General features: G+C 43.7%; 3 protein-coding genes across 3 annotated transcripts; 1 reads left to right on the top strand and 2 right to left on the bottom strand.

The window, feature by feature from the left end:
* Positions 1–61,518: 61,518 nt before the first annotated feature.
* On the bottom strand, positions 61,519–123,142 carry mthfs (5,10-methenyltetrahydrofolate synthetase (5-formyltetrahydrofolate cyclo-ligase)). The gene is made up of 3 exons (XM_043677637.2): positions 122,959–123,142; positions 121,467–121,728; positions 61,519–62,056 (listed from the first exon to the last, which is right to left on the bottom strand). Exons 1-3 carry the CDS (start codon positions 123,109–123,111, stop codon positions 61,833–61,835), a joined length of 639 nt encoding a protein of 212 aa, XP_043533572.1. The 5' UTR covers positions 123,112–123,142; the 3' UTR covers positions 61,519–61,832.
* Positions 82,323–99,021, top strand: LOC122541097 (complement C1q tumor necrosis factor-related protein 3-like). The gene is made up of 4 exons (XM_087981317.1): positions 82,323–82,476; positions 82,562–82,636; positions 91,320–91,413; positions 97,631–99,021. Exons 1-4 carry the CDS (start codon positions 82,459–82,461, stop codon positions 98,029–98,031), a joined length of 588 nt encoding a protein of 195 aa, XP_087837443.1. The 5' UTR covers positions 82,323–82,458; the 3' UTR covers positions 98,032–99,021.
* Positions 123,143–141,365: 18,223 nt separating the features above from the next.
* Positions 141,366–142,567, bottom strand: LOC122541098 (bcl-2-related protein A1-like). Its single transcript, XM_043677642.2, has 2 exons — positions 141,845–142,567; positions 141,366–141,720 (listed from the first exon to the last, which is right to left on the bottom strand). Exons 1-2 carry the CDS (start codon positions 142,265–142,267, stop codon positions 141,574–141,576), a joined length of 570 nt encoding a protein of 189 aa, XP_043533577.2. The 5' UTR covers positions 142,268–142,567; the 3' UTR covers positions 141,366–141,573.
* Between the last annotated feature and the right edge of the window lie 1,612 nt (positions 142,568–144,179).

Genomic DNA, 144,179 nt, shown 5'->3' with positions numbered 1-144,179 from the left:
CTTCCTGAAATGAAGGCTTGTTTTTGGGACCAGTGTGGTACCTGGAGCCCTGGCCGGCTGCACTCTCATTGAGAAGCCTCAGAAAGAGTTCATTGATAGTTCCTGAACAATCACATTAATGATGTTCCCAAGTGAGAACCGTATGTGTTAAGGAACAGACAGGTTTGTGCACCAGAATGTCAGCATGACAGTCAGCTGACCATCTCATATGTTGTTTATCTTTGCCTTCGAGAACAAAGATTTACCAGTCAATGCGGGATGTCTGGAAAGGTAAACTTTTCATAATCCTTTTTGTTTATTGAAGCAGCCTGATCCTTTTATTCTAAAGCTAATACAGAGAGATCAAACGAATGACCACACTGGGAATGAGAGAAAACATTTATGTTGTAACCCGTGCAGTAATGGAACAAAAGAGAGAGAGAGAGAGAGAAAGAAAAAGAGGGACAGTGCCTTCCTCCCAACTTAGTTATAACAAAGTAAGGTTGGCCACACTGTCCCAGCAGCCTCTGCGATGCTATAATCTGAAGCTGTGCCCTCTCAGGCCCACATTCATCTTTTTATTTTAATTAATTTAATGAGTTGATGGCTAGTCCAGCATTTATTGTCCATCCCTAATTTCCCAGAGGGCAGTTCAGTACCAACCACATTACTGTGGGTCTGGAGTTATGTGGAGACCAGACCAGGTAAGGATGGCAGTTTCCGTCCCTGAAGGACATTCATGAACCAGATGGGTTTTTACAACAATCAGCAACGGTTTCAAATTCAGATTTTTATTGAATTCAAATTCTACCACCTGCTGTGGCAAATCAAACCCTGATCCCGAGAACGTTATCTGGGTCTCTGGATTAACAGACCAGTTATAATACCATTTGGCCGTTTCCTGTTCTAAACTTTTAAATGATTCATTTATGGTGTGTTGGAATTGTTGAATAGGCCAGCAATTACTGCCCGTTCCTATTGCCCCAGAGAACACTTAAGAGTCAACCAGCAAACTGTGGGTCTGGAGTCCTGTAGGCCAGACCAAGTAAAGGCAGCAGTTTCCTTCCCAAATGATTCAGTAAATCAGATGGCCACTATCACCATTAGTGAGGCCAGCCTTATAATTATAATTAATTAAAATACCCTTTGTAAGTTCCTTATGCCCTTTTCACAACTCACTTTTGTTGACATCAGCAAATTTAGATACCATCCCTTTGGTCCCTTCATCCAAATCATTGATATAACTTGGAAAGAGTTGAGGTCCCAGCACAGATCCCTGTTGTAATACCACTTGTGACATCCTGCCAGCCTGAAAAATCACCACTTTTCCAACTCTCTGCTTTTTCTTAGCCAATCAATCATAGAATCATAGATATATAGAATCATAGAGTCCAGAAAAGGCCTTTCAACCTGTGACGATGCTGTCACTTGAACAAGCTTGTTTTGTCCCAGGACAGGGAGAGGTCATAAAGGCAGAGGTGCCGGGAGGTCGAGAAAGAGCTGAATTGAACAATGGCAGGGGAGTGGCCAGTTCTCTCAGTTCAGGTTGTTTTCTCGTTTGGTATAGCTATAGCAGTCCCACGATGCTGAAGTCCAGGAAAGGTTGTAAGCTTCAGTAATGATTCCTGACTGACTTTCTCTCAGCAATTTCTTTGGATGCTGTTCCTTCCTGCTTGTATCAATCTGTGTTTCAATTTACCTTTTTGCCAAGGGGTGTGTTTATGGGATGTATTGGCAAAAGTAGCTGTATTGGGTTGGTTAAATTTTCCAATAGTTATTATAAATCACATTTTCTTTTGTTAGTGTTTTAACTGTAATGTTTAAATAAATTCTGTTTTGCTTAAAGCTGAGAGGTTTGACCAGCTGCCTCACACCTGGAATATCCACTTCACATCTTCCTGTAAAATAAGAAAAAGTTAGGGTCTAGGCTGCCTTCTTAAAATATTTTGAGGAGGTCTGGCCTGGTCCATAACACAGCTCATCAAGTCTGAACTGCCAAAGCTACATGGATTCTATATTAGTTCCACCTTCCAGCAATAGGCCCATAGCCTAGGCTGTTATGACATTTCGAGTGCTCATCCAAGTACTTTTGAAAGGATATGAGCTTTCCCACCTCAGCTCCCCTCCAGACCACTACTGTCCTCTTGGTGAAGAGTCTTTTCCTCAAATCCACTCTAAACCTCCTGCCATTCACTTTAACATTGTGCTTCCTCATTCTTGCACCTTAAACTCCGGAAAACAGTTGATTTCTATTTACCTTGTCCATGCCCCTCATAATCTCTACACATCTCTATCAGGTCGCCCCTCAACCTTCTCTGCGCCAAAGAAAACAACCCGAGCTTATCCAGCCTCACTTCATAACTGAAGTGTTCCATCCAGGCAACATCCTGGTAAATCTCCACTGCATCCACTCCAGTGCAATCATATCCTCCCCACAGTGTGGTGACCAGAACTACACAGAGTACTCCAGCTAACCAAACTTCTCCATCGCTCCAACATAATCTCCCTGCTTTTATAATCCATACACAATTGATAAAGACATGTGTCCCATATATCTTCCTAACGAACCCATTGACTTGTCCTGCCATCTACCGGGATCTGTGGACAAACACCCAACATCCTTCTATTCCTCTGAGCTTCCTTATGTCCTGCCTGTCATTGAGTACTCCCTTTTCTTGTTCTTTCTTCCAAAGTACATCACCTCAGATTTATCAGGATTAAGTTCCATCTGCCATGAATCTTCCTATCTGCCCAATCCGTGTATATCTTCCTGTAACCTAACTTTAGGTTTATCAACCACCTGGCCAATCTTTGTATCATCCCAAAACCTATCATCCCCCACCTTCTCATCAACATCATGCAATCATAGAATCCCTACAATGCAGAAGCAAGCCATTCAGCCCATAAATCTCATACCTACTCTCCAAAAAACCTCCCACACAGACCTATACCCCTACTCTATCCCTAATGTATATCACAAACAATAAGGGACCCAGCTCTGATCCAGCCTGTAATCATACAACTGCCTTCTCCAATCACCCTCTGTCTCCTATCACTAGATCATCTTTGGATTCAACTTTCCGTGTTACCCCAGATCCTGAGTTTTTACTGTCCTCATCAGTGTCCCCTGTCCAAACTTGCCAAAGCCTTTACTGAAATCTATATAAACCATCTTCGCAATTGTCACCTCTTTGAGAATTTCAACTGAGGTTATGAGGCATGACCTCCCTCTGACAAACCATGCTGACAATCCCTGATCGAAACTTGTTTCTCTAAAAGGAGATTAATTCTCTCCCTCAGAATTTTCTCCAGTTGTTCCCAGCACTTATGTTAGACTCACTGGTCTGTCATCCCCCAGTCTATCTCTAGCACCCTGCTTGTAAAGTGGAACAACATTAGCTGTCGTCCAGTCCCCGGCACCTCCCCTGTGGCAAGAGAGGAATTAAACATTTGGGGCAGGGCCCCTAAAATTTCCTCAATCAATGCAAGCATGTTAGCCTCTATGCTGAGGTTTTATATTGTGCAATAATCTTAAACGTGTCATTGTTATTAAATGCATTCTGGGAATCAAAGTACAATACATCCAAAGATTCCCCTTTATCCAGAGCGCAAGATACTTCTTCAAAGAACTCTAATAAATGAGTTAAACATAGTTTCACTTTGACAAAACCATGTTGTCTCTGCCTCTTTACCTTGAATTTATCCAAGTGCCCGATGGTAAACTCTTTAATATCTTCTCACCTTTGAATGCTTAATTCTTCTTGTAAGAGCAGCATCCCATGAGTCTTCTTAATTATGCGCTATACCTGTGCATTACCATTGTGACTGATGCAGTAGGACATCTAAACCTTCCACGCCTCAGAGTGTCACAGATCTTCTCCATTTCATTCAAACCTTGGCTTTTTTTATTCTTCTTGTCAAGATGAATAACTTCACATTTTCACACATTTTACTCCATCTGGCAGGCTCAACTTATATATATTTTCTCTAACTGCTCTTTATCCATCTGCAGCCTCAGATAAAGGCATAGATGAATTGCTCCTTCAGAGGCCATTATAGATATGATGGGCCAAATGGCCATGTCACCACGTACAGAAGCCATTCGATGATTCCATCACTGTTCCTTCTCTGTCACTGGGTCAGAATCCTGGAACTCATTCCCAAAAAACATTTGTGTGTGTCCCAATACAACCTGGACTGGTGTAGTTCAAGAAGATGATTTCCCACCACAGTTTTTGTAGTCATCAACAGGATGAGGACATTGTGTATTGCCCAGAAGGCAGTTAACAGTTGCCTGGGTCTGGAGTCACATGGAGGCCAGACCATGTAATATGGCAGTTTCCCTTTCTAGAGGACATTAGTGAACCAGATGGGTTTTTCCAACAATCAACAGGGATTCATGGTTATCATGAGACTATTAATTCCAAATTTTCAATGAATTCAAATTCCACAATTTGTTACAGTGAGATTTGAACAAGGGTCTCCAGAACATTACTTAGGTTTCTGGATTAACAGTCTAGTGATAATACCACGAGGCGGGATACCTTCCCTTCTCAAAGACAATTTGGGATGGACAATAGATGCAATCCAAGCCATCAATACACACAATCCCATGAACCAGGAAAATAAGAATTCCAAAGATTTTGGGATTTGGTGACGGATGGTATGGCCACCATTAGTGGAATGATGGACATTGTGGATGGAAAAGTAGCCAGGATAGGAGGAGTGCAGAGATCCCGGACAGTTGTAGAGTTGGAAAAGATTACAGACACCATGGAACGATTTGAAAACAATGATGAACATTGTAAGATCAGGCATCACCAGACACTGAGACAATGGAAGCGAACAAGTGGGAGATGGGTAAACAGAGCTCAATGCAAGTTGTTTATAAGCAATTGAGCAGTTGCCTTGTGTGAATCCATGAGATGAACCTTTAATCTGATGCAGCCAGCAGACTGCACTGCTCACATGGAGGGTAATGTCAAGATGTTTGGTCGAATGAGATCGGTAAATCACATCTCCAGTCCTCCTTATTATTGCAGAGTTTGACTACTTCTTAGCAAAGGCTTCAGTATAATCTTCCACTCAATTAAACAGCCAGATGCGAAGTACAAAATAATCACAATACCATGGGACAGGCAATGTGGATCAGTGGGACTTTTGCTGCCCAGGTTATTGAACATCCGAATGTCCTGACGCTATCATCACTCTCACTCTATCTAAAGTCATCTCAAGTTTCCACCTTGTTTCCATTGGATCAGCAATAAATGCCATGTTATAGGAATCTGACCCAGTGACAGAGAAGGAACAGTGATGGAATCATCGAATGGTTTCTGTACGTGGTGACATGGCCATTTGGCCCATCATATCTATAATGGCCTCTGAAGGAGCAATTCATCTATGCCTTTATCTGAGGCTGGGAACACAATGGACAGCCACGGTTTATTCGATTTGTTAGTATTCACTCAGAGATATTGCATGTAGCTTTCTGAGATTCATACCTCATGCAAGGAACCTTTCCAACTGGTAATACATTGTGGCTGGCACAGCATGTCATTTCCCACCTCTTAACAAAGCACAGTCCCAGAAAATTCATTCTTTTACACATCTCCTAACCTTTGGCATTTCCGTCACAGGGACCTGCTGCTCAGCTCTCAGTCTTCATCCATTCAAGGGAATGAGAACAAAACTGAACAGCCACAGTCATTTTCTCGTTTGGCAGAGGGCTCGCAATCATTGAGAAGGGATTTATGCATTCTATGGAATTTGCCTTTAACAGCCAATGAACCTTATCATTGCTATCAAAACCCGTGAATGCATTAACAGTTGGATACAGGTCAAAGAAGCTAGTTAAAGAAAGGAACTTGATTGGAGCTCATTGACAGTTCAGTCTGATGTAATGTAACATGAATAACTTATTGACAGATAGTCCTTCAGATCTCACCAGGCAGCTTTTATATTGCTTTCACAGTGAGATTCACAGTGTGTAATGAAGAACTCAAGTCTAGGTTATGGTGGGAGTAATTCAGTCACTGTCTGTGTTCGTAACATCAAAACTGAAAGAATGGTAGATGCTGTAAAATCAGAGACAAAAATCGAAATTGCTGGAAAAGCTCAGCAGGTCTGGCTGCATCCATGGAGAGAAATCAGGGTTAACGTTTCAGGTTGAGTGACTCTTCCTCAGAACTGGGTAACATCAAGAATTTGGTAAAATCAAATTGATTCTAAATGCCAGCTGTAGGGCATTCACATATTACAACCTCAAAACAGCATAGGGAGATTTTCAAAGTGTAGGCATCTGTCGGAAAAGGTCAATTGTTTCTTTTTTTTTAACTCTGAGTGGATGGTGACCTTCACTCTGCATGTTACACAACATTAGAGATGGTACTGGCAAAAGGCATTTCTGGGTTTGTATTTCCTTGTATTTGTGATGCACTTAAAATTATATTCCTTGTAGCATAAAATGAGGAAGTGAAGTATCACAAACTGTTTGTTATCATTCTCATGAGTGATTTCATAATGTGGTCTTTTATAATATATCTGATTGATGGATGGTTTTGGATCACTGATTCAATTGATTTATTGAGGCACTGACGAGCAACAGGTACGTCTTCTGGAACCATTAAGAATTACAGTTGAAGAGGTGGCCATTTGGCCCATTATACTTTGCATTAAAGCAATCCAAAATGATCAGAGTACCTGTTCTCTTCTCAGTGCCCTGTATATTATAACTATTTTCTTGCAAAGTGCAATGTTCCTGACCTCATCGAAATCCAATTGAAATACAGTCCATGCTTTGGCAACCCTGAGTAAATAAACGTTCACAAACTTCCCTCCACGCTTTGTCAAGCAATTTTGTTTTTGATGACCCTTTGAAACTAAGTCTCAGTCACAGAACGTTCTGTTGATTTTTGACTTTTACCAAAGGCACACGATATTAAAAACTCTCCACCAAATACTGTTTTTGTGAAAATCACCTGAGTATTTTGAGTCCTTTATCATAATTCTAAGTTTCCATCTGCATGTCATTCTGTTTGTGCCTTTGGTTTTGATAGCCTTTTGTAAACGTCTGAAATAGCCATATAATATGCAGCAGTATAATGGTACAGACAGGACCTTGTGAACCCAGAGGTTTTGGAACAAGGGAGAATGTAAAGCTGGTTCCCTTTGGGAACACGAGGCCACACTGTGTACACGGAGACAGTATGTTCAGGCATCAGCCAGAACAGAACAAACATAAACCCATCCCTTCGAAAGGAAGCTCCATCTGTCAACCAATTGAGGTCAAGTTGTCTATTTGAGAAGTTATCTGTTTAGAAATGGGAAAATGCGCAGCCTGTTTGATAATAAATGGAAAATAAAAAATGGAAAATGATGAAAAACAATATTTCAGCCACTTTCAGGCCTCCCTGTACCAGATTCCCACCCTCAGCTACTGTCAATGAGTCTTCAGCACCTTGCACCACCTCTCCTCCCTCTTGCAACTGCCCCACTCCTCTGTGAATGTTAATGTTCAGTAATAAACAACCATGAAACCTGAAACACTGAGACTGATACACCCCATAGCACATTGGTTAATGTCTGCTGTGACTGTAGTGCCCAATGCCTACTATGACTTGGATAGGACTTGGATCCCTGTAGGATCAATGAACTGGGCAATGGGTATGTTCTGGTTTCACCACAGCTCAGAAGATTCATTAATATCTATCAGTGTTCAATGACATCGGCACTCATATAAAACATTCAGGCATATTGGGTCATCGACGCAGATAATGAATGTAATACTAACCAGTCAGAGACTCAGTGACACCTATTAATGACATGCAAAGTCTACTCTTCCAGTTAGAAATAACATGGGATTTAAGCACACAAACAGCCACAGATTATGAAGCAGGGATTCTCTATTTCACTGACATATTGTCTTTGCAAACATTTAGGCTAAAGGCAGGAGAATATCAGTCTGACATTGGATTAAGCCTTTATTTGTACAACTTGGTTGAGAAAGCCTTTGACATCTGTGCACAAAGCCTCTCAGTCTGCTTCCAGCCTGCCAAAGACCGTCTGGGAATATCCTTTGGATGACTTGGCTCTCCTGCCTGGTATCCTCCTTCACAGTCCCCATCAGCTGGAGGATCAAGTGGAGTAGCATGGAGATTTCAAGGACTATATTTATCCAGTTATCTGCGGAACCCAAGGGAATTATATTGGACAGAACAAGTATTGCACACATCTGCAATGTTAAAACGGACCATTCGGCCCAACATGCCCATATTGATGCTGCATCTAGGAAAATAAAGAGCATGAAAGCATGGAAGGGTTAAAGCATAAAGCAAGCTTGGGGGCGGCACGGTGGCACAGTGGTTAGCACTGCTGCCTCACAGAGCCAGAGACCCGGGTTCAATTCCTGCCTCAGGCGACTCTCTGTATGGAGTTTGCACATTCTCCCCGTGTCTGCGTGGGTTTCCTCCAGGTGCTCCAGTTTCCTCCCACAGAAGGAAAATATCTATGCAATGTTTTCAAGAAAAACAGGTATCCAATAAACACAATCCGCCGATTCCTCAGAAGCAAATCCAAACAAGCAGACAAAACACTACCAAAAACTATAGCCACATTACCTTACATCAAAAACATATCAGAGATGACTTCCAGACTACTCAGACCCCTTTGCATCATGGTAGCCCACAAACCTACCAACTCCTTTAAACTGCGACTAATGAACCTAAAGGATCCAGTAGATACCACTAGCAAAACTAACGTCATTTACAAGATGCCATACAAGCACTGGTTAAAAAAAACACTACATCGGACAAACTTGCAGGAAACTTGCCATCAGGATGCATGAACACCAACTGGCCACCAAAAGACACAACCCATTATCACTAGTTTCAATAGGATACCACTTTGACTGGGACAACACACACATTCTTGGACAGGCAAAACAAAGACACACATGAGAATTCTTAGAGGCATGGCATTCTAACCAGTACTCCATCAATAAACACATCAATTTAGACCCTATCTACCTTCTCTTTAAAAAAAGAACCAGAAATGACATCACCCACCTTAAGAAACCAAGACCTATAAATAGAGAGACGGGACATACCACCAGCGTTTCACTGGAGACTCTCACTGATGATGTTACCTAGTATGGTGATGAAACATCTGAAATCAAACCTTCAAGCTCAGTGAGATAACTTATAGACTTATCATCAACCTGAGCTGCAAATTTTCTAAAAAGTTGCTACATTGAGATATCTTTCTATATTTACCCATCAAAATCTTGAGGGCCTCTATTTGGTTATCGCTCAGTTTTCTATTTTCCAGAGGAAAGAGCTCTAACACATTGAAGCCTCCTGATAGGTATCCCATGTTTATATACAACTACCCATCGATATGGATCGTCATCACCATACTAGTCGTTCTGTGATAATGTGTGTTTCGTTAATGCAAATTCATTATAACGCGATTGATGAACTGGGGATACTGTTTCTATAACGTGAACTTCTAAAGCATGTATTGTTTATAACACAATTCCAGCCCCATTAGTTTAAATGGTGCTGCTATTATGCAATTTTCTTTTAACACAGGATTGCACGAGATTGGAACTATGTTTTATAGCAAAACTGACTGTACAGTGTTCCGCAGTCAGAGCTTCAAGTTGCATTGAGAACGTGGGTGGCCCTGTCAGGAGATTTCTGTCAAATCTTTCAAAGAGCAGTGAAGTGACAGCTGACAGATGCATTGTTTACAATCTAAACCAGCCATTCCGGCTGGCTGCACGAAAGGGAAATTCACTTTTGGTGACTGATTGTGCACAAAGCAGCAATGATAGGCCTTCTTCATAACCTGAAAGAGTTAAACACACACCTGTCTTGTAGATGGGGATGGAAAGAATACATTTGTTTAAAAGAATGACAAGGGGCAGCATGGTTGCTCAGTGGTTTGCACTGCTACCTCACAGCACCAGGAACCAGGGTTTGATTCCTCCCTCGGGTGACTGCGTGGAGTTTGCACATTCTCCTTGTGTCTGCGTGGATTTCCTTCAGGTGCTCCAGTTTCCTCCCACAGTCTACAGATGTGCAGGTTAGGTGGATTAACCATGGGCTCTGCAGGTTTACAGGGATAGGATTGGGGGATGGTTACGGGCGGGACGCACTTCACAGGTCAGTGTGTACTCGATGGGCCGAATGGCGTTCTTCCACACTGTAGGGATTCTGTGTGTCTCTGACAATCTGTGCAGCTGAGAGTGTTACAACAAGTCAGCTTTAAAGTTACAGCAACAATCTGCTGTATTGAGACTTTCAGTATATTGTGTGGGCTCACTGCAGACTAAAGCTAAAGGGAGAACAGTGGGATAATCAGGATAGAACACCATTTCTTAAGTAAGTGTGAGCAAGTATTGGCTTATTATTTTAGTTGATTAGTTTATCAATTTATATAAAAATTAATTGTCATTGATCTAGCAATATCCATTCTCCCATGGTACACCAATTGTTTCACACCAATTGAACTACCTTCCTCCAATTCAATGTTAGGAAAACTGAAGTATTCACTTGGCAATCAGAGGCTTACACTTTGTGAGTGAATGTGAAGAGACTTTATTTCACCAGAACAGATGCCAAGGCATGGAAAGAGGGGCCACTTGTGCAATTGAGTTCTGTTTTAAAGATACCAAGTTTGTCAAAATCCATGGTATTGCTGTGGGATCCTGCTGGGCCCAGCTCCCCTGGATAACTTTGTTAGATTCCATGAGAAATGTGTCTTTGATGGAATGATGCATAACTTTCTCCATCTTGCATGTTTCTGATGTATAGATGGTGCATTTGTTATATTTGAACAGACAGCAGCATCTAAACATTTTACACTGAGCCCACTATAAGATTGGCCTTACCAGCAACCTTGTAACTAAGGCCCAAGCTGTTTGCTCACCGTGACATTTTGATGCTGAAATAAAGCACATCAAAGCCATTCTACAGGAGAGTGAGTGGCTGCTCTGATCAGATCATTTCTTGCTGCATATTGCACACACTGATGACAGGTCCTGGGTCCTGAATCATGCCCAGTCTACCCCTGCTTACCCTGGAAGAATAAGGTATCTCAAAGAATTGAGCAATGAGTGAAGCTACTTGTTTCACACTGCTATTATGTAGCAGCAACATTGGGGTGTTCACCACTAACAGAATGCTGCCATCAAACCAAAGCAAATTCTGCCAATCACACTCCTCAACAATGTCACACATGAGCTCCAGCCCCAGTGTGATGCCAGAAATGTAGGCTGCACATCTCAAACATTGGCACATTGTATCAAACAGTATGTCCTTCAGCCAATCACAGGAAGCAAGGCACCAAACGTACCCAGGGTTCCTGAGGAAGGGCTCTTGTGAAACTTCAATTACCCTGCTCCTTGGATGCTGCCTGACCTGCTGTGCTTTTCCAGCACTACACTCTCGACACCAACCATACCCAACCAGCCTGAGCTTACAAAACACACAACAAACTATTCAACATTAGATATGATTCTGCAATTGGAGTATATTTATTTGGTAATCCTGTGTGCAAACAATTACAGAGACTACCAATGTATGATTGTCAGTTGGGCTCGCAGTGAGTCAGTCTACTTCCTCTGAAATTTAAACAAAGCTTAGCAGTTAACTGTCGATCATCACTCGCTGGTGCATTCTCGAAGGTGACACCTCCAACTATCACAATCTACATGTCATCCAATCAGCATTCTCCTTTATGCAGTATAAATATTGGTTTTCCCCTTAAATCAGCTGTCTTGCAAAAATGCCCAATGAGTGCAAGATAAAAATCTTTTCCTACTCCAGTAGTCCCCTGAACACTGGCATCCACCCAACATTGTGGAAAATGGCCCAGGTATGCAGTGTCCATAAAAAACAGGACAAATCCAACACGGTCAATTATCGCCCCATCAGTCTACTCTCGATCATCATTAGTGTGATGGAAGGGGTCAACAACAGTGCTATCACGCAACACCTGCTCAGTAATAACCTGCTCAGCGACGCTCAGTTTGGGTTCCTCCAGGGCCACTCAGATCCTGACCTTGATTCAAACCTGAACAAAGGAGGTGAACTCCAGCGGTGAAGTGAGAGTGACAGCCCTTGACATCAAGGCTGCATTCGACTGAGTGTGTCATCAAGCAGCCCGAGCAAAACTGGAATCAATGGGTATCAGGAGGTAAACTCTCCGGTGGTTGGATTCACACCCATCACAGAAAGATGGTCGGGGTTGTTGGAGGTCAATCATCTCAGCTCCAAGACATCTCTGCAGGGGTTCCTCAGGGTAGTGTCCCCGGCCCAACCATCTTCAGCTGCTTCATCAATGACCTGCCCTCCATCATAAGGTGAGAAGTGGGGATGTTTGCTGAGGTTTACTCAATATTCAGAACTATTTGTGATTCCTCAGATACCGAAGCAGTCCATGTCCAAATGCAACAGGATTGGGACAATATTCTGGCTTGGGCTAACAAGTGGAAAGTAACATTCGCGCCACACAAATGCCAGTCCATGACTATCACCAACGAGAGACAATCTGATGACCACGCCTTGATATTCCATCACTAAATCCCCAACCATCAACATCCTGGGGGTTACAATTGACCAGAAGCTCAGCTGGACTCACCACATAAACATAATGGCTGCAAGAGCAGTCAGATGATAGGAATACTGCAGTCAGTAACTCCCCTCCTGACTTCCCAAAGCCCATCCACCATCTACAAGCCACAAGTCGGAGTGTCATGGAATACTCCCCACCTGCCTAAATGGGTGCAGCTCCAACAGCACTCAAGAAGCTTGACAGCATCCAGGCCAAAGTAGGCTGCTTGGTGGGCATCACAGCCACAAACATCCATTTCCCCCACCACAGTGCACAGTAGCAGCAGTGGGTACTGCCTACAAGATACACTGCAGAAATTCATCAAATATCCTCAGACAGCACCTTCCAAACCCACAGCCACTTCCATCTGGAAGGACAAGGGCAGCAGATACATGGGAACACCACTACCTTCAAGTTCCCCTTCAACCCACTCACCATCCTGACTTGGAAATATATTGCCATTCCTTCAGTGTCACTGGGTCAAAATCCTGGAATTCTCTCCCCAAGGGCAATGTAGATCAACCCACAGCAGGTGAACTGCAGCAGTTCATGAAGGCAGCTCACCGTCACCTTCTTGAGGACAACTAAGGACGGGCACTTATTGCTGGTCAGCCAGCAACGCCCACATCCCACAAATGAATAAAGAAAAAAGCTTAAGTGCAATGTCTCTTTTCTCAGCAACACCCATGTTCTGTCTGTCCAAATTACTATTTGTAACCTTCCACTACACACTGGATGGCAAGGTGGCTAAGTGGTTAGCACTGCAGCCTCACGACACCAGGACTCGGATTCTATTCTACTCTCGGGAAACTGTCTGTGTGGAGTTTGCACATTCTCCCGGTGTCTGCCTGGGTTTCCTCCAGGTACTGGATGCTGCCAGACCTGCTGCGCTTTTCAGCAACACATTTTCAGCTCTTTCCTCCAGGTACTTCAGTTTCCTCTCACAGTCCAAAGTTGTGCGGGTTACGTGGATTGGCTGTGGGAAACGCAGTGTTACGGGGATGGGCTGGGAATGTGTGGAATGCTTGTAGGAATTCTATGATTATGTTAGAGTCGATGGTGGTGTAACAAATGGACTTTAAACTGAACTTGTGAAATTGAAAGATTGTAGATCTCATTGAGATTCATAAAAAACCCAATGGTTTCACGACTGGGAAAAGCAGAATTAGTGCCAAAAGCTGTTGTTCAAAGAAAAGGTGGAGTCACAGGTCGGCAGGATAGTGAAGAAGGCATTTGGTACGTTCGCCTTTATTGGTCAGTGCATTGAGCATAGAATCATAGAATCCCGACAGTGTGGAAACAGGCCCTTCGGCCCAACAAGACCACACCGACCCTCCGAAGAGTAACCCACCCAGACCCATTTCCCTACCCTATTATCCTGTATTACCCCTGACTAATGCATCTCACCTACGCATCCCTGAACACAATGGGCAATTTAGCATGGCCAACTAACCTGCACATCTTTTGACTGCAGGAGAGAACCGGAGCACCCAGAGGAAACCCATATTGCGGTGTCATGTTGTGGCTGTACAGGACGTCATTTAGGACATTATTGAAATGCTATGTTCAATTCTGATCTCCCTGCTTTAGTAAAGGTGTTGTGAAACTTGAAAGAGCACAAAAAAACCTTTACAAGGATGTTGCCAGGGTTGGAGAGCTTGAGCTATAGAGAGAGGGCTATTTTCCCTGGAACATCAGAGGTTGAAGGATGGCCTTATAGCAGTTTATAAAATCATGAGGGGCATGGATAGAGTAAATATACAAAATGTTTTTCCCAGGGTGGGGGAGTCCAACACTGGAAGGCATAGATTTAAGGTGAGAGGGGAAAGATTTGAAAGGGACCGAAGGGGCAACTTTTTCATGCAGAGGGTGGTACATGTATGGAAAGAGCTGCCAAAGGACATGGTGGAGGCTGGAAAAATTACAACATTTAAAAGGAATCTGGATAGGTATATAAATAGAAAGGGTTTAGAGGAAGATGGGCCAAATGCTGGCAAATGGGAGCAGGTTAACTGAGGATATCTAGTCGACATGGATGAGTTGGACCAAAGGCTCTGTTTCTATGCTGTACAACTCTAATATATTTAAAAGGGGGAGGGAAAAATGAAAGCGGTCGTGATCTGAAATTGTTAAACTCGACATTGAGTACAAAACGTCGTAATGTGCCGAACCAAAAAATGAGGGACCATTCCTTCAGCTTTATTAGAACAGTGTGGAGGGTAGAAGTCAGAGTGGGAGTGGAATGGAGTCTTAAAGTGACAGGCGACAAGAAGCTCAGGGTCATGCTTGTGAGTTTGGTCGAGGTGTTATTCGATCTTGGTATGGTGTCTCCAATGGAGCAGAGACCGCGGCATGAGCAGCTTACATATTGGCATGGCCCAGTTAATAATGCTCTTGTTTGGAACACTCTTGCCTTTAGGTCAAAGGTTTAGAGGTTCCAATTCCATCCCAGGGTGTCAGCACAAAGATCTGAGCAGACACTATGATGTGGCACTGAGGAAGTGCTATGCCACTGGAAATATGATCTTTTGGATAAGACTTTAGAACAAAACTTAATCTGCCCTCTCAGGGGGATATAGAAAATCCCATGACACACCACAAAGCAGCAGAAATATCCCTCAGTCTAATCACGAGAAAGTGAAAATTACCTGATGATTGTTACATTGCTGTTTGTGTGATGATTTGGAAACACCACTGTTGGACTGGGGTGTAGAAAGTTAAAAATCACACAACACCAGGTTATAGTCCAACAGGTTTAATTGGAAGCACTAGCTTTCGGAGCGACGCTCCTTCATCAGGTGGTTGTGGAATACACAATTGTAAGATACAGAATTTATAGCATAACTGAAATTATACATTGAAAAATACCTTGATTGTTTGTTAAGTCTCTCATCTGTTAGAATGACCATGGTAGTTTCACTTCTTTCATATGTAAATCACAAAACTTGTTTTAAAAGTTACATTCTCAGGTTAACCATAACAACTGGTGTCAGCCCAGATAAGCTGTCAAGATGTTGAAGGTGTTAGCTCCCTGTGTTCTGTTGTCTGTTCCATAATGTTTAGACTGATTCTAATCTAAAAGTGTCTTCTAATCTAACAGAGTCTTACATGGATTCATGCAGTTTTTGAGCAAAATACAATGTAACTCTGCAAGTACAAATTCACTCCACAAACATGTATGTGTATGTGTGCATATGGGGTGTGTGTGCATGGATCCCACTATTACGCATGGGGACACCTCTCACCATGTACGTGGCAGGTACTCATGTGACTCAGCCAACGTTATCTATCTCATACGCTGCAGACAAGGATGCCCTGAGGCATGGTGCATTGGGGAGATCAAGCAGAGACTATGGAAATGGATGAATGGGCACCGCACAACAATCAACAGACAGGTGTGTTCCCTCCCAGTTGGAGAACGCTTCAGCGGTCCACGATATTCGACCTCGGAACTTCGGGTGACCATCCTCCAAGGCGGACTTTGGGACAGGCAGCTGCAATAAGTGGCCAAGAAGAGGCTGATAGCTAAGTTCAGTACCCACAGGGAGGGCCTCAACCGGGACCTTGGGTTCATGTCACACTACAGGTGACCACCATTGCACTACACACACACCCACACATACACACACACACACACATTCCCACATTCACACATGCACCCTCTCACAGACTGAGACCCCCTGACACTCTCTCACTCACACACATATACACTCTCTCTCACAGACACTCACAACCCCAACCCCAGACACACATGCACACACGCACACATACACAGGTATGTTTGTGTGGTGAATTTGTATTTGCAGAGTTACATTGTACTTTGCTCAAAAACTGCATGAATCCATGTAAGACTCTGTTAACTCACTTTTTAGATTAAAATCAGTCTAAACATTATGGAACAGACAACAGAACACAGGGGGCTAAATCTTCAACATTTAACATCTTATTTGGGCTGACACCAATTGTTACGGTTAACCTGAGAATGTAACTTTTCAAAACAAGTTTTGTGATTTACATATGAAAGAAGTGAAACTATCATGGTCATTCTAACAGATGAGAGACTTAACAAACAATCAAGGTATTTTTCAATGTATAATTTCAGTTACATCACATTGTAAACTTTTGCTATAAATTCTGTGTCTTACAATTGTGTACTCCACGTCTATATGATGAAGGAGCAGCACTCCAAAAGTTAGTGCTTCCAATTAGCCCTGTTAGACTATAACCTTGTGTTGTGTGATTTTTAACTCTGTTTGTGTGAGGTTGCTGTGTGCAAATTGCCTCCCATGTTTTCTATATTACAAGTGATTTCAAAAGGTGCTGAATTAGCAGTGAGATCATTGGGAAGCTCAGAGACTGCGTTGTGTAAATTTAGGTCTTTCTTTCCAAGCTCACACCTTCCTCATCCATTTAATAAAATGCCAGCAATCGCCATTTGTAGAACACTTCACTGCACACAAACAGCATTGCTGTTCTGTCCTTGTGTATCCAAATTTAGCTTTCAAACTTTTGTTCAAAAACTGACGACAGAGAAGGTTGTCTTTTCCACATTGATTCTCACAAGCAAATCACCAACTGTTGCACACAAACGGTTCCAGCCGGACTGTTCATGGTATTAACAAAACTGAGGCAAGGTTTCGTCTCCCTTTGCCATTGTTATTTGCAACTCAGCACCGCAGGGGTGGGTGAGATTGATGCAAGACTTCAGCAAAATCACAGAATCAGGAAACTCTCTTGCGTGTCTCTGTTTGGCTTGTCCTCGAATGGTTACTTTGTCAGAGGCAAATTGACAGCCTAAGTGGTCTGTGTGCACAGAGATGCGGGAGAATGGATCATATTGTGTAGTTGGCACTTGGTGTTCCTGGCTAGTTTACTTCCTGTTTTCCTGAAGAAGGGCCTGTGCCCGAAACGTCGAATCTCCTGTTCCCTGGATGCTGCCTGACCTGCTGTACTGTTCCAGCAATAAAGTTTCAACTTTGATCTCCAGCATCTGCAGACCTCACTTTCTCCTACTTCCTGTTTTTCCAATGTACTGCTTGTTGCAAGAGATTTTGTATACCACATTGGTCCGACATGTTGTGGGTATGGGGTCCTTTGCAAGTCTGTAAGTAGTTGGAATGGTGTGGCTGTTGGTTGCTGTGCTACATAATACCCAGTGGTCGTAACAGCCTCACAGATAATTTTGATATGCTCTTCCCATAGGGTAAGGTGGCCAGTATGTTGATAGGCACAGTGTCTTTGTGAGCAAAGACTTTGTGGAAGTGATCTTCCTCTTCCTTGCGCAGTTCTGGTGTGTTGCAGTGTGTCACGTCTCAGTTAGATAGTGACCCGGCATAGCTCCGTTTGTAGATGTTGGGGTGGTTCCTGTTGTAGTTGAGGATCCAGTCTGTGTGGGTGGGTTTCCTGGATACTTTGGTTGTAAATCCCCCATTGGCCATCCGTTCTACCATGACATCTTGGCATTGACTGTTGGACAGGCAGCAGCAAATGAAGCTGATGGAGTATCCATTGTGAGCAAAGACTTTGTGGAAGTGATCTTCCTCTTCCTTGCGCAGTTCTGGTGTGTTGCAGTGTGTCACGTCTCAGTTACATAGTGACCCGGCATAGCTCAGTTTATAGATGTTGGGGTGGTTCCTGTTATAGTTGAGGATCCAGTCTGTGTGGGTGGGTTTCCTGGATACTTTGGTTGTAAATCCGCCATTGGCCATCCGTTCTACAATGACACCGAGGAAAGGGAGTTGGCTGTCATTAACTTCCTCCTTGGTAAATGTAATCCCTGTGAGTATACTGTTCATGAGGTGGTGTGTTTCCTCTAGTCTTGACCATTGATGATAACAAATAGGTCGCCCACAAAACTCATATCCACAGTTTCAGTTGGATCGGGGAAGGGCTGTGTTTTCAAGTCTTTACATGACTATGACAAAGTAACCATTCTAGGACGAGCCAACCAGAGATACCCAAGTGAGTTCTTGGAAGTCTGGTTTTCTACCAAAAAGGCCATCAACAAACACACAGGCCCAGAGAACAAACCGCTACAGAGAAGAGCCAGAAATGACACTCACTCCAAAAGACTCCACCACAGAAAAACCAAACGGGACAGAACAACAGCGCTACACAGAAATCACACTGATGATGTTACCCAGCATGGTAATGAAACATCTGCATGATAACCCAGCAATTCGGTGAGCTAACCAAATACCTCATCCACAACCCGAGCTACAGATCTTCATGAAAATCTTAAAGCGTCATAGAATCAGTCAGCTTCATTCAACACTTGGTATCATCAACCTTCTCTCTTTTCACTGATATTCCTGTAGTTTTTTTTATAGATATTTTTATTAGAAATTTAACATTTTTACAAGTTTACAAAAATAAACAAAACTCTCAAATATAAACATTGATATACAATTAAATCAAATATACAATAGCCAAAACTTAACAAGAGAAAAGAAAAAAAATACCGAAAAAGAAAAAAAAAACAAAACTCAACTATCTACTAATCTAACCTACAACTAACCAGAGTGTATATTTAAGTCTCTTACATGCTCGGAATGTATTAACATCAGATGTAATAAAACCCGTATTCGTGCGGGATTCCTCCCCCGAGGGGCCCCGGACCAGCCAGGTTTGTAATCTCAATTAAATAAAAGCCCTTGTTAGGAGAGCCGAAATATCTGTATTTATGTAATTCAAGAAGGGCTGCCATATTTTATAAAATAATTCGGTCTTTCGGTGCACCACATTTGTAAGGAAGTCAAGGGGAATACATTCCATAAATAATGTGCCAATTTGAAAGTCCAGGGGGGCCCTCAGCCACCCAGTCCACCAAAATATTTTTCCTTGCACAGAAAGAAAGAATAGAAAATAGTCTCTTCCTGTACATGTCCAGGGAGGGAAAGTTCGAAAAGCCCAAAAGGAGAGATACAGGGTCCACTTTAATTTCCGTTCCTAAAATTTCTGTCAGGGTACTTGCTACTTTAGTCCAATATCTACGGATCTTATGACAGGTCCATAAGCAATGTACAAGAGTGCCCACCTCCATTTTGCATTTGGGACACATTGGAGATGCTCCTGCCTTAAATTTTGCCAGTTGAACCGGTGCTATATGGGCCCTATGAAGTATCTTCAGCTGGATAGCTTGGTTTCTGTTACAGATAGTAATTCTTCTAGCGTTTTCCCAAATATCATTCCACGTTTCTATAGAGATTTCTAGGCCCAAATCCTGATCCCATGTTTTAAGCAGATTATCCATATCTCCCGATACTTCATCATGTAGTAAGTGATAAATAGTACTGAGGGAAGATACCCCCACTGGTCGTAGGACACTACATTCTCTATCTGATTTATAAAAACCATCTAATAACGTAGTCTTCTTCTGTATATAATCTCGAATTTGGAAGTATCGAAAGAGGTCTCCATTGGGTAATCCGAATTTCTGACGCAGCTGTTCAAAAGACATCAGGACCCCATCTTTAAATAGATCCCCGTGACATGAGATACCCCTGGATCTCCAGAGTTTAAAAGTGGCATCTGTAAACCCCGGTTGGAATCCCCATGCTCCCACTATCGGTGCATAGGGGGATGTTTTATGTGAGTTGCCTTCATTTTGCCGCATTATATTCCAAGCCTTAATTGTGTTTAGTATTATAGGGTTTTTACAGCAATCTGTAATGATTTTCCTCTTGTCTGAAAATAAAAGGTTAATAAATGGATATTTTACTTGAGAGGCCTCGATGTCCAACCAGATTGATTGTGGATCAGACAAGATCCAATCAGCTATATAACTTAATAGGGAACTTAACTGATATTTCCTAAAGTCTGGGAAGTCCAATCCTCCCCTTGTCTGTGGAAGCTGTTGCTTCTCCAGCTTAATGAGGGGCCGTCTATGATTCTAGATAAAGGAACTCAGCCAGCCATATAATTTACGTAGAGCCGTCCTCGGCAGCATCACCGGAAGCATTCTCATAGGATATAGGAGACGGGGCAGGACATTCATTTTGATTAGTGCTATTCTACCCAACCAGGAAACTGGAAGGTCTCCCCATCGCTGGAGGTCCTGCCTTATCCTTTCCAGTAAATACACAAAATTAGCCTGAGACAACTGACCAAATACTGGAGTAATAAAAATGCCTAAATATAAGAAGCCTCCAGGGACCAACGAAAGGGAAAAAGGGATCTGTCCACTAAGTGGGGTGTCATAGCAAGGCCACCCATTGGCATAGCCTCTGATTTTGAAAAATTAATTTTATAGCCTGAGAATGCGCGAAATGTATTAATGACTTGGATTAGGCGAGGTACGGACATCAGAGGATTACTGAGGAATAGAAGAACATCATCTGCATAAAGGGTAATTTTATGTTTACCTGTACCAATCCTCAGGGCCGGTATATTAGGATCAGCTCGTATAGCTTCTGCTAGTGGTTCAATTATTAGCGTGAATAACAATGGCGAGAGGGGACATCCCTGACGGCAGCCCCTATCTACACTGAAGCTATCCGAACCTAATCCATTGGTAACCACAACTACTTTGGTATCACTATACAATGTTGAGACCCATTTGGTAAACACCTGTCCAACGCCAAACCTTTCCAATGTGTAAAACAAATATGACCATTCGACCCTATCAAATGCCTTTTCCGCGCCTAATGAAACGACTACTCCTGGTATCTTTCCCTGATGGCAGGCTTGAATCATATTCAAAACCCTTCTAATATTATTGGATGATCTACGGCCCTTAATAAACCCCGTCTGATCCTCCTTTATAATATGTGGCAGTACCCTTTCTAGTCTCAGTGCTAACGTTTTAGAAAGGATTTTAAAATCTACATTTAGCAAGGATATTGGTCTATATGATGTACAATCTTCTGGATCCTTTCCTTTTTTAAGGATAAGAGAGATATTTACCTCTTTCAGCGAAGGCGGGATACAGCCCTGACCATATGCATAGTTATACATGTCCATAAGTGGACCAGCCAATATTTCTGTAAATTCTTTATAGAATTCAGCTTGAAAACCATCTGGGCCCGGTGCCTTACCACTCTGAAGTTGCCTAATTGCATCAAGTATTTCTTGGAGTGTCAGAGGAGCATTTAGGACCGATACCTGTTCCGGAGTTAGGCCTGGAAAGGTCAAATTTTTAAAAAATGACTGCATCCTTCTCGTCCTATCTTCACAATCCTGCGATTTATATAACTCAGAATAAAATTCTCTAAAGATCGCATTAATCTTTTTATGATCATGAGTCAAAATACCCGTACTTTCTTTGATAGACGTAATAGTCTGAGGGGCCTTTTTTTTCTTTGCAAGAAATGCTAAGTATCTACCTTGTTTGTCGCCATATTCATATAACCTTTGTTTTGCAAATAATATTTCCCTCTTAGCCGTTTGAGTAATCGTAGTGTTTAGAGCTGTCCTAAGAGCCGTAATCCTTTGCAATTTAATAATAGAAGGTCTATCAGTGTATGCTGTTTCAGCCGCTTTTAAGCGGGCTTCAAGCAGACGCTGTTGTTCTCCCTTCAATTTCTTCTGGGTCGCTGAGTAGGAGATGATCAAACCTCGCGTGTAAGCTTTAATGGTCTCCCACATCATTGATGGGTTGCTAGCTGTACCTGAATTAATTTCTAAAAAAGTTTTAAATTCTTGAGAGAAGTACTTTACAAATTTACTATCTTTCATTAGGAAGGGGTCCATACGCCAATGCCGAGGGGATGTCCCATTGTTCCTCGCCTTAGTTTCCATATATACAGCAGCGTGGTCGGAAATTGCTATACTACCTATTTTACAGGATGATATGGAATTTAAAAAAATCGAGGGGGCAAAAAACATATCAATTCTAGTATGGCATTTATGTGGATTGGAATAGAAAGAGAAATCTCTGCCCTGTGGATGAAGACATCTCCATACATCTACTAATCCTAATTCTTTGTTCAGATCCATCAATTGTCTAGATCTGGGAGATACTCCTGCAGTACTCTTGGGAATCCTATCTATTTCCGGATCCATAATACAATTAAAGTCTCCTCCTATAATTGTATGACGGGCACCAAAAGCCACCAATTTTGAAAAGGCTTCCGTTATAAATTTAAAGGGGTTTGCCGGGGGGCAGTACTAATTTGAAATCCCATATTCCTCTCCATTTATGAGGGCTTTAATCAAAATATATCGTCCAGATTCATCTTTTATCTGTTTTAGGATTTTGAAAGGGAAATTCTTCCGAACAAGAATAACAACTCCCCTGCTTTTTGAGCTAAAAGAAGAAAAAAAGGCCTGATCAAATCCACCCTGTCGTAATTTCAAGTGTTCTTTATCCGACAGGTGTGTCTCCTGTAGGAGAGCTATATCAACTCTCTCCTTCTTAAGATTTGATAACATTTTCTTCCTTTTGACTGGCGAATTACTCCCCTTGACATTCCAGGTGCACCACTTAACCGACTGATCAACCATAATCATCTGGGCAAATCCGAGACCCCTCGGGAGGGGGAACCCTATCCAGAACATCCCGTGCATAGAGCATATAAAATTTACAAAAATAAAGCCTTTCTAATACACTCACAACAAAACAATAAAAAACTATTTCTAAATAAAAAAAATATAAAACGTGTCTAAGTGGAGATTTTCCCCCTTGTTCCCAGGGGGTGTCACTTCCTCTCCAAAAGTCCATCATATCCTCTCCCAACCAATGCCCCACCCTTGACTCAGGCACTCCTCAATAAAATGAGGAGAATTCAAATATAATACAAAGCTAGAGTTAACAGTGAGCACCCTACCCCCACCCATACCAACACCTGGATATATTTGGTAATGTTAATACCATATATAAACATATAACTATAAAATTACAACCTCAACAAATAATAATTAAATATACTAATACAAAATAACAAGGGAGAAACAACCCTGCTCCTAAAGACAGAGGTAAAATTGAATAAGGTAACCACCTCCCCCCACCAACATTAACCAAACTCCCCAGCTTATATATATATACATATATACATACATACATACATATATATACACATACACACACATATACCTACATCCCCCATATATACATAAAATAATAAAAGAAAATTTAATTATTATTTGTTGAGGTTGTAATTTTATAGTTATATGTTTATATATGGTATTAACATTACCAAATATATCCAGGTGTTGGTATGGGTGGGGGTAGGGTGCTCACTGTTAACTCTAGCTTTGTATTATATTTGAATTCTCCTCATTTTATTGAGGAGCGCCTGAGTCAAGGGTGGGGCATTTGTGGGTGGCACGGTGGCACAGTGGTTAGCACTGCTGCCTCGCAGCACCAGAGACCCGGGTTCAATTCCCGCCTCTGGCGACAGACTGTGTGGAGTTTGCACGTTCTCCCCGTGTCTGCGTGGGTTTCCTCCGGGTGCTCCAGTTTCCTCCCACAGTCCAAAGATGTGCAGGTCAGGTGAATTGGCCATGCTAAATTGCCCGTAACGTTAGGTAAGGGGTAAATGTAGGGGTATGGGTGGGTTGCTCTTCGGCGGGGCGGTGTGGACTTGTTGGGCTGAAGGGCCTGTTTCCACACTGTAAGTAATCTAATCAAAAAACAACCCCAAGGGGGGGGAGAAAATCAAATCCCTCTCCCCAGCCCCCATAATAATATTAAACAGTAAGGTACGAAGAGAAAAAAAAAAGGGGGATATAAACCAAAGCGAGGGGAAAGGCAAACCAACATCCATTACGTCTTACAGTTTATCTAAGAGAGTCCAAGAATTCCTTAGCCTTTTCTGGCGATCCAAAGTTATATACAGATCCTTCATTGTTAAAGCGTAACGTCGCTGGGTAGCGTAAGGAGTACTGAATATTTAAGTCCCTTAAATGCTTCTTCGCCTCGTCGAATGCCTTCCTCTTTCTCACCAGAGCTGGGGAAAAGTCCTGGAATAACATGATCTTGGATCCTTTATAGATCATAGCTTGGGGGTCTTTTCTGAGATTTCTGAGAGGCTTCTAAGAGTATCTGCCTCTCCTTGTAGCTCTGCAGCCGGAACAGGACCGGGCGTGGGCGCTGGTTCGAGCCGGGCCCGCGTATTGCGACCCGGTAGGCCCATTCTACCCTTACCTGGCCTGATCCAGCTTCCAGATTTAAGAGCTGTGGCAGCCACTGCTGGAGGAATGCTGTAAGCTGGCCTTCCTCTTCCCGTTCGGGAAGGCCCAGCAAACGAATATTTTTTCGACGAACTCGCTGTTCGAGAGTCTGGACCCGATCCACGGCCGATTGTGCTGTAGTTTCGGAGGTCGCGGCCTTTAGCTCCGCCCCTCCGACTCGGCGCTTGATTTCTTTAATGTCTCGATCGTGCTTCTGCAGCGCGGCCGAGAGTGAGTCCCATCGATTTCGGGACTCTTCGATAAAAGCGTCGATCTTCATATCCAGCTTGGGGATCATCTCCACAGGCTTGTTACTGTAGGTAAGTCCCCCGGGGCGGCTGTGGACGCCTCTGCTGCAGCTGGAGAGGGTGGGGGAGGGGTTCCTGCTTGCTGAGAGCTGCGGGCTCCCTTCCCTTTGGTCATTTTTACTAAATATTAGACTGTTTAAATGTAATACTAAGCAACTAATTAAATTAAACAGCTATTATGAATGATTTGGTGAGTGTGATGGGGGTGGGTGGCCCATTTTACCCAAGTCTTGGGAAGAGCATTATAGACTCAGACTTGCTGGGTCGCCGCCATCTTGGATCCCCCCCTGTAGTTTTTAAGTGAAGATAGTTTCAATAAAAAGACATGCGTCTTATATCTATATGTGACTTCTTCTTGTTACATTCGTACAATGCAGTCCCTAAATATCACTTGGTATTTCTGATTCGCACAAAGACTGATTGTTTGCACCTCAGCTTTTAAACGGAAATTATTGTTCAGTGCAGGGTAATAACTAAACCTGTTCTTTAATTAAAGTAATAGTTTAAAACTGTACAGCCAGCTCCATGTAACAAATTCAGGGTTAGGAATTACATTCAGACTGGAATGTTTGGATGTGACCAACACTCCATTTGTGCTGTTGTTTCTCATTACCTATGACCTTCCTACTGGAACAAGGGTATTAAGAAGATGTATTATTCTGTATTACTGTTATTCCTTCCAGAGCAAGTTGTAAAGTTCACCTCAATGAACAAGGTGTAGGGGGCTGGGTGTGCAGGTCCACAGATTACTGAACATGGTAGTCAGGTCAATAGACAGTAAAAAAGGCTTATTGCGTGCTTGCCTTCTTTGGAAAGGGCATTGAGTGTCAGGATAGGCAAGTTATGCTGCAGCTTAATAGAACTTTACTTAGGCCACACTTGGAATATTGCATAGAGTTCTGGTTACCACAGTACCAGAAAGATGTGGATGCTTTGGAAAGGGTACCAAAAAGATTTACCAGGATGTTGCCCAGTGTGGAGGATTTTAGCTACGAAGAAAGGTTGGATAGACTGGGTTTGTTTACTTTGGAACACAGGAGGTTGAGGGGTGACCTGATAGAAGTTTATAAGATTGTGAAAGGCATGGATAGAGTGGAATGAATGAGGCCTTTTCCCAGGGTGGAGGGTCAATTACTCGGGTACTCAGGTTCAAGGTGCAAGGGTGGGGGTGGGTGAGGAATGTTTAAAAAAAGATGTGCAAGGCACATTTTTCACACAAAGGGTGGAGAGTGTCTGGAACACGCTGCCAGAGGAGGTGGTGGGAGAAGATGAAATAGCAAATTCAAGAAACACCTGAACAAATACATGAATAGAAAGGGAATAACGGGATACAGATCCTGGGAGCGAATACAGTTTTCATGTGGAAGAGCAGTTGTGTTGGCACATGCTTGAAGGGCTGAAGGGCCTGTTCCTCTGCCATATTGTTCTTTGGTCTTTAAAAGAACAATGATATAGTTTCAAGTCAGAATGGACAATGTCTTGGAGAGGAACTTACAGTGAGTGATGCTCCCACCCCCGCCCTTGTCCATCTCAGTGTTGGAGGTAGTGCGTATGGATGGTGTCATTGAAGAAACCTGAGGGAGTTGTTGCAGTGTTTCTTGTATGCATTAGATTTGAAGACATGAAGACTTTCAGAGGTTTGAAAGCTCCAAGAAATTAAACAGTTGTGAAATGTCAAATTTGTCCATATTGATTAGAGATTTCACCGAATTATAAAAACATTAACAAGTTAGCCTGCCCTTATAACTTCGATCTTAATGCTTCTTTTTTTTTCTGACAATTGTAAGAAATTCCCTCGAGGTGCTTTTCAACACTCTGGTTTGCTGCCTGTGAAAATCCTCCAACATGATTGGCTCATACCTGCTTGATAACATTACTGCTGCTGGATACAGGATATGATGTAATGGATGGATTCAGAGGGAGGAGACCATGGTGTTTGCAGTGGTCAAGTGGATAAATACAGTTGATGTGAGCAATGTATAAATACACCTTCTGAGTGAGTCCAGAGGTGGGATCCGAAAATAATATATAATCAACCAAAATCCTTGGCCTCTCCAATTGCCAGAGGGATTTTAGTAACTTGATTACTGTGGTATACAATGAGACATGAGCAATTGATTGGGATGGAGTTGGAAGCTGGTCACAATTATTTTGCTGATATCTGCAAAATGTTCCTGAGGTCACTTTCCGTGGCACCAATCACAAATATAATTGGAATGAATGTCAATCTCCACTTGGCTTCTTGTACAGCAGTTCCAAATTGATTCAGTCTTCAAAAGCAATGTAAATTGGACAAAGTCAATAACACAGATTGATCTCTATAATCCCTGAAATAAGCTTCAGTTTCCACTGTGTGGCACTAAATGGCTATTCCTCCTTGTGAAACTGGGAAACCAATGTGGAAATGTCAATCTGTTCATATCCTAATACCATCTACATCACTGCAGAAAACCTGAACACAACTCACATTGCAAAATGTCTCCCTCTCTCTTAATTCACCTTAACTATACAAAGCACAGAAGAAAAAAGACAATTTGCGTGTTCTAAAAACATTTTCCAAACAGTGCCTGAGTTTTAGAAAAAAATGATTTCCCCAGAAAGTTCATCTAAGGAAAGCATTGAAAGAAAATGAATTAAATCTTTGTATGCGATTATATCTTCCAGAATGGGCGGCACAGTGGTTAGCACTGCTGCCTCGCAGCGCCAGAGACCCGGGTTCAATTCCCGCCTCAGGCGACTGACTGTGTGGAGTTTGCACGTTCTCCCTGTGTCTGCGTGGGTTTCCTCCGGGTGCTCCGGTTTCCTCCCACAATCCAAAGGTGTGCAGGTCAGGTGAATTGGCCATGCTAAATTGCCCGTAGTGTTAGGTAAGGGGTAAATGTAGGGGTATGGGTGGGTTGCGCTTCGGCGGGTCGGTGTGGACTTGTTGGGCCGAAGGGCCTGTTTCCACACTGTAATGTAATCTAATCTAATATTCTCCTCGGTCCAACCATCAATAACCTTTCACCTATCGTAAGGTCAGAAGTGGGAATGTTCATTGATGACTGCACAATGTTCAGCATCATGCATGACTCCTCAGTAACAGACACAGTCCATACTCAAATGTAGCAAGACCTGGATAATATTGAGATTGACCTGAAAAATGGAAAGTAATATTCATGATGAAGGGCTTACACCTGAAACAGCGATTCTTCTGCTGCCTGACCTGCTGTGTTTTTCCAGCAACACATTCTCAACTCTGGTCTCCAGCATCTGCAGTCCTCACTTTCTCCAAGGAATAATCATGCCACACAAATGGCAGGCACTGACTTTCTCCAATAAGAGAGAATCTAACATCCTGGAGATTACCATTGACAAAAACTGAACTGGAATAGCCATATAAATGCAGTGGTTACAAGACCAGGTCAGAGGCTCAGAATCCTGAAACAAGTAACTCACCTCCTAACTCCCAAAAGCTTATCCACCATCTGTGAGGCACAAGTCAGGAGTATCATGGAATACTCTGAAATAACACTTAAGAAGCTTGACACCTTCCAGGACAAAGCAACCTGTTTGATTTGCGCCACATCCACAAGCATCCACTCCCTCCACCACCATCCCTCAGTAACAGCAGTGTATTACTGTCTACAGGATGCACTGCAGAAATTGACCAAAGTTCCTCGGACAGCTCCTTCCAAACCTATGACCACATGGAACGAAGGCAGCAGATAAATGGGAACACCACCACCTTCAAGTTCCCCTCCAAGTCACTCACCATCCTGACTTGAAATGGATGAAAATGATTCTTTGGCAATAGTCAAAAACAGAAAGGAAGTGCTTTTTTCCCTGGCATTATTCATCCCTTAACACACAGATAATCAGAACAATGTCCCATCTCCAAGGATCAAATTGAAGTTTTCAAGATACCAAGGGCTATAGATATGGTAGATTGAGATTGACTATCCATGATGGATGGGGAGTCAAGAACTGGAGGGTATTTGGGTAAAAAATAGAGCCAGATCTTAAAGGACTGAAATTAGAAACACCTTCACATTCCTTGAGGGTGGTAGAAGTTTGGAACTCTTCCACAAATGAAAACAGATGTTACATCAGTTGTCTATCTTCAGTCTGAAATAGTTGTTTTCAGTTACCCAGGTACATTAAGGGATATTGGATAAAGATGGGTATATGATTTAGATCACAGATTTGCCAGAATCTCATTATACTATAAAACCAGTTTGAGGAGTGAAATAGCCACCTCTTGTTTTGGTGTTTAACAGCACCGACAGAGATACACAGGATGCAGATACAATAAGCATCTGCAACTACAGAATATGATCAACTATTAACAGGGAAACATTTATAAAAGTCAAAATCTTTTGCCTTGCAATCATCAGCACTGGGACACATGATACCGACTTGAGAAAAGGAACTTTGGTTTGTACAGCCTGAGTACAGGATGCTGACTGATCGAGCTATGGTTAGTGTAGAGAAGCAGCAAGAATAGTTAACCTTCAGTATTAGCTCTCAGAACAAGCAGGTCACCTGTTGCTTGCTGCATGCCTCATAGTTTTATTCTGTAAAGAGGCCTCTGCATAGGAGCAGCAATACCCGGTGCAGGAAGGGTACGAATGATAAACCTCAAGGAACCTACCAATACAGTGAACAGGATTGGCGTTGTATACATTATACAATGACACCATCCAAAAAATTATATCAAGACCTTTACTGAAACATTTTCCAAGAACTTCCCAGGACTGTCTTCTGTTGTTCAGGTGAGCTGTGTTCTGTCTGCTCCCAGTTCTCTCTCTGCTCAAGTTCTTCCTGATACTAACATATGCTGTACAGCAACAGACCCTGCAACCATCCAGGCTACTCCCCATTTACTTCAGAGACATTTTCAATCAGTCTGTTCTGTTGTGTTAGGACATACCAGATGCAGATGGGTCTTGAACTCAGGATTTGTCACAAAACAAGGGAAACTACTTCTGCACCATGACACTCCCCACCCAGTTTTTATAATTCCTCTATTGGTAACCCAGTGAAATTAGCACGACATCAGTCTCACATTACTCACACAGGATCAACGGATAGAAGGACCTTTTTCTGTTTTGTACACTTCTATAATTCTATGAACACCATCTCTCCACACCTGCCCCCCCCCACCCCCCATTTGAAGAGTTATTTTGATCAACTTATCCAGATATTTTGTGACGCACCACACACACACACACAACACACCTTACAGCAATCACCTGAAGTTATTCGCCTGACCAGGATCTAATCAGAGAGTGGACATCAGCTGATGAACCTTGGCATCCATGACTGGTCACAATTGCCCAATCCAATTGGCTACTTGTTATCACCCAAAACTCTCTCTGAATAAATTCCCTGGGGCCACATTTTCTATAGACCTTTCTCCCCACTGCTTGAATAAAGCAGCAGTGTAAACACAATTCACAATGAGTTCCAGTAACTCTTGAAAGTGCAACAACTCTGTCTGCACTTGGTTGTAAGATTTTTTTTCCCATTTCATCCACAATCAAAAATACAAAAATGAAATGATATGGTCTTTCCATTTCTATGACATTTGACTGTATAAGTACTTTCAAATTTCACTCTTCATTGTCTATTTAAGTCTCTGATTTTAGAATCTAAATTCACCAACTAACAGAATAGTTTTCTCTATCTACTCTATCTGCTCCCATTAAAGAAAAACTTCACAGAACACACTGAACTTTCTAAATTCCAGGGAATTCTATCTTGCTTTGTGCACTCTCCCGGTAATTTGGTTGGCTCAGTACAGATTGCTGAAGCAAATTATCCAAGGCGGCACGGTGGCACAGTGGTTAGCACTTCTGCCTCACAGCGCCAGAGACCTGGGTTCAATTCCTGCCTCAGGCGACTGACTGTGTGGAGTTTGCACATTCTCCCCATGTCTGCATGGGTTTCCTCCAGGTGCTCCGGTTTCCTCCCACAGTCCAAAAATGTGCAGGTTAGGTGAATTGGCCATGCTAAATTGCCCTTAGTGTTAGATGCAGGGGTAAATGTAGGGGATGGGAATGGGTGGGTTGCGCTTCGGTGGGTCGGTGTGGACTTGTTGGGCTGAAGAGCCTGTTTCCACACTGTAAGTAATCTAATCTAATCTAAATTCTTACCTTCCTGACATGCTAATCTGGTTATCCCAATCTAAACAGAAGTCAAAATTCCCTTTGAGAATAATCCCCTTTGCTACATCATTACCTTTTCTCTGTACTTATACAATCTACTACTTCACAGCTGCTACCAACTCCCATTACAGTTTTAAATCCTGTTCTAAGCAGCATGTGTGGTACAGTGGTAGTGTCCCTACCCCTGTACCAGCAGACCTACATTCAAGTCTGCCCTGCTCCAGGCGTATGTAATAACATCACTGTCAAGGTCGAATCAAAAAATGGATTAAGCAAAAACAAAAAGCATCCTGCTGTAAGGGGCTCTTGGGGTGCAGTGGCAGTGTCACTGTCTCTGAGCCAGGAGGTCATGTTTCAACTCTCATCTGTTCCAGGGGTGTGCAATAACATTTCTGAATATGTTGATTAAAAGTAACTAAATCCTGTTGTGTTTCTTCATTTTATCCATAAAACCTTCTCTACCTGTTTGCCTCAAGTGGAATTCTTGCTTATCACTGATTTTATTTTTAATGACTAATGCTCCTTCACCACTCCACCATTTCCATCATCAATTCTATTTTAATTTAGTATATGTGTTTCATGTTTCTGATCAACTTGCAGCTATATCTCAATAATATCTTCCCCAATCGGACCTTCTCAGTTAAATTGCCGTTTGCAATTAATTCCAGGTGTGCCTTGACCTCCATGTCCTTCTCAGAAGAATATTTATTTTGGTCAAACACCCCAACCTGAATTTATGTTCTCAAGTTTTACTCACATGCCTCAACTGACAGCAATGACCCAAACTTGACTCAAGGTACCATCGTGGAAAGGCAAATAGGTTTGACTAACCAACCAGATGGACAGAAAACAGGGTCTTACCTAATATGGTACAGAGTCAACATAGGAATGGTGTGTAAAACAAAGATTTGGAAGACACTAAGTGTACATTTTCATCAAGAAGCAAAAAGACACGATTTTGAAGAATCATGATTTTGTGCTTTTGGGGGATAACGTAAAGTTTGTGAAGTTCGGGAGAATACTCTCATTGCCGAGCTATTCTGTAGCCAGATTGAGCTGGAAATTTCCTCACAATCAGCTTTTCCAATTTAGATTGTTACTGCAATTGACATATCGTACAAATACATTGAAGCAAACAGCAGATGGTGTTTGCTTCCATGGTCTCACCACCATGTCCTACAAATGCAAGTTGTTGTTACTACCCTGGGTTCGTGCAGATCGCAAGTGACTTTACATATAGATTAGATTAGATTACATTACAGTGTAGAAACAGGCCCTTCGGCCCAACAAGTCCACACCGACCCGCCGAAGCGAAACCCACCCATGCCCCTACATTTACCCCTTACCTAACACTACGGGCAATTTAGCATGGCCAATTCACCTGACCCTGCACATCTTTCGGACTGTGGGAGGAAACCGGAGCACCCGGAGGAAACCCACGCAGACACGGGGAGAACGTGCAAACTCCACACAGTCAGTCGCCTGAGGCGGGAATTGAACCCGGGTCTCAGGCGCTGTGAGGCAGCAGTGCTAACCACTGTGCCACCGTGCCGCCCAATATAACCCCCTTTTGTATTTGTGAGGTGTGATAAACAGCTTTGCACCATATCTGACTGATGAGATGGTGTGTTTGATACAATATACAAGGCATTTATTCTATATTTAACCAAGTTTTATCTTGACAAGCAGCTTTAGTCTGAATTTACCCCACTCGGGAGAATATGATGTTGATTTGTGAGATTGAATCCTCTGTTATCCACTGCCTTGTTGAGTACAAAATTTTGATAAACCGCATACAATGTTGAAATAGTCAATCTGAAATGACCAACAGTGAAAAGTGGAGTTATATTTGTCTTTGATAGCTGTTCACTTGTTGAATATGGGTGTGACTTTGCTACTTGCTTAGAATTAGTGGAACAGTGTCTGTGGTTTGCTGCTGCTGTTGTTTGAGAGTGAAAGGCGATTGAACCAAGCCCAAGCACCTCATGGTGCAGATTCACACAATTAATCAACAGATATCCCTCGTGTGAATCCCAACTAACCACTCAAAGTGAAGGGCAGAGTGCCCCTCAGGCTTGAAACTAGAAATGAATGCATTTGGTATGAAGTTTGCCCTCCCTGAGTGAAAGCTGAAAATGTGTTGCTGGAAATGCGCAGCAGGTCAGGCAGCATCCAAAGAGCTTTTCCAGCAACACATTTTCAGCTCTGATCTCCAGCATCTGCAGTCCTCACTTCCTCCCTGAATGAAACACTATTAAGGGTCAGAGGCTACATTTCCTGCTCCTGACCCCTCGAAATAAAGACCATTTTCAAAGTTACACCTTATGAAACAACTTAAGGATGTCCCAACTCTTTGCAACCAAAGTAGCTTTGATGTTGAGTCACTGTTGTCAATTGGTCATTCATCTCATTTGATGTTTGAGAGGTTTTGCTGTGTAAAAACTGTCTAATATACTTACCTATACACCAGTGATTAAAATTCAATGTAAGCCATGATCTAAATGCAAGTCTTTCTACTGGAGAAAATTAAGAGGTGCAATTATTATTGGTTGTAGACAGTGTAAGGGCAATATGCTGACTGCAACATGCTGTACTTCACAAATCAATACCCTCCTAACAAACTCTGTGTAACAGAGATAGGAGCAGACCCTCCAGAGGAGAGCTTCAGTTATCTGCTGAGTAGGCAGCTAAACTACACAGATTCCATGTGAGGAGTGGAGTGGAGTTCAGAGGAGTTGATGGCTCTGTGCTGCTGGAACGCCGAAAGGAATTCTAAGAATGAATATGGAGTTCTTGGAATTAATAGGTAACTAAGTGCTGAAGTGGAGACTCAAAACAAGTTCCAGAGAGCAAAGAACATGGGAAGCTCATTGGCTTTGTGTTGTGAAAACCTGTGAGAGGCTAGGAAAAAGCCTGTGATCGGGTTTTGGGGCGGGTGGGGGATGGGGCGTCGTTTCAAGGCCTAATTGGTCAACTGAAGAGCCATGAACCTTGTGAAGTTGAATGAAATTTGATCATCATCATGTCCTAAGATCTGTAGGGATTGCTACCAAATTTGTGGAATCTGGCTTGATTGCAATTTGCTATCTGATGTGTTCTGTGAGCTGTTCAATGCAGTTCATTATCCACCTATACCACTTGTTCATTCTGTACATAATAAATAAGTTGTACATTTATTGGAGATTGTATTACAATTCCAATTTGCATAGTAAAATATTATTACCCATTTTCACCCCCTTTCTTCCCTCCCAGAACATCGATAAGATCCCATTCAGCCTCACCTACCATTCCACTAACATCCACATCCAAAGCATCATTGGCCAACGGGATGCCGCCACCATTAACATAGTTCCCCCTCCTCCCTTGTCCACCTTGGTCTCTCTGGGACACCTTGGTCCACTCCTCCTCCTCTCCCAACACCACCCCACATCCCCACAGCACCTTCCCAAGCAATCATTGAAGATGTAACATCTGCCCACTTACTTCCTCTCTCTTCACTATTGTTACGAAGATGTAGGTGAGTACAGTACTGTACCTTTAAGAGAGAATTTGAACTTGAGAAATTGCAACTTAGTCAGCAAAGTCAAGTTAACAGGATGAAGATTAAAAGAGAAGGCATATATGTCAAATCTCTGCCACATTTTGATGAGAAAGATGTCAAAGCCTTCTTTATTTCTTTTGAAAAATTGGCTAGGCAGACGGGGTGGTCCAAGGATTTATGGTTAATGCTAATTCAGACTAAACTGATAGGCAGAGCTAGATATTTGCTGCACTAAGGCATCTCATTAGCCAACCTTCAGTCTTCCAGCACCTCACCTGTGACTATTGATGATACAAATACCTCAGCAACAGGCCCAGCAATCATGCCCCTAGCTTCCCACAGAGTTCTTGGGTACACCTCATCAGGTCCTGGGGATGTATCCACTTTCATGCATTTCAAGACATCCAGCACTTCCTCCTCTGTAATATGAACATTTTTCAAGATGTCACCATCTATTTCCCTACATTCTATACCTTCCATGTTCTTTTCCACAGCAAATACTGATGCAAAATACTGGTTTAGCATCTTCCCCCATCTCCTGCGGCTTCACACAAAGGCTGCCTTGCTGATCTTTGAGGGGCCCTATTCTCTCCTACCCCTTTTGTCCTTAATGTATTTGTAAAAACCGTTGGATTCTCCTTCACTTTATTTGCCAAAGCTTTCTCATGTCCCCTTCATGCCCTTCTGATTTCCCTCTTAAGTATACTCCTATTGCCTTTATACTCTTCTTAAGATTCACTCTTACTATCCTTCTATACCTGACATATGCTTCCTTCTTTTTCTTAACCAAAATCTCAATTTCTTTAGTCATCCACCATTCCTTGTACCTACCAGCCTTTCCTTTCACCATGCCAGGAATATACTTTCTCTGGACTCTCATTATCTCAGTTTTGAAGGCCTCCCATTTTCTAGCCATCCCTTTACCTGTGAACATCGGCCCTCAATCAACTTTTAGAATATAGAACACAGAACAGTACAGCACAGTACAGGCTCTTCGGCCCACAATGTTGTGCCAAGCATTAACCTTAATCTAAGATCAACCTAACCGACACACTCCGCAATTAACTGTCGTCCATGTGCTTTTGAAAGTTCTTGCCTAATATCGTCAAAATTGGCCTACCCCAAATTCACAACTTTAACTTTTAGATCCAGTCTATACTTTTCCATCGCTTTTTTTTAAAACTAATAGAGTTATGATCGATGGCTCCAAAGTGCTCCCTCACTGACACCTCAGTCACTTAGAATCAGAATTAGAATCCTTACAGTGTGGAAACAGGCCTTTTGGCCCAACAAGTCCACACCAACCCTCCAAAGAGTAGCCCACCCAGACCCATTCCCCTGCACTATTATTCTGTGCACACTAATGTACCTAGCCGACACATCCCTGAACACTATAGGCAATTTATTATGGCCAATTCACTGGCAGGAGAGAAAGGTGGTTGACCTTCCTGCTGGGTTTGGGGTGTCAGGATGAAATTTTCATTTGCCCCAATCTCAGACCAAGTGGGTCTAGTGATAGGGTCATGAGGATGGCCACTAAAAGCCAACGCCTTCCTTTGACTTTGATCCTTCTCTCCCTGCAGCCTCACCCTATAAGACCAGAAAGTAAATAGCCTACCCTTTGGTATTGGACCCTTGCTAACAATGACCTGGAGGATCCAGAAGCTGCTGGCCACCAATCAGCTGGCTGCTTCTGTTGAGGTGGGACTTCAATATGAAGATCTGCAATTTACTGAGAAGCTTGGCAGTTGATTCTCCAACCACTGATTGGAGCTCAATCCACAGAGTTTTCATGTTGGCCACTGCTGAACATGCCCATTCTCTACTTTAATGCTTTGAGCTCTAAATCTATATCATCAGCAATGAATAGAAGTGGTCAAAGTATAGTATTGTCGTACAAGGAATGATTGTGACCTTGGATAATGATATGGGAGGAGATGAATAGCATCTCATGGTTAGATATCAATGGGAGAAGAGAAGATATTGGAAGCGATTAGAGAATAGACTGAGTGTCTATGAAAGTGGGTGGAGGAGGAGATGTGTTTCTGGAATGGGTCAGAAGTGATGTGTAACATGTCAAGTGCCTAGATTGACAGGATGAAAGGTGAAGACAAGCGGAGCTATGTTGGTTCTGGCAAGTGGTTGAGGATGAAAATATATCGGTAATGAACCAGAGTCACTCAAGGAGTATTTCAGTCAAAGTAGAGGGATATCTTTGGTTGAAGAAACATAAACAGTTTCTGCTACACTCTGATGGTTGGGAGCAGTTTCGAGGAAATATTTTAGAGGTGGCTTTCTCTAAATAAAGCACCAACCTTAGGTTAAACATTTACAATATCATAGTATCATAGAATCTCTACAGTGTGGAAACACGCCATTTGGCGCAACCATTCCACTTCAACCATCCAAAGAGTAACCCACCCAGATCCACTCCCGGATCTATATTTCCCCTGACTAATGCAACTAACCTCCACATCCCTGAAAACTGTGGGCAAGTTAGCATGGCCAATTCACCTAACCTGTGCTTTGGACTGTGGGAGGAAACCGGAGCACCAGAGTTATGTGCAGACAGTTACTGAATACAGTAGTGGGACTGACCTCAGAGGTGTCCCTTAAACTTTCCACCATGTCAGTCATTTGTAGTTCAGTCATTCAGAATAAACAAACATAATTCTGGCATCAAATTCAGAGCTGCTAATTAACTTTCAACATACCTCAAAACAAAAGCTTTTACATAGTGCCTTCAATGTTGGAAAGTATCTCATGGTATTTCTCACCTGTGTAAGCAGACAAGGATATTTTACGAGGGGTGCTTAGATGTGCAGTAAAAGGGATAGATTTTAAGAAAGATTTAATGTAGGGACTTCAGCATTTAATACTCAGATGCCCAAAGATGCTGCCAGCACTGATGGGATCTTCAGATCAGTTCAATTTCTATTGTCCATAATCTAACTTACATCAAGTTCCATTGGCCTGTGCTCACTGATGTGTTAGATCCTAGCCTAGCAACTTCTTAATATTAAAATTCTCTTCCTTGTGTCCAAATCCCTCCACGTCCTCACTCCCTCCTGTCTCGGTAACTAGCTCCAGTCCTAAACCCTCTTTAAGAATTTTAGATTTTCCCAATTCTGGACATTTGCATTCCCAATTCCTTAGCAGCCTTAGATGTCGCTGCCTAAGCCCTAAATTATGGAATGCCATACTTCAATCTCTCTCAATCTCTTTCTCCTCCTGAAAACTTTCCTCTTGTTTGAACTTTTAGTCCTCTGACCTCACATTTTCCTCTTTGACTTGGTGTCAATTACTGTCTTGATTTTGATTATTTTGGATGTTTTACAATGTTAAATATGCAAGTAATAAATACATTTTTTTGAGTTGATGAAGGGGTAAATAAATTTCAGTATTACTTCGGTAATGCTATCTGGGCTCGGGGCTATCCTGGAAGAGTTTAAGCAATAGAAGCATGGATAAGCTAAACTACCTCATTGAGCCATTTTATGCCATTCAGTAGGATCATGACTTATCCTTGACCTCAACTCACTTTCTTAGCTAATCTCTTTATCTTTTGATATCCCCTGAATCCAAACATTCTTAATCTCAGCCTTGAGTATACTCAATGTCTGAGCATCTCCAATTTCTGGAGTCTGGACTTTCAATGATCTGCAAGCTTTTGATTGAAGAAATTGTTCCCCATCAACGATGGCACAGTGGTTAGCACTGCTGCCTCACAGCGCCAGAGACCCGGGTTCAATTCCCGCCTCACGCGACTGTGTGGAGTTTGCACGTTCTCCCCGTGTCTGCATGGGTTTCCTCCGGGTGCTCCGATTTCCTCCCACAGTCCAAAGGTGTGCAGGGTCAGGTGAATTGGCCATACTAAATTGCCCGGAGTGTTAGGTAAGGGGTAAATGTAGGGGTATGGGTGGGTTTCGCTTCGGCGGGTCGGTGTGGACTTGTTGGGCCAAAAGGCCTGTTTCCACACTGTAATGTAATCTAAATCTAAATCTTATGTGGAAACATTTTATAATTATGCTCCCAAATTCTATACTTACAGCATCTATTTTGTCAAACCCTCTGCTGTGGGCTTTTTCTCCTACCCTGATAAAATTGACATAGTTGGGTCTCCTGCACCTGCCCTGTTGCTTTCCCTGGTATTCTGTCTTGCCTTGTTTTACAAAAACGTGAAGACAAACACAGAGTTTTATGTTGAGAATAAAGGGAAAGGGCATTGGTCAGGGTATTCAGTAGATGATGGTGGGGCGGCAGCAAAGTTATTTGCAGACAAGTGTTCTTTTAGAGATGTTTTGAGAAATATAAGCAGGAGAGACAGGATTGCTGTAAGTCTTTCTTAGGAAGTGTATCAGAAATAATGTTGGTTAAAATAGCCAATTCTGCCCTTCAAATCCTAATGAGGCTCAAAAGTTAAAATGATTGGGGCCTGAAACCAAATAATCAAGAAGACGTATTGTCAAAGATCTTGTGAAGGGTGCTCAGCTGAGGAGGAGAATATAAAGGATTTCACCAAAGTTAGCCTGACATTTTATTTAAAGGACATGTAATCCTCACCTGCTGTTTATGTTTTCAGATTTATCTGACTTGTGTTTTAAACTTCTGCAGTTCATAACAAAGGGACTTTAAACTTTATTTAAAGCAAAAAATGAAATGGTTCAGTTTTATCATTGGTTTGTGCAATTTTGATCAGTCATGAATGCCAAACAGCGTTAGCCTGATGTCCACTCTCCAAATAATTTATCATCCAATCGAGGATGGCAGACAGACTTCACTGAGCATTCTGGGAGAAATCAGTGCAGTCATCACAACTGATCAGTGAAGTGAGGAAGAACCCCCACCCCCAGTGACACAAAGGTTGGTGCAGGTCTGTTGTAGTTTGCAATGGGACATTGACAAAATGCAGAACTGTGCTAAGTGGTGGACGGATTCAACCTGGAAAAGTGCAAAGTCATTCACTTTGGAAGACTGAATTTGAATGCAGAATACAGGGTGAAAGGCAGGATTCTTGGCAGTGTGGAGGAATAGAGGGATCTTGGGGTCCACGGTTCATAGATCCCTCAAAGTTGCTACTCAAGTTGATAGTATTGTTAAGAAGGCTTGTGGGGTGTTGGCTTTCATTAGCAGGGGGATTGAGTTTAAGAACTGCGAAGTTATGCTGCAACTCTATAGAGCCCTGGTTAGTCCACACTTGGAATATTGTGTTCCGTTCTGGTTGGCTCATTATAGGAAAGATGTGGAAGCTGTAGAGAGGATGCAGAGGAGATTTACCACGGTACTGCCTGGACTGGAGGGCATGTCTTCTGAAGAAAGGTTGAGGGAGCTAGGGCTTTTCTCACTGGAGCGAAGAAGGATGAGAGGTGGCTTGATTGAGGCGTATAAGATGTTGAGAGACATAGATGGAGTGGATAGCCAGAGATATTTTCCCATGGCGGAAATATCTGTGATGAGGGGGCATAATTTTAAGGTAATTAGAGGAAGGTTTAGGGGAGATGTCAGAGGTAGGTTCTTTGCACAGAGAGTGGTGGGTGTGTGAAATGCACTTCCAGCAGTGGTAGTCGAGTCAGATTCATTAGGGTCATTTAAGTGAATCTTGAATAGGCACATGGAAGATAGTAAATGAAGAGTCTGATCTTAGAGTAAGATAAAAGCCTGGCACAACATCGAGGGCCGAAGGGCCTGTACTGTTCTGTGTTCTATGGAACAGTAAGCCCCAAATACCACATTTCTGTCGTGTTTCCATCCAATCTTTCTCCAGCTAAGAATAAAAAAGGTAAGATTGAGAGATACTGTTAGGACATTTGTTGTCGCCCAGAGGGTATTTGGTCTGCTTGTAAAGATTGTTGCTAGTTGGTAATAAGTGCAGGCTTAGCTGAGTACTGGACTTCAGTAAGGCAAGCAAGTTATGATTCTTTTATCTTTCTGAGTGTAAAGTGGCAGAGTTGGCAGTTAGGGCAGTGATGTGCTCCTCCTGTAGATGTGGGAGATCAGGGAGCAGTCTTGTGTCCCTGACTGTGTCTACAGGATGTATGACCAGCTGCAGCTCCTCACCGACTGCGTTGTTCGATTGGAGTAGCAGTTGGACACACTGAGGAGCATAGAGGGGGGCAGAGAGTGTGATAGACATGATTTACAGGGAGGTGGTCACACCAAGGGCCAGCCAGGTAGATGAGTGCCGGCCTGGAAAGGCAGTCAGTTAGGGCAGGACTCTCCTGTGGCTATTCACCTCTCTAACAAATATACCATTTTGAATAGTATTAGGGGGAGGGAGAGCCTCTCAGGGGAGTATAACAGCAACAGCCAGGTCTGAGGCACCACAACAGGCTCTGCAGTAGAGCAGGGTTGGGTCCAAGCGAGCCATAGTGGTCTCACTAGTTAGGGGCACAGACAGGCGTTTCAGTACCCACATTCGAGACTCCAGGATGATGTGTTGCCTCCCTGGTGCCAGGGTCAAAGGTGTGTCTGAGTGGTTGCACAAAATTCTTAAGGGTGAGGGTCAGCAGACAGAGGTCATGGTGCATATTGGTACAAGCGACATCAGTAGAAAGAGGGATGAGGCCCCGCAGAATGAATACAGGGAGTGAGGAAAGAGGCTGAACAGAAGAATCTCGAGGGTATTAATCTCTGTGTTACTGCTAGTGCCATTTGCCATTGAGGCAAGAATAGAAAGATAGGACGGATCATGGCACGGTAGCTCAGTGGTTAGCACTGCTGCCTCACAGCACCAGGGACCCAGATTTGATTCCAGCCTTGGGCGACTGTCTGTGTGGAGTTTGCACATTCTCCCCATGTCTGTGTGGACTTCCTCTGGGTGATCTGGTTTCCTCCCACAATCCCAAAGATGTGCAGGTTAAGTGCATTGACCATGCTAAATTGCCCACAGTTTTCAGGGATGTATAGGTTAGGTGCATTAGCTAGGGGTAAATGTAGGGTAGGAGAATGCAGCTGGGTGGGTGACACTTCAAAGGGTCATCGTGGACTTGTTGGCCAAATGTCCTGTTTCCACACTGTAGACATTCTATAATTCTATGATATAAATATGTGGCTAAGGAGCTGCTGCACGAGGTAGTGTTTCAAGTTCTTGGATCATTGCGCTTCTTCTGCAGCTGAGGTGACCCTTACAAGAGGGATGTGTTGCATCTAAACTAGAGGGGGACCAATATCCTCATAGGTTCATTAGTGCTACTCGGGAGGGTATAAACTAGAGTGGCAGGGGGCTGAGGACCAGATTAGCAAGTCAGCAAGAGGAGGGTTGACGAGAAGGTCAATGTTAAGACCAGTAAATCAGAAAGAAAGGACAGACAGAGGCAGGAAAATGACCACGATGAGACTGATGGGCTATTTCATTGCAAGGGGTATTATAGGTAAGTGAGATGAGCTTAGAGCCTGGATCAGTACATGGAACTGTGATGTTGTGGCCGTTAGAGAGACTTGGTTGAGAGAGGGATAGGACTGGCTGCTCAACATTCTGGAGTTTCATTATTGTAAAACAGATAGAGAAGAAGATGGAAGAGGTGGAGGAGTTGCATTACTAATCAGGGAGAATGTTCCACCTGCACTCAGAGACAACATGCTAGAGGGCTCATTCACTGAGGCAATATGGGTAGAGCTCAAAAATAAGATGGGTGCAAACACTCAGATAGGACTATACTATAGCCCCCCACTCCAGTAGCCAGTGAGACATTAAAGAACAAATATGTAGGCAGATTATGGAAAGGTGCAGTAAAACCAGAGTTGTCATGATGGGTAACTTCCTCAGTATTGACTGGGACTCCCTTACAGAAGAGACTTAGATGGGGTGGAATTTGCTAAGTGCATCCAAGAGGGTTTCTTGAAACATATGTAGATGGTTGAACTGGAGGAGGGGGCCATACTGGACCTTTTATTACCTAAAAGGTCTAGCCAGGTGACTGATCTTTCAGTGGGAGAGCATTTTGGAAACAGTGATCACAGCTAACTTAAAACTTAAGGTGTTATGAGCAAGGATAAGTCAGGACCTTGCAGGAAGGTACAAAACTGGGGGTGGGCAAATTACATCAGTATTAGGCAGGACCTAAGGAGTTTTAATTGGGAGATGCTGTTATCAGGCAAATCAACATTTGACATGTGGGAACTGTTTAAAGACCTGTTTGGAAGAGTTCAAGAGCAACAGGTTCCAATCAGGCAGAAAGAAAAGGGTGGCAAGGTAAAGGACCCTTGAACAACGAGGGAGGTTGTGAATCGAGTCAAAAGGAAAAAAAGAAGCATTTATAAGGGTTAGGAATGTAAAGTCAGACAAGACCCGCAATTCCTCCCACAATCCAAAGATGTGCAGGTCAGGTGAATTGGTCATGCTAAATTGCTCATAGTGTTAGGTACATTAGGTCGGGGTGGGTCACTCTTCAGAGGGTCGGTGTGGACTTGTTGGACCAAATGGCTTGTTTCCTTACTATAGAGAATCAAATCTAATCTAATCTAATCTAATCTAATCTAATCTAATCTAATCTAATCCCACATACCATCTCAGCACCTTGTTCAGGGTTAACCGAAAATCACATGCCTTAGCCAGTCATTTTAACCTAATCAAAAACTCCGATATGGATTCCCCAATCTCAAACTACTGCATAAACCCAACAGCATCTCAGAATTAGAGGAGTCCTGGGATTGATATTCCTTAACTAAATCTGTCAACTCTCGAAAGACCTTAGTATCTGGTGCCTCAGGGGAAATTCGGCTCCAACAGCTGAAGGTGCTGCGAGTCCACAGACAGGCATAAACATTCCTCATTACTTTTCATTCTCCCAGAAAAAATGAAGCATTCTTTACACATATTGGGCCCAGTCTTCAACGATCCAAGCTTCCCAAGTAAAAGGCACAGGGCCTGAAATGCTTACCCTCTAATCTATCTGATTAACATTCAGCCACAAAACATCCAACTTGATGGAGGTCATTGCACAGCAAATTTAGCAGTTTACTTAAAAGTTTACACTGCACATAACAAGTGCCACAGTCAAAGAAATCAAAATCAATGCTTTCACATAATCAGGAGCCAAGGTCTTGGCAACATGCAAATTTCCCTCATCAGACAATTAAATTCTGGCGCACCTCAGTGATTACTTAGCGAGTTAATGCAATCTGCAATGAATGATAGTTCCAGTTAGTCTGTTGTTTACATCTGTCAGCCAGGACTCCCTGATTAGAGACAAAAGAAACTGCAGATTCTGGAATATAAAGTAGACAAGCAGGAGGCTGGAAAAACACAGCAAACCAGGCAGCATCCTGAAGAAAGGTTACACCCAAAACACCGAACTTCTCCACCTTCTGATACTGCCTGGCTTGCTCTGTTCTTCCAGCCTCCTGACTTCTGGGTAATCCAAGATGGAGGACGGGAAAAATTTCTGGCTGTAACAGCTGCTCCTGTTTTGAGGTATTTTAGATGTTGGAAGTGATTTCCTCGAATTCCAAAAGCAGCAATTACTGTTTTATACGCTGTTGCATTGTTTTGGAATTTTGGAGAAAAAAAAGTCAAAACAACTGCATTTTTAAAAGGGAGAAGAACAGACAAAGGAAGCACATGGTGAGGTGAGTGCAGGAGAGACAGAGAGAAAGAAACCCACATTGCTAACTGACAAAGCAGTGAACCTTTGCAGTTACTGCCTTTGCTGTTGAATTTATGTATCACTGGACATCGGAGTGTGTCTGGGAAAATTAAAGAAACAGTGAAATTCACAACTGATCTTGGAGGAACCTGTTTGGGAGAGGTCACAGCACAGAAACTTTTAAACATGGGCTTAAAATAAGTTTGCAGTAGTGAGAAGAGTGAGTTCTTTCTGGATTATATGTTTTATTGAGCTATAGAACATAGAACATTACAGCGCAGTACAGGCCCTTCAGCCCTTGATGTTGCGCCGCCTTGTCATACTAATCTGAAGCCCTTCCCACCTACACTATTCCATGTACGTCCATATGCCTGTCCAATGACGACTTAAATACACTTAAACTTGGCGAATCTACTACCATTGCAGGCAAAGCATTCCATATCCTTACTACTCTCTGAGTAAAGAAACTACCTCTGACATCTGTCTTATACCTATCTCCCCTCACTTTAAAGTTGTGACCCCTCGTGTTTGTCATCCCCATACTTGGAAAAAGGCTCTCCCTGTCCACCCTATCTAACCCTCTGATTATCTTGTATGTCTCTATTAAGTCACCTCTCAACCTTCTTCTCTCTAATGAGAACAGCCTCAAGGCCCTCGGCCTTTCCTCGTAAGACATTCCTTCCATACCAGGCAACATCCTAGTAAATCTCCTCTGCACCCTTTCCAAAGCTTCCACATCCTTCTTATAATGCGGTGACCAGAACTGTACACAATACTCCAAGTGTGGCCGTACCAGAGCTTTGTACAGTTGCAGCATAACCTCCTGGTTCCGGAACTCAATCCCTCTATTAATAACTGTATGCCTTCTTAATAACTGTGTCAATCTGGGTGGCAACTTTCAGGGATCTGTGTACATGGACATCGAGATCTCTCTGCTCATCTGCACTCCCAAGAATCTTACCATTAGCCCAGTACTTTGCATTCCGATTATTCCATCCAAAGTGAATCACCTCACACTTGTCCACATTAAACTCCATTTGCCACCTCTCACCCAGCTCTGCATCCTATCTATGTCTCTCTGCAACCTGCTACATCCTTTGTCACTATCCACAACTCCACCAACCTTAGTGTCATCCGCAAATTTACTAACCCACCCTTCTAAACCCTCATCCAGGTCATTTAAAAAAATGACGAACAGCAGTGGACCCAACACCGACCCTTGTGGTACGCCGCTAGTAACTGGACACCAAGATGAACATGTTCCATCAACTACAACTCTCTGTTTTCTTTCAGCAAGCCAATTACTGATCCAAACTGCTACGTCTCCCACAATCCCATTCCTCCACATTTTGTATATTGTGGGGAACCTTGTCGAAAGCCTTGCTGAAATCCATATACACCACGTCAATTGGTTTACCTCATCTACCTGTTTGGTCACTTTGTCAAAAAACTCAATAAGATTCGTTAGGCACAACCTACCCTTCACAAAACCGTGCTGAATGTCCCTGATCAAATTATTCTTTTCTAGATGGTTATAAATCCTATCTCTTATAACCTTTTCCAACACTTTACAAACAACTGAAATGAGACTCACTGGTCTGTAATTACCAGGGTTGTCGCTACTACCCTTTTTGAACAAGGGAACCACGTTTGCTATCCTCCAGTCCTCAGGCACTATTCCTGTAGACAATGATGATTTGAAGATCAATGCCAAAGGCTCGGCAAGCTCTTTCCTTGCTTCCCAGAGGATCCTAAGATAGATCCCATCCGGCCCAGGGGACTTGTCTATTTTCACACTCTGCAGTATTTCTAATACTGAAAATGTGTTGCTGAAAAAGCGCAGCAGGTCAGGCAGCATCCAAGGAACAGGAGAATCGACGTTTCGGGCATAAGCCCTTCTTCAGGAATGAGGAAAGTGTGTCCAGCAGGCTAAGATAAAAGGTAGGGAGGAGGGACTTGGGGGAGGGGCTTTGGAAATGCGATAGGTGGAGGGAGGTCAAGGTGAGGGTGATAGGCCGGAGTGGGGTGGGGGCGGAGAGGGCAGGAAGATGATTGCAGGTTAGGAAGGCGGTACTGAGTTCGAGGGGTTTGACTGAGACAAGGTGGGGGGAGGGGAAATGAGGAAACTGGAGAAATCTGAGTTCATCCCTTGTGGTTGGAGGGTTCCCAGGCAGAAGATGAGGCGCTCTTTCTCCAACCGTCGTGTTGCCATGGTCTGGCGATGGAGGAGTCCAAAGACCTGCATGTCTTTGGTGGAGTGGGAGGGGGAGTTAAAGTGTTGGGCTACGGGGTGGTTGGGTTGGTTGGTCCGGGTGTCCCAGAGGTGTTCTCTGAAACGTTCCGCAAGTAGGCGGCCTGTCTCCCCAATATAGAGGAGGCCACATCGGGTGCAGCGGATGCAATAGATGATGTGTGTGGAGGTGCAGGTGAATTTGTGGCGGATATGGAAGTGTCCCTTGGGGCCTTGGAGGGAAGTAAGGGGGGAGGTGTGGGCGCAAGTTTTGCATTTCTTGCGGTTGCAGGGGAAGGTGCCGGGAGTGGAGGTTGGGTTGGTGGGGGGTGTGGACCTGACGAGGGAGTCACGGAGGGAGTGGTCTTTTCGGAACGCTGATAGGGGAGGGGAGGGAAATATATCACGGGTGGTGGGGTCCGTTTGGAGGTGGCGGAAATGGGGGGCGGATGATATGTTGTACATGGAAGTTGGTAGGGTGGTAGGTGAGGACCAGTGGGGTTCTGTCCTGGTGGCGGTTGGAGGGGCGGGGCTCAAGGGCGGAGAAGCGGGAAGTGGAAGAGATGCGGTGGAGGGCATCGTCGACTACATCTGGCGGGAAATTGCGGTCCTTGAAGAAGGAGGCCATCTGGGTTGTATGGTTTTGGAACGGTTTTTGGAACTGCAATTTCCCGCCAGACGTAGTCGACGATGCCCTCCACCGCATCTCTTCCATTTCCCGCTTCTCCGCCCTTGAGCCCCGCCCCTCCAACCGCCACCAGGACAGAACCCCACTGGTCCTCACCTACCACCCCACCAACCTCCATGTACAACGTATCATCCGCCGCCATTTCCGCCACCTCCAAACGGACCCCACCACCAGTGATATATTTCCCTCCCCTCCCCTATCAGCGTTCCGAAAAGACCACTCCCTCCGTGACTCCCTCGTCAGGTCCACATCCCCCACCAACCCAACCTCCACTCCCGGCACCTTCCCCTGCAACCGCAAGAAATGCAAAACTTGCGCCCACACCTCCCCCCTTACTTCCCTCCAAGGCCCCAAGGGATCCTTCCATATCCGCCACAAATTCACCTGCACCTCCACACACATCATCTATTGCATCCGCTGCACCCGATGTGGCCTCCTCTATATTGGGGAGACAGGCCGCCTACTTGCGGAACGTTTCAGAGAACACCTCTGGGACACCCGGACCAACCAACCCAACCACCCCGTAGCCCAACACTTTAACTCCTCCTCCCACTCCACCAAGGACATGCAGGTCCTTGGACTCCTTCATCTCCAGACCATGGCAACACGACGGTTGGAGGAAGAGCGCCTCATCTTCTGCCTGGGAACCCTCCAACCACAAGGGATGAACTCAGATTTCTCCAGTTTCCTCATTTCCCCTCCCCCCACCTTGTCTCAGTCAAATCCCTCGAACTCAGCACCGCCTTCCTAACCTGCAATCATCTTCCTGCCCTCTCCGCCCCACCCCACTCCAGCCTATCACCCTCACCTTGACCTCCCTCCACCTATCGCATTTCCAAAGCCCCTCCCCCAAGTCCCTCCTCCCTACCTTTTATCTTAGCCTGCTGGACACACTTTCCTCATTCCTGAAGAAGGGCTTATGCCCGAAACGTCGATTCTCCTGTTCCTTGGATGCTGCCTGACCTGCTGCGCTTTTCCAGCAACACATTTTCAGCTCTGATCTCCAGCATCTGCAGCCCTCACTTTCTCTCGAGTATTTCTAATACCTCTTCCTTGTGAACCTCAATCTCTTCTAGTCTAGATGCAAGTATCTCTGTATCTTCCTCGCCAACATTTTCATTTTCTATAGTGAACACTGTCGAAAAGTATTTATTTAGTGCTTCCCCTATCTCGTCTGACTCCACACACAACTTATCACTATTATCCTTGATTGGCCCTAATTTAACTTTCATCATTCTTTTATTCCTGTCATACCTATGGAAAGCCTTAGGGTTAATCCTATCTGCCAACAACTTCTCATGTCTCCTCCTGGCTCTTCTGAGCTCTCTTTTTAGGTCTTTCCTGACTTCCTTGTAACCCTCAAGTGCCCTAACTGAGTTTTCACATTTTGTCCTAACATAAGCCTTATTCTTCTTCTTGACCAGAGATTTCACTTCCTTAGTAAACCACGGCTCACGCGTTCTATATCTTCCTCCCTGCCTGACAGGTACATACTTATCTAGGACACACAGGAGCTTTTCCTTGGATAAGCTCCACATTTTCAATGTGCTCATCCCCTGCAGTTTCCTTCCCCATTCTACGCTTCCTAAATCTTTCCTAATTGCAATGAAATTTCCCTTCCCCCAGCTGTAACTCTTGCTCGGTGGAATACACCTATCCCTTTCCATCACTAAAGTAAACTTGACAGAATTGTGATCGCTGTCTCCAAAGTGCTCACCTACTTCCAAATCTAACACCTGGCCAGGCTCGTTACCCAGTACTAAATCTAAAATGGCTTCACCCCTTGTAGGCCTGTCGACATACTGTGTCAGGAAGCCCTCCTGCACACACTAGACAAAAACTGACCCATCTATAGTACCCACTGACCCACTGTAGTGATCCCAGTCAATATTTGGATAGTTGAAGTCCCCCATGACAACTACCATGCCTCTCTCACTCCTATCGAGAATCATCTTTGCTATCCTTTCCTCTACATCTCTGGGACTATTCCCAGAAAACTCCCAGCATGGTGACTTCTCCTTTCCTGTTTCTAACCTCAACCCATACTACCTCAGTTAACGAGTCCCCAAACATCCTTTCTACAATTGTAATATTGTCCCTGATCAACAATGCCACACCACCCCCTCTTTTACCATCTTCTCTGTTCTTACTGAAACATCTGAATCCTGGAATCTGCTATGTCTCTTGATTAAACTTAAAATATAAACCACAAGTATTAATTTAACCTGGAGCAGTGTTTTGCAAAGGAATAAGACAGTGCTATTTTTTGGGTCTGTAGACTGAAAGATGGCCCTAAGTAGAGTGATATGCACTTCTTGTCAGATGTAGGAGTTTAGGGGGAGTTTATTGAGGATTACATCTGCAATAAATGCCATTGGTTGCGAATCCTATCAGATCGAATGGATTGATTGTAGAGGCAGTTAGAGACAATGAGGAATTTACAAGAGCAAGGGGATGTGATGAATGGCAGTTATAGAAAAGGGAAAGGCTCAGATACAGTCTCATAGCTGGGTTAACCCCAGGAAAGGTAAGAGAGGTAAGCAGGTAGTGCAGGAGTCTTCTGTGGCTATGCCCATTTCAAACAAGTGTGCTGTTTTGGAAAATGTAGGGGGTGATGGATTCTCAGGGTAATGTAGCATGAACAGCCAAATTTCTGGTATTGAGACTGACTCTAATATAATGAGAGGTATGTCAGGTTCCAAGCGATCGATTGTGTTAGGGTATTCCTTAGTCCGAGGTACAGACAGACGTTTCTGTGGCCAGTAGCGAAAAAGCAGAATGGTGTGTTGCTTCCCTGGTGCGAGGATCAAAGATGTCTGAGAGAGGGTGCAGAATGTTCTCAAGAGGGAGAGGGGCCAGTAGGAGGTCATTGTTCAAAATTGGAAACAATGACGTAGGAAGGGAAAAGGTTGAGATTCTGAAGGGAGATTACAGAGAGTTAGGCAGGAATTTAAAAAGGAGTTCCTCAAGAATAATAATATCTGGATTACTCCCAGTGCTACGAGCTAGTGAGGGCAGGAATAGGAGGATAAAGCAGATGAATGCATGGCTGAGGAGCTGGTGTATGGGAGAAGGATTCACATTTTTGGATCATTTGGAGTAGAAGTGACCTGTACAAGAAGGACAGATTGCACCTAAATTGGAAGGGCACTAATATACTGGCAGGGAGATTTGCTAGAGCTGCTCAGGAGGATTTAAACTAGTAAGGTGGGGGAGTGGGTCCCAGGGAGATAGTGAGGAAAGAGATCAATCTGAGACTGGTACAGTTGAGAACAAAGGTGAGTCAAACAGTCAGGGCAGGCAAGAACAAAGCAAAGAACAAGGTAGGACTGAGAAATTAAACTGCATTTATTTCAATGCAAAAGGCCCAACAGGGAAGGCAGATGAACTCAGGGCATAGTTAGGAACATTTGACTGAGATATCATAACAATTACAGAAACATGGCTCAGGAATGGACAGGACTGGTAGCTTAATGTTCCAGGATACAAATGCTACAGGAAGGACAGAAAAGGAGGCAAGAGAGGTGGACGAGTGGTATTGTTGATAAGGGATAGCATTACAGCTGTACTGAGAGAGGATATTCCTGGAAATACATCCAGGGAAGTTATTTGGTGGAAGTGAGAAATAAGAAAGGGATGATCACCTTATTGGGATTGTATTATAGACCCCCTAATGGTCAGAGGGAAATTGAGAAACAAATTTATAAGGAAATTTCAGTTATCTGTAAGAATAATAGGGTGGTTATGGTAGAGGATTTTAACTTTCCAAACATAGACTGGGACTGCCATAGTGTTAAGGGTTTAGATGGAGAGGAATTTGTTAAGTGTGTACAAGAAAACTTTCTGACTCAGTATATGGATGTACCTACTAGAGAAGGTGCAAACTTTGATGTACTCTTGGGAAATAAGGCAGGACAGGTGACTGAGGTTTCAGTGGAGGAGCACTTTGGGGCCAGCGACCATAATTCTATTTGTTTTAAAATAGTGATAGAAAAGGATAGACCAGATCTAAAAGTTGAAGTTCTAAATTGGAGAAAGGCCAATTTTGACGGTATTAGGTAAGAACTTTCGAAAGCTGATTGGGTGCAGATGTTCTCAGATAAAGGGACTGGTGGAAAATGGGAAGCCTTCAGAAATGAGATAACAGGAGTCCAGAGAAAGTATATTCATGTTAGGGTGAAAGGAAAGGCTGGTTAGGTATAGGGAAAGCTGGCTAACGAAAGAAATTGAGGGTTTAGTTAAGAAAAAGAAAGAGGACTCGGCAAGATGGCGGCGATTCTGTAGAACTGCTGTGGACAGCCCTGCCTAACAGCCAAGGCATACTGGTGTATTTTTTTGCCATCCCTGGCCAACTTATCTGGTGAAAGTATTAGTTTAAAACCTTACAGAACACATATTTGTTAATATTTGGGAGTGGGAAGGATGCCAAAGGGAAAAGGAGCAAGGAAACAGCAGCAGGGAGCACACTCCCCTGTAGCACCAGACATACCAGAGACTGCAGCAGGAGCAGCCTCTCCTGACCACACCCCCCACCCACCCTGGGGACCTGATGGACTCACAGGAATTGGTTGCAGTGATGGAGAGACTTACCTTGAAAGTTAGGGCTGCAATTGAGGAGATCCGTGGGGAGATTCGTGCCCAGGTCCAACCTATTCCATTCAGGCTCAGAAGCATGAGCAGGAGATCCAGAGCCTCAGGGAGAGGCTGGTGGAGGTGGAGGGTCGAACTAAGGCTTCGGAAGTTGCAATTGAGTCCTCATCCAGTCGGATCCAGGTGCTGGTGCAAGAAGTGCAGGCCTTGCGAGACCATATCGATGACCTCAATTTTCGAAATCTCCGAATTGTCGGGCTCTTTGAAGGTGAGGAAGGTGAGCAGCCAGTCAGCTTCTTTGAAAGCTGGCTGCCGAAGTTTTTGGGCCTTCATATTGAGTCCAGCAGGCTGTAGATTGAAAGGGCTTATTGGGTTACAGTGCACAGGTCAGGGCTAGTGCAGCCCCTCTGCCCAGTCCTAGTGCACTTCCACTCATATAAGGACAAGCAAAAAGTAATAGAGCTTCTAGATTACTGGGAAATGATCCGCAGGCACTGCTGTACAAGGGGTCAAAAATCATGTTATTCCAGGATTTCTCAGCAGCTTTAATTCGAAAGAGGAAGTCCTTCGATTAAGTTAAAAAGAAGCAGAGGAACTTGGGCATTCGGTACTCCATGAGATACCCCACAGTGCTCCGTTTCAGCCACGAGGACTCAGTTTATATATTTGATTCAGCAGATAAAGCTAAAAACTTTGTAGACGCTTTAAAATAGACAGACTGGCCTGAGGAATACAGTTAATGTTTGTTCTCTCTCCCTTCTTTCCCTATATTTTCCCTTCCTTTTTTTATTCCTTTCTTTCTCTCTAATAATTTCTTTTTTTGAAAGGGGGAAAATGTTTGGAATAAGTTGTTCCTTTTTTTTAATCTTTGTTGTCTCCCTTTTTTTGTTTGTTCTGTTTCTCTTTTAGTCACAAGTAGGGTTGACATGAAGCTAGGGATGGGAGGAGTGCTCACCCTGACTTTGTCTTTTTCTGTTGATTTAAGGATCATCTCCTTGTTTTTTTTTCTGGCCTAAGGCTGGGGCACAGTCCAGGTTTGAAGGAGCTGTGAAGGAGGGGATAGGCAGGGTGAGTGGCCCCTATGGACAGGGGGAAGAGTCTTCCATTCAAGGTTTTATAGTTGGTTTTCTTTGTAGTTTTTTGGTAGTAATAGTTGTTTGTAGTTATGATAGAGTAGTTTTTGTATACATAATTATTCGACTCTGTGAGTCTTTATTTGTTTGTGCTCAGCACTTTGTAAGCAGGGGTCCCTCCCAGAGGCCCAAGGGTCTCTGAAAGGGAATATGGCTAAGTGTCTTATTAAATGGCATACCTGGAACATCAAGGGAAGTCATTCGCCTGTTAAAAGGAGAAAAGTACTTTCTAGCCTTAAGAGGGAAAGGGTTGATATCGCTTTGTTGCAGGAAACCCATCTTGATGGTGGGGAACACCTGAAGTTACAACAAGGGGCTTATAACCGAGCATTCTTTTCATCCTTTACTACTAAAAATAGGGGAGTACTTATCCAGAAAAATCTTCCATTCACATTATTAGAGCAGGTGAAAGATGAGCAAGGACAGTTTTTGATACATAAAACCCTGATACATGGGGAGGAATATGGTATTTTAAATGCCTACTGTCCTCCGGCACATCCCCTCGAATTTTTGATTAGTGCTTTCTCTAAGCTGAGTGCCTTTGGAACACGGCACATTATTATAGGGGGGGATTTTAATTGTCTTTTGGATCCGACAGTGGACAGAATGCCTTGGGGGGCCCCCAACTATTTCTTCGCAGGCCAAGCAGGTAGCTGACTTTTGCAAGAGTTGAGGTTGGTGGATATTTGAAGATGTCTTCACCCTACCAGCAGGGGCTTCACCTTTTTTCTGAACACACATAAATGTCACATGAGGATTGATACATAAAACCCTGATACATGGGGAGGAATATGGTATTTTAAATGCCTACTGTCCTCCGGCACATCCCCTCGAATTTTTGATTAGTGCTTTCTCTAAGCTGAGTGCCTTTGGAACACGGCACATTATTATAGGGGGGGATTTTAATTGTCTTTTGGATCCGACAGTGGACAGAATGCCTTGTGGGCCCCCAACTATTTCTTCGCAGGCCAAGCAGGTAGCTGACTTTTGCAAGAGTTGAGGTTGGTGGATATTTGGAGATGTCTTCACCCTACCAGCAGGGGCTTCACCTTTTTTCTGAACCCACATAAATGTCACATGAGGATTGATCTCTTTCTGGCTGCCTCGGCTCTTCTGGATTCGATTATGGGCTGTAAAATTGGGAATATAGCTATCTCTGATCACATGGCAGTATATTTGGAAGTTAAGGCCAAGAGTGAGGGGCTCGGTTTGCGGCACTGGCGTTGAACCCTTTTCTCCTTCAGGATTCCAAATTTGTGGAACACATTTTGAAGGAGTTTCAGGAATTCTTGACTATCAACTCAGGCACGGCTAGTAGTCCATCTATGCTATGGGAGACTGCTAAGGTCTACTTGAGACGCAGCATCTACTTGAGACGCGGTTGAAAGCTACCGAGGTGGCATATTTTGTGCGGCCTTCGGTGACTAAGCTACAGGAGATCACGGCCCTCCAGGCTGTGACACAAAATGCAAAAAAAGAACTTGCTTTTGCAAGTTTGAGTATGGTGTTTGAATGTGGGGATAGGCCACGGAAGTATTTAGCATACCTAAGAAAATGCGTGCTCCCCAATCCAGTACTGCAATCAGAGACAGCATCAGAAACATTAATGAGGCTTTTCGGAGTTTTTACTCTGAATTGTATCGGACTGAAGGTTGCGAGGACAGGAGGGCTAAAATGGAGAACTTTTTCAAGAACCTGCACCTCCCAGGGGTAACCTTGGAACAGGCCTCTCTCCTTAATGACCCCTTGACAGTTCAGGGAATACAGGAGGCAGCTAGGCAACTTCAGAGTGGGAAAGCATCTGGCCCTGATGATCTCCCGGGTGAGTTTTAGAAGGAGTTTATAGGGATTCTGTAAGGGCCGATGCTGGAGATGTACAATTACTCCGATATGCATGAATGCCTACCACCATCTTTGAGAGAAGTTAATATTTCCTTAATTCTTGAGAAGGGGAAGGTTCCTGAGGATTGTGCCTCATACAGGCCCATCTCTCTATTAAATTCAGATTTCAAGATTCTGTCTAAGATACTGTCTAAGATACGGAATGGCCGTATCTTTTTTACGTTTTAGAACAGTTTGGGTTGGGTGGGGTCTTTGCTCGGTGGGTGGAGGTTTTATATCGCCACCCTCTAGCCGCAGTCATCACCAACGGGGTGAAGTTTGGGAATTTTAGGATTGGTAGGGGTAGTCGGCAAGGCTGCCTTCTCTCACTGTTGTTGTTTACATTGGTGATAGAGCCGCTGGTAGAGGCCATTTGTCAGAACGTCCACATAACCGCTCCGGAAGTGGGATCGAGGGCACACAAGATTATACTGTAAGCGGATGATGTCCTTCTGTTTTTAGCAAACCCCATTCTGTTTTTAGCAAACCAAACCTCCGTACCCCATTTGATACAATGTATCGATTCATTTGGAGCTATTTCAGGATATAAGATTAACTTTGCAAAACTGGGGCTATGCTTTTGGGGAACATCAAGGATGTGCCAGAAGTGAAGGTGGCCCTAAGTTCCCTTTTAAGTGATCACGGGCAAGGTTCCAATACCTAGGCATTTTTATTACCCCCAAGTTTGATCTGTTATTTCAGACTAACTTTGCTCACTTGCTCGACAATATTAGGTGAGACCTCCAGAGATGGGAGGCTCTTCTAATTTCATGGCTGGGCCGAATATCTCTCGTTAAGGTGAATGTTCTTCCTTGTTTGCTTTATCCCACGCGTATGCTGCCTATAATGTTTCCCAGGTCAACGCTGCGGAAGCTTATGGGGTGGTTTGGTTCTTTTTTCTGGCATCATGGGCAGCCCCTCCTCAAACTTATAGGAGGGGGGAGGAGTTGATTTCCCAGACATCAGGAGGTATCAGTTGAGTTCCCTGCTGTCCTTTGTCTGCGATTGGGTAGGTAACAATCTGAACTCAATATGGCTGGATATTGAGGCCTCCCAAGCAAAGTGCCCTCTTATTAACCTGTTGTTCATGGAAAAGATGAGGACAGTTATGGACAACTGCTGGAACCCTATTGGCATTAGTACAGTCAAGGCACGGAGGGCGATGCGTCAGAGTGAGGGTTGCTTCTCCAAGACTTTGCCACTATTGCCTATAGTTGGCATGCCAGGGTTCCGAACCAGGGATGATGGACTCAGGGTTCAATCTATGGGCAGCGAGAGGAGTTTCTAGTTTGGGAGACTTGTTTAGGGGGAGGTTATGATGTTTTTTGAGCAACTGAGCCGCAAATACGGGTTGCCCAGCAGAGATGTTTTCGGTTTTTTTTTCAGGTTAGGAATTTCATCCAGAAGAAGACTACGCTTCTTACTTAGCCCTCTAAGCCCAATACAGAGAGGCTGTTGCGACGTTCCACAAGCACCCTTTCAGTTAGTGCCCTCTATCGCCTGCTGGATGGCAGGGCCTGACAGGATATTAACCGGTTATGTGAGGAGTGGGAACAAGAGCTCGGAGAGGAAATCTCTTCGGAAACCTGGGAGAATGCTCGAAAGATCTCAATCTGTAATACAACATGGGCTACACAGTTAAAAGTTCTGCACAGCGTTCATCTGGCATGGGACCATCTGGTGAAGTTTAAAAATGGGGCAACTTCAGTCTGCCCCAAATGTAAAATAAGTGAAGGTACTCTTACCCATTGCTTCTGGATATGCCACAGGCTCCGTGTTTATTGGAGCGCTTTGGCAGGAGAGATAGAGAGGGTATTGAGGACTGAAGACAAATTGGACCCGATATCTCTCCTCTTAGGTCCACCGAATTTACTATCTTTAGAAGGACATGAGAAGAAACGATTCTTGCATACAGTGCACAGAAGAATATTCTAATGAACTGGGTGTCTGAGAACCTGTTGGGCTTGCTGGGATGGCAGAAATTAATTATGGAGCACACTCCCTTGGACTTTTTTTACAAACATAGTGCACCACACAACAGACAATTTTTATAAGACATGGCAGCCCGACTTCAGTTATTTGGATATAAATTTGTCAGTTATCGTAACTAGGGCGTTTGTTTAACCAGGATGGTTAGGTTTGTTGAGCCCTGGGCCTTGGAGGGCGTCTCCTGAGTTAATACGGGTATATATACAATGCTCCCGTTCCTTTGTTTGGGAGCTTTGTGCCGAGCATAGCTGTTCTGCATTCTGTGTCGTTTTTTGGGTTTTCTTTGCTTTTCTTCCTTCTTGTTTTGATCTATTAGTAATTTATTTATTTACTGGTGTTGCTTTGCACAGGGTGAGAGTTTGTTTTGTATTATAGGGTAGATTAGTAGTTAGTAGACAGTAGTTGTATTGTAATTTGTGGGTTTTTTCTTTATATTGTACGGATATTTATTATTGAATGTATTTTTCAATAATTTTATATGTTTGTAAAGTTAAAAAAATTTGTTCATAAATATATTTACAAAAAAAAAAGAAAAAGAATGAAGCATATGTCAGGTAGAGACAGGATAGTTCGAGTGAATCCTTAGAAGAGTATAAAGGCAGTAGGAGTATACTGTAATGGAAAATTATCCATTTACTGGGAAATTAATTATCCATTTACTGTGAAATTTAAAGAGAATGTTTTGTTTAAATCAATGCTGTGCTGAGCTTTGTAAACGATGCTTTGATGAAGGTTTGCAGTTAGCTTATCTCTGTTTGAATTCTATAAACATTCAACTTGACCTTGTGATAGTCGAACTCAGTGAAAGCTGAATAACTGTTATGTCTAGGACCAGGGGATGAGAGGATAACAACTTGAGTTTCCCCAGTCTCTGCCCTTGAGAGCGTGATAAGGAACGCTATGAGGCAGGCATCTGTGTAATTTTTCGGTACTCATTGCATTAAGGCATCTGACTTGGTGTAATGAGTCAATCTTGCAAGATTTTTAATAAAGACTCTTGCTTTGCTCTTTCTAATTATTGAGTCAAGTCGATTTAATTTCCATGACAATACTTAAGAGAGAAATCAGGAGGGCATAAAGGGGACATGAGATACCTTTGGCAACAGAGTTAAGGAGAATCCAAAGAGTTTTTACAAATACATTAAGGACAAAAGGGTAACTAGGGATAGAATAGGGCCCCTCAAAGATCAGCAAGGCAGCCTTTGTGTGAAGCCGCAGGAGATGGGGGAAGATGCTAAACAAGTATCTTACATCAGTATTTACTGTGGAAAAGAACATGGAAGGTATAGAATGTAGGGAAATAGATGGTGACATCTTGAAAAATGTCCATATTACGGAGGAGCAAGTGCTGGATGTCTGGAGACGCATAAAAATGGATAAATCCCCAGGACCTGATCAGGTGCATCCCAGAACTCAGTGGGAAGCTAGGGAAGAGATTGCTGGGCCTCTTACTGAGACAGTTGTATCATCGATAGTCACAGGTGAGGTGTCAGAAGACTGGAGGTTGGCTAACATAGTGTCACTGTTTAAGAAAGGTGGTAAGGACAAGCCAGTGTACAATAAACCAGTGAGCCTGATGTTGGTGGTGGGCAAGTTGTTGGAGGGAATCCTGAGGGACAGGATGTACATGTATTTGGAAAGGCAAGGACTGATTAAGGACAGTCAACATGGCTTTATGTGTGAGAAATCGTGTCTTACGAACTTGATTGAGTTTTTTGAAAATGTAACAAAGAGGACTGACGAGAGCAGAGCGGTAGATGTGATCTATATAGACTTCAGTAAGTGTTTGACAAGATTCCCCATGGGAGACTGGTTAGCAAGTTTAGATCTCATGGAATATAGGGAGAACTAGCCATTTGGATATACAACAGGCTCAAAGGTAGAAGACAGAGGTTGGTGATGGAAGGTTGTTTTTCAGACTGGAGGCCTGTGACCAGTGGAGTGCCACAAGGATCGATACTGGATCCACTCCTTTTCATCATTTATATAAATGATTTGGATGTGAGCATAAGAGGCAAAATTAGGAGGTTTGCAGATGACACCAATATTAGAGGTGTAGTGGACAGTAAAGAAGGTTACCTTAGTGGGCGGCACGGTGGCACAGTGGTTAGCACTGCTGCCTCACAGCGCCTGAGACCCGGGTTCAATTCCCGCCTCAGCCGACTGACTGTGTGGAGTTTGCACGTTCTCCCCGTGTCTGCGTGGGTTTCCTCTGGGTGCTCTGGTTTCCTCCCACAGTCCAAAGATGTGCAGGTTAGGTGAATTGGCCATGCTAAATTGCCTGTAGTGTTAGGTAAGGGGTAAATGTAGGGGTATGGGTGGGTTACGCTTCGGCGGGTCGGTGTGGACTTGTTGGGCCGAAGGGCCTGTTTCCACACTGTAATGTAATCTAATCTCAGATTACAACAATCTTGATCAGATGGGCCAATGCACTGAGAACATAGAACATTACAGTGCAGTACAGACCCTTCAGCCCTCGATGTTGCGCCGACCTGTCATACCAATCTTGTCCAATGACAACTTAAATGTACTTAAAGTTGGCGAATCTACTACCATTGCAGGCAAAGTATTCCATATCCTTACTATTGTCTGAGTAAAGAAACTACCTCTGACATCTGTCCTATATCTGTCACCCCTCAATTTAAAGCTATGCCACCTCGTGCTCGCCGTCACCATACTTGGAAAAAGGCTCTCCCTGTCCACCCTATCTAACCCTCTGATTATCTTATATGCCTCTATTAAGTCACCTCTCAACCTTCTTCTCTCTAACGAAAACAGCCTCAAGTCCCTCAGCCTTTCCTCGTAAGACCTTCCCTGCATACCAGGCAACATCCTAGTAAATCTCCTCTGCACCCTTTCCAAAGTTTCCACATCCTTCTTATAATGCAATGACCAGAACTGTACACAATACTCCAAAGTGCAGCTGCACCAGAGTTTTGTACAGCTGCAGCATAACCTCCTGGTTCCGGAACTTGATCCCTCTATTAATAAAAGCTAAAACACTGTCTGCCTTCTTAACAACCCTGTCAACCTGGGTGGTGTGGTAGATGTAGTTTAATTCAGATAAATGAGAGGTGCTGCATTTTGGGAAAGTAAGTCTGAGCAGAACTTACACATTTAATAGTAAGTTCCGAGGCAGTGTTGCTGAATAAAGAGACCTTGGAGTGCAGGTTCATAGCTCCTTGAAAGTGGAGTCGCAGGTAGATAGGATAGTGAAGAAAGCGTTTGGTATGCTATCTTTTATTGGTCAGAGTATTAAGTACAGGAGTTGGGCGGTATGTTGTGGCTGTACAGGACATTGGTTAGGCCACTGTTGGAATATTGCACACAATTCTGGTCTCTTTCCTATCAGAAAGATGTTGTAAAATTTGAAAGGGTTCAGAAAAGATTTACAAGGATGTTGCCAGGATTGGAGGATTTGAGCTATAGGGAGAGGCTAAACAGGCTAGGGATATTTTTCCTGGAGCATCAGAGGCTGAGGGGTGACCTTATAGAGGTTTATAAAATCATGAGGAGCATGGATAGGGTAAATAGACAAAGTTTTTTCCCTGAGGTGGGGGAGTCCAGAACTAGAAAGTATAGGTTTAGAGTGAGAGGAGAAAGATATAAGAGAGACCTTCGGGGCAACTTTTTCACACAGAGGGTGGTAAGTGTATGGAATGAGCTGCCAGAGGAAGTGGTGGAGCCTCGTACAATTGCAACATTTAAAGGGTATCTGGATAGGTATATGAAAAGGAAGGGTTTAGAGGGATATGGGCCAGGTGCTGGCAGATGGGATTAGATTGGGTTGGGATATCTGGTCGGCATGGACAGGTTGGTCCAAAGGGTCCGTTTCCGTGCTGTACATTTCTATGACTGTATGACTCTGTTTACTTAGGACTCCCTAATTGGCCTAAGTTAACAGCCGCAATCAGGGAATTCATACTCAATGCAATCCACCTGACCAACCTTGTTCCAATCACTAAAAGGTGAGAGCACCATCTCTTTAAAGCTAGATTAATTATTCCTGAAGTTGGTCCTTTTCTCACAAGCCTATTTGCATGTTTTCATGTGTGCCCAGAAGAGGATATGATATCAATCTTTTATAGAGACACATCCTAACCTCTATGCTTTATCAAATCTAAAATTTCTAATGTTATTTTAACTGCTTTATCAATTTGTCCTGCCACCTTCAATATTTTGTGCATCAACATTCCAGTCTAGGAAGATGTCAGCATAGTGTTAACGTCATTAGACCAGTAATTCAGAGACCAAGCCTAATGCTCTAAGGTTCAACATTCAAATCACTCCATTGCAACTAGTGGAATTTAAATCAATCTATTTGAAGAGAAAAATAATGCATTGAAAGCTAGTTGCAGTAATGATCACAATAAAACAATCATTGATTGGCATAAAACCAGAGTGTATGATAGATTTGAAACATTAACTTTGCTTTCTCTCTGCAAATGTTGCCAGATCTGCTGAGTTCCTCCAGCAATATCCATTTTTGTTTCAAATTTTTTGCTTTATTTTAATTCCATTAGACCCAGCTCAGTTTTGGTCACGATCTATCAATCAATGACTCATTTGCCAAAATAAGATGGAGGAGGATGTGGAACAAAGTGTTGAAGATGAGCAGGCAAGTGACAAAAATATTGCAGATTGGTGCTAGAGTTACTGAGATGTTTTCCGCTCAATTCCTCCAGAAACAAAAAATAATTAGACCAGTTCAAACACAGTATGGCATGTGCCCACATACAAGAAGCAAACGTTTTTATTAAATCACAAAATTAATTAAAAATGGATTACAGTTGGATAAAAGTAGAGACATTATCACTGCTTTTGACTGCTTTCTGAAACAAAGCGTTCATCAGTTTTACTCATCATTAATATTTGCTACAAATAATTATCAGAAAAAAATCAGTCTTTTAAAATATAAATCATTTTACTCTTCATATGCAGATGATACTGATTCTCTTCTTTTACATGATCAATTGCTGTGTGATATTTAGAATGAATGCCAGCTCCGCTCCTCTGCACTTTTTATGAACACAACTATGAGGAGTCATACAATACCTCATCAATTTGCTTATCAGTTTCAACCACTGGGACATGGTCACAGATCTGCTCCTTGAAGGCCAGGGCAATGGTGTAGGGTCTGCCCTTTGGGTGCTGCCAGCAACGTTCCAGGTAAGTATCATAATAACCCTTCCCTCTGCCCAATCTGTTCCCAAATTTGTCAAATCCCAGGCCAGGCATCAGGATCAGATCAAGCCCTCCTGTTTAAAAGATAAATAATGGTAAGTTCATCATTGTACAGTAAAAGCTGAAACAAAATGCAAAACAACAACTTTGCAGTGACAGATTATACCCAAACATATCCTAACTTTCTATTTCAAGTCTTGTTTAGTACCCGCTAATGTTGTATTTTTATCACTTTATTTATTCTAAAAAAAAGATATAACACAGCTTTTAAACAGAAAGATGGAATTGTATTACAATCCCTGTTGGAGAACCGTAAACCAACTATAATCAGATTTACTAAGTCACTGAAATGTAGAAATTGCAATAAGTTTCCACCTTCTGTAGCATTTACTTTAACATCACTCACAATCAACACAAATTAATAAATAAACATTTCAAATAAAAATGTAAATTGTTGATAAAACATAGGTATATCTTACACAACCGCAAATAATACCCTTCAACAATGAGGGCATTATGTAAATACCAGCCCCACAATGTTTGGTCCTTTATTCTGAGGCCGGAAATGCCCTCTCAAATGGATACAAAAGACAACACAGCACTATTGACAAGGAACAGGGGAATCATGAAACTAAAAATATTTCTCAACCAATACTCTTAAAATAAATAATGATAATAAACTTCTATGTAGTACAGGTCATTATCATTATGCTGCTTGTAAGATATTTCTATATTTAAGTTGGCCACTGCACTCCCTACATTGAAGCTACAACTACATGGTAGTCTTAAATATTTATGACAATGATCTGCAGAGGTGGTTTGCAGATGTACATACAACACTCGCCATTGTCTCCTCTGATTATCATATACAATCATTCTGTTCTGTGTATATCTTATTTCAAATGAAGAAATATTTCCTCAGAATATGTTTTTGATCATCTATTCACAGATGAAGGTGTTGCTGTCTAGGTCAGCATTTACTGCCCACCCAATTGCCCTCAAGGTGATGGTGGGGAGCTATCTTCTTGAAACGTGTCTGTCCTTAGGTGTGGGTGCAGACACAATGCTGTTAGGAGGGAGTCCAGGATTTTGACTCAGTGATAAGAAGGAACAACGATATTGTTCCAGTTCTGGGTGATGGGAGACTTGGAGGGGAACTTGGAGATGGTGATGTTCCAATATATCTGCTACCTTTGACCTCTAGGTAGTACAGGTCATGAGACTGGAAAGTGCTGCATAAGGACTCTTGCTAATTTGTCGAACTGCAATTTGCAGATGGTACAGTGGTGCAGGGAGTGAATGTTGAAGATGAAGGACGTGGTGACAAACAAGTGGCTCGCTTTGTCCTGGATGGTGTCAACCCTCTTGAGCAGCCTCAGGACAATCCAAAAAGATTTACAAGCAATGAAGTATTTTGAAAAGTTTAGACACTGTTATAATGTAGGAATTTAAATTGTGGCAACCATTTTGACATAGAATTCTGATTCCAAATTTTACCAGAACTAAATGTTCAATGAGAGCATGACCAATATGTAGAGGATGGAAATGATTTTTAATAATATTATTGCAGATCTTCAGTCAAGACAAAGTACAGGTCAAAGCTTTCTGATGCAACTCAGTTCTCATTTTAAAGTTATGCATTTTGTTCTTATTAAACAGTACAATGTCATAGCATTATTACTCATATCATTAAGTATCAAAACTCTGAAGCAGATTTAGGCAATTTCTCTGCACCACAGACTGAGGTGCTAAGAACTGTAAAACTAAAGTGCTATAACATCATGCTTAGCTGGTGGAGAGTTTAGCTACGCAAATGAACACATTTGCACAGGCAGTTTTTATTACACAAGCACAAGAATTTGCAATGAAAATAAATTGCAAGAAAATACAAGCAATACTTAACAGAAGCATGGCAAGTCTGTGAAAGACTTTTACATAAAGAGTGCCAAGAAATTTGGTGTTCCTATTTCCAACACAAAGTTTATTCCAAGTAAAGTGGCTTTTTTCTGTCTGTTACTGGACAGTACAAGAACATTTTCATCTCAGTCCTTGCCTCGATTTTATCAAGCTGCTTGCCTGTCATCCAGCACTAGATAAGCAGATCTTCCTCCAATTAAATATTCAGAAACCATTATTTCTGTTCCCAATCAAGGACTCTGTTCCTCTCCTATGCAATTGTATAACACTGACCCAGTGAGTTTGAACATTTGCCACCTTTTCTTTCCCTGAGCTAAGCCTCTGACAAAATAATTGTCTCAATCATCCTTACCTCCACAATGGTGACATTGTCCATCTCAGGTTAAGCTTCAGCTCACCTGCTGAAACCGTCATCCATGCTTTCACTACATGAAACTTGATTATTCTAAGAGTCCCCAGGTCAGCATCCCATCTTGCACTCCCTTAACCTGAGCTCCTACATATTCTTCTATCCGCATACATATCCACACCAAATCTTGTTTACAATTCTGTTCACGAACTAACCTATACTGGCTCTCATCCTAAATACTTCTGTATGATTGCACTTATTTCATTGTAGTACTGTTAGAATTAAATACCATGTCCATTTATGCAGTGATTAAAATTATAATTTTCGGAAACTAACTACAAACATATGATAGATCAGTCATACAGTCACTGAGATACACAGCATGGACACAGACCCCTCAGTCCAACTCATCCATGCCGACCTGATATCATAAATTAATCTGGTCTCATTTACCAGCACTTGGCCCTTTAAACCCTTCATATTCATATACCCGTCCAGATGTCTTTTAGATGGATTAATTGTACCAGCTTTCACCACTCCCTCTGGCAGTTCATTCCATATACGCACCACCCTTTGCATAAAAAAAAGTTGCCCGAGGCCTCTTTTAAATCTTTCCCCTCTCGCCTTAAACCTACATCCTCTAGTTCTGGACTCCACCAACCCAGAGAAAAAACCTTGTTGATTTACCCTATCCATGCCCCTCATGATTTTATAAATCTCTATAAGGTCACCCCTCAGCCTCCGACACTCCAGGGAAAACAGCCCCAGCCTATTCAGCCTCTCGCTACAGCACAAAGCTTCCAAACCTAGCAATATCTTGTAAATCTTTTCTGAACCCATTCAACTTTCACAACATCCTTCGGATAGGAGGGAGACCAGAATTTCACACAATATTCCAAAAGTGGCCTAACCAATATCCTCTACAGCCACAATATGACCTCCCAAAATCTATATTTGATGCTCTGAAAATTAAACGAAAGCACACTAAGCATCTTATTCACTATCCTATCTACCTGCAACTCCACTTTCAAGAAACTACGAACCTGCACTCCCAGGTAGCATAGAAGAAAGTGAGAACTACAGATGCTGGAGATCAGAGTCAAGAGTGTGGTGCTGGAAAAGCACAGCGGGTAGGGCAGCATCCACAGCAGAATCGATGATTCGGATATAAGCCCTTTATTAGGTATTCCTGATGAAGTGCTTATGCCGAAACATCGATTCTCCTATTCATCGGATGCTGCCTGACCTGCTGTGCTTTCTCAGCAACACACTCTTGACTCCAAGGTCTCATGTCCACCGCTCTGCCCTCATCAAATTCCTTTGTTACGCCTTCCAAAAACTCAATCAAGTTAGTGAGACATAATTTTCCAAGCACAAAGCTGACTATCTCTAATCAGTCCTTGCCTTTCCAAACACATATAAATCCTGTCCCTCAGGAGTTCCTCCAACACTTGCCCACCACTGATGTCATGCTCATCGGTCTATGGTTTTCTGGCTTTCCTTACCACCTTTCTTAAATAGTGGCACCATGTTAGCCTACCTCCAGTCTACCAGCGCCTCACCTGTGATTATCGATGACACAAATATCTCAGCAAGGAGCACAGCAATTTCTTCCCTGGCTTCCCACAGATTTCCAGGGTACACCCCTCAGGTCCTGGGGATTTATCCACCTTCATGCATTTTAAGACATTCAGCATCTCCTCCTCTGTAATCTGGACAATTTTTCAAGATATCGCCATCTATTTCCCCACATTCTGTATCTCCCATATCCTTCTCCATAATAAACACTGATGCAAAATACTCATTTGGTATCTCCCCTATCTCCTGTGGTTCCACACATAGGATGCCTTGCTAATCTTTGAGGGGCCCTATTCTGTCCCAAATTGCCTTTTGTCCTTAACATATTTATAAAATCCCTTGGGATTCTCCTTAGCCCTGTTTGCCAAAGCTATCTCATGTCCCCTTTTTGCCCTCCTGATTTTTCTCTTAAGTATACTCCTACTGCATTTATACTCTTCTAAAAAATCACTTGATCTCTGCTGTCTATATCTGACATATGCTTCCTTCTTTTTCTTGATCAGAATCCCAATTTCTCGCATCATCCAGCATTCCCTATACCTAGCAGCCTTGCCTTTCACCCAAACAGGTATATACTGTTTCTGGACCCTCATTCTCTCACTTCTGAAGGCTTCCCATTTTCCAGCCATCCCTTTCCCTGTGAACATCTGCCCCAATCAGCTTTTGAAAGTACTTGCCAAATAATGTCAAAATTGGTCCTTCACCAATTTAGAACTTTAACGTTTAGATGCGATCTATCCTTTTCCATCACTACTTTCAAATGAACAGAATTATGGTTGCTGGCCCCAAAGTGCTCTCCCACTGACACCTTGGTCACTTGCCTTGCCTTATTTCTCAAGCATCAGTCAAGCTTTGCATCTTCCCTAGTAGGTACAAGAAAATTTTCTTGTACACACACAAATTCCTCTTCACCTAAACCCTTTGCATTATTGCAATCCCAGTTTATCTTTAGAAAGTTAAAATCCCCTACTATAACCCCTTATTATATTACCATAAGACATAGGAGCAGAAATTACACCATTCAGCCCATTGAGTCTGCTCCGCCATTCAATCATGGCTGATAAGTTTCTCAACCCCATCCTCCCCATAACCCTTGATCCCCTTGATACTCAAGAACCTATCTATCTTGATCTTAAATATATTCAATGACCTGGCCTCCATAGCCTTCAGTGGCAATGAATTCCACAGATTCACCACTCTCTGGCTGAAACAAATTCCCCTTATCTCTATTCTAAAAGATTAGATTAGATTACTTAGTGTGGAAACAGGCCCTTCGGCCCAACAAGTCCACACCGACCCGCCGAAACGCAATCCACCCAGACCCATTCCCCTACATTTACCTCTTCACCTAACACTATGGATTTAGCATGGCCAATTCACCTGACCTGCACATTTTTGGACTGTGGGAGGAAACCAGAGCACCCAGAGGAAACCGACGCAGACACGGGGAGAATGTGCAAATTCCACACAGTCAGTTGCCTGAGGCGGGAATTGAACCCAGGTCTCTGGCGCTGTGAGGCAGCAGTGCTAACCACTGTGCCACCGTGCCGCCCACAAAGGTCTTCCCTTTACTCTAAGGCTATGCACTCAGGTCCTAGTCTCTCCTACCAATGGAAACAACTTTCCAACTTCTACCCTGTCCAGGTCATTCAGTATTCTGTAAGTTTCAATTAGATCCCCTTCATCGTTCTAAACTCCACTGAGTAAAAACCCAGAGTCCTCAAATGTTCCTCATATGTTAAGCTTTTCATTCCTGGGACCATTCTCGTGAACCTCCTCTGAACATGCGCCAGGGACAGTACATCCTTCCTGAGGTATGGGGCGCAAATCTGTGCACAATACTCCAAATGTGGTCTGACCAGAGCATTATACAGCCTGAGAAATACATCCCTGCTTTTATATTCAAGTACTCTCAAAATAAATGCCAACACTGCATTTGCCTTCTTAGCTACGGATTCAACCTGCAAGTTTGCCTCGAGAGAATCCTGAACTAGAACTCTTTAGTTTCTTTAGGTAAAAACAATGACTGCAGATGCTGGAAACCAGATTCTGGATTAGTGGTGCTGGAAGAGCACAGCAGTTCAGGCAGCATCTCTTTAGTTTCTTTGCACTTCAGACTTCTGAATTTTTCTCCCCATTTAGAAAATAGTCCATGCCTCTATTCTTCCTCCCAAAGTACATGACCTCACACTTTCCCACGTTGTACACCATCTGCCATTTTTTGCTCATTCTCCAAACTCCTCCAAATCCTTCTGCAGCCTCGCCAACTCCCCAAAGCTACCTGTCCCTCTACCTATCTTTGTAGCATCTGCAATCTTAGCCAGAAATGCCCTCAGTTCCTTCTTCTGGACTATTAATGTATAGGGTGAAAAGCTGTGGTCCCAACACTGAACCTTGCGGAACATGGATTTTTTAATCCCCACTCTCTACTTTCTGCCAGACAGCCAAGCTTCTGTCCATGCTAGCACCTTGCCTCTAACACCATGGGCTTACTCAGTAGCCTCCTGTGTGGCACCTTGTCAAAGGCCTTCTTGAAATCCAGACAGAAAACATCCATTGCCTCTCCTTGGTTTAACCTGCTCGCTACTTCCTCAAAGAATTCTTACAGGTAACTGAGATCTCTTTTGAAATTTGCTTCTCAATTTCACGCTGACTACTGGGAAAGTCTATAGTACAATCCCAAAAACAAGATCATCTCTTTCCTATTTCTCACTTCCACCCAAATAACTTCCCTGGATAGATTCCCAGAAATTTCCTACCAAAATACTGCTGTGATGTCAAAAACTGCACTCCCCCTCTTCTGTTGCCTCCCTTTCTATCCTTCCTATAACATTTGTATCCTGAAACATTAAGCTGCCAGTCCTGTCCATCCCTGAACCACATCTCTGCAATTGCCATGAAATACCAGTCCCATGTTCCTAACCATACCCTGAGTTCATCCGCCTTCCCTGTTAGGCCTCTTGCATTGAAATAAATGCAATTTAATTTATCAGTCCTACCTTGTTCTCTGCTTTGTTCCCACCTGTCCTGACTATTGACTTGCTCCTTGTCCCAACTGTACCAATCTCAGACTGATCTCTTTCCTCACTATCTCCCTGGGTCCCACCCCACCACCTTACTTATTTAAATCCTCCCAAGCAGCTCCAGCACATCTCCCTGACAGTATTTAGTCCCCTTCCAATTCAGGTCACTTCTACCCCAGAAGAGGTTCCAATCATCCAAAAATGTAAATCCTTCTCCCCTGCACCAGCTCCTCAGCCATGCATTCATCTGCTCTATCCTCCTATTTCTACCCTCAATAGCTTGTAGCATCGGGAGTAATCCAGATACTACTACCCTCGAGGACCTCCTTTTTAAATTCCTGTCGAACTTTCTATATTCTCCCTTCAGAATCTCATCCTTTGCCTTCCTCTGTTGTTATTTCCAATGTGTACAACAACCACCCGCTGGTCCCACTCCCCTTCGAGAATATTCTGCACTCTCTCCTGCACTTGATACTGGCACCAGGGAGGTAACACGCCATTCTGATTTCTCACTGTCACATGCAGAAACATCTGTCTGTGCATCTGACTAAAGGTTCCCAGATCACAACCGATCGGTTGGAACCTGACGTACCCTTCGTTATGTCAGAGCCAGCCTCGGTACCAGAAACATGGCTGTTCGTGCTACGTTCCCTTGAGAGTCCATCACCCCCTAAACTTTCCAAAACAGCGTACTTGTTTGAGATGGGGATAGCCACAGGAGACTCAGTACTATCTGACTGCATCTGCAGTTTTTCTAATTTCCTATAACTGCCATCCATCACACCCCCTAGCTCCTGTAAACTCCCCATTGCCTCTAACTGTCACCGTAACTGATCCATGTCATCTGATTGGATTTGTAACCAAACATACTTCCTACAGACATAATCATCAGTAACATGGAAATTCTCCCTAATCTCCCATATCCCAACAGTGAGCATGAGATAGAGGTACAAATATGTAAACAGATTACGGAAAGATGTAGGAGTAACAAGGTGGTGGTGGTAGGAGATTTTAATTTTCCCAACATTGACTGGGATTCACTTAGAGTTAGAGGTCTATTTGGAGCAGACTTTGTAAGGAGCAACCAAGAGAGTTTTCGAGAGCAGTATATAAATAGTCTAACTCGGGAAGGGGCCATACTGGACCTGGTGCTGGGGAATGAGCCCGGCCAGGTGGTTGAAGTTTCAGTAGGGGACTACAGTGGGAATAGTGATCACAATTCCATAATTTTTGGAATATTCATGGACGAAGATGAGAGTGATCCGAAAGGAAGAGTGCTAAATTGGGGAATGCCAACTGCAGCAAAATTTTACAGGAGCTGGGGAATGTAGGTTAAGAACATTTGTTTGAAGGTAAACCACATTTGATATGTGGAACGCTTTTAAAGAGAGGTTGATTCGAGCGCAGGACAGACATCTTCCTGTGAAAATGAAGGATAGAAATGGCAAGATTATGGAACCATGGTTAACAGGTGAAATTGTGAGACTAGGTAAGAGGAAAAAGGAAGCATACATATGGTCGAGGCAACTGAAGACAGACAAAGCTTTGGAAGAATATCGGGAATGGAGGACCAATCTGAAATGAGGAATTAAGAGGGTGAAAAGGGGTAAAGAGATATCTTTAGCAAACAGGGTTAAGGAAAGTCCCAAAGCCTTTTATTCACATTTAAGGAGCAAGAGGGTAACTACAGAAAGGGTTGGCCCACTCAAGGACAAAGGAGGAAAGTTATGCATGGAGTCAGAGAAAATGGGTGAGATTCTTAATGAGTACTTTGCATGGGTATTCACCGAGGAGAGAGACATGAAGAATGTTGAGGTTAGGGATAGATGTTTGATTACTCCAGGTCAAGTCAGCACAAGGAGGAAAGGAAGTATTGGGTATTCTAAAAGGCATTAAGGTGAACAAGACCCCAGGTCCAGATGGGATCTATCCCAGGTTAGAGGGACATGAGAGAGGAAACAGTTGGGGCCTTAACAGATATCTTTGCACATCCTTAAACACGGGTGAGGTCCCGGAGCTCTGGAGAATTGCTCGTGTTGTCCCCTTGTCTAAGAAAGGTAGAAGGGATAATCCAAGTAACTATTGACCGGTGAGTCTGACTTCAGGGGTAGGGAAGCTGCTGGAGAAAATAGTGAGGATTAGGATCTATGAGCTTATCAGTGACAGGCAACATGGTTTTGTACAGGGACGTTTATGTCTTACCAGCTTCATAGAATTTTTTGAAGAAGTGACAAAGTTGATTGATGAGGGTAGGGCAGTAGATGTCACATACATGGACTTCAGTAAGGCATTTGATAAGGTTCCCCATGGTAGGCTGATCGAGAAGGGAAAATCACATGGGGTCCAGGGTGTACTAGCTAGATGGTAAACAACTGGCTGAGCAGCAGGAGACAGAGAATAGTAGTGGAAGGGAGTTTCACAAAATGGAAATCTGTGACCAGTGTTCTACAGGGATCTATACTGGGACCATGTTTTTTGTGATATATATAAATGATTTAGAGGAAGGTACAGGTGGTCTGATTAGCATGTTTGCAGATGACACTAAGATTGGTGGAGTAGCAGATATTGAAGGGGCTGTCAGAGAATACAGCAGAATATAGATAGATTGGAGAGTTGGGCAGAGAACTGGCAGATGAAGTTCACTTCTGGGCAAACGTGGCGTGATACGTTTTGGAAGATCTAATTCAAGAGTGAACTATGCAGCAAATAGAAAAGTCCTGGGAAAAATTGATGTACAGAGAGATGTGGGTGTTCAGATCCATTGTTCCCTGAAGGTGGCATCACAGGTCAATAGAGTGGTCAAGAAGTCACACAGCAGGCTTTCCTTCATCGGACAGGGTATTGAGTACACGAGTTGGCAGGTCATGTTACAGTTGTATAAGACTTTGGTTTGGCCACATTTGGAATACTGCATACATTTATGGTCACTACTTTACCAAAAGGATGTGGATGCTTTGGAGCGGGTGCAGAGTAGGCTCACTAGGATATTGCCTGGTTTGGAGGGTGCTAGCTATGAAGAGAGCTTGAGTAGATTAGGATTATTTTCATTAGAAAGACGGAGTTTGAGAGGGGACCTGATTGAGGTCTACAAAATCATGAGAAGTTGTACAGGCTGGATGGAAAGAAGCTTTTTACTGAGAGTGGGGGACTCAATTACTAGGGGTCACGAGTTCAAAGTGAGAGGGGAAATGTTTAGGGGAGATATGCGTGGAAAGTTCTTTACGTAGAGAGTGGTGGGTGCCTGGAATGTGTTGCCAGTGGAGGTGGTCGAGGCAGGCACAATAGCATCATTTAAGATGTATCTAACAAATAAATGAATGGGCAAGGAGCAAAGGGATACAGACCCTTAGAAAGTAGAGAATCTGGATCAATGCAGGCCTGGAGGGCTGAAGGGCCTGTTCCTGTGCTGTAATTTTCTTTGTTCTTTGTTGTTCTTTTATTCTATTCAATAGGAAGAGCATATCACTTTGCACCTTAACAATCTACACACCCAGAAAATAGCACCACCTTACTGCTCTAAAAAACACTGCTCCAGGCTGACTTTGTACCTATAGGAGCAGCTCTGACAGCCACACTTTCTTCCATCTTGGATTACCAATTGAAAGTTAGAATTCTGTGGAAGTCATGACATGTTAAGAAGAAATGTAAAGGACTAACTCACATCATGTAACTATCCTCTGTTGGAAAGTCACTAAAATGTGGATAAGCTTAGTGAGACTTAAGATTTTGAACTAATAAGGACTGGTCAAATAATTGCGGAATGAGACAAACACATATCAATATCATTAAATGGTCACTTTTGATAATAAACAGCAAAGAAGCACTAACTCTATTTGGATCCCCTACATAACAATGGCAATGACCTAAACTTAACTCATGGTTCCATCATGCAAATACAGTTAAGTCTGACTAACCAATCAGATATGAAAATGTGTTGCTGTAAAAGCGCAGCAGGTCAGGCAGCATCCAAGGAACAGGAGAATTGACGTTTCGGGCATAAGCCCTTCTTCAGGAATGAGGAAAGTGTGCCCAGCTGGCTAAGATAAAAGGTAGGGAGGAGGGACTTGTGGGAGGGGCGTTCCTCCCTACCTTTTATCTTAGCCTGCTGGGCACACTTTCCTCATTCCTGAAGAAGGGCTTATGCCCGAAACGTCGATTCTCCTGTTCCTTGGATGCTGCCTGACCTGCTGCACTTTTCCAGCAACACATTTTCAGCTCTGATCTCCAGCATCTGCAGTCCTCACTTTCTCCCCTAACCAATCAGATAGACAGAAAAGCAGTCTTAAACAATATGGCACAGAGGTGACATGGGAATCGTGTATAAAACAAGGATTTGTATGACACTGAGTACACATTTTCATCAAGAAGCAAAGAGACACGATTTTGAAGAATCATAATTTTTTCCTAATTATGGAAAACCTAGTTTATAAAGTTCCTGAGAATACTCCCGTTCCTGTGCTGTTCTGTAGCCAGTTTGTGCTGGAAGTTGCTTTTTAATCAGCTCTCCCAACTTAGTCTGTAATTGCAATTGTCGTATCTTACAGATAAATTAAAGCAAAGGGCAGATGTTGCACTTCCCTGGTCTCGTTATTGTCATTGCCCTGTGCAGACTGCAAGTGATCTATATTTAAACCATTTTGCATTTGAGATCCATGATAAACAGCTTTGCACTATATCTAGTCAATGATATAGTGTGTTTGATAGAATATAGAAGCGTTTTATTCTATACTTAACCATGTTTTGTCTCATCTGACTGAGAACGCTTGACAAACAGCTTTAATCTGAATTAGGAAAATGTGATGTTGATTTGCGCGACTGAATCCTCTATTATCCACTACCTCGTTGAGCATAAAATGTTGATAAATCCCATACAATGTTGAAATAGTCAGTCTGAAATAACCAACAGTTAAAAGTTATTTTTGTCTTTGATAGCTGTTCACATGTTGAGAATGGATGTAACCGGGCTACATGCTTAAAATTAGTGCAATGGTGCCTGTGGTTTCCTGCTACTGTTGGCTTGCGAGGTGGTAAATTAAAGTCGATTGCCCAGAGCCCTAGCACCATATAATGCAGGTTCACACATTCACACAATTAATCAACAGATACCAAGTGTGAACATCAGATGTGAAAAATAGAATACTGAGACGAGCTACTCAAAGTGAAAGTTAGAGTGCCCCTCAGCCTTGGAGCTAGGTGTGAATTCATTTGGTTTGAAGTTTGGCCTCCCTGAATGCAACACTAAGTGCTGGGTAGAAAACAAATGCCAGAGGCTACAGTTTCTGCTCCTGACTGCTGAAAACAAAGTCAAAGATCACAACACCAGATTATTTGAAACTGGTTTATTTGAAAACACGAGCTTTGAAAACATTGCTCCTTCATCAGGTGTTAGTGAGAGATGAAGACTTTGGACACAGAATTTATAAGGAAAAGGTCAAAGGGTCATACAACTCATGCAAACTAACTGAACACACCTAAAACGTTTCTTAAATCTTTAATCAGTTTGAATGGATATGCAGATTTAAATTGATTAATATGCAAATTCCAGACTTTCTTTCAAATCACTGCTCCGAGATAACTCCAGGCAGATAATGTATTTTAAGCATGAGGTCTTGTTTGGAGTCTATCTGTATCTTTTATTTCCAAAGTAGGAGATTATAAAATGGCACATTGACTGCCTGTCTGCGAATTGTTTGCTTTTTGAACAAAATAGAATGCATCTGCAAATGCAAATTCACCTCACAGATTTATATGTGCACATGTGTGTGGATGTGTATGGTGTGTATGTGCATGAGAGAGAAAGGAGAGGTGTGTGAGAATGAGTGAGTGAGTGTGTGTGTGTGTGTGAGTGTGTGAGAGAGAGAGAGAGAGAGAGAGACAGACAGACAGAGTATATAGTGTCAAGAGGTTACCTGCCCTGTGATATGAACCCAAGATCAGGGTTGATACTGTCCTCAGTGGTATAGAACTTAGTTTTCAGCCTCTGCTCAGCGATTATGCATTGTTGCATACCTTAACGTCTGCCTTGGAGGATTTGCCCTGAAGATCGGAGGCAGAAAGTCCTGGCTCGCTGAAATGCTCCCCACTGGGAGGGAATATTCCTGTCTGGCATTTGTTGTGCTGTGTCCATTCATCCATTGTAGTACATCTGCATGGTTTTGCCAATACACCATGCTTCGGGGTATCCTTGCTTGAAGCATATGAGATATACAATGTTGGCTGAGTCACGTGAGTACATGGTCTGCTGTGCACATGGTCCAAATCTGAAATGGTAGTATCCATGTCAATGCTCTGACATGATTTACAGAGGCTGCCCTGTCTGTTGAAGATTTAGCAGTTGTTTAAAGGCAAGACGTGGAGGCATCGAGTCAAAGAGTCACAGAGATGTATAGCATGCAAATAAATCTTTTGGTCCAGGCTCATCATCTATGATGTATTGCGGGCTGTGAAGAACATGGTGCAGTCTCTCCATTCACAGGAAGTATTGGACAATGAACGGTATCGTACCAGTCATTTCCCATGTGTGTCTTCTGAGAAGGTCAATATGGTTTTTCGCATGTTGGAACTGGCAATCGTGAGGTGAGCATCATATCCCATTTTTATGAGGGCATCCCTCAAGACCTTCAGGTGTCCATCGTGTTCCTCCTCATCTGAATAGATCCTGTGTATGCATACGGCTTGTCTGTAGAGGAAGGCTTTTTAAAATATATTCAGGGTGGAAGATTGAGAAGTGCAGCATTGTGAGGTTATCCATGGGCTTGTAGTAGAGTAAGTTACTGAGGGGGCTGTCCTTGATGGAGATGTGTGCACTGAGAGATAAATAGGAGGGTGGGGCTTGTGGGGGGGGGGGAGCGAAAGTAGCTGGGAAGGCAAAATACCTGCACCTACACCACCCCACCTCACCACAATCCAAGGTCTCAAAGGATCTTTTCACATCCGACAGAGATTTTCCTATATATTCACCAACTTCATCTACTGTGTCCGTTGCTGCCAATGTGGTTTCCTCCACTTCGGGGAGACAGAATGCCAAATCATGGTGCATTTCAGGGAACATCTCCAGGACACACCTAACAACTCCACAGCCCTGTGGCTGACCACTTCAATTACCCCTCCCACTCCACCAAGGACATGCAAGCTGTGAGCCTCTTCCACCGCCAATTCCAATCCACCCAACAACTGGAGAAAGAACGCCTCATCTTCTGCCTTGGGACCCTTAAACCACATGGCATCAACATTGACTTCACTAGTTTCCAAATCTCATCCCAGATCCAAACTGCCAACTTGGTACTGCCCTCCTGACCTTTCCTTCTTCTTTCCCACCTATCCACTCCCCACTCCCCACCAATCTATCATAATCACCTCCCACCTGCATCCATCTATCGCCTTCCCAGCCCCAGCCCCATCCTCCAATTTATTTCTCAGTTCCGTTTCGCCACTCATATCCCCCCACACTCCTGATGAAAGGCTTATGCCCAAAATGTCAACTTTCCTCCTCCTCAGATGCTGCCTCATCTGCTGTGCTTTTCCATTGCCACACTTTTCAATCTCCACATCATGCAAAAGTTAAGGCATTCATAATATATTAGGTGTAAAAGAGATAGAAGCAGACCCACCATAGATGAGCTTCAGTTATCTGCTGGGTAGGCAGCTGAACTGCACAGATTCTGTGTGAGGAGTGGTGAGGAATTAAGAGTAGTTGATGGTTCTGTGCTGTTAGAACTCAGGAAGAAGTTCGAAGAATTAATAGACAGTTCCTGGAATTAACAGGTAACTAAGTATTGAAGATTTATAGAAAACTAAGAAAATGAAAAAATCATTGGCTTTGTGTTGGGAAAACCCGAGAAAGTCTAGGAAAAGGCCTGCTAGCATTAATACCTCAGTGCAGCTGAGAGTTGGATTGAAAACCTCACAAGCAGTATGAGCTTGGTGCAACTGAGCAAGATAGGAGTTTTGTGAAAAGTCCATGGCTGATGGGGCTAGCAACCTTTGAAGAGCTGGTGTTATGTTGGTAGATGAGTACTGGAGTGCACTTTCAAAATCCAGGGAACAGGGATACATGAAAGGATACTGATTGACCAGATAGGGAGCTGACATTGAGGCAGATCATGCATGAACAGTTCTTCAGGGAGGATTTCAAAGTCCAATCAGCAAATGTGAAGAACCGTGATCCTTGTAAAGCTGAATGAAATTTCATGATCAAAGTTTCTTAATGTCCGGACGGATGGCTAGGAAACTTGTGGAATTGGTCTTGATTGCAACTTGATTGGTCTTGATGTGCACTCTGAGATGCTCTACTGCAGTCTGTTACCCATATTTGGCACATGTTAATTCTGTGTTAGAAATAAGCAGTGCATTTATTGTAGAATGTTCCAACTTGCACAGGAGAATATTATTACCCGGCATGAGCCCTCACCTCCTTTCTTCCCTCCCACAAAAACGATAGGGTTTCCCTTGTTCCCACCTGCCATTCCACCAACATTCACATCCAGAGGATCATTAGCTGCCATTTCCACCAAGTCCTCCAAGAAGTCACCATCAGACACATATTTCCCTCTCCTTTCTTATCAGCTTTCCGCAGGGATCATTCTCCCCACATCTCAAGGGCACCTTCCTATGCCATCGCAGAATATTTAATACTTGCCTATTTACTTTCTCTCTCCTCAGTATCGAAGATCCTCGACATACCTTCCAAGTGAAGCAGCAAGTTGCCTCCACTTCCATCAATCTAATTGGCCATTTCAACACAGCACAGCATCATATTACCTGACCAACATCTCTGTCTTGGGCTTTCTACAGTGCCCCAGGGAAGCTCGGTGAAAACCAGAACACTGAATTTTTCACTTGGGAATCATGCAACCTTGTGGACTCAATATCACTTTTAATAATTTTAGGGCCTGAGCACCTTCTCCCATGACTTCAACCCAACCCCCATGCACCAAACCTGGTCGTCACAAAGGCTGCTACCACAATGCACCCATTTTCAGCCATTAACAGTCCCCAGGAGCAGCTATTCATTCTCTCAGGCTGACATTTACCCATTCCTTAGTCTGCCCACTTGTTTTTCTCTCCTCTGGTCTCCATCTCCACCTATCAATTACTCCTTGCCCCTCTCCACGCTTCATCATTAGCGTACATAGGTTTCAGTCAGACATCAACTAAAAATAAAACTAGATTTGTACAAAAAAAATGTGGATCCTCCTACCATCCAATTGCCAGCATGAAGTCCACCTCTCACCTTCTCCTCTAGGTGCTGTTGCCTGTCTATCTCAGAGTCCTCCACTCGCCTGTTACTCTAGATGTTGTGACTGCTTGTATCAGGATCTGCTGTTCACCTGACACTCTGAGTTCCACTGATTACTGCATCAGCATCTTCCTCTTACCTGTTTCTGTTACATCGGTTGCTTCTTGCTTTTCCTGCAGTGCTAAAATAACAATTTCTGGACGATTCCATGCAGTCTTTCTTTCTGTTTGCTTTAAATACTTATTTACATTATCCTTCCATTTGATGATCTACTTGCCAGTTAAAGTCCTTGTGACTTCACTGTTTATTCTTTCTGATAGGACCGTGGACCCGACCTGGTTCAGATGAAGCCTATCCCAATACTTCCTTCATGTCCCACACTGATGCCAGTGTCCCAGGGAACAGAATCCTTCTTCCCTGTACCTGTCTTTCAGTCAGATAAAACTAATGTTTATTCTGATGCCAATTTGCATATTGCTTCAGTAAAAATCCAGAGATTATAAACTTTGAAGATCTGTTCCATAATTTAGCTCAAGTTAAAATGCTCTTCAAACAGGACTCCTTCCTGCCTCATCGCTATACCTCCCTATGTTTCTGCTCTCAACAAGAATCCTCCAAGTCTAACTCCATTATCCTTTCAAACTGATTGCAGGTATCCCTGCTCCTGGCATCAGGATAACAACATACCATGTGGGACTCTCGATACTGCTTACAAAGACGTGATCTATCCGCATAATTATTCCATCGTCAATCACTACCACAACAAGCTCTTCTCCTCCATTTTGGGCACGCTCCTGATCCAAGGTGCTCTGGTCCATATTCTGGCTATCCTTCCACTCTATAGCTTGAGCTACTCAAGTATTAAGTACATTTCCCTTCAGAAAACATTAATTCAAGGAGTTTTGAGAAGATTTGCAGCTCGGTTTGAGGTACTGGATGTAGGTTTGCTTGCTGAGCTGGAATTTCCAGACGTTTTGTCACTTTACTAGGTAACATCTTCAGTGGGCCTCCAGTGAAGCATTGCTGATTATTCCTGCTTTCTGTTTATATGTTTGTGTATTTTTGGGTTGGTGATGTCATTTCCTGTGGGGATGTCATTTGTAGTTCTTTTTCTCAGGGGGTGGCAGATAGGGTCTAACTTGATGTGTTTGTTGATGGAGTTCTGGTTGAAATGCCAGGCTTCTTGGAATTCCTGACTTCGACTGGGAAAACACATCCACCCTAGGCGAAGCCAAACAGAGACATGCACGAGAATTCCTAGAAGCATGGCATTCCAAATGGAACTCTATCAACAAACACATCAAGTTAGACGCCATCTGCCACCCCTGAGAAAAAGAACCGGAAATGACATCACACAGGAAATGACATCTGGGAATGACATCACACAGGAAATTACATCATCAACCCAAAGAAACCTGAAAATAAAAATAGAAAGCAGGAATCATCAGCAGTGCTTCGCCCAGAGGCCCACTGAAGATGTTACCTCGTAGGGTGATGAACCGTCTGGAAATGAACCTTCCAGCTCAGTGAGCAAACCTACATCCATTAATTCAAGGAACATGGACTCAGAAGCCAGACCACCATGCTTTATTTATCTCTCATTCCTCTGGAGAAACTGCTGACAAACCATCTTTCATATTATTGCACACGACAAAACTGAAAGGGAGGGAGGGCCAATCTAGTATGCTGTATTGTGCTGACAGTGTTGATTCTTATGGTCCAGACTTGACCCCCTTTAAATATATTAAGAACATAGTCTCAACTCTAACTTTTTCTTATTTTAGAAATAAAGGTGCTGCGTTCCAGATGCAATTCAGTTGGTCAAATTACTCCTCCACGATAAGTACAAAACAATTTATTTATATGCTTGAGAACACAACAAAAGAAAAAAATAACAGAATTGGCTGAGCTGGAACTCCTTTGAAATGCTTTAACAAAGTAATAGATTAGGTAACAATTATGAATTAACTATTCCAATACAGTAACATCCCATAAGCATATCCTTGGCAAAAGGCAAAATAAATAAAATAGATTGTCTCAATACAGCTCTAGCACCTCAGGAGGAAAAACATCAAGAGAATTCAGAGAGAGTATAACAGGGAGAGATATACTGCAGCAACTGACCCAGCAACAACTTCTACTGAGAAACAAAGAAACTAAAAATCCTGGTTCTATGAGAGACTGACCACACCCCTTCGGGCTGCTTCTGTTGTTCCGCTTTAAAAAAAAACCATGGCCTCACAACCTGTTAACTTTATTCAATTTCACAATAGACAGCTTGGCACATCTGTCTTAAAACCTCTCCTTTTAAAAAGAGAATGAAGACAAAATAACCTCTTGGAGCCATACTAATGTCACATGAGCTTCTTGATCCTTGTTCGAGCCATACTCATCCAGGCAAGGTGGGACATTCCATCATAGGCCTGATCTATGCCATAAGATGGCTGTTAGGCTTTGTGAAGCCAAATCAGTTCTTCACTAAGAGTTCCCAGCCTCTGACGTGCTCTTGTAGTCACAATATTTATATGGCTGGCACAGTTCAGGTTCTAGTCAATGATAATCTCAAGGCTGGTAAGAGTCGGGTATTCTGAAATGATATTGCCATTGAACTTCATGGATATGATTAGCTACCTGATACTAGTGTCACAAAAATGTCATTTGCCACTTATCAGCCCAAGCCAGAAGATTGTCCAGGAATTACTGCATATGAACACGGACTGTGTCAGTATTTTAGCAATCACAAATGGAAGAGAACACTGTGCAATCATTTGTGACCATCCAAGTTCTGACCGTATGGCTGCATGAAGGTCACTGATGAAGCAGCAGTGACCAGCACCCTGAGGAATTCCTGCAGAGATGTCCTTGGGTGTTACAGTCAAGCCTCCCGGACAACAATTGAAGTTGCTCAATTGGCCCATTAAGCCAACTCCACCACTCAGTGAGATCATGGCTGATCTGAATGATTTTTCTTTGGAGTTCAGAACTAAAAACTGCAGATGCTCGAAATCAGAAAGAAAAGCAGAAACAGCTGAAGAAACTCAATAGTCTGGCAGCATCTGTGAAGAGAGAGAGTTAACATTTCGGGTCCAGTGACCCATCTTCAGAATGGAATTCTCGACTCCACATTCCTGCATTCTCCCGATTAATGCTCCATTCCCTGGCTGATGAAAAATTCAGCCTTGAATATATACCTAACGACACAGCATCCAAACCTCGATGTAGTAAAGAGTTCCAAGTACTGACAGAGGTTATTCCTCATCACCGTTTGAAGCGAGCAAAGCCTTACTCTGAAATTCTGCCCTTATATTGTCCCACAAGGGGAGACAACCTTTTAGCATCTACACTGTCAAGCTCCCAAGAAGCTTTTATCAGTCCAGGCCCAATCTACTCAACCTCACCTCATAAGAAAATTCCTCCACGCCCAGAATAAACCTGTTGAACCCTCACTGGTCTGTTTCTAATGCCAGCATATCTTTCCTTAGATAAGGGGACAAAACTGTTCACAATATTCTATGACAAGTTGGTGTTGGACTGGGGTGGACAAAATTAAAAATCACACAACACCGAGTTACAGTCCAACAGGTTTATTCTGAAGTATTTCTATTCTAGGAGAGGTTTAGCTACTGCGTTGCACAGTTTGAGTAAGACGTCATGATTTTTATACTCCATTCCGTTTGAGATAAAACCAACATTCCATTCACCTTCCCTAACACCTGCTGCACTTGGGAGCTAGTTCTTCTTTGACATACATTGCACTATTTCCTCCCTCCCCTGTACCAAATTCCCATTCTTCCAAATTCCTGACTTTTCCTGATTGAGTGCTGTACTCTTCTCCTGACCACATTCTGGAAAAATGAGTTTGACTGGGAATTGGAGCAATGAATCTAAATTGTCAGCACAATAGAGATGCAGGAGGATAAACAGTATATGGTGTATGGTATTTGATTGGAGGAACAGTTGGAGAGGATTCATGGCAGCAAAGATCATGTTCATGTATTGAAAAATACTACAAGGACAAAAACACTGTCAAGAGAAACTAAATGGTACACTTGACAGAAGAATCCTCTAACTGAATAGCACTTGGTTGCTACTGGAGACAACACCTTAAGTTATTGGAATTTGCAGGCCATGTATGTGGGTGTTTTGGTTTTAACACCTGCATGTTTATCAAGATTTGAATGTCATTAAATGACGGGTTGCAGCTATGGGCACTATTCTTTATAAAATCTGAAGGAAGGAACAGGAAACTGCAGAAAGAGAAAGGGGACAAAGAGCTAAGGTCTGTAAAATCTGGAGATCTAGCAGAGGCTGAACATCATTAGATTCAGAACAAGTTGAAGGGAAGGCACCTTGGTCTCAAATTCAATAAGAATGAATTCCTTTGGATTGGTAAGTTCAAGTAGCAATGACTGTTGATGGTTTGCATACTAGGTTCTTTCTACCATAAATTAACAGAACATTTCCTTTGTTTCAGGGAAACCTGTGTTTAATCCTGTTTCACTGTATCTATCGGATTTATGCCTTGGAAAATATACAGGAAGATATTCAGGTAAGGATAACATACTAATTGAATATGTCTGTCCTATTCTCCCTTTATCTTGCATGTTTATATCCCTTTTTTCCTCCCCATTTGTGTTTCCTTTGCCTGACTGTTATGTTTCCCTGTTCCTTTTTACATATTTCCCCTTGATTCACTCGGCTGTATAGATACTTCTCTGGACTTGCTTAGTGATTTAATGCCAGACCATGTTAGATCACAAAGTGTTTTCAGTTCTGCTCACATGTGCCACAGCTACATATTATTCTAGGAATGGACTGGCATCCAAAGAGAACACCCAGCTCTTTTCTCTGCTGCAATTCTTCTTAAATCTCTCTGTCTTGTTTCTATCACTTCCATGTTCAACATGCTCAAGAAACTCATGGTCTGTTAGACAGTCAGACGTTGATTGTCCAGTTTGCTGACTCCATTACTTTATTCCTTTCCCTTTGGCCAAAATTCGTCTCAGGTTCCATCCTGCCATAACCGTGAACTCGTTTATTTCTCTATTTACTCCTCTAACTCCCTTTATGCTGACTCTGAATATAATTTATTCATGAGACCTCTCACTCCATCAACACAATTCCACATTAGCTGTATAAAAGTTAAATACTGTCGATGTTGGAGACTATAAACCATAGGAGTAGAAATAGACCATTCAGCCCACAGAGTCTGCTCCAGCATTCAAGGAGATAGTAGTGGATCTGATAACCCTGAATTCAACATTTCTGCGTTTTTCCCATAACCCTGAATTCCCTGATTAATCATATTCAGAATGGAGATACATTTTTAATACACCAGCCTCATCAGCCTTATGTAGTTAAGAATTCCACAGATCCCCTCCCCTCAGAGAAAAAGAATGCTCTTCACCTCTGTCTTAAGTGTGTGGCCGCTGAGATTATGCCTCTGCCACTTGACTTGACTCGCTTCTTGAAAGTGGAGTCGCAGGTAGATAGGACAGTGAAGAAGGCATTTGGTATGCTTTCTTTTATTGGTCAGAGTATTGAGTACAGGAGTTGGGAGATCATGTTGCGGCTGTACAGGACATTGGTTCAGCTGCTGTTGGAATATTGCGTGCAATTCTGGTCTCCTTCCTATCGGAAAGATGTTGTAAAACTTGAAAGTGTTCCGAAAAGATTTACAAGGATGTTGCCAGGGTTGGAGGATCTGAGCTACAGGGAGAGCCTGAACAGGCTGGGGCTGTTTTCCCTGGAGCGTCGGAGGCTGAGGGGTGACCTTATGGAGGTTTACAAAATTATGAGGGGCATGGATAGGATAAATAGACAAAGTCTTTTCCCTGGGGTCGGGGAGTCGGGGAGTCGTGGAGTCCAGAACTAGAGGACATAGGTTTAGAGTGAGAGGGGAAAGATATAAAAGAGACCTAAGGGGCAACTTTTTCACACAGAGGGTGGTACGTGTATGGAATGAGCTGCCAGAGGATGTGGTGGAGGCTGGTACAATTGTAACATTTAAGACGCATTTGGATGGGTATATGAATAGGAAGGAATATGGGCTGGGTGCTGGTAGGTGGGACTCGATTGGGTTGGGATATCTGGCCAGCGTGGACGGGTTGGACCAAAGGGTCTGTTTCCATGCTGTACATCTCTATGACTTTATGACTCTCACACAAGAGGAAGAAACCTTTCCACATCTAGCCCGTCAAGTCCTCTGAGAATTTTTCATAATAAGTCCATCTTTCATCCTTCTTTATGTCAAGTACAGCCTGAACTATTCAACGTCTCCTCATATGACAGTTCCTCCACACCCGGTATCAGCTGAGTGAATCTTTTTAACACTGTCTCCAATCCCAGTATAACTCCCAAAGATAAGGGGCTCAAAGCAATATACAATATTCCAGTTGTGGTCTGGCTAATGCCTTGTATAGTTTTAGCATAAACCTCCCTACTTTTGTACACCATTCCCTTTGAAACAAAGGCTAATATTCCATTTGCCTTCTCTATTACCCACTGAACCTGGATGCAAGCTTTTTGTGATTCATTTTCCAAATCGTAAACAGAAAGTGCAGGAAAAAACTCAGCAGGTTTGGCAGCACCTGAGCAGCAATAAAAAGTGTGTTGGACTGGGGCTCCAAAAGCTAGTGTTTCCAATTAAATCTGTTGGACTATAACCTGGTGTTGTGAGATTTTTAACTTTCCTATTCATGTACTTATCTAAATGTCTTTTAAACATTCTAATTGTACCCATATCCACCACTTCTTCAGGAAGTTCATTCCACACATGAACCAACCTCTGTGCAAAAGAAATTGCATCCACCCATGCCTTTTAAAAATCTTTCTCCTCTCACCTTAAAAATGTGCCTCCTCGTCTTGAAATCCCCCATTCTCGGGAAAAGACAACTCCCACTAACTCTGTTGATACCCCTCATCTCAAGCTCTGGGGAAACTAATGCCTTCTCGGACAATCTCCTGTGCTGAGGAACATGTGACTCCAGACTCACATCAACTCTGACTCTGAACTGCCCTCTGAAATGGGGAAACAAGCCACTTACTTCAAGCTCAGTTACGGATGGGCAACAAATGTTGGCCTTGCCAGTGATATACACATCCCATGAAAATATAGTTTTTAAATATGACTTTTGAGTTGAATATCTGATCAGATATCCACATGCTTGCTCACCTCCTCTGGTTCCAAGTTAAGGAACACATTCATTTATAAATTCTCATTCCTGTTTTCAAATCCTTCCATGACTTTGTTCCTTCCTATTTCTGTAATATCCTCCAGCCCACAATGTTCTAAGATATCTGTGCCCATTTAATACTGGCCTCTTTGGCCAAACCCTAACCCTCATTTTAATTGATTCACCATTGGTGGCCAAGTCTTCACCTACCTCTTGCTGGACCTTCAATTCTCTCCATTTCCTTTCTCCCTCTGTATCTTTTCTTCTGCAAATCTTTGTGCCCTCTCCCTGTTGCCTGTTCACTTTGCCATTTTGTATTTCCTATCTCCCCTTCCAGCTGCCCCCTCCGTTTTCTATGTCCTCCTATTACACTCCCCTAAGTGTTCCCATATGATTTACTACATATCAAAAATAATTAAATTAACTTTACTCAATTTTCATCATATGTACCTGTGATGTGTGCAAGAAAAATGTCCAATAAAAAATGTGAAGTTATGGGGCGAAGCTAGGAAAATGGCACCAGTAAGACATTCATTCAGAGAGCTGACACAAAACTGAATCGTCCAAATGGTCTCCTTTGGCACTGACCAAATTCTATAATTCTAGGAACATGTGAGATTACTTGCATTCTATCCTAAAGGGGCTGAATGCAGAGCTCAGGAAGCAAGAGACAGATCTACCCAATGTCCACACACCTACATTTCTCCAAAATCAGAAACCTAGCTGATCATTTGGCTCAACTCAGCCTCACACCAACCATCAAAAAAATGAAGAAGGAGGAAATAAACTTCATAGGCAAACCTGCAAGCACTATCAAGATCGCCAGCTAAAGCTCCTTTATGAACCAAAGAGATCATAAGCCCCTTAGAGAATAAGGTTGGGGAAATAATAACTGGGAACCAGGAAAAGTAGAGGAGTTGAATAATTACTTTGCACCTGTTTTCATAGTAAAAGACATTCATATCATTCCAAAATTACTAAGTGTTCACCAGACAAAAGCAGGAGAGGAAATAGGACTAATGTAGTTTGCTAAACTGGATGGCACGGAAGAATTGTACCAAAGGGTCTATTTCCGTGCCGTTTGATTCAGTGACTCTGAAATATTAGAATTATCAAGAGAAGAGGAGCTGGAGAAACTACCAGGGCTAAAGACCAATAAAGTCCATAGGCCTAATGGAATGCTTCTCAAGACATTAAAGACAGCAGCTACAGAGATAGTGGACACACTGGTAGGAATCTTCCAGGAATTCTTCAAGTCTGAAAAAGTCCCAGAGGATTAGGAAACTGTCAATGTGACACCTTTATTTAAAAAGGGAAGGGGGTAAACAAAAAAAAAAACAGATAATTATAGACCAGTTAGTTGAACTGATATTGCTCCTGGAGAAATATTGCTGCAATATAAAGGATGTAATAGCAGACCATTTCAAAATGCAGAACAGCTCAAGCAGAGGTAGCATGGCCACACAAAGGGGAAATTGTGCCTCACAATTTTACTAGAATTCTTTGAGGCAACAAGCAGGACAGATAAAGGAGAAGCAGTGGATGTTATACAATTGGATTTTCAGGAGGTGTTTAATGAGGTATCACACATTACACTACTTTACAACATAAGCCATGATGTGAAGGTGCTGGTGTGAGACTGAGGTGGACAAAGTTGAAAAGCACACGACACCTGGTTATAATCCAATAGGTTTGTTTGAAAAGACAAGCTTTCAGAGCCTTGCCCCTTCTTCAGGTGCTGGTGAGGGATGATATATCAGACACAGAATTTATAAACAAAAAGTCAGTCATACAACTGATGCAAATGTACTAAGTAAACCTAGATGACTTTTAAGTCTTTAATCAGTTAGAATGGAGATGCAGGTTTTAATCAGTTAGAATGGAAGTGCACCTTCTCGCTCTCTCACACACAGTCCACACTCTCCACCTCCACCTCCACCTCCACCACCCTCCCCCAACCCCACCACCACGATGACACAAATAAATCAATGTGGTGAATTTGCAGTTTGGCATTTGCAGATACTTTCTATTTTTTTCAAAAAGCACATACTTTGTAGACGGTCAGTCAATGTGTCATTTTATAAATTCCTACATTGGAAATAAAACCAGTCTGACTCCAGGTTAGGACACAGACAGACTCTAAACAAGACCTCACACCAAAAATACATTGTCTGACCTGTGACGTCACCTCTTCTTTACTGATCAAACCTTAAGTTATCTCAGGGCAGGGACGTGAAAGAAATTTTGGGATTTACAATCGAAACCTGCATCTCTAACTTCGCATTTACATTTCTGATTCTTCTAATACTTTACATTAGTTCCACAATTTCCAGTTTCCTGGCCTGAATTGAGCTGCTTCCTTGACAATCACTCGGCACATCAATCCTCCATCAGGGTGGTCTGAAGGCACTCTGCTTCTTTCTTGAAAGAAGGCCGGAACAGTCCCCATCATGCACCACACTCCATCATCTGGCTGAGTTTGTTCTCACTTTAAATAAGGTATCCTTTAATTCATCTCACTCTCCAGGTCAAGGGAAAGGACATGGACAACTGATTAAAGACTGAACAGCCACCTAGGTTTATTCAATACATTCATATCAGTTGTATGACCCCTTGGTCTTTTACTTATAAATTCTGTGTCCGATATATCCTCCCTCACTACTTCCTGAATGGGGAGCGAGGTTCCGAAAGCTTGTCTTTTCAAAAACAAATCTGTTGAACTATAACCCAGTGTCGTGAGATTTTTGACTTTATTACATAACAGCATATGGTGTTGGAGTTAGTATATTAGCATAAATGTAGGACTGGCCAGCTTATAGACAAATTTGGCATGAGGGGGCATTTGCAGGGTGGCAACCTATAACTAATGGTCTGCCACAGAGATCAGTGTTGGCACCACAATTATTTACCGTGCTTCTTAAAGACTTGGATGAAAAGCCAAATTTGCAAATGGGGCTAAAAATAAGTCGGAAGGCAATCAGTGTGGATGACACAATTTGGAGAGGGATACAGACAGGTTACGTGAGTGGGCAAACACTTGGCAGGTGGAAAATGTGAGATTATGTACTTTGACAGGAAGAATAAAGGAGCTGAATACTTAAATCGGGCAAGTCTGCAGAAAGCTACAGAACAGAGGGATTCAGGAGTCCTCTTCCATAAATCACAAATATTTTCAAGTTCAGTGGGAAATAAGGAAGACAAACGGAATGCTGGCCTTTACTTTAAAGAGAATGACATTTCAATGTAGGGTGCTGTTGTTCCAAATTGGCCTCCTCCCACCTCTATCAGCACGCCAATCACTCACCAATCCTGTCCTAACTTACCAATCCAGCTCCAACCATCGCAACACCACCAATTTAAAACACTCATCAATAATTTATTATCTTGTAACAACATATCCCTTCCTAATCCAGTTATCTTGCCCACAAAAAATATATAATTTATCACAGAAGCAGAGTGTAAGTACCTGAATGAACGTAAGTAAATTTATGGGAGAAACAGCAAAATGTGTTCATTAAGAAAATATATTCTTCCTCCACCCAATACAGCATTGGTACTGAGGTACTAGTGACATGTTGATTTACGAATAGCTCAGGAAAGGTCACTGGTTGCGAAACATTAGCTTTTTCTCTCTTCACAGATGCTGCCAGACCTGCTGAGTTTCTCCAGCAATTTCTGTCATTGTCTAACTCAGCCTGGTATATATTTAATAAGTGTGCCTCCATTGCTCACTGGGGAGAGAATGCAACAATCACCAAAAACACCTACAATCATCAAGAGAATAAATTCTCCTTGATCGATCTTCAATGGGAAACCTTTAGTTTTAAACCGAGCCCCCTACTTGTAGATTCCCTCAGGAGATGAAATATCTTTCAGGGCCTCAAAGCCTGCTTCTATCTTCTTCCCAAACTTCACAAACAGGATTGACCCACTTTTCACCCTGCTCCTGCTCCTCTAAAATCAAGTCTTCATATTTTGATTATACTTTTTCTCTCTTGGTCAGTCTCTTCACACTTACATTTATGGTTCTTCTGATATTTTACATTAGTCCCACAATTTCCAGTTTCCTGGACTGAGCTGCTTCCTCTTCACCATGGATGTGCAATCCCTCAACACATCCATCCTCCATCAGAATGGTCTAAAGGGACTCTGCTTCTTTCTTGAATGGAGGCCTGAACAATTTTGATGTTTCTATTTCTTGATCAGAGGTTGTCCACCAATACCCACTATAACCTCCCCAACCCCCTACAGTTAACATCTCCTCATACCCTGCTATTGAAAGGATTCCATTCCATTTGCCCTGTTCGTCTGCAGCATCTGTTCTCAGAATGCCACCTTCCACAGGGGTGCCAGCAGCGTGCACTCCTTTATCCTCAACCAAAGATTCCTCACTACTATGGGGGGGACAGGGTTCTCAGTCAGGTCCAATCCATTTCCCATAATTCTACCTCCACTTCTTCTCCATCTTCCCAGAATAATGATATTCATACAGTCATAGAGCTGTGCAGACGCTTCAATCAAACGCATCCATACCACCCAGATATCCTAAACTAATCTAGTCCCAACTGCCAGCACTTAGTCCACATCCCTCGAAACTCTTCTTATTCACATACCAATCCAGATGCCTTTTAAACGTTGTAATTATACCAGCCTCCACCATTTCCTCATTCCATATATGTACCACCTTCTGTGTGAAAACGTTGCCTCGAACGTCCCTTTTAAATCATTCCCCTCTCACCCTAAACCTATGCCCTCTAGTTCTGGACTCCCCTCCCAGGGAAAAGACCTTGTCTATTTACCCTATCCATGCCCTACATGATTTTATAAACATAGAACCTCTATAAGGTCATCCCTCAGCCTCTATCGCTCCAGGGAAAACATCCCCAGCCTATTCAGCCTCTTCCTTTAGCTCAAACCCTCCAACCCTGGCTAACTCCTTGTAAATCTGTTTTGAACCCTTTCAAGTTTCACAACATTTTTCCAAAACAAGAGAGACCAGAATTGCACAGAGTATTGCGAAGTGGCCTAATCAATGTCCTGTACAGCCACAACATGACCTTCCAACTCCTACGTCTGATGTTCTGACCAATAAAAGAAAGCATACCAAACGCTTTCTTCACCATCTTATCTACCTATGACTCTACTTTCAAGGAGCTATGAACTTGCACTCCAAGGTCTCATTGTTCAGCAACACTCCCCAGGACCTTCCTTTGTCCTCAGTTTCTACTCCACCAGTCTCCTGCATTCAAAGGACCATCCTCAGCTATTTCCTGTACCTCTCGCAAGATGCTACCAGCAACATCATTCCCTCTTCTCCACAATGAGCATTCCAAGGGATCATTCCCTCCTTGGTTCACTCTTCCAAATTTCCTACCAATTCCTCATCCCTACTCTCCCCGTGATATTGGTGAGAGCAAAAGCAGGCAGGGTGACTACTTTGCTGAACACCTTTGCTTTGTCTGTAAGAATGATTCTGACCTTCTAATTCCTTGTCATTTCAATAAACCATCTTGCTTTCATGCTAATGTGACTGTCCTGGGCCTGCTATATTGTTTCAACAAAACTCAACACCAGCTCGTTTTCTACTTCAATAGATGCATTACAGCCTTCAGAACCCAACATGGAATTCAACAATTACAAACTATGAACACACATTATACCTCCCTTCCTGTCTTGTTGGCTTTGCGCCCAGCACAGCTGACCTATTTTCTCCTATTCAAACTGATCATGAACAGTATTTGACACTTCAATCTCACTTTTATACTTTTTGAAACCCCCATTGTCTTCTGCTCTGGGCACCCTCACAGTACGTTCCTCTTGCTCCTTCTCTCCCTCTGTCAACAGCATAAAAACCATCACTTTCCAACCCCTTTCAGTTCTGAAGCGACATGTCTGACTTGAAATGCTAACTGTGTCTCTGTCCAATAAATGCTGCCTTGACTTGCTATATTCCTCCAGTATTTTCTGCTTTTATTTAGCATCCTGCAAACACTGATGTTCAGCTGTGCATACCAGAGAACGCACAAACATTTACTTCAGTTTTTCAATTTGTTCCAGGGAGTTGCAAATGAAGAAATGAAACTAAATAATCCACTGAAATTGATCACAGAAGCAAAAGCCAGGCTCGGACCTACTTATGCTTGGAATAAAAGTGAGTTCATGCAACATTTCCAACAAGTTTCAGCAACAAGTCATAAGACAGAGTACAGAAAGGGTCAGGGATCTGACCTCAGGCACATCAGATGAGATGACAACTTTGGGGATTGGAGCAGTCAACACAGGACCAAGGGGACATTTATCCTTAAATGTACACAGTACAAGAACGAGGGAAATGAGCTTGCAGCACGGATAGAATTAGAGTCATAGAGCTGTACAGCATGGAAATAGACCCTTCGGTCCTACTTGTCCAATGCCAACCAGATATCCCAACCTCATCTCATCCCATTTGCCAGCACTTGGCCCATATCTCTCTAAAGTTGAGAGTGTGGTGCTGGAAAAGCACAGCAGGTCAGGCAGCATCCGAGGAGCAGGAAAATCGACATTTCAGGCTGGAGCACCTCATATCCCTCCAAACCCTTCCTATTCATGTACCCATCCAGATGCATTTTAAATATTGCATTTGTACCAGCCTCCACCACTTCCTATGCCAGCTCATTCCATGCATGTACCACCCTGAGTGTGAAAAAGTTGCCCCTGAGGTCTCTTTATATCTTCCCGCTCTCAACCGATACCTATGTCCTCTAGTTCTGGACACCCCATCCCAGGGAAAAGACTTTGCCTATTTATCCTATCCATACCCCTCATGATTTAATAAACTTCTATGAGGTCACCCATCAGCCTCCGACGCTCCAGGGAAAACAGCTCCAGCCACCTCAGTCTTTCCCTACAGCTCAAATCCTCCAAACCTGGCAACATCTTTGTAAATCTTTCCTGAACCCCTTCAAGTTTCACAAAATTCTTTCGATAGGAAGGAGGCCAGAGTTACACACAATATTCCAAAAGTGACCTAACCAATGTCCTGTAAAGCTGCAACATGACTTCCCAACTCCTGTACTCAATACTCTGACCAATAAAGGAAAGCCTACGACTCAACTTTCAAGAACCTGCACTCCAAAGTCTCTTTGTTCAGCAACACTCCCTAGGGCTTTACCATTAAGTGTATCAGTCCTGTTAAGATTTGCTTTCCCAAAATGCAGCACCTTGTATTTATCTAAATTAAACTCCATCTGCCACTCCTCAGCCCATTGGCCCATCTGATCAAGATCCTGTTGTAATCGGAGATAAACTTCTTCGCTGTCCACTACACCTCCAATTTTGGCGTCATCTGCAAACTTACTAACTATACCTCCTACATTCACATCCAAAGCATTTATATAAATGACGAAAATAGTGGACCCACACCAATCCTTGTGGCACTCCACTGCTCACAGTTCTCCAGTCTGAAAAACAACCCTCCACCACTACCCTCTGCCTTCTATCTTTAGCCAGTTCTGTACCCAAATGGTTAGTTCTCCCTGTATTCCATGAGATCTAACCTTACTAACCAGTTTCCCATGGGGAAACTTGTAGAATGCCTTACTGAAGTCCATATAGATCACATCTACCAATCTGCCCCCATCAATCCTCTTTGTTACTTCTTCAAAGAACTGAATCAAGTTCGTGAGAGATGATTTGACACGGACAAAGGCATGTTGACTTTCCCTTATCAGTCCTTGCCTTTCCAAATACATGCAAGTCCTGTCCCTCAGAATTCCCTCCAACAACTTGCCCACACCAATGTCAGGCTCACAGGGCTATAGTTCCCTGGCTTGTCTTTATCACCTTTCTTAAATGATACTATGTTAGTCAACCTTCAAACCTCCAGCACCTCACTTGTGAGTATCAATGATACAAATATGTCAGCAAGGGGCCCAGCAATCACTTCCCTTGCTTCCCACAGTTAGTAGGCACTACATTGTGGCCATTACAAAGACATGGCTGCGAGAGACTCAGGGCTGGGAAATAAAACTCGTAGGATATGCATCCTATTAAAAGAACAGGCAGATGGGTGGAGGTAGCAGGATTTCCTTGTTAGTCAAAATTGAGATTAAATCAATAGCAAGAAGTGATATGGGAGAGGACAGATGGAAGGCAGAGAACATGTTTGTAACTGCAAAGGAAAAGAACAACACTGATGGGAGTTATGTACAGACCTCCAAGCAATAGTCAGTCTGTGGGGTAGAACATAAATCAGTAGAGAGCTCGAGAGAGAAAAGTTTGAATTGCATGTAATACTATTACAACAGAGTTAATGTCACAACAATCACATGAGGCAGGATCTGGCCAGAGTTGATTGGAAGGAAGTCAAGCAGGGAAGACAGTAGAGCAGCAAGGGCAGGAGTTTATAGGATAATTTGGGAGGCACAGCGGAAATTCATCCCAAGGAAGAAGAATCAGACTAAAGGGAGGACAAGCTGACCATGGCTGACAAGGGAAGGCAGGAACACCATGAAAAAGTACATCATGTGGTGAAGATTAGTGGGGAGCCAGAGGATTGGGAAGACTTTAAAACCAGCAGATGCTAACTAAAAAAAAGCAAGAATGGGAGAGAAACTGAAATATTAAAGTAAGTTTTCTAGTAATAAAAAAAAAATTGCAAGAGATTTTTTAGATATATAAATGTAAGAGAGAGAGGCAAGAGTGGACACTGGATTACTGGAAAATGAGCTGGAGTAGTAGTAATGGGGAACAAAGAAAGTACAGAGGAACTGAATACATACTTTGCATTAGTCTTCACAGTGGAAGACACCAGCAGCAGACCAGAACTTCAAGAGAGTCAGGGAGCAGAGATGAGTGCAGTGGCCATCACTAAGGAGAAAGGGGCTAGGGAAGTTGAAATGTCTGAAGGTAGATAGATCACCTGGACTGGATGGACTACAGCTCAGGGTCTGAAGGGAACAGCTGAGGAGATCATTCAGAAAAAAATCACTGGAAGGTCCCAGACGACCAGAAAATGGCTAACGTAACACTTCACTTTATAAAGAGAGGGAGACAAATGACAGGAAATTATAGCCTGACCTCTGTTGTTGGTAAGTTATTAAGGATGAGACTGTGGAGTTCTTAGAACTACATTGTAAAATAGGACTGAGTCAGCACAGTTTTGTCAAATACCTCTGTAATGCCTGACAATTCTGTTCAAATTCTTTGAGGAGGTAATGAGCTAGTTAAACAAAGGACAACCAGTGATGCGATTTACGTGGAGTCCCAAAAAGCTTTTGACAAGGTGCCACACAGGAGGCTGCTAGATAAGACAATAGCCCATGGGTGTTTGGGGAAAAGTAATGACATGAATACAGGATTGGTTAGCTGGTAGAAAACAGGGAATGGGATTAAAGGGGTCTTTTTCAGGATGACATCCATGAGTAGTGGAGTTCTGCAGGGGCAGCTATTCCCATTATACATTAACGATCGAGACGAGGAACTGAGTGCGTTGCTGCTAAGCTTGTAGATGACACAAAGATGGGTGGAGGGTCAGGTTATGTTGACGAGACAGGGAATCTGCAGAAGAACTTGGACAAGCACGGAGAGTGGACAAAGAACTGGCAGATGGAAGACAATGTGCGATATTGAGAGGTTATGCACTTTGGTAGGAAGAATACAGGCATAGACTATCTTCCAAATGGGGAAAGCTTCAGAAATCTGAAGCACAAAAGAGCTTAGTAATCCAAGTTCAGGATTCTCTTAAGCTTAATATGCAGGTTCAGTTGGCAGTTAGGAAGGCAATGCAATCCTTTGAGAGGCCTAGAATATAAGAGCAGAGATGTACTGCTGATGCTTATAAAGCTCTTGTCTGACCTCGTTTGAAACACTGTGAGCAGTTTTGTGCCCCTTATCCAGCGAAAGATGTGCTGGCTGAGGAGGATTTCTAGAGGAGGTGCACAAGAACAATCCTGGGAATGTAGGGTTTGATAAATTAGGAGCGGTTCAGAACTCTGGGTCTGTACACAAGGGAATTTAGGATGAGTGGGGATCTGATTGAAATTTACAGAAATACAAAAAGGCCTGAATAGAATCGACATGGAGAAGATGTTTCCATTGTTAGGAGAGTCTGACAGCTAAGGGCACAGCCTCGTGAAGGTATGACCCTTTCCATCTAAGATGAGGGGGAATTTCTTCAGCCAGAGGTTACTCTGTGGAACTCATTGCTGCAGACGGCTGTGCGGGACAGGGGGCATCACAGTGGATCAATGGTTAGCACTGCTGCCTCACAGCACCAGGTTTGATTCCAGACTCGATGGGCCAAATGGTCTAATTCTGCTCCTATATCTTATGGTTTTAAGGGCTCATAAAAGCAGGACATTTCCCAGATAGAGGAAAAAGCCATTCTTAACTAAAAACACAGTGTGAGGATATGCTGGATGGTGTGCTGTGAAGACTCAGTGTGACTCAGTGGCTACATGCACAACATGGAAGTGATGAAACATACAAACCTGGTAGCAATGCCAATGAGGGCTCCTAAAACTGGGTTCAGAACCTCTAGATTGCATTTGACAAAAGAAAATTAGCCAGAGTCCCCAACTCTGATCACCAACCACTGCTGACGATGCAGATGCTCAGCAAGGACACATTCAGGGCTGACTGTCCTTTCCAAATGTAACCGAGTACTAGTCATTCTCAGATAACTCATGTTTCAGCAGCGGGATTTGTTTATAACATCGCTGAGGAATTAAGGAACAGGAGTTTCAAGAACACAATACCACAAATCGAGCAGTGATCGTTTTATGCACTTCGTTCTGCCCATGCGCCGATGGCTGTGCTGAAGTCTCTGCCCCGTTCTGCACATGCGCTGGTGTCAGCTGCAGACACAGTAGCTTTCTGTGAGAGGTACTCAGCTCTCTGTGAAGGGTATGTTACTCCTAGATTATCCCTTTCTTTGAAATAAACGGAGGGGCACAGTGACAAGAATGTTAGCAAGAAGCATCCTGGTGATAAAACTGCAGGCAGTGAACACAAAGGAAAGGCTATAACACTGGAAGAGAAGCTAAATGTTATAAAGCTTTTTGAGCTGAAGGAGAGAATGTGTGATATAGCTCGCTCAACAGGAATGAGGGAGCATACCTTACACACCGTCCCTGTATTAACAACACATTTTCACCGTACTGTGCTAAATTTCCTTTTGTTCCATTGATAAATATGAATTATACCTTCATTCAGGCTATGCTATACATTGTGTTAGACTTTTGGGTGATTTTTGAGTGACTGTGAGTGATATTTTTTGCTGGTCTATCCCAATCCCATTTTTCTCATTTACCCCATCATTTATATGAAGCGATTTTCTATTTAACAAGGCTTTGCTGGAATGTAACTAATGGGTGGCACAGTGGTTAGCACTGCTGCCTCACAGCGCCAGAGACCCGGGTTCAATTCCCGCCTCAGGCGACTGACTGTGTGGAGTTTGCACGTTCTCCCCGTGTCTGCGTGGGTTTCCTCCGGTTTCCTCCCACATTGGCCATACTAGATTGCCTGTAGTGTTAGGTAAGGGGTAAAATGTAAATGTAGGGGTATGGGTGGGTTGCGCTTCGGCGGGTCGGCATGGACTTGTTGGGCCGAAGGGCCTGTTTCCACACTGTAATGTAATGTAAAAAATGTAAGGCGTCACAGGGGAACGACCTGTACCTGAACCCATCTGAATAGGGAAATGGGAAATAACATTGCTCTGGGTTCACATCTCATCCAGACAAGATGGGATGAACTGTGAAATAAGTTGGAATAGCCTCAGTCAGTTCCAAATGAACTGGGCCTACAATACAAAACTAACATTGCTCAGAAGAGTGTGGCTGATGGCAAAAGAAACTTAACACTAAGCAGGTACACACGATGTCTCAGAGAGATGGAGGCAGAGGAGTCTGCTTATTTCAAAGAGTGGGCATGGTGGAGGGAAGAGTGGATGATCTCTTTTTATTCATCCTGGCCACCTGGACGAGGTACCATTTAATTATTCAACACAATGTCTTCAATAAGGTGGGCTAATTGGGTGGAGGCAAGGTCTCCTGCTCATACATCTGTCCCCTATTAAGGCACAACGTCTTCAGGTGTGAGAAGGGAAGGTGAGAGGAATCATACTGACATTATCACAATCCACAGCATCAGAAAGTTTCAGAAAATCCCCAGGTCATCTTAACTTTCCAAGTGAAGAAAAACAGTTTATTATAAAAGCCATGACAATGCTGAAGTTCAGGTGACTGTCTTTCACCTCCACCTCCTCAATGTTCATTGTGCCTGTGCTTAACTTTAATGCATCCTGACATTTTAATAACAAATTCTCTCAATTTGGAGTTTGAAAAATGCTTTCAGTAATGACTTTAAATGTCCATTTTCTATTTTATCAGAATTGGATGTGGTTTTTGATGTGCAGCGCTCCACAATGAATCATGTGCTGACTCCTGTGGATCCGATCGTGTATGATGTCGTCAATGTGAATCTCGGACAGGGGTACAGTAACAAGACTGGAAAGTTCACAAGTCCCAAGTGTGGTCTGTACTTTTTCAGTTACTCTTCACTGCCAGGGAAGGGGCTGAAGACAGATGTGAACCTGGCCAAGAACAATAAGACAGTCAGTGTAATCCATAGCGTGCTTCCAAATGGCAGTTCACAGCTCTCAGCGAAAACTGTGATCCTGAATCTTCACCAAGGAGACCAAGTGTGGGTCAAGCTAGTTTCTGGGAATCTCTGGAGTCGCGATGGATCACTCAGCTTCCAGGGGTTTCTCCTGACTCGTTCTGCTCAGTAGTGGATTGAAAAGATTGAGATAAATTCTTCACTTCTGTGTTGGTGGGTCAGAAGTTTTTGCCACAAATTGGTCAATATTTTCTGACCACCCTGCCAAACCTTACCATAACAGCTCACTTATAACAAGCTCACCATCACCAAAGTGGAAAATTTAACCTGTTTATCTCTGAGAATCACATTTGATTCCAAGAGAGCTTATGAATTAACAAATGCTTAATATCTGCTATACAGTATGCTTCAGGAACTTACCCTGTTAACAAATATCTCTTCAGATAATGGCACAGACAATAAGGGAGACACTGAGAGACAGGGACTAAGAAAGAAGGTCAGATCGAGGGAAGGATATAAGGACATAAGAACTAGAAGCAGGAGGAGGCAATTCAGCCCCAGAACCTGCTCCACTATTTGATACAACCATGGCTGATCACATCTCAGCCTCAACTTGCCTGCCCACTCTCCATAAACCGCCACCCATTATTAATTAGCTATCTATCACCACCTTAAATTTCCTCAATGTCCCAGCATCCACCACGCTCTGAGGTAGTCAATTCCACAGATTCATGATCCTTTCATAGAAATGATTTCTCCTCTTCGGTTTTAAATCTGTTCAATTAGTTGAAGCGAACTCAGTTTTGAGATGGTGGAGATGCAGATCCCAATGCAAAAAATATATCACAATGAAAAGCTTTGAAAGTAAGTTCTCCATGTGGGAGCTATACCAAGAGAGAAAGTTGTAGAATTGACACCATGCTGGTAAAGCTTATGGCGAATCTACATTCGCACGTGGTGTCAAAATCTGTTCACAACAAAGACACATTTATATGTAAACAGCAGCTTTCACATATTGAATTCTCCCATTTAAAGGGCCAGGTCAAAGGTTTGGTGTTTGCCTAATGATTCTCACGCCTGTCTGTATGGATATGACAATTTAGAATAACGCAAGTAGTTCTGTGAATCAGATCTTTCAATAAAGCTTCTTTCAGCATTTCAATAAAGCTTTTCAGTAAAGCTTCTTTCACACACAAACGCATCCACTTGAGAGAGAGAGAGAGAGAGAGAGACACACACTCAACTACCGATATACAAATACATACTTGCCCCTGATACATACACACACGCAGATGCGTCCTCCTGACGCACAAGCACAGACATACACGTGCACGTGTCTCTAGCCCCCAATACACGCATGCGTCTCGCCCTCAACACATGCGCACATTCTTCAAACACACACGTGTGGCATGCATCCCACAAATATGTGTGGCGCGCTTACATCCCTCAAAAAGACACACACCCACGCAGACGTGGTCTTGCAGACATGCCCCCGACACACACACCCAAGTAGGCATGTTACCGACACACAGCCCAACGTAGACGTGCTCTCCCACAACACGCGCCATGCAGATAGGCCCCCCGACTCACGTCCATGCAGACATCCCCTATGACACATGCTCAAACAGACATACACACGAAAAGGCACACGTGTATGCAAGCGTTGCCTCAACATACATGCGCCCACATGCACCTCTGACACATATGCGCATGCAGATGCGCCCTCCTGACATACATGCCCAGACATACATATGCACGTGTCTCTCACCCCTCAACACACACATGCCTCTCACCCTCAACACACAGATTTACAACAATGTAGCCAGGATTGGAGGATTTGAACTATAGGGAGAGGTTGAATACACTGGGGCTGTTTTCCCTCAAAATCACAGATGCATGTGTGTCCCTTAAACCCACACACACGTGCACACAACCCTCAAACACACACACTCAGCGCGTCCCTCCAACACACAAGCACGTTCCTCAAACACACACGAGTCAGCACATCATTGAAACACACAAGTTCATGTGCGTGTCCCTCAAACACACATACATGGGTGCGCATGACACTAAAATGCACACACGTGGATATGTCCCTCAACATGTGCACGTCCCTCAAACACACACACACGTGCCACACGTCCCTCACAAACACACGTCCCTCAAACACATACACATTCTCCCAGCAATGCCCACACACTCGCGCATATCTCTCACCCCCACACAACAGGCACATGTTCATACGCACCTCTCTTCCACCTTCCCATGCGCGCACATCTTTCTTCCAATGCTCCATGCACGCGTCTCTCACTCTCCCTCCGTTTCTCTCTCGAGCCCCACCAATGCACGTGCTCATGTCAGTCTGTCTGTCTCTCCTCTCTCTCTCTACCCCTCCCACCAACGCACACACACACTCGAGCACTTCTCTCTCCCCCACCACCAAAGCGCACACACTCACGCGCGTCTCTCTTACCCCCCAAAACGTGCACACTTGCGTGCGTCTCTCTTACCCCAACGCGCACACACACTCGTGCACAGACTTGCATGTGTCTCTTTTCCCTTCCCCAATACGCTCACACTCGTGCACATCTCTCTACACCCTGCCCCAGCACACACACACTCATGCAGCTCTCTCTTCCCCCACCACGCGCACACACTCGCGTGTCTCTCCCCACCCAACGCGCACACTCGTGCACGTCTCTCTTCACTCCCAAACGCGCACAACTTGCGCACGTCTATCTTCACCCTCTAAATGTGCACACACTCACACGCGTCTCTCCTCCCCCCCCGCAAGTGCACACTTGTGCACGTCTGTCTTCACCCTCCAAATGCGTGCACACTCGCACACGTCTCTCTTCGCCCCCCCAACCTGCACACACTCGTACGCGTCTCTCCTCCCCCCGGCAAGTGCACATTCGTGCACGTCTTCACACCCCAAACCTGCACACACTTGCGCACATCTCTCCTCCCCCCGCAAGCGCGCGCACACTCGCGCGCGTCTCTCTTCACCCCCCAAATGTGCACACACTCGCATGCATCTCTCCTCCCAAGCGCACACACTCGCGCGTCTCTCTTCCCTCCCGGTAAGCGCACACACTCGTGCACGTCTCTCTTCAACTCCCCAAAGGATACTTAGTCGCATGTGTCTCTCCTACCCCCAGCAACACGCACACGTCTCTCTTCTCCCCCCCTCAACGCGCACACACTCACATATGTCACTATAATTGAGACATAATTACCAGGTGCCAACACATCCCTCAAACACACACATGGAGCACATGGGTGCCTCAAAACCATATTCTTGCACGAACACGCATGTCCCTTAAACACACATAGGCACACAGCCCACAGACATACGTCCCTCAAAAGACACATAAGCAAGCACACGCACACGCGTGTCAAAAACACACGCACATCCCTCAAACACACGTGCGTCCCTCAAATACATACGTGGTACATGTCCCACAAACACGTGCACACCCCTCATATACACAAGTTCACGGGCGTCCCTCAAACACAGACATGCACAGGCACATTACACGAACATACATGCTCACATGTGTGCCCTTCATGACACTCAGATATGTGCATGTCCCTCAAACACACACACAAACTTGGCATAATCCTTCAAACACACACACATGCGTGGTACACGCACATCCCATAAACACACAAGTGCCAATCTGTCCCTCAAACACACACACGTGGAGAGCACAGGCCCCTCAAAAACACACGCATGGGCACATGGTCCACAAAGATACATGTTCGCATGCTCAAGCATGTCCCTCAAACATACGTACGTCTCAAACATGCACATCGTTCAAACACATCCGATTACACACACGTCCCTCAAACACGCTTGCGCACATCTCCCCCCCAACATCACCCGCACCGTCACGCATGTCTCCACTGCCCTCCCAACACACATATAGTCACATGCATCTTTCACCCCCCCATATAGTCACATGCATCTTTCACCCCCCCAACACACGCGTCTCTCCCCCACACCACAATGCGCGCGCGTCTCTTCCCCTCCAATGCACGCACAAATTCAAGCACGTCTCTCTCTCTTTCCCCCCAACCAATGCCCACACACCTGCAGGCGTCTCTCTCTCCGTGCTCCCACCAACACACACATTCGTAAGCATCTCTCTCCCTCTCCCCCAGAACGAGCACATGTTCACACGGGTCTCTCTTCCACCTCACGCCCCCCCATGCGTCCACACGCATTTGCGCGCATCTCTCTCTCGATCCCCATCAATGAATGTGCACGTCTGTCTGTTTGTCTCTCTCTCTCCACCCCCGCACCAATGCACACATACACTCGCACACGTCTCTTTCCTCCACTGTCACTACACACACACTAGTGCGCGCCTCTCTTCTCCCACTCAACGCACGCATACTCGCACTCATCTCTCTTACATCCCCAACAACGCGCACGTGTCTCTCTTCTCCCCACCAATGCACATTCCCGCGCACGCGGGTCTCCCTTCCCCTCCCCAAGGTACACACATTCACGCGTGCATGTCTCTCTTCCCCTCCCCAACACGCGCACAGTCGCGCGCGTCTCTCTTCCCCAACACACACACACACATCTGCGTGCATCTCTGGTCCTCCCAGCATGCAACACTCGCACATCTCTCTCTTCTCCTCCAATGCGCACACACTCGCATGGCTCTCTTCCCCCACCCCCCAACGCACACACACTCATGCAACTCTTCACCCTCCAAAACGTGCACACTAACATGTCTCTCCACCCCTTACAACTCGCACACTTCTCCCCTCACCATGCGCACACTTGCATGCATCTCTTCCCCCCATACACTCGTGAGCGTCTCCCTCTCTCCACCCTACACACTCGCGTGCGCCTCCCTCTCTCCACCCTACACTCGCGCGCGCCTCCCTCTCTCCACCCTACACACTCGCGTGCGCCTCCCTCTCTCCACCATACGCACTCGTGCGCGTCTCCCTCTCTCCACCCTACACCCTACACACGCGCGCGCCTCCCTCTCTCCACCCTACACACTCACGCGCGCGCGCCTCCCTCTCTCCACCCTACACACTCGCGCGCGTCTCCCTCTCTTCCCCCTCCACACACTCGTGCGCGTCTCCCTCTCTTCCCCCCCCCACCACACTCGCGCGCGTCTCCTTTTCTCCCCCCCACACACTCGCACGCATCTTCCTCTCTCCCACCCACACACTCGTGCGCCTCCCTTCTCTCCCCTACACACTCGCGCGCATCTCCCTCTCTCCACCCTACATACTCGTGCGCGTCTCCCTATCTTCCCACCCCACACACTCATGCGTGTCTCCCTCTCTCCCTCCCACACACTCGCGCGCGTCTCCCTCTCTCACCCCCACACTCGCGCGCGTCTCCCTCTCTTCCCACTCCACACACTCGCGCGCGTCTCCCTCTCTTCCCACCCCACACACTCGCGCGCGTCTCCCTCTCCCCCCGCACACACTCGCGCGCGTCTCCCTCTCCCTCCCCCCGCACACACTCGCGCGGGTCTCCCTCTCTCCCCCCGCACACACTCGCGCACGTCTCCCTCTCTCTCCCCCCGCACACACTCGCGCACGTCTCCCTCTCTCCCCCCGCACACACTCGCGCGCGTCTCCCTCTCTCTCCCCACACACTCACGCGCTTCTCCCTCTCTCTCCCCACACACTCACGCGCTTCTCCCTCTCTCTCCCCACACACTCACGCGCTTCTCCCTCTCGCTCCCCCCCCCACACACCCGCACACACTCGTGCGCGTCTCTCTCCCTCCTACACACTCGCGTGCGTCTCCCTCTCTCCCCCCGCACACACTCGCGCGCGTCTCCCTCTCTCCCCGGAACACACTCGCGCGCGTCTCCCTCTCTCCCCCCGCACACACTCGAACGCGTCTCCCTCTCTCCCTCCCCACACTCGAGCGCATCTCCCTCTCTCACCCCCCACACACTCGCGCGCGTCTCCCTGTCTCCCCCCACTACACACTCGCGCGCGTCTCCCTCTCTTCTCCACCCCCCCCCACACACACACACTCGCGCGCGCGTCGCCCTCACTTCTCTCCCACCTCCCCACACACTCGCGCGCGCGTCGCCCTCACTTCTCTCCCACCTCCCCACACACTCGCGCGCATCTCCCTCTCTTCTCCCCCCCCCCGAAACAGACGCGCGCGTCTCCCTCTCTTCTCCCCCCCCCCCGAAACAGACGCGCACGTCTTCCTCTCTTCTCCCCCCCCCCCCCCCCCACACACTCGCGCGCGTCTCCCTCTCCCTCCCCCCGCACGCATCTCCCTCTCTCTCCCCCCGCACACACTCGCGCGCGTCTCCCTCTCTCTCCCCCCACGGACTCGCGCACGTCTCCCTCTCTCTCTCCCCCTACACACTCGCGCGCGTCTCCCTCTTCCCCCCCCCGCACACACTCGCGCGCGTCTCCCTCTCCCCCCGCACACACTCGCGCGCGTCTCCCTCTCTCTCCCCCCGCACACACTCGCGCGCGTCTCCCTCTCTCTCCCCCGCACACACTCGCGCGCGTCTCCCTCTCTCTTCCCCCGCACACACTCGTGCGCGTATCCCTCTCCCTCCCCCCGCACACACTCGTGCGCGTCTCCCTCTCTCCCCCGCACACACTCGCGCGCGTCTCCCTCTCTCTTCACCCCGCACACACTCGCGCGCGTCTCCCTCTCTCTCCGCCCCGCACACACTCGCGCGCGTCTCCCTCTCTCCCCCTACGGACTCGCGTGGGTCTCCCTCTTTCCCACCCACACACTCACGCGCGTCTCCCTCTCTCCCGCCCACACACTCGCGCGCGTCTCCCTCTCTTCTCCACCCCCCCCCCACACACACACACACACACACACACACACACTCGCGCGTCGCCCTCACTTCTCTCCCACGTCCCCACACACTCGCGCGCATCTCCCTCTCTTCTCCCCCCCCCCGAAACAGACGCGCACGTCTCCCTCTCTTCTCCCCCCCCGAAACAGACGCGCACGTCTTCCTCTCTTCTCCCCCCCCCCACACACTCGCGCGCGTCTCCCTCTCTCTCCCCCCGCACGCGTCTCCCTCTCTCTCCCCCCGCACACACTCGCGCGCGTCTCCCTCTCTCTCCCCTCGCACACACTCGCACGCGTCTCCCTCTCTCTCCCCCCGCACACACTCGCGCGCGTCTCCCTCTCTCTCCCCCCGCACACACTCGCGTGTGTCTCCCTCTCTCCCCCTACGGACTCGCGCACGTCTCCCTCTCTCTCCCTACACACTCGCGCGCGTCTCCCTCTCTCCCCCTACACACTCGCGCGCATCTCCCTCTCCCCCCCGCACACACTCGCGCGCGTCTCCCTCTCTCTCCCCCCGCACACACTCACGCGCGTCTCCCTCTCTCTCCCCCCGCACACACTCACGCGCGTCTCCCTCTCCCTCCCCCGCACACACTCGCGCGCGTCTCCCTCTCCCTCCCCCGCACACACTCGCGCGCGTCTCCCTCTCCCTAGAATATAAAAACAAATCTACATATTCTGTATAACTATGAAGCTTTGTAATGCCATCAACATGCTGAAATGTATATCTAATCAGTTTTGTGGTCCTCTCTAGGAAAAAGCAACTGAAAATTGGCACACGAAAACCGGTGGATCTTCATTGTGCAAATGAGTCTGAAAAGTGCAAAGTAAACCAAATGATCAGAGCACAACATAAAGTTTTGAAAAGAGCTATCTGCACCACACAGGCTCAAGCAGTTCAAAAAGGGAAATAAAGCTTGCTGTGTTATATAGGCTGACAATAAAATAAATGCGAGAGGATGTTGGTTAAAATTTTCCAGAAATGCATATGTCACTATAATTGAGACATAATAACCAGGTGCGAAAGCATTAACACTCAAACATTACAGATTGCCATGTGGCTGAGTGCAGAAAGCCCACAGTCGAGAAAGCTTAACTCAATTTGGGAATACACAGATTGTTGATAATTGCTCCATTCAAACGATAGAAAGATAATGATTGAGTTAAGTTCAGCTCCACACGCTTTGATCAACAGAGACATATGTGGTCAGAATACATTTGGTATCATACAGAACATGAACCCTCGCAGCATCAGGAGGCCACTGGAGGTTGATTGAGGTCACCACAGAGTAACTAATTTGAATCATTTCTGAATTTCAGCAAGTATGATAAAGGGTAGTTGACATTATTCTACAAATTGTAATAGCAATGTAGATTCAATTCCAGAAACAGTTACAGAACACATTTTGTCAAATTGCACCAGGAGTGAAAGAGTTACAATAACATATCAAAAACTAAGAACAAACAATACAACACAGGAACAAGCCCTTCAACCCTCTGAGCCTGCACCGATACATTTTGGCTTCCATACGAATTTGTTTTTCACGTATAGGATCCCTCTATTCCCTTTCTATTCATGTATTCGTCCAGGTGTGTCTGCTTCTACCAGCGCCTTTGGCAGCATGTTCCAGGCACTTAGCATCCTTTGTTTGAAAAACTTGCTTCACACATCTCTTTTAAACTCGCATCTAGAACTTGTGTCCCCTAGAAATTGATCCTTTCACCCTGGGAAAAAGCATCGTACTTTCCACTATATGCATGCCATTCACAATCTTATAAACTTCTATCAGGTGACCCCTCAACCTCCTGTGTTCCAGTGAAATCAAACCCAGTCAATCCAACCTTTCTTTATAGTGAAAATTCTCCATACTAGGCAACATCCTGGTAAACCTTTTCTGTACCCTCTCCAAAGCATCCACATCATTCTGGTAGTATGGCAACCAGAACCGTACACAATAAAGTCAGAAGACCTGTAATCTCTCAAACAGGATGGATCATTGGTTATCTTAAATGAGATCAATTATTGGATGGAACTATTTTTTTCCATAAATACTGAAGGTTCTAAATGCCCAGCAGAAGCAGCTAAAGATTCTAGTGGATAATTCCTGTAGACAAGGAGCAGGACTAGCATATGATTGGAAATGGGTTCTGGTAGATTTAAGGATGAGTGGAAATGGTCCAGACTGACTCCAAAATGTAGAAAGCCCCATACCCCAAGTAATTTCCAGTCTGGACTTGACATGAATATCAGTCTGCTTGAGGAACACAAAAAGACACTGTACAAGAATCTTTAAAAACAATCATTTCACAGTAACTCCATTCAGATATTGGTGACACAGTTGGTGACACAAATCTCGGTTAACTTTAGAAGAGATCAGTACTCACTTCTGAGGGACAGGATTTACACATATTTGGAAAGGCAAGGACTGATTAGGGTCGCAGGTAGATAGGATAGTGAAGAAGGTGTTTGGTATGCTTTCCTTTATTGGTCAGAGCATTGAGTATAGCAGTTAGGAGGTCATTTTGGGGCTGTACAGGACATGGGTTAGGCTACGTTTGGAATATTTTGTGCAATTCTGGTCTCCTTCCTATCGGAAGGATGCTGTGAAACTTGAAAGGGTTCAGGAAAGATTGGGGTTGGAGGATATAGGGAGAGGCTAAATAGGCTGGGGCTGTTTTCCCTGGAGTGTCGGGAGCTGAGGGGTGACCTTATTGAGGTTTATAAAATGATGAGGGGCACGGATACACTAAGTATTTTGCCTGTCGTGAGGAGTCCAGAACTAGACGGCATAGGTTTAGAGTGAGAGTAGGTCAGAGGCTAGGAATACTATAGCAGGCAACTTTTTCACGCAGAGGGTGGTGCACATTTGGAAATGAGCTGCTAGAGGAAATGGTGGAGGCTGGTACAACTGCAACATTTAAAAGGCATTTGGATGGGTATAGGAATAGGAAGAGTTTAGAGGGATATAGGCCAAATGCTGGCAAATGGGGTTAGATTAGATTGGGATATCTGGTTAGCATGGACGAGTTGGACAGAAGGGTCTGTTTCCGTGCTGTACATCTCTATGATTCTATGACTGCTCCCATTTCAGTCAATCACTCTAGTTTCTTAGATGTATCCACCTCTGGACTCCCAAACTGCACTCCAGAACTCATTCCCTCCCGCTGAAGGTTATATTCTCACAGAATGCTAGAAATGGATTTCATCACAATTGTCATGTTGCTGATTGTAGGAACCGATAGTGGGTAAACCGGCTGCTATGCTTTGTATATTGCAATCACGACCACACTTTAGAAGAGACCAATTAAATGTAAAATGCTTTGTAATGGCCCAAAATCAACAGAAGTGCTGCATAAATGCAAGTTGTTACTTTCTATGCATTCAGTTCTGGTAACACCATTCAATGTCATGGGGCAGTGGTTAGATTGTCTCTTATTAGTGATGGTCATACCCTGGCATTTGTGTGGCACAAACATTATTTGGCACTTGTCAGCCCAAGCCTGGATATTGTCCAGATTTGTTGCATTCGGACATGGGCTACTTCAGTGTCTGAGGAGTTGCGAATGGTGCTGAAGATTATGCAACCATCAGCAAACGTCCCCATTTTTGACCTTGCGACGGAGGGTAAGTCATTGATGAAACAGCTGATGATGATTGGGTCTAGGACACTACCCTGATGACCTCTTGCAGAGTTGTCCTTGAGCTGAGATGACTGATGTCCAACAACCATGACCATCTTCATATGTTTCAGGTATGACTCTAACCAGTGGAAAGTTTGCCCCCAATATCCACTCATCCCAGATTTGCCAGGGCTCCTTGATGCACACTTGATCAAATGCAGCCTTGATGTCAAGGGCTGTCACTCTCTCCTCACTTCTGGAATTCAACTCTTTTGTCCATATTTGAATCAAGGCTGTAATGAGGTCAGGAGCTGATTGGCCCTGGCAGAACCCAAATTGGATTCACTGAGCAGGTTATTGTTGAGCAGGTGCTGCTAGATAACTCTATTGCTGACACCTTCCCTCACTTTACTGAAGTTTAACAGTAGACTGATGGGGCAGTAATTGGCCAGGTTGGATTTGTCCTGTTTTTTATGTCCAGGATGTTCTTAGTCAATGTTCCACATTGTCAGGTAGATGACAATGTTGCAACTGTACTGGAACAGCTTGGCTAGGGGAGCAGCACATTCTGGAGCGCAAGTCTTCAGTATCATTGTTGGAATGTTGTGAGGGCCCATAGCCTTTGCAGTATGCAGTGCCTCCAACTGTTTCTTAATACCATGTGGGGTGAATTGAATTGGCTGAAGGCCAGCAGCGGTAATGCTGGGGACCACTGGAGGAGGCCAAGACAGATCAATGACTTGACACTTCTGGCTGAAGATGGCTGTGAAAGCTTCATCCTTACCTTTTGCACTCATGGGTGCACTGTTGCAAACAACAGCAAAATGTACAGTTGACCAAGATTTTCTTCAGAGTACTTTCTGCACCATCACGGAATCCTCCCTGGAACTAAGACTGAAGCCCTATTACAGTTAGAGGTGCAGAGTAGTAGCACCTCTAAGTAAATTCCAGCCACCAAGAACTTTAGTTCGTGAACATGTGAATATACAGTAATGCAAGATTCTCAAGAGGAGTTTGGAATTCATCTCTGCATTACTTCATCTGTGACCGGTTTCATGCCAATAAAATTAATTATTCCAATTAGTTCCAGATTGCTGAAGTTCACATGGCATTGGTTGATTGCAGCAAGATATCCTCTGAGGAACTGATTGATGACTGTGTAGTGCCCCACTGTGCATTAGTATCCCTTCATTGCCAGTTGCTTTAACTTTAAATCATTTTGATGTATGAGAATATGGCTCACCTTGGGTCTAGATTAGAGTGATGCTAGAAGAGCACAGCAGGTCAGGTAGCATCCGAGGAGCAGGAAAATCGATGTTTCGGGCAAAGGTCCTTCATCAGGAATGGTGGCAGGGAACCTCCAGTGTGGAGAAATAAATGGGGGAGGAGAGGGGTGGAGCTGGGGAGAAGGTAGCAAAGAGTACAATAGGTGGATGGAGGTGAGAGGGGAGGTTGGAGTGGATAGATGGGAAGGGAGATTGGCAGGTAGGACAGGTCATGGGGACGGTGCTGAGCTGGAAGTTAGGAATTGGAGTAAGATGGGGGGAGGGGAAATGAGGAAACTGGTGAAGTCTACATTGATGCCCTGGGGTTGAAGTGTTCCAAGGTGGAAGGTGAGGCATTCTTCCTCCAGGTGTCGGGTGGTGAGGGAGCGGCGGTGGAGGAGGCCCAGGACCTGCATGTCCTCGGCCAAGTGGGAGGAGGAGTTGAAATATTGGGCTACGGGGCGGTGGGGTTGATTGGTGCGGGTGTCCCGGAGATGTTCCCTAAAGAGCTCTATGAGGAGGCGTCCTAGCCAACTTTCTAAATTTCTTAATACACTGACACCTGGTGGGGAAATTATTTATAATGACAATGACACCAAAAGAATTAGAACAATAAGCAAAATAAACTTGAACAAATACCTTTTTATTATGAACTTATACTATCAGTAATGCCGAATGCACTAAGGGTTTTTAGGCTGCAGGTTTTTTATGTAGACTGCGTGCAGGGGAGGAAATACATCTTGGGATCTTTTCTTTGTTCATGAGACGCAAGCATCACAGGCAAAACTACCATTTATTGTCCATCCCTAATTATCAGTAAAAGGTGCAGGTGAGCTGCCTTCATGAACAATAACACAGTATGGGATGTAGATACCCCCACAATGCCATTCAAGAGAAAGTTCAAGGATTTTGACCCAGCGACAGTGAAGGAAAAGTTATGATTAGATTCCCTACAGTGTGGAAACAGGCCCTTCGGCCCAACCAGTCCACACTGACCCTCCGAAGAGTAACCCACCCAGACCCATTTCCCTCTGACTAATGCACCTAGCACTATGGGCAATTTAGCATGGCCAATTCACCTGACCTGCACATCTTTGGACTGTGGGAGAAAACTGGAGCATCTGGAGGAAACTCACACAGACACAGGGAGAATGTGCAAACTCCACACAGACAGTTACCAGAGGCTGGAATTGAACCTGGGACCCTAGTGCTGTGAGGAGCTTTGCTAATCACTGAGCCACCATGCCGCTCCGATTCAGAATGGTGTCTAACAGAGATGAACCTACAGGTGATGGTACTCTAATAGGTCTACCATCATTGTCCTTCTAAATGTTAGTCATTGTCAGCTGGAAGCTGCACTCAATGCGAGTGGAGAGTATTCCACCACACTCCTGACTTTTGACTTGCAGGTGGTGAACAGGCCTGGAGAAATCTGGAGATACATTACTTGCTGCAGAATTCCCAAACTCTGATCTGCTTTTGTTAACCCTAGTAGTTAAGTGAATGGTCCAGTTTAGTCAACAGTAACCCTGAGAATGTTGATGGTAGGGGATTCACCAATGGTTAACAACATATGTTTACATAGTTCCTTTACATTATAGTACATCCTGAGGAATTTCAAAATCATACTGTGCAACATCAGCAAGCATTAGGATAGATATTCAGAATCTGGATCAGAGATGTGGGTTTTAAGATGCATCAAAAAACAAGGAAAGCAAGGTAGAGGGGTAAAGAAATGTGCAGGATAATAATTCCAGAACACATCAATCTTGGCACAGCTACTTATGTTGAGTGAGTAAAATCAAAATTGCAGGAGGCCAGAATTAGACAAGTACAGACAGCTGAGAGGGTAGTGTGATTGCAGGTAATTAGAGTTAGAAACTTGGCCTGCTGAAATTTGAGAACAAGATGAGAATTTTAAAATCAATATGTTTCTTGATCAGTAATCAACGTGAATCATTGAGATAAATTAGATTCAAATTAGTTGAGGCACACACTCAAGAAGGTAGAATGTGGGCAAGCAGCCAGAATTAATAGTACTAAATACATGAATGAGGGTGTCACCAGTAGCTGAGCTCAGACAGAAGTGAAGTCAAGTGATGTTGAAGAGGAGGAATTAGTGATTAGTCTTGGCGATGCTATAATTAGAAGCTCAGTTTGAGAACCACTAAGACACAGATGTTGCTAAGGGGCAGGAACAAATTACTGCAGATGCTGGCATCTGAACTGAAAATTATAAATGCTAGAGATCACAGCAGGTCAGTCAGCATTCATTGAGAAAGAGCAAGCTAACATTTTGAGTCTAGGTGACTCTGATGAACTTGCTCTCTCTCCATGGATATTGCCTGACCTGCTGTGATCTCCAGCATTTGTTGTTTCAGTTGCTAAGTGGCAGCTTGTAGTTGAGACATGGGAGGGGGCAAGGAGAAATCCTTGTCCAGAGGTTAGGTTACAGGTAAAGAAAAGTAGCTGTTGCACACAAAATATGACATTTAGATAAATTAAGGGATTAACAGATGATGTTGTAATCAAAACATATGCAAGGCGCCTCCTCAACCAGTTTGAAGGCACTGTTGGATCTTCAGAACAATCAGATAGACCAGGTCAAGAAAGGGAAGTGAAGAGGCAGTGAAGTTTGGGATTGGGGGAGGGAAATTTGAGAGCTAGTGCCAAGAGATTCTCAAGAGACAAGAATTGTTGGAGTGCAAAAATTTCAGGATGAGAGTGTTTAACGGATAAGGTAGCCCAATTATAAAGAGATAAAAACAAAACAAAGTTCTGGATTAGACTAGGGTAGATTTGCAGAAAATGAAGGAGAGTACAGATGTGAAGTAGAGGAAGGATACAAAAGAGGAAATTGCTAAGACCTCAAATTATATTTCAGGACATGCTCAATGTCAATATGACCTGCAGACAGGAGAATGGCCAATGTACAACGTCTTTTTAAAGAAAGACAATAACTATTACAGGACTGTTAATTTGACATTTGTGCCAGGGATAATTTTATTGTCCTTAATTAAGAACGTTGCTTCTAGTAGTGTTGGAACTTGAAAATGCTACAAAAATAGCTGTGTGAATTGGCTAAAATGCAAGACAGAACATACTACAGTAAATGTAAGGCAAGATAAATCATAGTAGTAATTAAACTCTGAATGAAACCACAGAGGGAATGTGGGGGCCATATTCACTGGATATTAAAAGCAGCACCCAAGGCTGATCAGACTAAAAGAATTAATAGAATTTTAAATTTTATCATAAGGTCAAGAATATGAAAGATTATAGATAATTTAAGTCAATATTCAAATTTACTAGTATGGGTGACAAAACATCTGAAAATGAACCTTCCATAGGAACTTCGGACCAAGATTAGGCCATTCATCCCTTCGAGCCTTCCCCATCATTCAATGAGATCATGGGCTGATCCACTTCCCCCATCAACTTTGAATTCCTTGTCTATGTCTTTATAGAAACACAGCTGAAAAGTGTATAAGAAAGTAAACTGAAGCCAATTTCCTTAAGTATTAAATAATCTTAAGTATTAAAACATTCACTCACTTTTGGAAGTAGACCTAGAAATGAATCAATAAATTGGTATCATTTAGCCTAGGTCCATTATTATATGTACTTCTCCATTCAGTTAACAAAGTTAAGAAATACAGCTCCTTGACCTAGCATTGTCAATTCCACCTACCTCTAAACGCAAAGAGTTCAACTCTCATTAACTCTCTGCAGTTTGTACTGTTAAGGATGAAAAATATATATTGTGAGGTTTTATGGAAATTGTTCATTTAATTATTCAGTTAAAAATGCAATCAAATTAGTATCTATTGTACAGAAAACCTTAAAGTAGCTTTAAAAGCAAATGAATGAAAAAGTGGACATTAAACAAATATGTTACAGTATGGTTTACAGCTTCAGTCTTGGGGTCTGCAAGCACCCAGTATCCAGTTTTGTTGCAGGGTAGAACAAGCACTGTATGGAGGCAGTGTTTGTGTCAGAAGGAAAACACTACTAGGAAAGAAGCACCTCTCTCTGGCTAGGAACATCACCAGCTTCCTTCCAGAAAACAATCACAATGGAACGCAAGTGGCTCTTGCAAATATGATCATAAATAATACATTTTATTCATAAAATTGTTAATGCCATCACAATCATATTGTTAATATTTGTCAATGTCATTCTTATGATTAAAGGAAACAGGTGTCGGGTGTTAATTTTCTTTTTCTAGTTCATTTAACTAGGTGGCAGCTCTTGTGCTGCAGTGCTAATATCCCTACCTCTCAGCCAGGAGACCAGTGTTTGAATTCAACCTGCTCCAGAGGTTTGCAACAATATCTCCGACCAGGTTTATTAGAAAATATCTACATTCACATAGACAGTGGCTTGTGGCTCAGTAGTATTGACCTCACCTCTGAACAGAAAGTCCTGGTTGAAGTCCCACCTGCTCCAGAGATATGTAATAATATTTCTGAACAATTTATTCAAAAATATTTGCATTTAAATAATAAAAAACCATAATAGTGTCAGTGGGAAGAAACCTGTGAGGCTGAGTAAGTCAATGCGCTCTATTCACTAAAAAAGGTTGTGTCTTGCCTTCTATTTCATTAGCTAGCTTAGAATCTACTGACATAATGCTTACAGTTTTTAGCATCATGAGATAGTGTTAATGATGCACACAAAACAATCTCAGATGAAGGGCTTATGCTCAAAACATCGATTCTTCTGCTCCTTGGATGCTGCCTGACCTGTTGTGCTTTCCCAATAACACACTCTCAACTCCGAAGCCAATTTGTCAAGCTTGTTAAAATTCCATCCAAATTGAACTTGGTGAAAAATTAGATTCCCTAAGGTAACATTCGACCTACGATCACAAAATTCACTGCAGACACACCAATAAAAAGGAACAAATGTTACAACAAACCAAGAGTCATTTATTTTCCTTAACTTTTTTCCATAGTATGTTTATGAAGCCAATGTTCCCACTGTTGAGGAGGTAAGTAGTCCAGACATGAGAGGAAATCACACTTTTAACTTGGAGCTTTTAACATCAGAATCCAAATCCTGAAGGAACATACAGTTTTACATAGTTGGAGGAAGTCACAAAGGTTGAGCAGCGTATTTTGAACACAAGGATAAAAGATATAAATTGAGGTGCTGGGAGCCAACATGGACTAGTGTGCACAAGTATGAAGGGATGAATGGAGCTTGGTGCAAGTTAGCACACAGGCGGCAGAATTTTGGATCTCTGAAGAGTTGCATTTATGGAGGGTGGAAAACGCTGAAATACTCAGATTTGAAGGCCAATAAAGGCACAGGTGAAGGTTTTAGGAGATGCCAATAAAGGCACAGGTGAAGGTTTTAGGACCACAAAACATTGAGTGTATATGGTGTTAAAAAAAACATTCGGGGGATCCAAGATGGCGGCAACCCAGCAAGACTGAGTCTATAGTGCTCCTCCCAAGACTTGGGTACAGTGGGTCACCCACCCCCTACCACGCTCACCAAATCATTTATAATAGTTGTGTAATTTAATTAGTTGTGTAATATTACATTTAAACAATTTAATCCTAAGTAAAAATGACTAAAGGGAAGGGAGCCGGCAGCTCTCAGCAAGCAGGAACCCCTCCCCCACCCTCTCCTGCTGCAGCAGAGGCGTCCACAGCCACCCCGGGGGACTTACTTACAGTAACAAGCCTTGCAGAAATGATTTCCAAGCTGGATTCAAAGATCGATGCCTTTATTGCAGAATCCAGAAATCGTTGGGAGTCGCTCTCGGCCGCGCTGCAGAAGCACGACCGAGAAATCCAAGAAATTGAACGCCGAGTCGGAGGGGCGGAGTTAAAGGCCGCAACCTCCGAAAATACCGCTCAATCGGCCGTGGATCAGGTCCAGACTCTCGAGCAGTGAGTCCGGACCTTGGAAAATCATATTGACGACCTCGATAATCGAGGTCGTCGAAAAAACATTCGTTTGCTGGGCCTTCCCGAACGGGAAGAGGAAGGCCAGCTTACAGCATTCCTGGAGCAGTGGCTGCCACAGCTTTTAAATCTGCAAGCTGGATCAGGCCAGGTAAGGGTAGAATGGGCCTACCGGGTAGCAATACGTGGGCCCGGCTCGAACCAGCGCCCGCGCCCGGTCCTGTTCCGGCTGCAGAGCTACAGGGAGAGGCAGATACTCCTAGAAGCTTCTAGAAATCTCGGAAAAGACCCCCAAGCTATGATCTATAAAGGATCCAAGATCATGTTATTTCAGGACTTTTCCCCGGCTCTGGTTCGAAAGAGGAAGGCATTCGACGAGGCGAAGAAGCTTTTAAGGGACTTAAATATTCAGTACTCCGTATATATCTTTGGATCACCAGAAAAGGCTAAGGAATTCTTGGACTCTCTTAGATAAACTGTAAGACATAATGGATGTTGGTCTGCCTTTCCCCCCGCCTTGGTTTATATCCCCCCCTTTTTTTTTCTCTTACCTTACTGTTTAATATTATCATGGGGGGTGGGGAGAGGGATTTGATTTTCTCCCCCCCCCCCCCCTTGGGGTTGTTTTCTGTTATTATTTTATGTATATATGAGGGATGTATGTATATATGTGTGTGTATATATATATATAAAAGCTGGGGGGTTTGGTTAATGTTGGTGGGGGGGAGGTGGTTACCTTATTCAATTTTACCTCTGTCTCTAGGAGCGGGGTTGTTTTCCCCTTATTATTTTGTATTATTATATTTAATTATTATTTGTTGAGGTGGTAATTTTATAGTTATATGTTTATATATGGTATTAACATTACCAAATATATCCAGGTGTTGGTATGGGGGGGGAGGGGGGGTAGGATGCTCACTGTTAAGTCTAGCTTTGTATTATATTTGAATTCTCCTCATTTTATTGAGGAGTGCCTGTGTCAAGGGTGGGGCATTGGTTGGGAGAGGATATGATGGACTTTTGGAGAGGAAGTGACATCCCCTGGGAACAAGGGGGAAAGTCTCCACTGAGATACGTTTTATATTTTTTTATTTAGAAATAGGTTTTTATTGTATTGTTGTGGGTGTATTAAAGAGGTTTTATTTTTGTAAATTTTATATGCTCTACGCTCGGGATGTTCTGGATAGAGTTCCCCCTCCCGAGGGGTCTCGGATTGGCCCAGATGATTATGGTTGATCAGTCGGTTAAGTGGTGGAATGTCAAGGGGAGTAATTCGCCAGTCAAAAGGAAGAAAATATTATCAAATCTTAAGAAGGAAAGAGTTGATATAGCTCTCCTACAGGAGACACACCTGTCAGATAAAGAACACTTGAAATTACGACAGGGCGGATTTGATCAGGCCTTTTTTTCTTCTTTTAGCTCAAAAAGCAGGGGAGTTGTTATTCTTGTTCGGAAGAATTTCCCTTTCAAAATCCTAAAGCAGATAAAAGACGAATCTGAATGATATATCTTGATTAAAGCACTCATAAATGGAGAGGAATATGGGATTTTAAATTTGTACTGCCCCCCCCGGCACACCCCTTTAAATTTATAACGGAAGCCTTTTCAAAATTGATGGCTTTTGATGCCCGTCATATAATTATAGGGGGAGACTTTAATTGTATTATGGATCCCGAAATAGATAGGATTCCCAAGAGTACTGCAGGAGTATCTCCCAGATCTAGACAATTGATGGATCTGAACAAAGAATTAGGATTAGTAGATGTATGGAGATGTCTTCATCCACAGGGCAGAGATTTTTCTTTCTACTCTAATCCACATAAATGTTATACCAGAATTGATATGTTTTTTGCCCCCTCGATTTTTTAAAATTCCATATCATCCTGTAAAATAGGTAGTATAGCAATTTCCGACCACGCTGCTGTATATATGGAAACTAAGGCGAGGAACAATGGGGTATCCCCTCGGCATTGGCGTATGGACCCCTTCCTAATGAAAGATAGTAAATTTGTAAAGTACTTCTCTCAAGAATTTAAAACTTTTTTAGAAATTAATTCAGGTACAACTAGCAACCCGTCAATGATGTGGGAGACCATCAAAGCTTACACGCGAGGCTTGATCATCTCCTACTCAGCGACCCAGAAGAAATTAAAGGGAGAACAACAGCGTCTGTCTTGAAGCCCGCTTAAAAGCGGCTGAAACAGCATACACTGATAGACCTTCTATTATTAAATTGCAAAGGATTACAGCTCTTAGGACAGCTCTAAACACTACGATTACTCAAACGGCTAAGAGGGAAATATTATTTGCAAAGCAAAGGTTATATGAATATGGCAACAAACCGGGTAGATACTTAGCATTTCTTGCAAAGAAAAAAAAGCCCCTCAGACTATTACATCTATCAAGGAAAGTACGGGTATTTTGACTCATGATCACAAAAAGATTAATGCGATCTTCAGAGAATTTTATTCTGAGTTATATAAATCACAGGATTGTGAAGATAGGACGAAGAGGATGCAGTCATTTTTTTTTAAATTTGACTTTTCCAGGCCTAACTCCGGAACAAGTATCGGTCCTAAGTGCTCCTCTTACACTCCAAGAAATACTTGATGCAATTAGGCAACTTCAGAATGGTAAGGCACCGGCCCCAGATGGTTTTCAAGCTGAATTCTATAAAGAATTTACAGAAATACTGGCTGGTCCACTTATGGACATGTATAACTATGCATATAGTCAGGGCTGTCTCCCGCCTTCGCTGAAAGAGGCAAATATCTCTCTTATCCTTAAAAAAGGAAAGGACCCAGAAGATTGTACATCATACAGACCAATATCCTTGCTAAATGTAGATTTTAAAATCCTCTCTAAAACGTTAGCACTGAGACTAGAAAGGATACTGCCACATATTATAAAGGAGGATCAGACGGGGTTTATTAAGGGCCGTAGATCATCCAATAATGTTAGAAGGGCTCTGAATATGATTCAAGCCTGTCATCAGGGAAAGATACCAGGAGTAGTGGTTTCATTAGACGCGGAAAAGGCATTTGATAGGGTCGAATGGTCATATTTGTTTTACACATAGGAGAGGTTTGGCGTTGGACAGGTGTTTACCAAATGGGTCTCAACATTGTATAGTGATCCCAAAGCAGTTGTGGTTACCAATGGATTAGGTTCGGATAGCTTCAGTGTGGGTAGGGGCTGCTGTCAGGGATGTCCCCTCTCGCCATTGTTATTCACGCTAATAATTGAACCACTAGCAGAAGCTATACGAGCTGATCCTAATATGGTGGCCCCAAGGATTGGTACAGGTAAACATAAAATTACCCTTTATGCAGATGTTCTTCTATTCCTCAGTAACCCTCTGATGTCCTTACCTCGCCTAATCCAAGTTATCAATACATTTAGTGCATTCTCAGGCTATAAAATTAATTTTTCAAAATCGGAGGCTATGCCAATGGGTGGACTTGCTATGATACCCCGCTTAGCGGATGGATCCCTTTTTCCCTTTCGCTGGTCCCTGGAGGGCTTCTTATATTTAGGCATTTTTATTACTCCAGTATTTGGTCAGTTGTATAAGGCTAATTTTGTGTATTTATTGGAAAGGATAAGGCAGGACATCCAGCGATGGGGAGACCTACCAATTTCCTGGTTGGGTAGAATAGCACTAATCAAAATGAATGTCCTGCCCCGTCTCCTATATCCTATGAGAATGCTTCCGGTGATGCTGCCGAGGATGGCTTTATGTAAATTATATGGCTGGCTGAGTTCCTTTATCTGGAATCATAGGCGGCCCCTCATTAAGCTGAAGAAGCTACAGCTTCCACAGGCAAGAGGTGGATTGGACTTCCCAGACTTTAGCAAATATCAGTTAAGTTCCCTATTAAGTTACATAGCTGATTGGGTCTTGTCTGATCCACAATCAATCTGGTTGGACATCGAGGCTTCTCAAGTAAAATACCCACTTATTAACCTTTTATTCTCAGACAAGAGGAAAATCATTACAGATCACTGTAAAAACCCTATAATACTAAATACAATCAAGGCTTGGAATATAATGCGGCAAAATGAGGGCAATTCACATAAAACATCCCCCTATGCACCGATAGTGGGAGCATGGGGATTCCAACCGGGGTTAACAGATGCCACTTTTAAACTCTGGAGATCCAGGGGTATCTCATGTCTAGGGGATCTATTTAAAGATGAGGTCCTGATGTCTTTTGAACAGCGTCAGAAATTCGGATTACCCAATGGAGACCTCTTTTGATACTTCCAAATTCGGGATTATATACAGAAGAAGACTACGTTATTAGATAGTCTTTATAAATCCGATAGAGAATGTAGTGTCCTACGACCAGTGAGGGTATCTTCCATCAGTACTATTTATCATTTACTACATGATGAAGTATCGGGAGATATGGATAATCTGCTTAAAACATGGGATCAGGATTTGGGACTAGAAATCTCTACAGAAACGTGGAATGATATTTGGGAAAATGCTAGAAGAATTACTATTTGTAACAGAACCCAGGCTATCCAGCTGAAGATACTTCATAGGGCCCATATAGCACCGGTTCGATTGGCAAAATTTAAGGCAGGAGGATCTCCAATGTGTCCTAAATGCAAAATAGAGGTGGGCACTCTTGTACATTGCTTATGGACCTGTCATAAGATCCGTAGATATTGGACTAAAGTAGCAAGTACCCTGACAGAAATTTTAGGAACAGAAATTAAAGTGGACCCTGTATCTCTCCTCTTGGGCTTTTCGAACTTTCCCTCCCTAGACACGTACGGGAAGAGACTATTTTCTATTCTTTCTTTCTGTGCAAGGAAAAATATTTTGGTGAACTGGGCGGCTGAGGGCCCCCCTGGACTTTCAAATTGGCACAGATTAATTATGGAATGTATTCCCCTTGACTTCCTTACAAATATGGTGCACCGAAAGACCGAATTATTTTATAAAATATGGCAGCCCTTCTTGAATTACATAAATACAGATATTTCGGCTATCCTAAAAAGGGCTTTTATTTAATTGAGATTACAAACCTGGCTGGTCCGGGGCCCCTCGGGGGAGGAATCCCGCACGAATACGGGTTTTATTACATCTGATGCTAACACATTCCGAGCATGTAAGAGACTTAAATATACACTCTGGTTAGTTGTAGGTTAGATTAGTAGATAGTTGAGTTTTGTTGGGTTTTTTTTTCTTTTCTTTGGTTTTTTTTGTTTTTTTTGTTAAATTTTGGCTATTGTATATTTGAGCTAATTGTATATCAATGTTTATATCTGAGAGTTTTGTTTATTTTTGTAAACTTGTAAAAATGTTAAATTTCTAATAAAAATATCTATTAAAAAAAATTCAGAGTCAAGTAGAATACCAAAGATTTTAGAGTCATAGAGATGTACAGCGGAGAAACAGACCCTTAGGTCCAACCCGTCCATGCCAACCAGATATCCCAGCCCAATCTAGTCCCACCTGCCAGCACCTGGCCCATATCCCTCTAAACCCTTCCTATTCATATACCCATCCAAATGCCGTTTAAATGTGGCAATTATACTAGCCTCCACTACTTCCTCTGGCAGCTCATTCCATACACGTACCACCCTCTGCATGAAAAAGATGCTCCCGTCTCTTTTATATCTTTCCCCTCTCACTCTAAACCTATGCCTTCTAGTTCTGGACTCCCCCACCCTAGGGAAAACACTTTGTCTATTTATCCTATCCATGCCCCTCATGATTTTATAAACCTCTATAAGGTCACACTTCAGCCTCCGACACTCTGCAAACTTACTAACTATACCTCCTATGCTCGCATCCAAATTATTTATATAAATGATGAAAAGTAGTGGACCCAGCACCGATCCTTGTGGCATTCCACTGGTCACAGGCCTCCAGTCTGAAAAACAATCCTCCACCACCACCCTCTGTCTTCTACCTTTGATCCAGTTATTTTAGTGATTAAAATCCTAAATATTCAGTACCAACCTGAGGTTAAAGCTTCTTCCTGCAAACCATCTTCAGCAGGCTGGCGAATGTTCCAAGATGTCAGAGAAAGGTGGAGGATTTCTTCAGCAGAGCCCAGTTTCACCATATCCATATGGTTGGTTCCAGATTTGTATCGAGGAATGAAACATTCCTTCCCACACTGGAAAACATCTTTTATAATATCTTCAGTCTGTATTTCATCAGACATGCTCAAAAAGACCGCAATTCTTTGGCAATTCTTGTACTTGGGGTGAGCGATCAGCTGAAACAGAATGACAGATGTGGTCAGTAGGAATCCTAAGAACATTGGAAAAGTAGGAAGCTATTTAGCACTTTGTGCCTATTCTTCCAATGAGATCACAGCTGTTCTGTAACCTAATTCCATAAACACACACCATATCCCTTAATACTTTTGTTTAATAAAAAGCTATCAATCGCAGAGTTAAAGTTAATAATTGATCGAGCTCTCAGGTACAATTTATGGAAAAACACTGCAAACATCTGCCACTTTCTGTAACGGTCACTCCCAACATATCTCATTCTAATATTTAGACAATGTCTTAGTTCTAGACTCGCCAACAAGCAGAAATTGTTACTATATATTTTATTTGTTCATCTTAATATCTTGAAAACAGTGATTAAAATAACCACTCAACCTTCTAAACTCCAGATAATACAATTTAAGGCCAATATATGCTTTACAAGGTGCGGTGCCCACAAATGCACATCTGTGTGGTACAACCAGGGTGGAGGGAGGGGGGGAGGGGGGGGAGGGGGGGGGGAGGGGAGGGGGGGGGGAGGGGAGGGGAGGGGAGGGGAGGGGAGGGGGGAGGGGAGGGGAGGGGAGGGGAGGGGGAGGGGAGGGGAGGGGAGGGGGGGGCAGGGGGGGGGAGGGGAGGGGGGGGCAGGGGGGGGGGGGGGGAGGGGGGGGAGAGGGGGAGGAGGGGGGAGGGGAGGGGGGGGAGGGGGAGGGGGAGGGGGGTGAGGGGGAGGGGGGAGGGGGGTGAGGGGGAGGGGGGAGGGGGGTGAGGGGGAGGGGGGGAGGGGGGTGAGGGGGAGGGGGGGAGGAGGGAGAGGGGGGAGAGGGGGTGAGGGGGGGAGGAGGGAGAGGGGGGAGAGGGGGGAGAGGGGAGAAGGGAGGGGGGAAGAGGGGAGGGGGAGGGGAGGGGAGTGGAGGGGGGGAGAGGGGAGTGGAGGGGGGGAGAGGGGAGTGGAGGGGGGAGAGGGGGGGAGTGGTGGGGGGGCGAGGGGGGAGGGAGAGAAGGTTTAGGGGGGAGGGGGTCAGGGGGGAGGGGGAGAGGAGCGGAGCAGGAGGAGAGGGGGTCAGGGGGGGGAGGGGGGTCGGGGGGGGTGAGGAGGGAGAGGGGGGTTGTGGGAGGAGGCGGGGCCTAGGTTGTCTGATTGAAGTTGCTGGAAACCCTCCTGCGGGGGTTGGGTCTGCTCCAAACGGCGGGAGATGGCGGTGGGCGGGTGTCTCCCCGCTGTCACTCACCCGCCGGCTGACGGCTTCCGTCTGCCTCCGTTTCTCGGCGTCACTCAGCGCCGCCACCTTCCGCTTCATTTCCAGTCGCAGAGCCTTTTTCGCGGCTCTCAGCGCGGCCATGTTCCCTGGGCTGGGAGCGAGCGGCGCGCCACCGGCTTCCATCAACAACGGGAGCGCGTGTTGACCAGGAGCCGGACTGTACCTTGACCCCGGAGGCTCCGCCCGTCAGTCTAACCACGCCCATGGCATCATAGCCCCGCCCATCGGTCCGACCTGACCATGACATGAACCGCGCTGGCCTGGAACCTGTACCTGAGCCTAACCGAATATAACCTCAGCAATAACCCTGCCCCTGATCTTAACCATAGTGTTGGGCTGCGGTGGACATGGTTAAAAATCATACTACACCAGGCTGTAATCCAACAGACTTATTTCGAAGTACAAGCTTTCTGAGCATCCATCCAAATAAACCCGTTGCATTATAACCTCATCTTCATGCAAATCCTACACTGACCCTTGGCAAGCATAACCACTGCCAACATTCTCAAAATAACAATTTCTACAGTTAACACCTAACATGATACTAAAACTGATGTTTCTTTTTAAATAATAGTGACTAACAATGTGGCATGTCTTGAATGGGGTCAACCAGAATGTGAGGCTGGTCAAACTAAGAGTGAGATAGGTTCTTTGCTATTTAGGAAATTTTGAGAAGCAGATGATTTTTCTTTTTCAGTTAGAAAAAGCAGCTTTCGGGATCAGAAACAATCGATTGTATTAAATGAAGCATCACCTATGTTCTGTCAGCAGAAATGACCCTAAGCTTCTGGTTGCCTGCCACTTGAACACACCACTGTGTTCCTTGGCCAACATGGTTGTCTCGGGTTTGTTACAGTGTTCCAGCGAAGCACAGTGCAAGCTGAAAGAACAGTACCTCATTTTCCACTTGGGAACCCTGCAGCCTTCCGAACTTAATATCGAGTTCAACAATTTTAGGGCTTGAACACCTTCTCCTAAATCTTACCCCAATCCCTACACACCAAACCTTGTCATCACATGGCCTGCTATCACAAACAACCAGTTGTCATCCACTAAAGGTCCCCATTAGCAACTATTCTTTTTCTCGGATGACCTGTGCCTATTTCTTTTCTACCCAAGTGTTGTTTTCACTCTCTCTGGGATCCATCTCCACTTGTCATGGAGCTCCTCCACCGCCAAATCAAGTCCACCCACTAACTGAAGGAAGATCGCCTCATCTTCTGCCTTGGAACCCTTCAACCAAATGGCATCAATATCGACTTCACTAGTTTCCAAATCTTCCTTCCCCTCACTTCATCCCTGATTTAACCTGTCCTACCTATCCATCTTTTTTTCCACTTATCTGCTCCACCTTCCCCACTGACCAATCACAATTACGTCCTACCTCCATCTACCTGACCTGCTGTGCTTTTCCAGCACCACTCTAACCCTGAGCTTATCTGCCTTGCCTGTCTGGCTTCTTGCATTGAAATAAATGCAGGTTAATTTATCCATCTTACCTCGTTCTCTGCCTTGCTCTTGCCTGCTTTGACCATTCAACTTGCTTCAGTTTTCAACCGTACCAGTCTCAGACTTATATCTTTTACAGTACCCCTACTCCCCCATCTTCTCTTATTGCTTTGAAGCCTCCTGAGTAGCACTGAGCAAATCTCATCACCAAGATATTGGTCTCCTTCCAATTCAGGTGCACACCATGCTTATACAGGTCACTCCTATCCCAGAAGAGATTCCAATGATCCAAAACTGTGCCCCCTGCAGCATTTCCTCAGCCACACATTTATCTGCTCAATCCTCCTACTCCTATTCTCACTAGCACATGGCCCCAGGTGTAATCGAGATATTGCTATCCTTGAGGATCCACTTTTTAAACTCCTGTCTAATTTCCTACATTCTCTCCTCAGAACCTCATTCCTTTCTCTTTCCATATCATTGGTACCAATGTGTACAACAACCTTCTGCTGGTCCCACTTCCCTTTGAGAATATCTGCGCCCTCCCCTCCTGGCACCTTTCCCTCCCACTGCATAAATTGCAAAAACCTGCGCCCTCGCCTCCATCCAAGGCCACAAAGGAGCCTTCCACATCCATCAGAGTTTTACCTCACTTCCAAACATGTCATTTATTGTATCTGTTGCTCCTAATGTGGCCTCCTCTACACTGGGGAGACAGGACGCCTACTTACAGAGCGCTTCAGAGAACATCTCCGAGACACCTTTACCAACCAACCCCATCACCCTGTGGCCAACCACTTCAACTCTCCCTCCCACTCCACCAAGGACATGCAGGTCTTGGGCCTCGTCCAGCGCCACATCCTAACCACCCGACGCTTGGAGGAAGAACACCTCATCTTCTGCCTTGGGACCTTTCAACCACACAACATCAATATGGACTTCACCAGTTTCCTCATTTCCCCTCCCCCCACCCTTATCCCAATTCCAACCTTCCAACTCGGCAGTGCCCTCATGACCTGTTCCACCTGTCCATCTTCCTTCCCACCTATCCGTTCCTCCCTCCTCTCTGACCTATCACCATTACCCCCGTCTTCGTCCCCCTATCACACTCTCAGCTACCTTCCCCCCCAAACCCCCCAACCCCACCCACCTCCCAATTTTCTGTCCACCCCCTCGGCTCTCAAGCCTCATTCCTGATGATGGACTTTTGCCCAAAATGTCGATTCTCCTGCTCCTCGGATGCTTACTCACCTGCTTTGCTTTTCCAGCACCACACTCTCGACTCTGATGTCCAGCATCTGCAGTCCTTACTTTCTCCATCGTGTTCAGGAATGTGTAGGTTAGGTGCATTAGTCAGGGGTAAATGTAGAGTAATAGGGCAATGGGTCTGGGTGGGATACTCTTTGGAGGTTTGGTGTGTACTTGTTGGGCCAAAGAGCCTAATTCCACACTGTAGGGTTTCTATGATTCTACATGTCCAGCAGTTCCTTTATCTGATTTATTTCCATGGTAGTTGATATTTGCAGACTCTTCTCATAGAACCAGATCCAAATAGGAATTCTAATATTGTAGCAAATCCCTTACTATCACTCAGAAGTGATATCACCCACCACAACAGACCAGGACAGATAAATCAACTAGGAGAAAATGAGGACTGCAGATGCTGGAGATCAGAGTTGAGAGTGTAGTGCCTTTCCAGCACTACAGTCTCAACCAAGACAGATAAATAACAAGCAGGACAGAATACCAGCGCTTCATCGGAGGCTCGCTGATGATGTTATCTAGCAAGGTGATGAAACATCTGAGAACAAATCTACCAGCTCAGCGAGCAAACTTACAACCTGACCCTTACTATTTCTCAACACAAATTCTCCTCACCTCTGTCTTACCTGGGAGACCCCATTACTCTGAGATGACGTCTTCTGGTCCCAGATTCTCCGTCAAAGAGATACAACCTCTCAGGCACTGTCCTGTCAAGCCTGCAAAGACTCTGATATGTTTCAATGTGGTCACCTCTCATTCTTGTGAACTTCAATGAATATAAGCCCAAACTACTCAACCTCTCCTGATGGAAAATCTCCCCATGCTTAGGATCCACCTTGTGAACCTTGACTGGATTACCTTCAGTGCCAGTACATCTTTCCTTAAATAAGGGGACCAAAACTGTTCACAGTATTCTAGGTGTGGCTTATTTAATTCTTTGAGGAGAAAGTGAGGTCTGCAGATGCTGGAGATCAGAGATGGAAATGTGTTGCTGGAAAAGCGCAGGTCAGGCAGCATCTAGGGAACAGGAGAATCGACGTTTCGGGCATTCGGGTTCCTGAAGAAGGGCTAATGCCCGAAACGTCGATTCTCCTGTTCCCTAGATGCTGCCTGACCTGCTGCGCTTTTCGATCACCAAAATCTATCAAACAAGAAAACAGAAATACCAAGAGAAAAAAAAGACAAAACTCAACTAACTACTCATCTAACTTACAACTAACTAGAGTGTATCATTAAAATTCTTACATTATTCAAGAGGGAAAAAAAACCCCAACAGATAACACATAAATTAAGCAGTGATACACATGCACGGAATGTGTTAACATCAGATCACAACAAAACCCGTATTTATCCAAAACATCCTGAGCATAGACCATATAAAATTCACAAAAATAAAAGCTCTTTACTACATTCAGATCAATATAATAAAAAAACTATTTCTAAATAGTAAAAAAAAGTATAAAATGTATTTAAACGGAGATCTTCCCCCTTATTCCCAGGGGGCATCACTTCCTTTCCAAAAAAACCCATCATAACCTCTCCCAACCAATGCCCTACCCTTGACCCAGGCACCCCACGGTAGGATAAAGAAAATTCAAGTATACTACTGAACTAGAACTAACAGTGAGTACCCTATCCCCCACCCACCCACACCGACTCCTGGATATATTTGGTAATGTTAATACCATATATGAACATATATTCCTATAAAATTACTGTCTCAGCAAATAATAATTAAATATGTTAATACAAAATAACAGGAGAAATCAACCCCGCTCCCAAGGACAAAGATAAAATAAGATAAGGTAGCCACCTTCCCCCAATCTACATCAGCTAGACCCCCTGGCCTATATATATATAAAAAAAAGGGTCAAGAAAATCGCTAAGTAAAGGATGAATAAATAAACCCTTCTTCCCACCCCACGGAGATAATATTAAACAGTAAGGAAATGAATGGAAAAAAACAAGGGGGTAAACCGGGGTGGGGTTGGGAAAAACAACATCAAATAACTCTTATAATTTGTCTAAGAGAGTCCAAAAGTTCCTTGGCCTTCTCCGGTGATCTGAAGTTATACACAGACCCTTCATGGCTGAAGCGTAGTATAGCTGGGTAGCGCAAGGAGTATTGAATGTTTAAATCCCTTAAATGCTTCTTCGCTTCATCAAACGCCTTCCTCTTTCAGACCAAAGCTGGGGAAAAGTCCCGAAATAACATAATCTTGGATCTTTTATAAGTCATGGCTTGGGGATCTTTCCCAAGATTTCTGGAGGCTTCCAAGAGCATCTGCCTCTCCTTGTAGCTCTGCAGCCGGAAAAGGACCGAGCGGGGCGCTGGTTCGAGCCAGGCCCGCGTATTGCAACCCGGTAGGCCCATTCCACCCTTACCTGGCCTGATCCATCCTCCAGATTCAACAACTGCGGAAGCCACTGTTCAAGGAACCCTGTAAGCTGGCCGCCGCCTTCCCGTTCGGGAAGGCCCAGCAAACGAATATTTTTTTGACGACCTCGATTCTCGAGGTCGTCAATGTGATTCTCTAAGGTCCGAACTTGCTGCTCGAGAGTCCGGACCCGATCCACGGCTGATTCTGCAATGGCATCGGAGGTTGCGGCCTTTAGCTCCGCCCCTCCGACTCGGCATTCAATTTCTTCGATGTCTCGGTCGTGCTTTTGTAGCGCGGCTGAGAATCAATTCCATTGACTTCGGGACTCTTCTTTGAAAGCATCGATCTTTGAATTGAGTTTGGAGATTATTTCCACGAGGTTCGCCACCGTAGGTAAGCCCCCTGGGGCGGCTCGGACACCTCTGCTGCAGCTGGGGAGGGTGGTGGAGGGGCTCCTGCCTGCTGAGATCTGCGGGCTCCTTTCCCTCTAGTCATTTTTACAGGAGACTGAACTGTTTAAATTTAGTACTAAACCACTAATTACATTAAGTAAAAACTATTTTTAATTTATTTGGTGAGTGTGGTGGAGGAGGGTGGCCCACTTTGCCTAGGTCTTATGAGGAGCACTATAGACTCAGACTTGCTGAGTCACCGCCATCTTGGATCTCCTCCAGTAGGGTTTTTGACAAGGTGTCAAGAGAGAGACTGCTCAAGGAAGGAAGAGGCCATGGAATCCTGGGCCATTTAATAATTTGGTTGCAAATAAGCTCAGTAACGAGAGACAAAGGTTGATGGTCAAACGTTGTTTTTGTAACTAGAAACATGTGTCCAGTGATGTACTGTGGCCTTTTGATGTCTGTAGTCTACATTAAAGAACTGCACAGAATTGCAGGAGGTTTGATCAGTAAGTTTGCAAATAACACGAGAGCTGATGGTGTGGTGAAAAGTGAGGAGGAAAGCCTTTGACTTGATGACTGTCTGGTCAGATGGGCAAAACAATGGTAAATAGAATTTAATCTGGAAAAGTGTGAGGTGATAAATTTGGATGACTACTAAAGCGTGGGAGTACTTAATGAATGGTAGGACTCTAAGAAGTACAGAGGATCGGGGGACCTTGGTGTTCATGTCCAGTTTCTTGAAGGCAGCAGGACAGTAGATAGGGTAGTTAAGAAGGTCGGGATGATACTTGCTTTGTTAGTCAGAGTACTGAACACAAGATCAAGGAGGTTATGATGGAGCTGTATTAGATTGGGCAACAACTGGAGTACTGTGTGCAGTTATGGTCAATATACTGGAAGAATGTAATTGCAGTAGAGAAGGTGCAAAGAAGATTCACCAAGATGTTACCTGGGCTGTAATGATTCAACTCTGAAGAGAAATTAGATTGGCTTGGATTTCCTTAGAGCAGAGAAGGCTAAGGGGGGAGCCTTATTGATATGTAAAAAGTTATAAGGGACATTGACAGGGTAGATAGGAGCAAATCTTTCCCTGAGTAGAGAATTTAATACCAAAGGGTATAGATTTAAAATAAAGGGCAGGAGGTTTAGAGGGGATAATGGATTTTTCTTCCACTCAGAAGGAAGTGCTTACGCACTTTGCTTTGTTTTATTCATAATCAATCGGGTACCCTGATAGCTTTGTTTGTCATTCCTCCTTGTGACCATATACTCCGACTATCCCTAACAATCTCCTTTTTAAAAGTAGCCCATTTCTCCTTTACAGTTTTAGACTGTAAAACTATAAGAATTAGGAACAGAGGTAAGCCATTCAACCCCTCAAGCCTGTCCAACCATGCAATAGGATTGTGGCTGATCTGACATTCCTCGCATCCACTTTCCTGCCTTTCTCCCACACACCTTGATTCTCCAAAAGATCAAGAATCTAACTATCTCAGTGTTAAACATTCACAAAGTCTCTGCACAAACTCTGTGACCCCATAGCTCTCTGTGGTTTGGAGTTCCAAAGACTCACAATCTTCTGAGAGAAGAAATTCCTTCTCATCTCTGTCTTAAATTAGCACTTCTTAATTCTGAGACCATGTCTTCTGGTAATAGACTGTACAATGATAGCGTTTACCCTATAAAGCCCTGTAAGAATTATTTTGTTTCAATGCGATCACCTTTCATTCTTCTAAGTTCCAATGACCAGAATCCCAAACTGCTTAATTCTTGCTCATAAGAGAATTCCACCAAATCAGGGATCATCCTAATGAACCTTGTCTCAACTGCCTCCAATGAAATAATGTACTTTCTTAAATAAGGGGACCAAAACTGCTCAAAGTGACCAAAACTCACTTCCTTTCTCCAAGTCAATAGTGTATTTTGTAAACAATTATTGCCCTAGAACACATTCTCATGGCACAACACTACTTACAAGTTCCATTCTGAAAGTATCCTCCTTATCCCCATTCCCAGTTTCATCTCCATGACCCAATTCTCTATCCACGTCAATATACTACCTCCAACATGGTGCATTCATCCTATGACTTAACCTTTTGCGAGGTAACTTGACGAATTCCTTCTGGAAGTCCAAGTACAACATTTCTATTCCTTCCCTTCTATGTACTCAGGTTACTCAGGACTCTATGCTTGATTAAATTATAATTTTCCAAATGTTCTGCTACTACTTCCTTAACAATTGATTCTAATACTTTTCCAACAACAGGGGAGGGGATGGTATAATGGTATTATCACTTGACTATTCATCCAGAGACTCGGGTAATGTTCTGGGGTCATGGTTTCAAATCCTGCCATGGAGAATAGTGGTATTTGAATTTAATTTTAAAAATGTAGAATTAAGTGTCTAACGCTGACCACAAAACTCTTGTCAATTGTCAGGAAAAACCCATCTGGTTCACGTGGGTGGCACGGTGGCTCAGTGGTTAGCACTGCTGCCTCACAGCACCAGGGACCTGGAGTTGATTCTCACCTCGGGTGACTGTCTGTGTGGAATTTGCACACTCTCCCCGTTTCAGCGTGAGTTTCCTCCCACCATTAGTCAGGGGTAAATATAGAGTAGGGGAATGGGTCTGAGTGGATTACTCTTCAGAGGATCGGTGTGGACTTGTTGGGCACAAGGGCCTGTTTCCATACTACGGGGAATCTAATCTAACAATCTTTAAGAAAGGAAACCTGTTATCCTTACCTGGTCCAGCCTACATTTGATTCCAGACCCAAAGAATGCAGTTGACTTTTAACTGCCCTCTGGGCAAATCGGGATAGGCAACATTTGCTTTCCTAGCCAGCAAGGTCTATCTCCCATGAATGAATTAAAAAGAAGTTAGGCTAGTTGTCGCCCTCCCTTTTTGAATAGGGATGTCATACTGGCAGTTTTCCAATGCTCTGATACTTCTCCAGAATCCAAGTATTTTTGGAAAATTAAAACTAATGCATCCACCATCTCTTTAACTACCTCTCTTAGGATCCTACTTTGCACGCCATCAGGGCCAGGGGATTTATCAACATTTAACCCCATTAGTTTTCCTATTGCTATTTCTCCAGCAATGTTGATGGTACTTAATTCTGCACCTGCCCCCGACCTCTGTATTCTTTAGTATTAATGAGATGTTTGAAGTATCTTTCACCATAAAGATTGATATAAAATATCTGTTTAACTCTTCTGCCATTTCCTTCTTTCCAATAACTGCTCCCCAGTTTAATTTTCTAAGAGACCTGTGTTCATTATTACCTCCCTCTTCCTTTTTGTCCTGGTAGTTTATCTTCTCTGTGTTATTATCTTTTTAGTCCTCCTTTGCTGGATTCTGAATTTATCCCAACCTTTGAAGCTATCACTGACATTTGCCTCCAGTATGCTTTTCTTTCAACTTAATACTCTCCCTAACTTCCTTAGTTAGCCATGTGTGGTTTATCCCTCTCTTGGAAACTTTCCTCCTGACTGGGGATATATTTTTGCTGAGAGCCATGACTTACCTCCTTAAATGTGTGCTGCTGCTTGCTCACTGTCATTCCCATTGATCTATTTGCCCAGTTCACTTTAAAGGTAATCCTGTTCTCATTTCATTGTAATTCCCTTTATTTAAGTTAAATGCAATTATTTACAACTTATATTTCTCACTCTCAAACTTAATATTAAATGCTATCATGTCATGATCACTACTTCCTACAGTCATGATTTGGAGATGCCAATGTTGGACTGTACACAGTTAAAAATCACACAATACCAGGCTATAATCCAACAGGTTTATTTGGAAGCACTAGCTTTCGGAGCACAGCTCCTTCATCAGCACTCTGAAAGCTAGTGCTTCCAAATAAACCTGTTGGACTATAACCTGGTGTTGTGTGATTTTTAACTTTGTACTTCCTAAAGGATCTTTTATTTGGAGGTCATTTCTTAAACATGCCTCATTATCCATTACCAGATCCCAAGTAGCCGGCTCCTTGGCTGGCTCTGTGAGATATTATTGTGTTACAGGTTATCTTTATTAACTCACTCACCAGCTTGCTATATTCATTAATAATGGGGTCATTCATAATCCTTTACTAATCCGTTAGTTACTATAACATAATTTCATTCATTCATAAAACCACAGTTCTGTAATATATTTTACTATCCAAATTTAAAAACAACCCTTTCAAACGCATTACTGCATTTTCAAACCTTGTCAGCCCTTGCTACAAGCAGTGTTTACCTCAGAATAAGTGTAGCATGCAGAACAATACCATCCTCATCAAGTCTCCATGAAACATTATAATATTAATCAGCCCTTACCAACCATCTTCTGGACACGAATAGATTCCCCAATTAGTAAGTACCTGTTAAATAGCTTTTAACTGGGTCATTATCCCTTTAAGAAACTAACTGACAAAACAGCGTTTCCACGAAATTGCATGAATGAATGAAACTCATACTGGCAAACAGTTAATAAATCTAACAACCCAGCTGCAGTGATCAGTTTAATATCCTTTATTCTTTTTATTATGTACAGGTACAATTTCTAAAATATTTAGAGCATAGAGGCCTACTATTTTTTACTACATTGCAAAATTTGACATACTCTTGGGAAGTAAGGCAGGGCAGGTGACTGAGGTGTCAATAGGGGAGCACATTGGGGCCAGCGACCATAATTATATTAGATTTAAAATAGTGATGGAAAAGGATAGACCAGATCTAAAAGTTGAAGTTCTAAGTTGGAGAAAGGCCAATTTTGACAGTATTAGGCAAGAACGTGGGCGGCACAGTGGCACAGTGGTTAGCACTGCTGCCTCACAGCGCCTGAGACCCGGGTTCAATTCCCGCCTCAGGCGACTGACTGTGTGGAGTTTGCACGTTCTCCCCGTGTCTGCGTGGGTTTCCTCCGGGTGCTCCGGTTTCCTCCCACAGTCCAAAAGATGTGCAGGGTCAGGTGAATTGGCCATGCTAAATTGCCCGCAGTGTTAGGTAAGGGGTAAATGTAGGGGTATGGGTGGGTTTCGCTTCGGCGGGTCGGTGTGGACTTGTTGGGCCGAAGGGCCTGTTTCCACACTGTAATGTAATCTAAAAAAAAAACTTTTGAAAGCTGATTGGGGGCAGATGTTCGCAGGTAAAGGGACAGCTGGAAAATGGGAAGCCTTCAGAAATGAGATAACAAGAATCCAGAGACAGTATATTCCTGTCAGGGTGAAAGGAAAGGCTGGTAGGTGTAGGGAATGCTGGATGACAAGAGAAATTGAGGGTTTGGTTAAGAAAAAGAAGGAAGCATATATAATATATAGACAGGATAGATCGAGTGAATCCTCAGAAGAGTATAAAGGCAGTAGGAGTATACTTAAGAGGGAAATCAGGAAGGCAAAAAGGGGACATGAGATACCTTTGGCAAATAGAATTAAGGAGAATCCAAAGGGTTTTTACAAATACATTAAGGACAAAAGGGTAATTAGGGAGAGAATGGGGACCCTCAAAAATCAGCAAGGCAGCCTTTGTGTGGAGCCGCAGAAAATGGGGGATAGCATTACTAAATGAGTATTTTGCATTAGTATTTACTGTGGAAAAGGATATGGAATGTAGGGAAATAGATGGTGACACCTTGCAAAATGTCCATATTACAGAAAAGGAAGTGCTGGATGTCTTGAAACGCATAAAGGTTGATAAATCCCCAGGACCTGATCAGGTGTACCCTCTAACTCTGTGGGAAGCTAGAGAAGTGATTGCTGGGCCTCTTGCTGAGACATTTGTATCATCGATAGTCACAGGTGAGGTGCTGAAAGACTGGAGGTTGGCTAACGTGGTACCACTCTTTAAGAAGGGTGGTAAGGACAAGCCAGGGAACTATCGATCAGTGAGCCTGACGTTGGTGGTGGGCAAGTTGTTGGAGGGAATCCTGAGGGACAGGATGTACATGTATTTGGAAAGGCAAGGACTGGTTAGGGACAGTCAACATGGCTTTGTGTGTAGGAAATCATGTCTCACAAACTTGATTGAGTAACAAAGAAGATTGATAAGGGCAGAGGGATAGATGTGATCTATATAGACTTCAGTAAGGCGTTCGACAAGGTTTCCCACGGCAGACTGGTTAGCAAGGTTAGATCTCACAGAATACAACAAGAATTAGCCATTTGGATACAGAACTGGCTCAAAGGTAGAAGACAGAGGCTGGTGGTGAGGGTTATTTTTCAGACCGGAGGCCTGTAACCAGTGGAGTGCCACAAGGATCAGTGCTGGGTCCTCTACTTTTTGTCATTTACATAAATGATTTGGATGTGAGCATAAGAGGCACAGTTATTAAGTTTGCAGATTGCACCAAAATTGGAGGTGTAGTGGACAGTGAAGAAGGTTACCTCAGATTACAATGGGATCTTGATCAGATGGGTCAATGGCAGATGGAGTTTAATTCAGATAAATGCGTGGTGCTGCATTTTGGGAAAGCAAATCTTAGCAGGACTTATACACTTAATGGTAAGGTCCGAGGGAGTGCTGCTGAACAAAGAGACCTTGGAGTGCAGGTTCAAAGCTCCTTGAAAGTGGAGTCGCAGGTAGATAGGATAGTGAAGAAGGCATTTGGTATGCTTTCTTTTATTGGTCATAGTATTGAGTACAGGAGTTGGGAGGTCATGTTGCAGCTGTACAGGACATTGGTTAGGCCACTGTTGGAATATTGCGTGCAATTCTGGTCTCCTTCCTATCAGAAAGATGTTGTGAAACTTGAATACGTTCAGAAAAGATTTACAAGGATGTTGCCAGGGTTGGAGGATTTGAGCTATAAGGAGAGGCTGAACAGGCTGGGGCTGTTTTCCCTGGAGCATCAGAGGCTGAGGGGTGACCTTATAGAGGTTTACAAAATTATGAGGGGCATGGATAGGGTAAATAGACAAAGTATTTTCCCTGGGGTTGGGGAGTCCAGAACTAGAGGGCATAGGTTTAGAGTGATTGGGGAAAGATATAAAAGAGACCTAAGGGGCAACTGTTTCACACAGAGAGTGGTATGTGTATGGAATGAGCTGACAGAGGAAGTGGTGGAAGCTGATACAATTGCAACATTTAAAAGGCATTTGAATGGGTACATGAATAGGAAGGGTTTGGAGGGATATGGGCCAGGTGCTGGCAGGTGGGACTAGATTGGGTTGGGATATCTGGTCAGCATGGACGGGTTAGACCGAAGAGTCTGTTTCCATGCAGCACATCTCTATGACTCTAATTTAAACGACAAATTATGCAAGTAGACCAGACAGACATCCCATCAGTAGCAGCCAGCACTTAGCACGTTTTAACCCATCTCCTATCTCCCAGGACAGAAGCCCTTAAAACCTTTGTGTTCAATAAATAAAACAATGTAACACCATAGTAATGGCATTTTAATACATGTAAGAACAGTGTGCAAAGGAGCTCTTGTAGGTCCTGTAACTCGGGATTGTATTGCTGCCTCGAACTTGCGCTGTGGTTGCTGAATAAAAGAGGCTACTTTCACCACTCACTGATTTAGGTCATTATTTGGACACGATCCCACAACTCCATGACATATTGCTCTAAGAAGCTATCCCAAATGCTCTCTATGAATTTGTTGTTGTAGCTACATTTCCGGTTTGGTTAATCCAATTGTCTGTTAATCTTTCATTTCAATTTACCAGAGCCAGACTCATTCTCACTGGTCTTCTGATTGATGTATTTTGCTCTGGATTGCTAGAGCCAACTTAAATGTTATAGTTGTCACTGTCTCCTAAATGTGGTCCTAATGACACATCATATTCTTACAGAACTAGCTGCACCAAACTGACACCAACCCATTCAATACATTTACTGCCAATCATAATTCATATAATGCTGGTCTGAAGTAATGGATGAGCTCCTACATGACTGCTTGGAGTTGGTGGACTGGTCCATGTTCAAGAACTCCTGCTGTCCTAAACTTCATGCTACTTAACAATGTGATTTGCCTGTATTGCTTGCAAGGCAAAGCTTTTCACTGTAACTCGGACACATGACAATAAATTCAATTCAATTCAATGAGTAAGTGTGTAGAGGATAGCATGCTAAAGAAATTAATCCCAGTGTTCCCCATGGAAACCATGGATGAACCAGAAGATCCACTCCCTATTAATTTTAAAACAGCTATGGACAGGGACAAAACTGGTCTACGGGTTCAATTTCTAAATTGGTGCAAGGTGAATTTTGATGGAATTAGACAGGATCTTGATTGGAGTAGTTTATTTGCAGGTGAAGGGTCCTTCAGCAAGTTGGAGGCATTTAAAAAGTGAGTTAGTTAGAGTTCAAGGTCTATATGTTTCTGTGAGGGTGAAAGGCAAAGTTGGCAGGAATACGGAATCCTGGATGACAAGAGATATTGAGGCGTTGACCAAAAACCTCAGGTACAAGTAGCTGGGATCAAGGGAATCCCTGGAAGTATACAGGGAATACAGGAGGCGAAAGTGAGGACTGCAGATGCTAGAGATTAGAGTCAAGAGTGTGGTGCTGGAAAAGCACAGCAGGTCAGGCAGCATCCGAGGAGCAGGAAAATTGACGTTTCGGTCAAAAGCCCTTCATCAGGGAATACGGGAGTTTACTGAAGAAGGAAATAAAGAGGACATCAGATAGCCTTAGCTGAGAAGATTAGGGTGAATCCAAAGAGGTACTTTAAGTATATTAAAGGAAAAAGAATAACTCAAGAGATAATAGGGTCCCTCAAGGACCAAGGTGGACATGTATGTGTAGAACCACAGATGATGGGCAAGGTTCTCAATGATTATTTCTCCTGTGTTTACCGTGGGGAAATACATGAAGACTTAAGAACTTGGGGAAGTTAGTGGTCATATCTTAGGGACAGTCCATATCACAGTAGAAGTGGTGTTGGATGTATTAGAATGTATAAAGGTGGATAAATCTCCTCATCCTGACGAGATATACCCAAGAACACAGCAAGAGGCTAGAGAAGAAATTGTGGGGCCCTGGCTGATATTTTTGTATCACCGTTAGCCACTGGTGAGATCCTAGTAGTTAATATTGTGCCCTTCTTCAAGAAGGGCTGCGAAGACAAACTGGGAGCAATATACCAGTATGCCTAACATCTGTGATAAGTAAGTTACTTGAGAAGATTCTTAGAGATAAGATATACATGCATTTGGAAAGTCAGGGTTTGATTAGAAATAGTCAGCATGGCTTTGTGCATGGGAGATCAAACCTCACAAATCTGTTGGAGTTCTTTGATGATCATAATTCCATGAAAGTAGAGTTGCAGCTGGATAGGATAGTAAAGAAGGTATTTGGTATGCTTTCCTTTATAGGTCAGAGCATTAGGTATAGGATTTGGAAGGTCATTTGCCAATGTTGAGGCCACTTTTGGAATATTGCGTATAATTCTGGTCTTCCTCCTATCGGAAAGACTTTTCAGACTATAGGCCTGTGACTAGTGGAATGCCACAAGGATTGGTTCTTTTTGTCATTTATATAAATGATTTGGATGTGAGCATAAGAGGTACAGTTATTAAGTTTGCAGATTGCACCAAAATTGGAGGTGTAGTGGACAGCGAAGAAGGTTACCTCAGATTACAACAGGATCTTGATCAGATGGGCCAATGAGCTGAGGAGTGGCAGATGGAGTTTAATTCAGATAAATGCGAGGAGCTGCATTTTGGGAAAGCAAATCAAAGCAGGACTTATACACTTAATGGTAAGGTCCTAGGGAGTGCTGCTGAACAAAGAGACCTTGGAGTACAGGTTCATAGTTCCTTGAAAGTGGAGTCGCAGGTAGATAGGATAGTGAAGAAGGTGTTTGGTATGCTTTCTTTCATTAGTCTAATTGAGTACAGGAGTTGGGAAGTCATGTTGCGGCTGTACAGGACATTGGTTAGGCCACTGTTGAAATATGCATGCAATTCTGGTCTCCATCCTATCAGAAAGATGTTGTGAAACTTGAATGCGTTCAGAAAAGATTTACAAGGACGTTGCCAGGGTTGGAGGATTTGAGCTATAAGGAGAGGCTGAACTGGCTTGGGCTGATTTCCCTGGAGCATCGGAGGCTGAGGGGTGACCTTATAGAGGTTTACAAAATTATGAGGGGCATGGATAAGACAAATACTCAAACTCTTTTCCCTGGGGTGGAGGAGTCCAAAACTAGAGGGCATATGTTTAGGGTTATAGGGGAAAGATATAAAAGAGACCCAAGGGGCAACTTTTTCATGCAGAGGGTGGTACGTGTATGGAATGAGCTGCCAGAGGAAGTGGTGGTAGCTAGTACAATTGCAACATTTAAAAGGCATTTGGATGGTTATATGAATAGGAAAGGTTTGGACGGAAATGAACCGGGTGCTGGCAGGTGGGACTAGATTGAGTTGGGATATCTGGTCGGCATGGACGGGTTGGACTGAAGGGTCTGTTTCCGTGCTGTACATTTCTATAACTCCATGACTCTAAATAAAGGCAAAATACAGCTGATGCTGGAAATCTGAAATCAAAAACCAAAGTGCCAGAAAAACTCAGCAGGTCTGACAGTACTTGTGGAGAGAGGAACAAAGTTAATGTTTCAAGTCCAATACGACTGTTCTTCAGAATTATTAATTAATCCTACTTAGCTTTGGAAAATCACCTTTGGTCCCCAACTTCAAATCATTGATATGTAATGTGATCAGTTAGAGCCCAAGGACCCTTTGGTCCAAATTGTCAATGATCAGGATATCCTTACTTACTCTATCTTAAAGAGTGGGGATGGGGGTGTGTGGAATGCACTGCCAGCAGTGATAGTAGATTCAGATACATTAGGGATATTTAAGTGACTCTTGGCTAGGCACATGTAAGATAGTACAATGAAAGGTACATAATTTAGTCTGGTCTTAGAGTAGGATAAAAGGCTGGCACTACATCCAGGCTGAAGGGCCTGTACTGTGCTGTACTGTTCTATGTAATCTAGTCCTATTTGCCAGCACTTGGCCCATATCCCTCGAAACCCTTCTTATTCATATACCCATCAGATGCCTTTTAAATCTTGTAATTGTACCAGTCTCCACCACTTCCTATGGCAGCCCATTCCATACATTCACCCTTTGCGTGAAAAGGTTGCCCCTTAGGTCCCTTTTAAATCTTTTCCCTTCACCCTAAACGTATGCCCTCTAGTTTTGGACTCCCCACTCCAGAGAAAAGACCTTATCTATTTACCCTATCCATAACCCTCATGATTTTATAAACCTCCATAAGGTCATCTCTCAACCTCTGACGCTCCAGGGAAAACAGCCCCAGCCTGTTCAGCCTCTCCTTATAGCTCAAATCCTCCAACTCTGGAAACATCCTTGTAAATCTTTTCTGAACCCTTTCAACTTTCACAATATCTTTCCTGTAGGAGGGAGACCAGAATTGCACACAATATTCCAAAAGTGGCCCAACCGATGTCGTGTGCAGCCGCTACGTGACCTCCCAACTCCTGTACTCAATGCACTGACCAGTAAATGCAAACATACAAAATGTTCACTATCCTATCTACCTGCAACTCCACTTTCAAGGAACTATGAACCTGTACTCCAAGGTCTCTTGGTTTAGCAACACTCCTCAGAACCTTACCATTAAGTGTATAGGTCTTCGTGGAATTCCCGAGCCATTGCCTACCAAGTCACAATTTATCCATTTACTCCAAAAGTCTGTTTTCTGTCTGTTAGTCAATCATTAATTCCACAATACCAACTATCACATATGCTTTAGTCTTTTTAACCAACCTAAGTGTACTGTGTCCATCAACTCTCCTTGATCAATTTTGTTTGTAACAGCTTCAAAAAGCCTCAACAAGTTCATCAAACACAATTTCCTATTCACAAAATGTATTATTTCCTACTCTAATGTTCTTTGCCTCTCCCAAACATTTAAAGGCTCCTAGCTGTTCTCTCATATAAATGTAAAGGATACCACAACTCTACTTTGACAGGGAAGTATCTTGGGGTCCTAGCCAAGGTTTATCTTTTATCTAACTTCACTAGAACAAATGACATGGTTATTACCATATTGTCCTTTAATGATTATCCAATGTTACGACAGTGATGTTACAACAGTTACCCTCCACTCCTGGCATCTTCCCCTCCACTACAAGAAGTGCAAATGCTGCATACACACCTCCCCTATCACCACTGTCCAAGGCCCCAAAGGATCCTTCCACATCCGACAGAGATTTACCTGTACTTCCACACACATCACCTACTATGCTCATTGCTCTCGATGTGGTCTCCTCTATATTGGGGAGACAGGACGCCAACTTGCGGAACATTTCAGGGAACATCTCTGGGACACAGGCATTAACCAACCCCACCACCCTGTGGCTGAACACGTTAACTCCCCCTCCCACTCCGCCAAGGACATGCAAGTGCTGGGCCTCCTCCACTGCCAAACTCCAACCATTCAACGCCTGGAGGAAGAACGCCTCATCTTCCGCCTAGGGACCCTCCAACCACATGGGATCAATGTCGATTTCACCAGTTTCCTAATTTCCCCTCCCCCTATGTTATCCCAGTCCCAACGTTCCAACTCCGCATCACCCTCTTGACCTGTCCATCTTCCTTCCCACCTATCCACTTCACCTCCACCTTCATCTACCTTTCACATTCCCAGCTACCTTCTTCCCAGCCCCAACCCCTTCCCATTTATCACTCAGCCCCCTTGGGCCACCCCCACCATTCCCGATGAACACCTTATGCTTGAAATATCAATTCTCCTGTTCCTCCGATGCTGCCTGACCAGCTGTGCTTTTCCAGCACCACACTCTTCTACTCTGATCTCCAGCATCTGCACTCCTCACCTTCTCCAATTACAACAGTGAAATGGTAGATTTGGCTGTAGTGTTTTCAGGCATCCTGGGATTATGACAGGCTCTACACAAATGCAAACCTTCTCATTGCAATATTTATTTAAATAAAAAATATACATTTTATTACAAATCAGAGCTTACTGTATTTAACGTTATGTATTCGAATGAGATGCAACAAACTTTACAAAAGGTTCATAAAACCCAAATGCAGATTCTCCCGTCAGGAGCCAATGTTCTTCCGCTGAGCTGTTACGCTGTGTAAAGAGCTCAGCCATTTCCCTGTTTTCAGTGTTGGTAAATCACAAAGGAGAATGCAGCAATAATCCCCGTGACAACTGCTAACTTTGCATATGAAAATAGGGGACTTTTCTGCCGGAAAAAATCCACAAATCCGGTGTCTTCCTGTTTAAAGTATTCTACGAACCCCTTCTCCTAGTTAAAAAAAAACAAAAGTAAACTTTATGAATGAATGCAACACCGTGACGCAAACATCTGTGATCTCAAACAGCAGAACAATGGGCAATCTGGCGGTGAGTGTTAGGAAGTAATTCCCTACCCAGCTACCGTTCTCCTTGATCCACGCAGCTTTGAAGGTCCACGTGTGATGAGCCATACACTGAGCCACGTCCTCAACCAGTTCTTCTTCTGGAATGCCTCTCCTTTTCAAGTGCCTCACTAACTCTCCACAAAAAGCATACAAAGCCACAAGTCTGCTCCAGTTATCCTTCCCATCTGAGGAGATCTCGCTCATTAGAATGGGAAACGCCCGCTTCACGTCCTCTGTGGAAGTGATGTTGAGTTGTTTGATGTAGAGTTCAAACTCCTGCTCCCTGACTCCCTGGAAGAGGGAGGCCGCCTTACGCAGTGTTTCAGCCGCGCTGCTGCTCGCAGGAGCTGACTGAGGTCCTTCCAATGCAAACTTCAGATAATCCTTTATCAACAAGTAGACAAACTGCCTCGAGTGTGAATCGTGGTTCATGATCAGTGCTGGTCTTTCTCAGTTGCTCGCTCAGTCTCAGCCCAGTGTCATTCAGCAATGAACACACCGACCTTGGTTTTATTAGCAGCAACCTGACCCGGACTTTCCATTTTGCTGAATTGATGTGTTACTGAGATCCGCCCACCCATCTCTGACCGAGGCAAATTTCCCCTCGGTAATTAACCGGAACAATTTTGTTCGAGTTACTCTCCTCAAAGGGGAAAGTGGAAATCGCCCAATTGCCGGAACCTTGTCTCAGCCGAAAGGAAAATCAAACGTTCAAAACATGTTTGTAACTGCTCTGCGCCTATTTACATACGTTTTCGAATCGATTCTGTAATCGGCTGAAGGCGCGTACCATATTAGGTAAAAACAATGACTGCAGATGCTGGAAACCAGATTCTGGATTAGTGGTGTTGGAAGAGCACAGCAGTTCAGACAGCATCCAAAGAGCAGGAAAATCAAACTGCTCCTCGGATGCTGCCTGAACTGCTGTGCTCTTCCAGCACCACTGATCCATGAATAAATATTGTTAATCTGGAGCCACTCTCGGAATCTCAGGCCATCCCAAAAGGCTACACAGCCAATTAGGTACCGCTGAAGTATAGTTACTATTCCAATGTAGGAGTCAGCTAATTTGAGCACGGCAAGATCCCAAAATATGAAATGTGGTCATGACTAGATAACCCGTGGAAAAAAAAAGCTACTTTAAAGAGTCTGACTTGGAAGTCGCACTTGGCCTCCATTTTGAAGGATAAAGACAAGACAGACCAGTATGTCTCACTGGGAGAAAGTGAGGAGTGCAGATACTGGAGAATCAGAGTCAAAGAGTGTGGTACTGGAAAAACACAGCAGGCCAGGCAGCATCCCAGGAGCAGGACAGTCGACTTTTCAGGCTTATGCCCGAAACGTCAATTCTCCTGCTCCTTGGATGCTGCATTACTGGCTGTGCTTTTCCAGCACCACACTCTCCACTATGTCTCATTCCCCATTTCTATTGATGTGGGTTCGAGGATAGTTAACCTTGAGAATATCAGGGAGATTACCTCAGCTCATTGACCCATGCCACACTATCTGCTACATTCATTTTGATTTGATTTATTATCGTCACGTACTGAGATTGAGTGAAAAGTATTGTTTTGCGTGCTATTCAGACAAATCGTACCTTACACAAGTACACTAAGATATAGAATAGAATGCAGGATATAAAGTTACAGCTACAGATAAGGTGCAGAAAAACAGCAACACTAATATAAGAGAGGTCCATTCAAAAATCTGATAACAGCGGGGAACACGCTGTTGATACATGTTTTCAAACTTCTGTATTTTTTGCTTGATTTAAGAAGGTGGAAGAGAATATAATTTGGGTGGGAGGGGTCTTTGATCATGTTGGCTGCTTTCCTGAGGCAGTGGAATCCTGAGACAGAGGCAATGGATGGAAGGCTGGTTTGCGTGATGGACTGTGTTACATTCACAACTCTCTGTAATTTCTTGCAGTCTTGGGCAGTGCAGTTACCATACCAAGCTGTGACACATCCCAATAGGATGATTTCTGTGGTACATCTATAAAAAAGTCTTAGTTTAATTTCCCAAGTGAAATCTACATCAGTACAAAATCTAGGCTGACATTCCAGTGTGGGAATATTGCAGAAGCCACTGTTCAGATGGCACTTTGTGAAAATAAAAACAGGTGGAGAGTTTTCCTTGTATTCTAAACAAATTGTCTCCCTCAATCAAGGTCACCAATACAGGTCACTTACCTCATTGCTGCTTATTGCAGCTTGTCCACCATATTTTCCAACATAACAATGATAATAATTAAAATAATTCATGAGTGTGCAGTGTTTTAAGATATTTTGAGATTGTCAAAGGTGCTATATAAATACAAACTTACTCTTTCAAATATGAATGA

This window comes from Chiloscyllium plagiosum, unplaced genomic scaffold, assembly GCF_037043375.1.
Source record: "Chiloscyllium plagiosum isolate Xiang-an unplaced genomic scaffold, Cpla_swu_hap1 HiC_scaffold_39, whole genome shotgun sequence".
Classification (NCBI taxonomy): domain Eukaryota; kingdom Metazoa; phylum Chordata; class Chondrichthyes; order Orectolobiformes; family Hemiscylliidae; genus Chiloscyllium; species Chiloscyllium plagiosum.
The sequence above is the reverse complement of the archived record's forward strand: the minus strand, read 5'-3'. Positions and strand labels throughout refer to the sequence as shown.

Excerpts from the sequence above, each read along its gene's own strand:
- mthfs (XM_043677637.2), bottom strand. The coding sequence starts at position 123,111 with ATGGAAGCCGGTGGCGCGCCGCTCGCTCCCAGCCCAGGGAACATGGCC. Across the intron at positions 121,729-122,958 it reads CGGAAGCCGTCAGCCGGCGG|CTGATCGCTCACCCCAAGTA; the intron begins GTGAGTGACAGC and ends ATTCTGTTTCAG. Across the intron at positions 62,057-121,466 it reads GGAAGAAGCTTTAACCTCAG|GAGGGCTTGATCTGATCCTG; the intron begins GTTGGTACTGAA and ends TCTTTTAAACAG.
- LOC122541097 (XM_087981317.1), top strand. Across the intron at positions 82,637-91,319 it reads ATATACAGGAAGATATTCAG|GGAGTTGCAAATGAAGAAAT; the intron begins GTAAGGATAACA and ends AATTTGTTCCAG. Across the intron at positions 91,414-97,630 it reads TACTTATGCTTGGAATAAAA|AATTGGATGTGGTTTTTGAT; the intron begins GTGAGTTCATGC and ends CTATTTTATCAG.
- LOC122541098 (XM_043677642.2), bottom strand. The coding sequence starts at position 142,267 with ATGAACCACGATTCACACTCGAGGCAGTTTGTCTACTTGTTGATAAAG. Across the intron at positions 141,721-141,844 it reads TCAAGGAGAACGGTAGCTGG|GAGAAGGGGTTCGTAGAATA; the intron begins GTAGGGAATTAC and ends TTTTTTAACTAG.